This window comes from Bos indicus x Bos taurus, chromosome X (assembly GCF_003369695.1).
Source record: "Bos indicus x Bos taurus breed Angus x Brahman F1 hybrid chromosome X, Bos_hybrid_MaternalHap_v2.0, whole genome shotgun sequence".
Taxonomy (NCBI): Eukaryota; Metazoa; Chordata; class Mammalia; order Artiodactyla; family Bovidae; genus Bos; species Bos indicus x Bos taurus.
The window spans coordinates 89,117,419-89,239,314 of record NC_040105.1 but is presented as its reverse complement, the minus strand read 5'-3'; the positions used below and the strand labels follow the sequence as shown (position 1 = coordinate 89,239,314).

The 121,896-nt window shown below is 41.3% G+C and overlaps 2 protein-coding genes across 5 annotated transcripts; one reads left to right on the top strand and one right to left on the bottom strand.

Moving 5' to 3' along the window:
- The first annotated feature begins 1,783 nt into the window (after positions 1 to 1,783).
- On the top strand, positions 1,784 to 15,418 carry CLDN2 (claudin 2). The gene is made up of 2 exons (XM_027534639.1): positions 1,784 to 1,904; positions 12,652 to 15,418. The coding sequence occupies exon 2, from the start codon at positions 12,834 to 12,836 to the stop codon at positions 13,524 to 13,526; it is 693 nt and encodes a 230-aa protein (XP_027390440.1). The 5' UTR covers positions 1,784 to 1,904; positions 12,652 to 12,833; the 3' UTR covers positions 13,527 to 15,418.
- Positions 15,419 to 27,866: 12,448 nt separating this feature from the next.
- Positions 27,867 to 92,491, bottom strand: MORC4 (MORC family CW-type zinc finger 4). Of its 4 annotated transcripts, none has more exons than XM_027533788.1 (17): positions 92,197 to 92,491; positions 92,004 to 92,076; positions 86,449 to 86,581; positions 75,598 to 75,815; positions 74,690 to 74,837; positions 72,274 to 72,406; positions 71,829 to 71,957; positions 68,296 to 68,415; positions 66,795 to 66,895; positions 55,135 to 55,233; positions 47,722 to 47,850; positions 45,180 to 45,248; positions 44,759 to 44,810; positions 43,201 to 43,376; positions 29,617 to 30,310; positions 29,037 to 29,320; positions 27,867 to 28,730 (listed from the first exon to the last, which is right to left on the bottom strand). In XM_027533788.1, the coding sequence occupies exons 1-17, from the start codon at positions 92,296 to 92,298 to the stop codon at positions 28,577 to 28,579; spliced, it is 2,814 nt and encodes a 937-aa protein (XP_027389589.1). In that variant the 5' UTR covers positions 92,299 to 92,491; the 3' UTR covers positions 27,867 to 28,576. The 4 variants fall into 4 exon arrangements, with proteins under 4 accessions (XP_027389589.1, XP_027389590.1, XP_027389591.1 ...); XM_027533789.1 differs by having other exon boundaries at positions 29,075 to 29,320; XM_027533790.1 differs by lacking the exon at positions 92,004 to 92,076 and having other exon boundaries at positions 92,197 to 92,286.
- Positions 92,492 to 121,896: the final 29,405 nt, after the last annotated feature.

Genomic DNA, 121,896 nt, shown 5'->3' with positions numbered 1-121,896 from the left:
GGTAGAGGATTAGCATGTTCTCCCTCCTACCGCTTGGGTCTTGCTTGTTTTCATGCCCACAGGCCTCCTCAGGCCTGTGCTCAGGCCCGGCTGCCCTTTTAGCTTGTCCCAGCCTGCCATGGGGTAGCCCCCTGGAGAGGCTCTGGCTCAGGAACATCGTCTGGGGGTCAGTACCCCATTTGCACCTGGAAGACAGTTACAGGTCACCTTTGGAAGAAAGATGGTTTCTGATTTGCTTTGTTGAATTCACACTAGGCAGCAAATCTCTTTGCTCTGATATTGCTTCCAAAACAGAGTTGAGAGTGATGATTAAGAGTCAGGCTCCAGGGTGGGCTCTTACTGCCCTTACGTGGTTCTGCTCTGCAGTAGCTCAGTCAGATGATGTACATGAAACCCTGAGCACAGTGCCTGACACCTTGAAAGTGTTCAGTGAATAGTGGCCATTGGCCTTATCATTTTTACTGAGGAATTCTTGGTAGGGAGTCAGTGTGATGCACTGGCAAGTTTACTGAACCAGACATCGAGAGCCTTAGATTCCAGGTCTAACTATTACTGCTCAGCTTGAGTTTCTGGGTGAGTCATTCATTTCATCTCAGTGGGCCCAGGGTTTCTCATCTGGAAATATTAATAGCTGCCCTACTTCTGTAATATGCTATATAAGCCTTTAAAACATTCATAATCTTTGACCTAGGAAATTCCTAGGAAATTGTTCGTGTTACATGCAAAGGTGCTAGGTTATAATAGTAAAAAATGGAAATTAAAAAATGTCTAATAGTTAATGGTTTAATTATATTCCTATATGATAGAGTGTAGCATATCCATAAGAGAATGATGCAGATCAGATTTTCAATTGACATGAAAATAGGGCCATGTCAATGGATCCTGTCAATGTCATATTATTATATTATTTAGAAATGATAGCAGATTACAGAATTATAGAGGATAAAGTGATTCAGTTGTGTAAAAAAATTATTTTCATGTCTTCTATAGTACACCAAAGTGTTATCAGTGATTAAAACTATGTTTCTTGCTTGTGATATTACAGAGACCGCTATTTTTCTCTTTATACTTTTAAAAATTCTTTGCAATCACATCTAGCATGTTTCTAATCAGAAAAAAATAATAGGAAAGCTTTTTATTTTCCATTTGGAGAGGAAACCCATGGCCGTACTCCACTCCACAGAACTTTGGAGAGACTGAAGTGACATAGAGTGTGATACAAAGGGGAGGCCCATCATGATCATGGCCGCCTCACTCCCACCTTGTAGGGACCAGGACCTCCTCTTTGAAGCCACCAGAGTTTGACCCTACAGTTCACATGTCTGCCCTTGGAGTCAGTTTTAGGGGTGGGGTAGAGCTGGGGTTTGCTGGAGAAGAAGCTGGGTGGACGAGTCTGTGGGGTTGTGGGCAGTGCAGGGTTGCTGAGGTACTAGCTTACCAGGGCCATGTTTATGAGGCTTACTTCCTGCTGGCCCTCAGGGCCACTAGCCAGGAACACATAATGGGGGTTAGCAGAGCCCCCACCTCTCCCCATCCCAAAGCTGAAGTGTTCCAAATTCCTTCTTGGGCCAGAGCCCTCTCCCCCCAAGATCTTTCCTGGGCTTACAGAGGTCACCACACAAAAGCCCAGCTGGAGTTTTTGACAGGAAAAACACAAAACTCACCGAAGTTTTTTTAAGTACCTCAATCTTTCACAGCCTCCAGGGGTTTAATTCTGATCTGTAATAAGTCTCTGACCCAAGGTTGAGATTTGCAGATGGATTTTGCAAAGCTGCAGCTAACAATTAGAAATCCTTTATCACATCAGCCTGGGGCCCCTTGCACCTTCCTACCCTCCCTCAGGATCCCTTCCTTCCTCTCCAGGGCTATACATCTCCTCCAAGGCTCTGCAAAAGAACTGCTTCGTAAGTGTCTCAATTCTGATTTATTTGTTACCTTTTAAATTTCCAGTTGTTATCAGTTTGGCTTATGGTGAAGCCAGGCTGGGCCACCTTGGGTTTCTGACGGGAGGGTATGGGAGGGAAACTTCAGGAGGCACCTGGATTTGTAGTATTTGTTTCCTCAAGGCTACCACAAAGTTTCCAGTCTTTGAAACTGCGGGGCCAGAAGAAGCACTCTCCAAGTCAGATGATAATTTCTGGATGGAGTTTTTGAAGGCAGAAGGACTGAGATCAAGGGATGGGATAAAGGAGGTACAGTTTACCCTTCTGCTTAACTGTGGGGGTGAGGCACTGAAGAGGACTGGAAGGGTGCTTCCTCAAGACCAGTTCCAGCGCCTTTCTTGCCATGAAGGCTCACGGAGTCAGCAGAAGATGGATTTCTGAGTGAAGTCCTAAAGTCTCCTCTTTAAGTCCTTAAATAACTCTCTCCCACTGGTCTCCAAGTGTCTCATTAGAAAGTTCTTCTTTGAAGAAAATTCTGTTATTTGCAACAACATGGATGGATCTTGAGGGCATTATGCTGAGTGAAATAAGTCAGACAAAGATAAATACTGTATGATATCACGTAATGGGGAATCTAAAACAGGAAAACAAAAAATGAGCACATATATACAGAGAAGAGATGGATGTTATCAGAAGTTGGGGTGGGGATGGGGGGTTGAAACGGGTGAAGTGGGTCAAAAGTACAAGCTTCCAGTTATGAAATAAATAAATCCTGGGGTGTAATGTACAGTGTGGGAACTATAGTTAATACCATGCTGTAGATTTGAAAGTTGCTAAGAGAGAAGATGATAGAAGCTCTCATCAGATGAAAAAGAAAAAAGTGTGTAACTTTGGTGATGGATGGTAACCAAACTTATTGTGGCCATCAGTTTGCAATATATGAATGTATCAAATGATTAGGTTGTACACTTAGAATGAATAACTAACAACTCTTTTGTGACCCCATGTACTGTAGCCCACCAGGCTGCTCTGTCCATGGGATTTCCCAGGCAAGAATACTGGAGTGGGTTGCCATGCCTTCCTTCAGGGGATCTTCTCGACTCATTATATCTCAATAAAAATGAAATTCCATTTTTGGACTGAGACATTTTTCTCTCCAAGTGGCCTCTTTAAAAAATGAAACTGGAAACATTAACAGCACTTATAGCTAGGGAGGTTGTAGGTGATCTCTGTTTTTAAAAATTCTGTCTTTCTGTGTTTTCCAGCATTTTAACATGAGAGTGCTTTACTTTGATGATCAGGACAAAAAGCAACTTCTTTTTTTTTGTATACAAAGTATAACTTTACTTTTATGAAACAAACAAACAAAAACTTGTATCTGAATATATATGTCACTGAGGGCACACACAGTAGGGTGTATCCGTGTGCAGAGAGAGTTGTAAAGGAATACCATGCTTCAAACGTTGTGTTTCTTCTGACACTTTTCATTTATTTTCCCACAGTTCTGTATACTGTAGTATTTTGTTGTTGTTGAGTTGCTAAGTCATGTCTGACTTTTTTGCGACCCCATGGACTGTAGCACGCCAGGTTCCTCTGTCCATGGGATTTCTCAGACAAGAATATTGGAGTGGGTTGCCATTTCCTTCTCCAGGGGCAACTTCTTTTTAAAGCAATTAGAAAATCTCTCCATCTAGTTGTAATTCGCTGTGAACTGCTCCAAGGACAAGCTTTCCAGAAAATTGGGCTTCAAAGGAATGGCTTTGCCACCTACCAGAGTGCTTGGGAGCTGGGGGTGAGGTGTGGAGTGGAAAAAGTGTCTCAGATTTCTGGGAGGGACTGAGATCAAGGGCTGGAGAAATGAGACTGGCTGACAGAAGAGGGTTGTGGTGGCCTCCATCTCCTCCACATCCTTCCTTGCACCTGCGGACTCCACCTATCTCACAGAGTCTCATGAAAGTATCTTCAAAGAAAGGGTACCACTCACAAGACTCTTAGAGCAAGAAGTGGGGAGTGGCAGGGCAAGGACCTAGGCAAGAAGGGGTTAATTCAGAAACTGCTGTCAGTCTTGACCCTCTTAATCCTCTCCTGCAGTTCCAGTCCCTCCCCTAAGGAAGATTAAGTAAGAATCCTAAATGAAGCCTTCTTGCCCAGCCCCTGGACCATGGAGTGTGTTGGCCTCATGCCCAGAAGACAAATTCAGCTGGCCAGACCCAGAGTTCTCTGTCCCTCCAAAGCCACCAGGGCTTAGCTTCTAGGGGGACCCCTCAGAGAGAAGAGTTTCGTTCAAGGGACAGCTGTTCACTTTTCTTGGAGAAGGCAATGGCACCCCACTCCAGTACTCTTGCCTGGAAAATCCCATGGGCAGAGGAGCCTGGTGGGCTGCAATCCATGGGGTTGCGAAGAGTCGGACATGACTGAGTGACTTCACTTTCACTTTTCCCTTTCATGCATTGGAGAAGGAAATGGCAACCCACTCCAGTGTTCTTGCCTGGAGAATCCCAGGGACGGGGGAGCCTGCTGGGCTGCCGTCTATGGCGTCGCACAGAGTCGGACACGACTGAAGTTACTTAGCAGTTCAGTTCAGTTTTCTGCTTCTAATGACAGCTGTTCAGCTTTCTCTGTTTGTCCAAGTGGCTTCCTGTCCCCATGGCCTTAGTTGAGACTCAAAACTTCTCATCAAACTAGGGCCTGGAGAAGTGAGGGAACTTCCTCAACAGGTTCCCGGCAGAACCGAGATGAGAGGTTAGTCTTGATTCTCAGGCTAGCACTGGTTCTCTAAACCCTCCGCTGCTTATCACACAAACCAGAGCAGAATCTAGACTGGCTCACTGTTCAACCACTGGCTATTTTGTCTACCCCATGCCTTCCTGAGCCTGGCTGAAAATTGACCCCATCGGGCCATTTCTCCCAGTTGAGTAAGCTCCAACAACTTGCTCTTCCTCCTGCTCAGCTCTGCCATGTCAGATTCTTTAGAGATTCCAAGCTTCAGTGATGGCATTTTAAAAATTCTTGTTGCTTTTTCCTTGCTGCTTTTACTATTTATTCTTTGTGTTTAATTTTTTTTAGTTTGATTAATAAATGTCTTGGCATATTTCTTCTTGGATTTATACTGTATGGGACTCTGGGCTTCCTGGACTTGGATGGCTATTTCCTTCCCCATTTTAGGGAAGTTTTTTACTATAATCTCCTTGAATATTTTCTCATGCCCTTTCTTTTTGTCTTCTTCTTCTGATTTGAATGTTGGGGCAAAGGAGACACAGACATTTTGGACACAATGGAGGATGGAAAGGATGGGATGATATGAGAGAATAGCATTGAGACATATACATTACTGTATGTAAAATAGATAGCCAGTGGTAGTTCGATATATGACACAGGGAACCCAAAGCCAGAGATCTGTGACAACCTAGAGGGGTGGGATGGGGAAGGAGGTGGATTCAAGAGGGAGGGGACATATATGTATACCTATGGCCAATTCATGTTGATGTATGGCAGAAACCAACACAATATTGCAAAGTAATTATCCTCTAATTAAAATACATATATAAATTCTGCCTACCCCTTGCTCCAAACCACTTCCCACTTACTCCTACTGAGTCAGGACTGGCTCTGGAGAGAGGCTCTCCTCTTGGGGACACTGTTGACTCTCATAGGAAACTTAAACCAGGCTCTTCTGCCACCATCCCAGGAAAGCTGAAGCAGTAGCTGCTCTTCTGGGAGGCAGGAAGTCTTCTCCCCATGAATCCTCAAGATAGCCCACCAATCCCAACTGAAAGCTCAAATATGGATAGGAAGTACAAAGAGGAAAGTGTTAAAGCCAACTTGGGGGGAAGAATGGTACAAGGAAGGTTTCAAGGAGAAGATGAGTCCTGAAGATAACTAGCAATTACCCAGGCAAACACTGGGTGGTTGAATAGCATGCTTAAGGGTTTGGAGACACATAGAAAGGCAACTTCAGAGAAGTACACATACATGTTCAGGTAGCATTAGATTGTGTGTTTGTGTATATGTGTGTGCGTGTACATGCACACACATAGGAGCATAAAGCATGAAGTTGTAGGTTATTGGTGAGAGATGAGCCTGGGATGAAGACCAGGAGTCAGACATTGGAGGGCTTTCCTGGCTTCCTGGGCTAGAGAGCTTTAACTTCATCATGAAAGCAACGAAGAAGTCCTGAAGTTTTTTAAGTGTGGCCAAGAGATGGGGCGATACTAATTGTTTGATTTCCATTTCAGAAAGAGCCTTAGCTACTAGATGGATAATTGATCACAGGGACAGAGCAGAAGTGGAATTAGAGGGACCAATTTGAGATCCCTGTGAGGTTTGCAACTGGACAGAGACAATATCAGGATTGAACTAAAGTCTAGCTAGTGCAGATGGAACAAAGTGGATGCATTTAGGATATATTTGGAGGATAGATCTCATAGGACTTCATAACTGCTTATATGTCAAGAAGAGGTGAGGAACCAAGGATGACTGACTTGGGTTGCTGGATGAATGATAATCTCACTGAGCTAGGGAACACTGTGTAAAGAATAGTTTGGCAGTGGAGAGAGAATAGTGAATATGATTTCAACTTCGCAAAATGTTGAGTCTGAGGTGCCATTAAAACATCCAGATGGGGTCATTCCAAATAAAGTTGCATATAAAAATATTGAGTTCAAGAGAGAGAGATATCTGTGCCAGATATATGGATTTAGGAGTCACTGGCATAGAGATGATCTCACTCATGGAGAATGTAAAGAAAAAAGAAGTCTAGCTGAAACCCTGGGGGTGGGGGAATAGTCAGATTTATACAGTGGGTAGAAGAGGAGGAAGTTATAAAGGAGACCTAGGAGAATCATTTTGAGGAGCAGGGAAAACTGGGAGTGATGCTACAGAAAACAAATGAGTAGATAATTTTATGAAGGAGAAGGACAAGGTGAGATGACAGAGATATGAGGGATTTGGGGACAAGCTTGGTAACCTTGATGAGAACATTTTCAGTGGAGGACTAATGGCAGAGGCCAGACTTCAGAAGTTGAGCAGTGAGTGGGAGGGGGAAGAAGTAGAGACACCAGTATTAAGTGGCTTATTTAAGAATCTTGGCTGCAAAGAAAATGATGAGGAGAGGGTAATAGCTGAGAAGGGAAGAGGTAGAGTAGGAAGCTCAGAAAGTGGTAAGTATTTGAAGTGATCACCAGGAGATGTTCACCAGGGACAAGTAGAAGGACTTCCAAACAGCTCTAAAGATACCACTGAAATACAGAATCATGATCAGGTAAAATTATGCCTATTTTAGCAATAAGAAAACCAATGGCTGGAAAAGAGTTACTTACACAGCATCTCTGCTGATAAGGTGACAAGAGCCGAGATTAAAGTAGATTTCCCTCTGTACCTCCCATTGAATGTTTTCTGGCCCCTGCCCTGCAGTGCTTTGCATCCACATTGGCATCGTCATATCCATCACCGATGAAGAGTATTGATTATCAACCATGGGTCCAATGCTGCAGAAGCACAACAGAGGTTTCATATATGGTTTAGAATTTGGTTTGAAGAGACAAGATAGTCAACAAATGCATGTACTTATAAACTGGTGATGAGAAATCTCTTCAAGAAAATTGGAGATATCAAGGGAACATTTCATGCAAGGAAGGGCACAGTAAAGGACAGACAAGAAAGGACCTAATGAAAGCAGAAGAGATTAAGAAGAGGTGGCAAGAATACACAGAAGAACTATACAAAAAAAAAAAGTCTTAATGACCCAGATAACCATGATGGCATGATCACTCACCTAGAGCCAGACATCCTGGAGTATGAAGTCAAGTGGGCCTTAGGAAGCATTACTATGAACAAAGCTGGTGGAGGTGATGGAATTCCAGCTGAGCTATTTCAAATCCTAAGATAATGCTGTGAAAGTGCTGCACTCAATATGTCAGCCCATTTGGAAAACTCAGCAGTGGCCATGGGACTGGAAAAGGTCAGTTTTTATTCCAATCCCAAAGAAAGCCAATGCCAGAGAATGTTTAAACTACTGTACAATTGCGCTCATTTCACATGCTAGTAAGGTTATGCTCAAAATCCTTCAAACTAGGCTTCAACAGTATGTGAACTGAGAACTTCCAGATGTACAACCTGGGTTGAGAAAAGGCAGAGGAACCAGAGATCAAGTTGACAACATTCACTGGATCATAGAGAAAGCAAGGGAATTCCAGAAAAACATCTACTTCTGCTTCATTGACTACACTAAAACCTTTGTGGATCACAGCAAACTGTGGAAAATTCTTCAAGAGATGGGAATACCAGAGAATACCTGACTCCTGAGAAACCTGTATGCAGGACAAGAAGCAACAGTTAGGACCAGATATGGAACAACAGATTGGTTCAAAATTGGGAAAGGAGTATCACAAGGCTGTATATTGTCACCTTCTTATTTAAATTACATGCAGAGTACATCATGTGAAATGCCAGGCTGGATAAATCACAAGCTGGAATCATGATGACAGGAGAAATATCAATAACCTCAAATATGCAGATGATACCACTCTAATACCAGAAAGTGAAGAGGAACTAAAGAGCTTTTTGATGAGGGTTAAAGAGGAGAATGAAGAAGCTTGCTTAAAATTCAACATTCAAAAAACTAAAATCTTGGCATCTGGTTCCATCACTTCATGGCAAATAGAAAGGGGAAAAAGTGGAAGCAATGACAGATTTTTATTTTCTTGGGCTCCAAAATCACTGTGGATGGTGACTGCAGCTGTGAAATTAAAAGACGCTCACTCCTTGGAAGGGCAGCTATGAAAAACCTAGACAGGATATTAAAAAGCAGAGACATCGGTTTGCCAACAAAGGTCCATATAGTTAAAGCTATGGTTTTTCCAGTAGCCATATACGGATGTGAGAGTTGGACCATAAAGAAGACTAAGTGCTAAAGAATTTATGCTTTTGAACTGTGATGTTGGAGAAGACTCTCGAGATTCCCTTGGACAGCAAGGAGATCAAACCAGTCAGTCCTAAAGGAAATCGGTCCTGAATATTCATTGGAAGGATTGATGCTGAAGCTGAAGCTCCAAAACTTTGATGCAAAGAGCTGATTCATTGGGAAAGACCCTGATGCTGGGGAAGATTGAGGGCAGGAGGAGAAGGGGGCGACAGAAGATAAGATGGTTGGACAGCATCATTGGCTCTATGGATATGAGTTTGAGCAAACTTTGGGAGATAGTGAAGGACAGAGAAGTCTGGCATGCTGCAGTCCATGCAGTCACGGAGAGTCGGGCAGGACTTAGTGACTGAAGAAAGACAAAATCAAATGGTGAAACTCTTTTTCTCTCTCCTGTGTTCCCCACCTCCTCTTCATTCCCTTATTCTCCCTCTGATTCTTTCTCTCAATACTCTTTCCCAACATTGAGCAGCTCTGGTCCCTTACACAAGTGTCATTGGTTCATCTAGAAAGTCTGTATCTTATGGTCCCTCAAACCTCCTTACTACTTTTGTTTATTCATTGAGAGGATATTTTTAAACATCTGCTTTGAGTATGAAATGGATGGGTAATGCATGGTGCAAGGCAATAGAGATACAGAAATGAGTAAGACACGGACCTTGCCCTCAAGGAGCTCACAGACTAGTGGGAAAGAATCAGGATTTAAACAAGAGATTGCAATATAGTGAAATGAGTACTTTCTGTATTTCCTCAAGCATACAATAGGGATTAGTACCTACCACAAGACATGATTGTGAATTAAGATGCATAAACTGTTTATAATGGTTGCATAGGATATGAGTGCTGCTATTTTATCATCATCATCAGTAGTAGTAGTTGTACTATGATGGAGGTAAGTAAATACAAGATACTATAAGAACACAGAGAAGGGGAACTTGACCTTGACTACAGTCATCTGAGTTGAGCCTTAAAGGATGAGAACGTGCTAACCAGAGAGAAAGAATGCCAGGCATTCTGCATTGTAGGAACAGTCTGAGCTGAGGCTTGGAAGCAAAAGACAACAGGACATGACTGAGGAACAGAAAGTAATTTAGTTCAGCAAGAGCATAGAACATGAGAAGGGCAATGGCAAGAGATAAAGTTTGACAAGTCATAGAGTCCAGTCATGTTTGAACTTTATCCTTTGGTGGATGGGGAGACACTGGAATGTTGTATGGAGAGTAGAGACTTGATCAGGTTAATGTTGAAAGATCACCTTGGCAACGACATGGAGAATGAATTAGAGGAGGCAAGATCGGAAGTAAGACCAATTAGGAAGTCATTGCTATAGTCCATGGGAGAGAGAATGATGAAGCCCTGGACTGTGGAAGTAGCAGTGGGGATAGAGAGAAGGGTGCTATGGAATCACTGTGGACGGTGACTATAGCCATGAAATTAAAAGACACTTGCTCTTTGGAAGGAAAGCTATGACAAACCTGAAAGTGAAAGTCACTCAAGGAGTGTGTCGGACTCTTTGTGATCCCACGGACTGTTCAGTCCACGGAATTCTCTAGGCCAGAATACTGGAGTGCGTAGCCTTTCCCTTCTCCAGGGGATCTTCCCAACCCAGGGATCGAACCCAGGTCTCCCACATTGCAGGTGGATTCTTCACCAGCTGAGTCACAAGGAAAAGTAAAGTAAAGTAAAATCGCTCAGTCGTGTCTGACTCTTTGCGACCCCATGGACTGTAGCCTACCAGGCTCCTCTGTCCATGGGATTTTCCAGGCAATAGTACTGGAGTGGATTGCCATTTCCTTCTCCAGGGGATCTTCCCAACCCAGGGATCGAACCCGGGTCTCCCACATTGTAGACAGATGCTTAACCGTCTGAGTCACCAGGGAAGTCCTGAGTCACAAGGGAAGCCCATGACACACCTAGATAGCATATTAAAAAAAAGAGATATTACTTTTCTGACAAAGGTCCATGTAGTCAAAGCTATGGTTTTTCCAGTAGCTATGTATGGATGTGAGAGTTGAAGACTGAGCACTGAAATATTGATGCTTTCAAACTGTGGTGCTGGAGAAGACTCTTGAGTGTCCCTTGGACTTCAAGGAGATCAAACCAGTCAATCCTAAAAGAAATCCACCCCAACTATTCATTGGAGGGACTGTTGCTGAAGCTGAAGCTCCAATACTTTGGCCACGTGATGTGAAGAGCCAACTCATTGGAAAAGACCCTGATCTCCAAAAGACTGAAGGCAAAAAGGGATATCAGAGGATGAGATGGTTAGATAGCATCACTGACTCAATGGACATGAATTGGAGCAAACTGGGTGATAATGAAGGACAGGGAAGCCTGGCATACTGCAGTCCATAGGATCACAAAGAATCAAACAGGACTTAGTGACTGAGCAACAACAAGAATTGGTGAGACTGTGACAGTAGAAGGTGACAGGTATGTGTGAGAGAAGTGTCAAGAATCACTTCTAGGATTTGGGTCTGGTGCAAGGAGATAGATATCATAGGTATCATTCAGTGAACCCATGGAAGAACTGTTTGGGGAAGGATGCAGTGGGGGTGTGTGTGATGAGGCCTCTTTTGAACGTGTCAAATTTGAGCTGCCCATGAGATTTCCAACTGGATGGTGATTGGTCTGGAAGTCTTGAAGCTCAGGAGAAAGACCTATGCTGGAAACACAGAATTGGGAGTGCCAGGGGATGGGTAGGAGGTTGCATCATGGGGGTGGATACATTTGCTCAGGGACAGAGTGTTGATTGAGGAAAGGATGGACTTTCAAATACTCACATTTAAGAGATGATTACAGAAGGAGCAGTCTTGAATAAGGCTAAAACTGAACAGCCAGATTTTGGTGGGTTGAAAAACAAGTGGGTCAGAGGGTCTTGAGGTGGATGGAAGCAGGGATGTGCCCTTGACCCTTAGTGTCTTGAACCTTGGTAAGAGTCAGGGGCACTGGTGGGGGACGCTCCTTGAACACTTGAAAACTCTGAGCAGCTCTGTGATTCTGAAGGATTGACTTGGATGACTTCCTCTTACAAAGTCCTCCATTCTGGAGCAGCTGCCTTTTCCTCTGTCTACCTTAGTGCCCCTAACACACAGCCCAGGAATGTCAGGGCTCCCTTCAGGCCCTGGAAAAACCTTCGCTCTTGAATCCTCCCACATCTCCTGAGAGGCCTAGGGGATGGTGGCACAACTATTAGGAGAGCAGACAGGAAATGTCTGGGTGTGTGATACACATGGGAGGCCTCAGGCTAGCCTGTGGAGGAGGATTGGGGCAGGGCTGGGAGGACTTGAACTCTGAGAGTGTGGACAGATGCCCTGTTGTCTGTCCCAACCTGCCCTGGAGTCGACTTTAACCTTGGACAGGGTGACCCAGGGCTATACCACTGATCTCTAGGCTGCTGTAGAGTCAAGAGGCCTCTGAGAACTTAGCGTCCAAGGTTATATCTTAGGGTCTGTTCTTCCTGCTCCTTTGCCTTGGAATTTGCCCCCAAGGTACAATTGAGGGGCCCTGTGGCACCGCTGCTGGGCAATGCATTAAACAGCAGGCCTTGGAGACGGAACCAGCCGATAGTGTGACCTGGAGTTAACATAGTCACCATAACCGACCCTGCCATTGCCACCTTCTCGGAAAGCAGCCACCTGTCTGGCTCCTGGTTTTGTCTGGCTGCCAATATAAAGCATGTGCCTACGCAGGAGCTGATGACATTTTGGCTCCACTTTCAAAGTTTTTTTTTTCTTTGTTTCTCATGTGTTTTTTCTAAAGATAACAAAGGTCAAAAGGCATCCAGCATTTTCTGGTTTCTCATAAGCTTCTGGTCAATATTTAATCTGGTTTATGGATTTTTTTAAGGTCTTCTAGATGCCTTCTTGAGCCTGCTTGTGGCCACCCACAGACACTTGTAAGGAGGAGAGAAGTCAGCCTGGCAGAGACACTGTGAAATGAGGGATTAGAGGCCGGGATCCAAGGAGCCAAAGCTACAGCCAGCAGACAAGGGAGCCTGCCCTGAAGCCGCGTGTGCTGAGAGGTCTACCATGGCCTCTCTTGGCCTCCAGCTTGTGGGCTACGTCCTGGGCCTTCTGGGGCTGTTGGGCACCGTGATTGCCATGCTGCTCCCCAGCTGGCGAACAAGCTCCTATGTTGGTGCCAGCATTGTGACTGCGGTTGGCTTCTCCAAGGGCCTCTGGATGGAGTGTGCAACACACAGCACAGGCATCACCCAGTGTGACATCTACAGCACCATGCTAGGCCTGCCTGCTGACATCCAAGCTGCCCAGGCCATGATGGTGACATCCAGCGCCATGTCCTCCTTGGCATGCATTGTCTCTGTGGTGGGCATGAGATGCACAGTCTTCTTCCAGGAGTCTCGAGCCAAAGACAGAGTGGCGGTTGTGGGCGGAGTCTTCTTCATCCTTGGAGGCCTCCTGGGCTTCATTCCTGTTGCCTGGAATCTTCACGGGATCTTGCGAGACTTCTACTCCCCGCTGGTGCCTGACAGCATGAAATTTGAGATCGGAGAGGCTCTTTACCTGGGCATTATTTCCTCCCTGTTCTCCCTGATAGCTGGAATCTTCCTCTGCTTTTCCTGCTCACCCCAGGGAAATCGCTCCAACTACTACGATGCCTACCAGGCCCAGCCCCTGGCCACTAGGAGCTCTCCAAGGCCTGGTCAAGCGCCGAAAGGCAAGAGTGAGTTTAACTCCTACAGCCTGACGGGGTATGTGTGAAGAACCAGGGGCCAGAGCTGGGGGTGGTGGCTGGGTCTGTGAACACCAGTGGACACCCCCCTCCCCCAGGCCCACAGGTGAGGGATATTGGCACTGGATCGTGTCAGAAGGTGCTGCTGAAGATAGACTGACTTTGGCCACTGGATCAAACAAAGGCAGAAACAGGAGCTGGTGTGACAGGATGCGGGTTAAACTGTCAAGACTCTTGCTAAGCCAGACTTTCTGTTTCCTTCATCTTGGCACCCTCCACCCCCACCCCAGCCCTCAAATACCCAACCCTCAACTCCAACCACCCCCCTCCAGAAGCCAGGCCCCAGCATCTCCCCTTTACCCTTTGATTTACCTGGGAGTCCATCCAAAAGCCCACTAAGTACGTCCCACTGACTGACCCTCTCTGTGATCAAAGACCCTTCCTCTTGCAGAGGTTGGCTCTTAGCTCATTGCTGGGGGATGGGGGTGGGTGCAAACGGGTGGTGGCTCCTATGGGCATGGCGCTAATCTCCTTTGCAAGCCTCCCTCCAAACAAACTGATTGGCCAGTAATGGGCCCTGGAGCCTCCTCCATCCCACTCTTATGACTCCATATGTCTAGACTGAATGTGTCTAACTGAATGTGTATGAACTGAAATAAAGCCACCCCACTGTACTGAGGGAACAGAAAGCAATGGGGTGGAGGATAAGAGGACAAGGACCAAAGCTGAGGACCAAAAAAAAAAAAAAAAAGGCCAGAATCACGGCCCAGGGACTTAGCTTCCAGAGAGAGGAAAGCACAAGGAAAGAACATATGACAGAGCACTGAAGGCGGCGGCAGACTCTGACTGTACCAAGGAGCTCCCTCAAAAGCTACAGCTCCAACTTGCACTGAAGCCCCTGTCTCCCTCTGACCTGGCGTCCTGCTAACAACAGGCAAAAGGGCCTGCACAATGGTTTCTGTAGGGAAAGGAAACTGGTTTGGTTTAGAGATGGCCCTTGGCTGGGGGTGACAGCATGGGAGCACGGGTGGACACGGGTGGGAACTACAATGAGTGTTTCTATTGGGCCAGAGAGGGGCAGCCCCCAGGAGAGTCTTCAGGCTTAATGGAGAAGCAGCCTGAAGACTGAGATCAGGCCCCCGGGGTCTGCCCACAGAGCACAGTAGCACCTCCGAAAGACCACAGCCCCAGGTGGGCCCCCTGTCAGTCACCTTCATGTTCTCCCCATCATCCTTTACCAGACATGGTGGAATTGCTAGAAGGCATCAAAGGGCTCCAGCAGGGAGTCATCCTGACCCAGGTGCCGTGGCCCTCATCTGAGTGACAGCTGAATTGCCGCCTGGGATTTTTGTTGAGATGGAAGAGTAGAGGATTCCCAGGCAGATAGTTTCAGCTCCAAGACTTCAAAATGCCCCCTTTCCCCTGGGGGTGGAGGTGGGGTGACAGTCACAAACAAACCATAGGCTTGAGCATGACTAGCTTCTGACAAACTCCAGTACACTGCCCCAAACCTCAGCGCCAGCAGAAGGGGTCCAGTCATTGTAACATGTCTTTCACAGTTCTTGCCTGTATTTAAGCTCCTCTTCTAAGCGGGAAGGCCCTCTCCCCTTAGCCAAGTCTTCCTCATGCTTGGAGAAGTCACTGGGTACCGCCTCCTTCACTGAGCCTCCTCTGACCACTCCGTCCCTCTCCTACTCCTCCATCCTCCAACCCTCAATGTAAAAAATCACTCTTTGATGCTTATTATTCACAATTTTTGATGGATAATTATCTTTCCATGTGTATGTAACCGATTTCACAAGTACATTGTAAACTCTTGAAGGGTAGGGTCCATATCTTAGCCATGTGTATATTTCTCAGACTATCTGTAAGAGTGCTGAGCACATAGTAGGTGATCAATAAACACTTGTTGATTGAACAACTGTTTTATTAATTCTAATTAATTCAGACAGGGCAGGTGTGACTGAGGGAACTGGGCGAAGGGGAGGGTAGAATAAAAATTGGTTTTTCTCCCCACTAGGTGAATAGAAAATTCTAGACCTTACTGGAGACATTAAGAAAGCAGGACATTCTTGCCCCTTCTTAGGGAAACATTAACCTTTTCATAATGTCCAGGGACCCTCCCTTCTTACAAGTTATTTCCTTTAAGTTATTTGCTAAATGCTTACATATTTATTCCACTCATCTCTGAACCACCATTATGAGGAAGGTGAAATAGATCAGCAAAGCTCCATTTGGCAGATGGAGAAACTAAGGCACATATCAGTAAAGAGATTTTTGTAGGGCCACACTGCTCGTATAGGTGCCTGAGTCTCCTGACTCCCAAAATAGGACTCTGCCAATCAAGCAATATTCACAGCCAGTACTGAAAGCCTGCCAGAGGTTGCAAGTTGTCTGAGGAAAACAATGCATGGCCAGTAAGGTAACAATGGGGACATATAGGGTCTGCTGGTCTCCCATGAGAGAAATCTGGGTGAGTAGGACCAATTCACTGAGTGAACCACTGGGAACTGCCTATCCTGCCCTGCTGGCCAATTGGCCAGCCTGGGTCCAGCTAACTGGCCCATTAGGGGGAATGCCAAGCTTACATTTAAATAAGACGTGACACCTCAACTCCAATTCCTCTACCTCTGGAGGTGTGGGAGTTTGGAAAGCCAATGATTTAGCACTGTGCTAACCTCATTGGGAATTAACCAAGTTTGATGTGTAAACATGTTGACTGTGGCAACCCTAATAAGAATGGAGCCCTACAAGACTCAGCCTCCCCAGTCCCTAGACCTGGTGGGCCTCAGCACACAGGAGCCTGTTATAAGACACACTACCCTTACATTTCTGAGGTGAGCCTTCTTTGTGGCAGAGGCTAGGACCCTACCATCCAATCCCATTTAGAGGGAATAGTGGCAGGCAGGAGTAAGGGCAGTGGGGAGAGGGCTCTCTGAACACATGTTTAACAAGAGGTCATATCTCTGGCCTGGTACCAAGAACCCCAGGGCCCTTGACTGGGGGCCGCTGGAGTTTGGTAAATGGGTTAGCCTTGCTGACTCTGCTGGGCTGTGTGTGCTTAGTCACTCAGTCGTGTCCAACTCTTTGTGACCCCATGGACTGTAGCCTGCCAGGCTCCTCTGCCCATGGGATTTCCCAGGCAAGAATACTGGAGTGGGTTGCCATTTCTTCCACCAGGGGATCTTTCTGACGTAGGGGTTGAACCTGCGGCTCCTGCCTCATCTCCTATGTTGTAGGTGGATTCTTTACCGTCTGAGCCAGTGGGTTGCAACCTGATATGGACTCTGATGACCCACCACCTGGTAGCCAAAGCCCTTTCAGATCCATGATTTCACTGCCTCCTCCAAATACCCCCAATGAAGCAGGTCTTTTACAGGAGACAAAAGGGAGGCCCAGAGAGGTGAGTAAATTCCTTAAAGTCACAGTGTCAGAATCTGAACATAAGCTTGGAAACCTATCCCACACTAAACGTGGGTCTGGGATTCTGTCTCAGAAGGTGTAAGTGGGGTGCGGCCTGTGACTCTTCAAATTCCTGCCACCTTCCTGCTCCTGTCTTTCACTACAGTATAAGGGCTTTTGAGGAAAATAGGGCACAGAGCTTCCAGTAATGTTAGATTGAGGCTTGTCTGAGAGCTCCTCCTTTCTTTTAATTTGGGAAGATTCTATGGAAGGAGTTAGACATTCATTGTCAACTAGAAAAACTGGGACAGGCGTGATAAAGAGCAAGTGATCCTTTTGGGTGGTTGAGCAAGAAAAGCCTTGCTCTAGCTACTTTCCCAGAACTCTGGGTCCAAGTTTAACAGCTTTCAGGTCACCCCATTGCCTTCCGTCATAAAGTAATTTAGATTAGCCACAGACCCAGGGACAGTGAAGGCCATTGCATCTATTCCCTGGCCTCACAGTTCTGACCCTTGCACAAGGAGAGATGTTTCTGCCTTCCCTCATTCCTCTGATAATGGTGTGACTCATGGTTTTTCCCCCTGGGGGCCCTACTGACCCACAGCTATGTGATTATTAATAGGGGAGGAGGAGGCCAAAACTGGCTTCTTGGTGGAAAGATGAACTCCAACTTTCTGAAAGACCTTCATTCAGCCAGTCAAACAGCCATCCAGCCAGCTCTCCAGCTGGCAAGCTACCAACCGGCACACACCAACTGCCCTCTTACCTGGTGGCAGGCAATGTGCTGAAGGCTTTGACGGTAACAAGGGTGAACAAGGTAACGTCTGTGCCTAGTAGCGGGTGATACTTGATCTATGGGAGATAAGACACGCACACCCACCTGTGGTACAAGATATAATATGGCCTATCTTGTGAGAGATAAGGAAAAGTGTCACAAGATAGGGGTATATCAGGGGCTAGTTAAAAACAGTTTGAAAATCCCCTAGATCCCAATCCATAGGAAAGGAGGGTCTGGCACTACTTGAGCTTCTGGGGGAAGGATGATCAAAGAAAACTGCTTCCTCCAGCTGAAGGGCCATAGGGAATAGAGAAGTAGGGAGAGGGCTACACTAAGAAAGAAACAGGGGTATGCCACACAGCTAACCTGCGCGCTCCTGAGTTTGCCTCACAGGACCCTAAGTGGCTCTAATGGAGAGAGAGACACTGGGGCTCAGCCTCTCCCCCCTCATCTCCTTCTCCTGGTCAGGGTTCCGGAAACTGCTGGAAGCAGCAGAGGCAGTGTCCATCCAGGTAACCTGAGGCCTTTGGGCTCTCGACCAGAGGAGAAACATGTCTGTACATGGGAGAAGGGAGAGAGGAGGGGGCAAGTGCTAAAGGAAGCCAAATGAGGCCTCGCAGGGTCAACCACTCAGCCCTACGCTCATGGATGTGGGCTTCTTTCATGCCTGCAGCTGCCCACTCTGAGACATGCAGACCCCAGGCTGGAAAGTCCATGTGCTTCTCTTCAGCGGGCTTTGAGCCAATCTAAAGCCTTTGCCAAGTCTGGTCTCACGGCCCCAGCGAGCGGCTTTCAGCTTTGATGAGAATTTCTGTTATCTCAATGGGAAGGTGGGGGGCGAACTTCAAACAGGAAGTCCAGCAGGTTATCTCTCTCTCTTGCCCTAAAACGTGGCTACCTACATGCTATGATATGATCACTGATAAAATATTAACAGGATGTTATCAGGAACAGCTATACAAAAACTATAATCTGACCACCCCCTCCACCTCATACGACCCACCACCTTCCTGAGAATTGCAGCTCAGGAATTCCTAGTTAAAACTTGCCTACAATTCCCTGCTCTAGGCCTCATTTCTCTGCAAGACAAGCAGGAGTTTCTTAGGGCTTGACAAAGCAGGAAGTCACCATACAAGGGCAATCCAGGAGGTGCTGCTTTCCTGTCATCCTGAAAGTCCCATTCCTCCACTACAGCATCCTCATCACCTTATAAGTCACTTCTTAGGAGGGCCTTGAAGAACTTTCTCTTCATAAATAAGGCCTTGTGGAGAAAACCTTGAGAAAACTCACAGGCTTTCAAATAGACATTAGGGAGTGAAATTTGGGTGTGAAACAAGATGCCAAATGAGTGTGAGTAGTGTGGCAGGCAAGCCAGCATTTCAGCTTTAATTCCTTTTCTCCAATTCTGCTTTCAGTTTAGTCGCTAAGTCATGTCCGACTCTTTTGCTATCCTCTGGACTATAGCCGGCCAGGCTCCTCTTTCCATGGGATTTCCCAGGCAAGAATCCTGGAGAGGGTTGCCATTTCCTTCTCCAGGGGATCTTCCTGACCCAGGGATTGAACCTGCATCGCCTGCCTTGGCAGGTGTATTCTTACCACTGAGCCACCAGGGAAGCCCAGTGCTTTCAGAGTCTGTGATATTTGACAAAATTCTGTGTGGGTTGCTCAGGAGAAAGGCCAGTCACACCAAAAGTACAAAGAGAAGATGCTCTTGACTTGCTTTCTGGAATTATACAATGGGATGCAGAAGGATGGATCAGCAACCCCACAGAGGATATCTGAGGATATTATGAGGACTCTGCTCCCCTGGTTTTAAAGGCACTGAAGGCCCTGAATAAAAAGCAAGTATATTTTCTGGGAAGAAACATACATTCAGTCATAGATTAACCATTAACACCATAATTTGCACTAGTTTCTCAGTTTAACCCTTAAAAGAGCCAAAACGAGATGAGGCCAATGAGTTTAAAAAATATAACATTAATTCAGAGACTATGGACACGAATTTGGGGGGCCAGGGGATGTCTCTGAGTAACACACACACCCCCTTCAACGAAATGGTTCAATAGCTTTAAAAATGGAGATGAGGTAGGAATCAAAAAAAAAAAGAGACAAGATGAGAAAGGCAGAGCCATCTTCCCCTTGGCAACTTCAGACACATCTCGTGTGGTTAATTTTACTCTTCTGTGTGTAATAATAAACCAATATGTTCTCAAGTGTCACTTTCTCACTCCCCAAGAGACTTGCTCAGCTCAGCACTGTCTAGAGGGGGTGGTGCAAAGGAGCCAGTGGGGACACTCGAAAGCAGAGGCCAACAATTCCAAGACCTCCTGGAGTGTAAGAATAGGATCTTAGTGGCTGTTTTGGTATCAGGAAAGCTGCCAAGCAATGGCCCCGAGTAAAAACCCAGTCAAGAGGAAATGAATCTCCACATTGTTTGGAAGCGTATTCGTTACATAAGTGAAAGATTTCCTGATCATGAGGGCAGTTAAACATTGTGTGGGATTATGAACTTTCTTCCTTGGACATTACTTTTAGTGTGGGCTGGTGGTAGCATTTTCTTATCAAGAGGAAGAAGACGAGACCGATAGTTTTTAAGATAGTAGGGGATAGTGGGAAAATAGCCTGGGCTTTGGGAGCTCTTCAGCTGCACTCTTAGCTGTGTAGCCTCGGGGAGTGAGTGAAAGTCGATCAGTCATGTCTGACTTTGTGATCTCATGGATGGTAGACTGCCAGGTTCCTCTGCCTATGGAATTTTCCAGGCAACAATACTGGAGTGGGTTGTCATTCCCCTCTCCAAGGGATCTTCCCAACCCAGGGATTGAACCTGGGTCTCCTGAATTGTAGGCAGATTCTTCACCATCTGAACCACCAGTCACTTTTAATTCTTTACACTTTAGTTTCCTCATCGGTAAAACGGGGATTATACTTGCCTCTCAGTGTGGTCATGGCATATAGTAAGACCTCAATAAATGGTTAACTGTATTCTAAGCATCAGCTCAGTCAGTCAGTTCAGTCGCTCAGTCATGTCTGACTCTTTGTGACCCCATGGATTACAGCACGCCAGGCCTCCCTGTCCATCATTAACTCCCAGAGTTTACTCAAACTCGTGTCCATTGAGTTGGTGATGCCATCTAACCATCTCATCCTCTGTCGGCCCCTTCTCCTCCCACCTTCAATCTTTCCTAGCATCAGGGTCTTTTCAAATGGGTCAGCTCTTTGCATCAGGTGGCCAAAGTATTGGAGTTTCAGCTTCAACATCAGTCCTTCCAATCAATTCAGGACTGATTTCGTTTAGGATGGACTGGTTGGGTCTCCTTGCATTCCAAGGGTATCTCAAAAGTCTTCTCCAATACCACAGTTCAAAAGCATCAATTCTAAGCATATTGGCGACCTAAAAAGTCATGCCAAAGTTCACTAAAAATGTGTCATGTGTCTTTGGGGAATGGAGACAGACAAAGTACATTTTCTACCACAGATCGGAATCTACATTAACAGGGGGATATTCTTTTTTCCAGGCCAAAACTTCTCAAGATTCTTCCCCAAAGTCTGAATTAATACCTTGAAGACTGAATAGGCATCTACTCATCAAATTCTGGGCTTCCCAGATGGCGCTAGTGGTAAAGAACATGCCTGCCAATGCAGGAGACATAAGGGATGTGGGTTCAATCCCTGGGTCAGGAAGATCCCCTGGAGGAGGGCATGGCAACCCATTCCAGTATTTTTGCCTGGAGAAGTCCATGGACAGAGGAGCCTGGCAGGTTACAGTCCATGGGGTCGCAAAGAGTCGGACACGACTGAAGCAACTTGGCACACAGGGACATCAGATTCCATTAACAGAAGCCAGGGGCAAAACAGACTTGAGAAGCTGGAGAGGAAGGAGGTGGTGATAGCTCTGTGACCTTCATCCAGATTTAAGAAAATGTGAGGTGGAACAGAATCATCATCTATCAGGTCCCACTGCTAGAGAAAAGCTTAGTCCAAGGGAATTTCCCAAGCTCAATGACAATAGGGGAGACTTCGTTAGCCATTCTCCTAATTCATATCAGATGAAGGCTCCATTGTTAAAAGAAATTTAGCATAGCCCCCTTCTTGTTGGCATTTCAAGCCCTTGGTCCATTCTGTTCCTTATGCCCCAAACCGGTAATTCACTATTCCTCAAACCCTCGGTGTGTTTTACCCCACATCCAGTCTTGTGATTTTGCTTGTACCATTCCCTACACTTGGAAAACCCTCACTACACACCTCCACCTTCCCAGTCCTCACAGGTTTCCACATCCCATCTGGAAAATCAGGCCTTTGGGAACACTTTCCTGAGCCTCTGCCTAAAGACATCTTGCCTGTCCCTGAGGACTCAATGGCCAAATGTATGAAATGTGTTTGGCACCCAAACATTTGAAGAATTATCTATGGGTTAGGGATTTCTGATGATTCACTTCAAAACTCTGGGTATAGGTATAGAGGCAAGCAACAAAACATGTCTCTTACAGATTTTATTTTCCATTAGAAAATGAATGCTATTTATGTCTCTTTAATGATTAAAGCTTTAACATAACCAAGAGTATCTAAATCCATTCCAATGATGTAGTTATTATTCAACCACGTACCCTGACTTTGGAATCAGAAAATATGGCTCCTGAATTTCCTCTCTGCCTAAGATAATTTATGAATCAGGGATGTCCTTGTCACCTAGTGGGTTTCCCTGGTGGCTCAAACAGTAAAGAATCTGTCTGCAGTGCAAGGAGATGTGGGTTCAATCCCTGGATCAATCAGAAAGATGGCCTGAAGAAGGGAATGACTACCCACTCCAGTATTCTTGACTAGGAAATCCCATGGAGAGAGGAATCTGGTGGGCTACAGTCCCACAAAGAGTTGGACACAACTGAGCGACTAATACTTTGTCATCAAGTACAAGTTACTCTTTTGGAGAAATTACACTTGACTTAGCTTGAGCTCATCCCTAGCTTTCCTGAGCATACTCCCATGCTTCACTCATAACACAGTACTACAGAAAGAAGTTTTAATACATAGTACAGAACTCTGAAACATATTCTACCTGGAGATTACCTGTAGGAACCGGGAGCCTACCAATTAAGCCTCTGTCTCTAAACTGTTACCCCAGATTATTTGCAATCAGTGGACTTGGGTAAGCAAAATCTTCCTCCCTGGGGCCACAAAGTCTCTGACCTGGTCCTCTGGAAGGTCCTCATTTGTCCATCCAAGAAGCATGTACATACAATTGTCTCTTTGTATCTGCTGGGGATTGGTTCCAGGATCCCCATCAGATACCAAAATCCGAGGATGCTCAAGTTCCTTATATAAAATGGTGTTTAATTTGCATAAAAACTATACACAGGCTCCCCTACATTTTAAATCATCTCTAGATTACTTACACCTAATTCAATGTAAATGCTATGCAAATAGTTGTAAATACAATGTAAATGCTATATACCTAAATGAGGCAGATTCAAGTTTTGCTTTTTGGAACTTGCTGGATTAAAAGTTTTTTTTTTTCCATCTGTGGTTGAATTTGTGGATGCAGAACTCAGGATTTAGTGGGTCAATTGTACTTGCACTGACTTTCTAACATATTCTGGAAACTTACCATCATACCTCAGAGATATTTCACACTCGATTCTAGATCATTACAATAAAGCAAATATCTCAATAGAGAGAGTCACAGGGATTTTTTGGTTTCCAAGGGCATGTTGAAGTTACGTTTACACTATATTGTAGCATATTTATGTACAATAGCATTATGTCTAACAAAACCATGTACATGCCTTAATTAAAAATATTTTATTGATAAGAAGTGCTAACCATCATTTGAGCCTTCAGTGAGTAACAGCAAAGATTATTGATCACAAATCACCATAACAAATATAATAGTGAAAAAGCTGGAAATATGAGAATTGCCAAAATGTAAAACAGAGACATGATGTGAGCAAATGCTGTTGGAAGAATGCCACTGCAGACTTACTCCACACAGGGTTGCTACAAACCTTCAATTTGTTAAAAAAAAAAAACAAAACAAACCCAAAACAGAACAAACCAAAACACAAACAAAAAACCCACGCAATATCTGCAAGGTGCAATAAAATGAGGTATGACTGCATTTCCTTGAGGTGTGTTGTCTGTCCTTTGAAAAAGGATAGCGCCTCTCCCCTAGAAATAAACTATCATTGCTCTTGGAAAAAGTGAGAAAATTCCTCAGAATTTTTTTTTCCTTTTGAGTTCTCATTCTCAGGATCTGGTCTCTATAAACTTCTCGTGATTATATTCTATAATTCTCAGTATTTTAAAATCGAAATCTAGGGAGCCTCCTCGTGATAATATTCAAATATTTGTTATAAAGAACACCCGTATTCCCTTTCTCCTTGGTAGCCTTTCTAATTATTCTAAGATCAGCTAAGGAGAAACACTAAGCCACTCCAGCTCACAGTGTTTGTCTCCCATAACCTGCAGAAATTACTGAGTCTTTCATTTTCAGAGTTTAAGGCCCAGGATTATCTACCTCACCCATATTGTATTTTTCCACCCCCTCCTATAAATGAGGCACTGTTTCAGGTTCTTGAAGGAGGTGGAGATAGGAGCAAAACACACATTCCATCATTAACTCATTCATGAACAACTATTGGTTATCTACTCTATACCAGGTACCATGATAAGCTCTGGCATACAATGATTGGCAAAAACAGGCATGGTCCCTCCCCTCATGGAATTTATTAGTGAGAGGCAGACAGAAACTGGAGAAGGAAATGGCAACCCACTCCAGGACTCTTGCCTGGAAAATACCACGGAGAGAGGAGCCTTGTAGGCTACAGTCCATGGGGTCACAAAGAGTCGGACACGACTGAGTGACTTCACTTCACTTCAGACAGAAACTGTGTTGTGTTCTCCACTGTATATCACACATCACGCATTACTGGGTAGTAGATATCCAATAAATATTTGTTAAATAAATGAAATTAAACAGCCAAATCTATAACAGCAAATTGTGAGATGTGTTATGGATTAAACAAAACCAGACACATGATAGAATTGGCTGGACAGTGAAAAATGGCTGCAGGGGAAAGCCTGTCTGAGAAAGCTGACATTTATATTAAGGCCTGAAGGATGAGAAATAGTCAGCCATGCCAAGACTGGAGATATGAGCATTCAGAGAGGAAACAGTCTGGGGAAAGGCTCTACTGAAGCAAGAGCCTGAGCTAATTCTGGGGGAAGACCACCGTGAGCAAGAGGAAAAGTGAGACAGGATGAAGAGTTGGAAGACACTAAGTAGAAGCAGCAGGCAGGGGTCTTCATAGGACATTGTAAGGAGTGAGGATTTTATTCTAAGTGCAGTGAGGAAGAGCTTTAAACAGGGAGCCATGTACTCTGACTTGTATTTTTTTTTTAATCACTCTGGTTGCAGTGTAAGACAATTGTGGGAACAAAAATAGAAGCAAGGAACCACTTAGGAGTTGCAGGCGCTAGTGGTAAAGAACCTGCCTGCTAATGCAGGAGACATTAAGAGACATGGGTTCGATCCCTGGGTCAGGAAGATCCCCTGGAGGAGGGCATGGCAACCCACTTGCTTAGAGGATGCTGTGGACAGAGGAGCCTGGTGGGCTATAGTCCATATGATTGCAGAGAGTCGGACATGACTGAAGTGACTAAGCAGAATAGCACATGGAAGATGATAGTAGTTTGGACTAAGGTAGATGTAGTAAATATGAATGGAGTCAAGATATACTCTGAAGACAGAATTGACGGACTTTCTGACAGACTGGATGTGTAGGACTAGAGGAGGAAAATTAAGGATAACTTCCAGGTTTCTAGCTTAAGCAACTGAGTGGGTGGAGGTGCCATTTTCTAAAATGAGTAAAATTGGAGGAAGGAACAGTCCCAGAGTGTGCGTGTCACTGGTTAACAGGTTTTATTTGAAATGTCTGTGAGACCTGGAAGTGCAAATGTCAAGTAGGCAGTTGAATTTATTAAATGTGGAGCTTTCTAATGGGAAACCTAGGGCAAGGTCACTTGTGATAAGAGCCTAAGTAACAACAAACTTATATGTTCAAAGGAAATTCTTATCTGGCTAGGTTAATCAGAGGAATTTTCAGGAAAGAAGGTGATATTAGAGCCGAAAGAAAGATGATGAAGGAAAATAATCCAGGTAAAAGGAATAGAATGGCAAAGATGGAAAAGAAGAAAAATCTCAAGGCAGGTTCAGAAACTGAAAGAGTTCAGCTTGGATGGAACATGGTTTCTGTTTGGAATGTGAGAAGAATCTACCGAGCTTGGTTGAAGTCAGAAGGGAGTGTGCAACTGAAAGCACTCACGAGAACAAGTTGTTGAGCAGAGGCCTAACTTGATGAGGGCATTAAAAGCAATTTAGTGACAGGGAGTAGACTGGTGTGAATGAATGAGAACAGGTGACAAGGGAGGCCAGATATGAATCTAGTTCAATTAGGAAGGCATGAGGTAGTAAGGACCTAATTGTTGACTGTGGAAATGAAAAATTAAAGGGCAAATGTGAGAGATTTTTGTAAGAATTATATTAACCTAACAGGATAGCCAGGAGAAGGCAAACACTTTTTTTTTTTTTGCCTCCACAGTACATTATAATCTCTGATAAGGCTGGGTGACACTTTTCAAGATCTCCACTGCCTCATTTAACTTTGGTTAAAGGGACTTCGTGCTGGTATGGTTTCATTGTAAACGGGTAACAGAGGGGTAGCTCTAGTACTGTAGAGACTGGACTCACAGAGCTAACTGTTGTTGGAAGGAGCAGTTTGGGGTTGAGACCACAGATTAGGAGACGGTCTGAGAGTAAGCACAAGTAGAGTTTAATGTTTCCACCCTTTTCATTCTAAAGCCCAAATGCCTGGACTCTTTCGTACTCTGCCCCACTGCTGACCACCCCCCCCCCCACACACGCATGCATGCCACATTCTCTCTCAGGCTGAATCGTCAATGCTCTGAATCTTCCCCTATACCACTCTCCCCTCATATTGTCCCTCTCTGTGCAAAGCCCCACTGTTTCACAGCCCTCATCTGAAGAGCAAGTATCCCTGAGAGAGTGGCTGAAAGTACCACCTGCCTTCCCTCAGTACACTAGACAACCGGGGCCTTTCAGATCATAGTCTGACATAAGAATGCATCATTTGGCAGCAAGAGCAGCAGTGAGGTGAGGGAAGAGGGCAGGGCTATCATTAAGCACCCATTCTATGGGTGAAGCGCACCTCTAGCCTCCCCTTACTTCCTTGCAGTCCCACGAGTATCTATGATGGCTCTCCTGAATTTCAAAAAAGTTAAAATAAGTTTGGGAGAGTCTTCTGAAGTTAACTGCAGAGGAGAAATAAAATGAACATCCAAAACATACTTCAGGACTAGCTAATCCCTTGCAACTGCTTGATCCCACCTCTCTCTATAATTTCTTCATTACTCCCTATTTTTCACTGTTTGTATATTTTTATGTGTTCATTGGTCAATGTCTTTTGAAGACTAGCTTCAACTCTTTGGAGAGTATGCACTATACCAATACAATAAAGAAAAGAATAAATAAAATGTCTACTTTACAGGAGTATGTGTTTCACTATTTCTGATAATATGAGATCTATCCTTCACTCAGCAGTAGCCTGAAGAGTAGGTAGGAGGTGTATTCTGAGGGATATCAAATAGACATCACTGCTCTAAAACACCTCCCCACTTAACCTTAGAGCCCACAGTCGTGGTGATATGCATTTTAAAAATTGGAGCCTTGAAGATTTCTTTTTCAAGAATTCCTTATTAAAATGCAAATACCACAGAGGAGGGTGGGTAGATGGGTCATGATTTAACCTTGATTACTCAGTTGTGTCCGACTCTTTGCAACCCCATGGACTATACAGTCCGTGGAATTCTCCAGGCCAGAATACTGGAGTGGGTAGCCTTTCCCTTCTCCAGGGGATCTGTGCAACCCAGGGGTCGAACCCAGGTCTCCCGCATTGCAGACGGATTCTTTACCAGCTGAGCCACAAGGGATTTAACCTTATTTCCCTTATATTAACCCATCACTCCTACAAGTCACATTTTTTACATTCCAGCTTTTTCCATGCTTTCTTTCATGTTATTTTTCCAGAGGTAATGCTAAATACAACATAAATTATAAGTATAAAAATTACCTTATATTTTCACACAGTTTCTCACTTGATATCTAAATCCAAGCCTATTCATTTAAAAAATGATTTATTTTTTTCCAATAAGAATAACAGATTTATAATAGAAAATTTGAAAAAGGTAGGAAGACAGGAAAAAGAAAAAAATGTCAACCATAGTCCTACCATGTAAAGAACAACCATTGTTAACAGTGCTGTCATGCCTATTCTTTAAACAAACCTTAGCTAAGGTCCCATTTCTGATATGATGCCTTCCTTGCCCTTCCTTCTCCAGAACTTCTCTATCATGTTTGTTCCACTCACTTGTACAAGTCTGTTAACTTGGTGTGGGTTTTGTGTTTCCAACTAGAATGTTAGGTCCTTGAAGGCTGAAACTATGAGTTACACTTCTTCGCTCATCCCCAAACACCTGGTACATTGGACCCAATATTTGCTGACTGATTTAAGTTAAATGAACACATATCATATCAGAAAGAATATGAAATAGGCCAAGTATATGAGTCATTAAAGCTTTCTGGTCACCTGGTTTGGTGACGACTGCTTTTCTGTTCCTGGAACTCTTGAAGTCTATTAAGCCTCTTTTTCTACACCAAGACTGTGTAAAAAGCAGACTGATTAAGAGGCAGGATTACTCAAAGATTCTTCTTGTAAGGCATAAGGATGAGAGAGAAAGAGTGAGCGAGAGAGGGAGGGAGGGAGAGAAGCGTGAGAGAGGGAGGGAGGAAAGGAGAGGGTAGAGAAGGGGATAGAGAGTATCTGGTGCTCAATCCAGTATGTGATTTGCCTCCAGCACTGTATACAGGATCCCATCCACTTGTTCTGAGTCAAACCCGATCTCACGAAGCTCCAAGTGAGGGAGGACAGAAGTAAGGAGATAGCTGACGTGGATACGCAGCCGCGTAAGCTTTGCCAAAGCCCTGTATGATGGAGTGAGGGACAGAAGAGATGACATGAGGTCATTAGCCAACAGAACAAAATGAAGCTCCTTCAAAATGGGCCTACATTTCTCAATAATTACGTTTCCATTAGCTAGAAAGAAAGAAGAAAGCACAATGCCACCAAGCACTGGGAGATTGGCTGCAGCTCTCTAAGTGACTGCTCAATCCTTGGTGGCCTAGGAATTAATTAAGGCTTCTTCTCTTATCTATGATCAGTAACCGGGGGTCCTAAGGGAGGCTTCCCATTAGCACTCACAAGCTGATAACTAAACCCTAGTAATTAACCTTTCTAGGTCATCTCCCTCTGGGGTCCGGTAGGAGACCTGAGCCTTCTGCAGCACTTCCAGGTGTGTCTCTGTCTCCTTCAGTTTCTCTTTTAGTTCCTGCTTCTCCTCTTTGGTTCTTTCCAGCTCAGCTTTCAGAATCTGGAATTCAGCTTGGCGATAGCCCATGTGTTTCTTGCTCCAATACAAGCCTTCCGTCTCCTGGGTACTATAGGTTACCAATTCATGTTGGACTTTCTTAAATTTGGAATGCCAATGATTCCTCTCCTGTTCCAGCTCCTCCACCTGCAGTCCAAGAAACAGAAATTCAATGACCCCACATTTCACTGAAAGCTAAAGAGAGTGCCCCCAGTTTTCCTGAATATGTTCACCCTACGATTCCCCTAAATGTATTCTTCTGTTTATAGACCTTTTCAAATCCCAAATATGGGAGGGAAGCCCATTAGGGTTCACTTGATCTGAGATGTACCACAGAATCATTTAATGGCTTATTGTGTTTACACATAAGATCATCAGTTCTATCTCTCTGGTCCCTTGGTTACAATAGCCTCTCATTCCCAGTGGTAGGATGTTAACCTAACCTTTTGCTGGAACATATTCCTTTCTGCCAAAACACGTTCCAATTTTTCTGCGGTTCTCTTCAGTTCTTCTAGCTCTCTTTGGTTCTTCATCTTTGGTATATTACGACCGCCGCTCTCCTCGTAGCCTCTTCCTTTCTCTGCAACAGCTGCAGCAGGAGCTGGAGCAGAGGCCACAGAAGAATAAGGCACCGGATTCAAGGATTCAGCCGCTTTTCTTCTCTCAGCAAGCTCCTCTCTGTTAAAAGGGATCAGCTGAATGGGAGCTCCTGAATCTCGAATACCTTTTGCAACACCGACAACAGCTACAAAAGGTCCCTTGCTCACTTCTTCCTTGTTTACATGTGTGTTGCCTCTGTTAGAATCTTCTGCCACCAATCGTGGCATTTGATCTTCTAACTCTTCAGGGAGCAAGGAACCCTGGTGTTGGTCCTGGGCCCCCGAATACAGAACTGAGGCCTCCCTACTCTGACTGGTACTCTTGATTGCTTCTGGGTACTCTGGGGAAAGGTACGGTGGTGTGCTTCTCTCAGAGCTGGTCTTCTCGCGGCTGTTCTCCCCTTCTGGGTTGGCAACTGCTGCCTCCACCTTCCTGTAAGGGCCAGGCATGGAATAATCTAGAGGAGGTGTTGCCATCTCATTCTGGAGCCTTCTTCGTTTCTCCACAGGTTCCTCACCCAGGATCCATTTGTACTTACTGCAAGAAGAAGAGGAAATTCAGTTTTAAGCTGTCACAAAGAAGCTAAGTATATTATTATTCTATGAAGGATATGATATATCCTATCCTATGGCACAGATATTCATCTTCAAATTTCCCATATCATAACCGACTCTAGCTGTTATTCACAGATCATTTCATGCTAGGAATACATTTTTACCCCCAAACCCTAACCCCTTCACTCATGCAATTTGCTGAGATAGTGATGTGTCTTAAGAGAGCAGAAAAATTGAGAGGTATGAAGAAAGTCAGCATCTGGATATAGCAGGACTAGGCTGACCTTGGTAAAATTTCTGAAAATAGGATTGAAACCAGCCTGACTTAGAAGTTTCCGAAAGGCAAGTGAAGGAAGAAAAACAAAAAAGTATACATGCAAAATCCCCTAACAAGAGAATGGAAAAAAGGTCATAAAAAGCCTAGTGGAGTCAGTGGAGGAGACCGAGCCAGCTCGTTAATTTTAAAGTGTCACAAAAACCTTCCAGTATCAAAGACTTATGAACATTTTTATATTGCAATGGGACACCGCACAGTGCCTTTGCCAGCCAACTGGATTGTGGCTATTGCCATCATCCACTTGTAAAAGTTAATTAAAATACAGGGCCCTAGTCAGAAACAAAGAAACCGAATCAGCTAGTTCAAGACATTCCCCACTTAGGGCTAAAGAATTCCCCTCTGTCCAGGCAAACAGGCACTCCTTCAATTATTCAGGGAAGTTTAGGACAGTGACTCAAACACCTTCCATTTCTGGCTGCTATATATAATAATGGTTGAAGGAACTAATAACAACAACAAAAACAGATGCCACCAAAATCTATAGGCAATTTTATACCAAGCAGGAGGATGGGATAACTATCCTTCTTTCTCTCCAGAAAACCAAGAAATTTCAAGGTAAAAATTAACTTTGAAGTTTTCAATGAGAAACAGCCAGGCATGTTATTGGCCACCATAGCTCAAGGCTGCCAGTGTTTCTCTGACAATTTCAGAGAATATCTGTAAAACATCTCAAACCTTAGCTTCTTAGAATGCCCTAAATGTTCTTCAAAACTTGTGTTTGCCCAGAAATAAAACTGGTCTGTCATCTCAATAGGGCTTCCCTGGTGGCTCAGATGGTAAAGAATCCACCTGTAGTGCAGGAGACCCAACTTCAATCCCTGGGTTGGGAAGATCCCCTGGAGAAAGGAATGGCTACACACTTCAGTATTCTTGACTGGAGAATTCCATGGACATAAGAGCCTGGTGGGCTACAGTCATCTTAATAAGATCTCATTGTATCAGCCTTCAGGGGAAAACAAAAGGCCTTAGGGACTATGTAAGAACAAATGCATTCATCTTTAAACGTGTAGGGCCACTGTAGATGGTCCATTTAGCTGCAGTACTGAGGATGATAGTAGAACAAGAAGCTTGCAGGTATGAAGGAGGCATATATGATACCAGATAGCAACCATAAAGTTTTACGAAAGGCAATTAACGTCAAAGTATTCTTTTCATTTTCCTACTTCTAAAAGTTCTGTCTTTAGTTATCCTCTTTTCTCCCTACACTTCTTTTCTTTGGTAATCTCATACAATCTTTTGGCTCTAACTTCTGGAAGATAACTTCCAAGTGGTGTTCCCAGCCCAGAATCTCCAGTACTGAATTTCTAACTGCCTGTTACACACTTTTTTTTTTTTCTGGAGGTCCCACTGGTATCTCATTCAGAATGTATAAAACTGACCTCTCACTTTCACCTTCAAACCTGCTCCCTCTACTAAGTTTCCTATTTGTGTTACGACATCAACAAACTCTCAGTAATTTTATATGGTTCTACCACTATCAATACTCAAGTTCAAGCTCTCATTACCTTTCCTGGGCTACTGCAATGGCTTTTTCCAGTCTCCCCTTGTCACACCTCCAGATCACCCACTGCCAAGTTAATCTACCAAAGGCATTGCTCTAATCATGTCATCTTCCTAATTGCAATCTTTAGGTATTATTCCCCACAACATAAAAGTTCAAATGTCTTAGCTTTGTATTCAAGCTTTTCCATTCCAAAACACAGGGAACATTTACTGAGCACTTACTCTGTGCCAGTTTGCTGAGTCAATGTGTATCAGGAGATACTTTTACCTTCATTTTAAAAAGACAATGCTCAGGCCTAGAGAGGTTAAATGACTCTCTGAAAGTCGTGTAGCTAGTAAGTGACAGAACTGGGACTTAATTTGGCCCTAGCGTTCTCTCTCACTACTTCCCTTCAAAGACACCAGCCAAATAGAATGCCCCACGATTTCTCAGACTGCTTCTTTTGATTGGAACACATTTCTCAACACAAGACAATTCAAATGCCACTTTTGAATTCCCGTAACACTTTAGCACTCTCAGTGTAATAAATATAATACAATACAATAAATATATATTGCTTTCTACTGTTTATGTGTATTGCAGGTTTCTTACTAAAGTATAAACTCCTTAACAGAAGGTAGCTTAACTAACTGTGCTACATGGGGATGAGGGAACAAAACTTTGCAAATAAGAGGCAATCCAAAAGGAACTATGATGTTAGAGACAGTGAATGGGTTTTACTTATTGGCTCTGTAAATACTTCTGATTCTTCCCACTAGGAATCAACTCTTATTCTAGATCTGAATTCACTGGTTTAATAAAGATTAATTCAGGGTTTACATATCAGGGATTATTTTTCAATTACATAGTTTCTTCTCATTTTTTTTTCTTTCTGTCATATTTCTCCACTGGTTGTCTGCAGAGAAGCCGGCTGATATTTTGATAGGGACTACACTGAATCTGTAGCTCAGTTTGGGGAGTACTGCTATCTTAACAACATTAAGTCTGCTGAACCACAAATATGAAATTTGTTTTCATTTTAGGCTTTCTTATTCTCATGTAAAAGATGCTTACTCCTTGGAAGGAAAGTTATGACCAACCTAGACAGCATATTAAAAAGCAGAGACATTACTTTGCCAACAAAGGTCCGTCTAGTCAAGGCTATGGTTTTTCCTGTGGTCATGTATGGATGTGAGAGTTGGACTATAAAAAAAGCTGAGCAACGAATTGATGTTTTTGAACAGTGGTGTTGGAGAAGACTCTTTAGAGTCCCTTGGACTGCAAGGAGATTAAACCATTCCATCCTAAAGGAGATCAGTCCTGAGTGTTCATTGGAAGGACTGATGTTGAAACTGAAACTGCAATACTTTGGCCCCCTGATGCAAAGAACTGACTCATTGGAAAAGACCCTGATGCTGGGAAAGATTGAAGGCGGGAGGAGAAGGGGACGACAGAGGATGAGATGGTTGGATGGCAGATGGACATGAGTTTGAGCGAGCTCCGGGAGCTGATGATGGACAGGGAGGCCTGGCATGCTGCAGTCCATGGGGTCGCAGAGTCGGACACAACTGAGCGACTGAACTGAACTGAACTGAATTCTCATTTAACAATATTTTGTAGTTTTCAGTGTACAAGTCTAGCTTGTACTTCTGTTAAATTTGTTAATCCTCTATTTTTGAAGCCACTATAAATGAAGCTAGTATAAAACTTCTCCTCCTGCTGGGAGAGATTGAAGGCAGGAGGAGAAGGGGACAACAGAGGATGAGACGGTTGGATGGTATCACCAACTTGATGGATATGAGTTTGAGTAAGCTCTGAGAGTTGGTGATGGACAGGGAAGCCTGGCATAGTGTAGTCCATGGGGTTGCAAAGTCAGACATGACTGAGTGACTAAACTGAAGTATAAATGGAATTGATTTATTAAATGTTTTTTCTTAATTTTTGTTGTTCCTTTCAAAGAGCCGACCTTTGGTTTCACTGATTTTTCTATTGTTTTTCTATTCTCTATTTCATTTTCATTCTGATATTTCCTTCTTTCTGCTTGATTTGGGGTTAGCTTGCTCTCATATTTTGTTTCTTAAGATGGAAGTTTAGGTTAACAATTTGAGATACTTCAATTTTAATATAAGCATTTACAAATATAATTTCCTTTGAAACATGTAAAATATCATGTAAGAAACGAGTTGCCAGTCCAGGTTCGATGCACGATACTGGATGCTTGGGGCTAGTGCACTGGGACGACCCAGAGGGATGGTTGGGGAGGGAGGAGGGAGGAGGGTTCAGGATGGGGAACACATGCATACCTGTGGCGGATTCATTTTGATATTTGGCAAAACTAATACAATTATGTAAAGTTTAAAAATAAAATAAAATTAAAAAATAAAAATAAACAACTTTACAGAAAAAAAAATAAAATAAAATAAGCCAAAAAAAAATTTCCCCTCTGAAATTATATAATATATATATTATATATATTATATATAATATATAATAATATATAATAATTCTACCTCTTCAGCTTCAAGTTGTAATTTTTTGTATATTTTATTTTCATCTTAAGGTATTTTCTAATTTTCCTTGTGACTTCTTCTTTTACTCATTTTTAAAATTTTGGAGCATGGTATTTAATTTCTACATATTTGTGAATTTCCCAAATTTCCTTCTGTTGTTGATTTCTAATTGCTTGCTAATTGCTATGGTTGCAGAATATCCTTTATATGATGTCAACCCGTTTAAATTTGTTGAGGCTTGTTTTATGGTCTAATATCTGGTCTATTCTGGAGAATATTCCATGGGCACTTGAGAATAATATTTACTATGCTGTTTGGGGGTGAATTGTTCTGCATATATCTGTCAGGTCCAGTTGGCTTATAGCGTTCTTCAACCCTTCTATTTTGATATTTTACCCATTATTGAAAGTGGGATACTGAAGTTTCCAACTGTTACTGTTAAACTGCCTATTTCTACCTTAAGTTCTGTCTACTTTTGCTTCATGCATTTTTTGGGCTCTGTTGTTAGGTCCGTATATGGGTATAATTTTTGTATCTTCCTAATGGACTTTATCAATATGAAATGTCCCTCTTTATATCTGGTAACATTTTCTGTTTAAAGTCCATTAGTTTGTCTGATATTAGTACAGCCACTCTTGTTCTCTATAGTTGCTGTTTATATGGTATGTCTCTTTTCATCTTTTAACTTTCAACCTATTTGTATCTCTGAACATAAAATATATAGACATTATATTTGTGTATGTGAAAAAATCCAATTGGATAATCTCCAGCTTTTGATTAGATTGTTTAATCTTATCACATTTAATGTTATTATTGATATGTTAGATATTGATGTCCATTATTTGGTTTTCTCGGAGAAGGCAATGGCACCCCACTCCAGTACTCTTGCCTGGAAAATCCCATGGACGGAGGAGCCTGGTAGGCTGCAGTCCATGGGGCTGCTAAGAGTCGGACACGACTGAGCAACTTCACTTTCACTTTTCACTTTCCTGCATTGGAGAAGGAAATGGCAACCCACTCCAGTGTTCTTGCCTGGAGAATCCCAGGGACAGGGGAGCCTGGTGGGCTGCCGTCTATGGGGTCGCACAGAGTCAGACACGACTGAAGTGACTTAGCATAGCATAGCATAGCATTTGGTTTTCTGCTCTCTATATGTGTCATGGTTTCCTTCTTCCTTTACTGTTCCTCTTTTCATGTTATGTGGGTATTTTCTAGTTTAACATTTACAAATCTAATAATACATTACTATAATTATTGTATGTAATTATACATACATAACTTTATGTAATGTTATGTCTTTTGAGGAAGCTAAGAGAAGAAAGTACAGCAAGGACATATTTATAGTTTGTTAAATTAACTTTATCTTTCCATTTTAAATTTTAATTTCTTACTATGGATGGGAGTTACCATCTGGTATTATTTCCTCACTCCAATACAGCTTTGCTCCCACCCACTTCTTTTATGCTGTTATTGGCAAATATTTTATATCTGTAGATGATCCCAACAATAAAATTATATATATGATGAAAGTAAAAGTGGAGAGTGAAAAAGTTGGCTTAAAGCTCAACACTCAGAAAACGAAGATCATGGCATCTGGTCCCATCACTTCATGGGAAATAGATGGGGAAACTGTGGAAACAGTGTCAGACTTTATTTTTGGGGGCTCCAAAATCACTGCAGATGGTGACTGCAGCCATGAAATTAAAAGACACTTACTCCTTGGAAGAAAAGTTATGACCAACCTAGACAGCATATTGAAAAGCAGAGACGTTACTTTGCCAACAAAGGTCCGTCTAGTCAAGTCTATGGTTTTTCCAGTGGTCATGTATGGATGTGAGAGTTGGACTGTGAAGAAAGCTAAGCGCCGAAGAATTGATGCTTTTGAACTGTGGTGTTGGAGAAGACTCTTGAGAGTCCCTTGGACTGCAAGGAGATCCAACCAGTCCATCCTAAAGGAAATCAGTCCTGAATATTCATTGGAAGGACTGATGCTGAAACTCCAATACTTTGGCCACCTGATGCAAAGAACTGACTCATTTGAAAAGACCCTGATGCTGGGAAAGATTGAAGATGGGAGGAGAAGGGGATGGCAGAGGATGAGATGGTTGGATAGCATCACCGACTCAATGGACATGAGTTTGAGTCAACTCTGGGAGTTGGTGATGGACAGAGAGACCTGGCACGCTCAATCCACGGGGTTGCAAAGAGTCAAACGTGACTGAGCAACTGAACTGAACTAAACTGATTATCTTTTTATAATAAATTTTAGTTATCATTGCCAGTACTGTTTTTTCCTGCAAATTTGAATTACTATTTGGTGTCACTTGCTTCCAAGCTGAAGAACTCTCTTTAGCATTTCTTATATGGCAGTTTTTCTAGAAACAAATTCCATCAGCTTTCATTTATATAAGAATGTACTTATTTTACCATCATTTTCTAAAAATAGTTTTATTTTTGATTTATGACTTCTGGTTGAAAGTGTTTCTTTAAGTACTATGAATATGTCATCCCACTGCTCCTGGTTTCCACTGTTTTTGATGAGAAGCCAGATGTTAATCTTATTGGGGTTCTCTTTTACATAACAAATATTTTTCTCTTCCTGCTTTCAAGATAATTCTCTTTGCCTTTGGCTTTCAATATTTTCACTGTATGGCTGTAAATCTTTTTGCAATTATCCTCTTTTGAGTTACTTGAGCTTCTTAAATGTGTAAATTAATGTTTTTCATCAAACTTGGAAAGTTGTCAGCCATTATTTCTTTGAGTATTTTTTCTACCTCTTTTCTTCCCTCTCCTTTCTTTCATGTTCTCCAAATTTGTATATGTTGGTGCACTTAATGGTGTTCTACATTTCTCTGAGGCTCTGAGGCATTTTCCTTCATTCCTTTTTCTCTCTGTTCTTCAGAAAGCATAATCTATAAAATCTGTCATTGGTATATTTTCAAGTTTGCTGATTCTCCTGCCAATTGTAATGTACTGTTAAGTCCCTTTAGTGAAATATTCACATTAGTTATTGTCCATTTTACCTCAAGAATTTCCATTTGGTTCTTTTTAAACATAATTTCTGTCCCTTTTACTAATATTCTGCAGTTGATGAAACATGGTCTCCTTTAGTTCCTTGAACATGTTTATAATAGATGCTTTGAAGTCTCTGTTTGCTAAATTCAACATCTGGATCTATTTAGGGGCAGTTTCTATTACCTGCTTCCCTCCCATCTCATGTACAGGTCACATTTTTTTCTTTGCATGTGTCATAATTTCTTTGTTGACAATCGATATTTTAGATAATATAGTATAGCAAGCAATTTCCACCTCCCTGAATGGCTGTTGCTATTGTTTGTTGGGTTATTTTTTTTTCCAGTGATTTGGCTGAAGTGACTCCATGAAAACTGTTTCCCTGTAATATATAGCCTCTAATATTCTTGCTCAGATTTCTTCTTGATTTTTATCTTTTACCTAACAATCTAGAAGTTACCCTGAGTCAGCGTAATTGTGCCCCCTTAGCCAGTTAGAGTTTTACCTTTTACCACTGAATGTATGTGTGGCTTGAAGGCTACTATCACAGATCAAAGAATTCACGTTTCTTCCCCCATTCAGCCCGGTAGTAGCAGCTTGGATTTTCCCTCTCCAGTCGTTTCTGACGAGGCACAGCCTTCAGCATGTGCAGTTTCCCAGACTAACAGGGATATCTGTGATTTTACTTTTAAAGCCTGGCTTCCAAGGAGTGGCCCCTGGGCCAGTCAGTGCTTGATTAGAGGCTGTGCTTAAGTATCTAGTACCAGTGAAACTTGTGCTCTCTGTTGTTTGATTGTGTGAGGCTTGGGGACTGCTTGCAAGTTCACCTTGTGTCCTGAATGAGTGTAGTCTCATGTTTACACACAGCCTTCCTAACCCACAGGGTTGACTATGATCCCAGGAGTGCTTGGATGTCTTTTTGCTTGCTTCTCTCTATTACCAAACTTATGATTTCACAGTCATCTAGCTTGTTGTAACTTGTATCATGGAGCTATGATACAATTGTTCTTAATTTTTCCCCACTAAGATTTTCATTGTCTGACAATGCCCTTAGGAATGGAATTCTCCATGATATGTTCCAAAGTCAGTTCCTTTGGGTAGTACTAAGGAGTTCTTCATCTGTCAGGCCTTCTGTTCTCCCTAAGCAGAACCTTTGTGCCACCATGCAGGGTTGTCAGCAGGGACAGTGGCCCACTCTCTAAGAGTGAAACCTTTTCTTTACAAATGAGTGCTGGGATGGTTTTTGGCTTGCTCCTTCAGGCATGAACCTCTGCCCTATAAGTAAGCCGGGGGTAGAGCGACGGGAGTCTAGGCTTGTCAGCTGTGCCTAGGTGAGTGCTGCTACCTGTGGATGAGGGAAGAGAAAGCTGGGTGGGAGAAGAGAGGCGCAGTCCTCTTGAGTCTGCTTGGAACAGAGCAAGACAGACCTGGAGGATATAAGAAATGTCAGAGGCCTGCACCTCCCAGGTGAAACCATAGCTCTAGACTAGGAGCTAGGGAGAGAGGGAGCCCCCAATTTCTTGACCACACCCACCTGGATTAGAGCTTCTTGAGTAGTTTTCATAAAACAAAACTTAGAGGGAGATGAGAGCAGGTTAAATGCCCGACTTTTGCTGTACTTTCTGAGATTTAATAGATTTTCTTGAATGAATGTTTCTGTACTTGCTGTGTGCCCCTAGGACAATTTCCAGGAACTAAGAATGATTGTTTTGCTTTGTTTAATAATTTTTCCCAGTTAAATGGTTACTTGTTGGTAAAAGAGTTCATCACACTACTCATTTTGCTATTCTGGAACTCTTTTTCAAAGATCGTATTTTAAAATGTTAATACTGACCTTTGAATCAATCTTATTCATTTGCAAAATTGTTTTTCTATTTCTACATTGTGTCTATTGTTTCAAATACTCCTTTAAATATATTAGGATATCTTTCCTCCTCTCTTTTCACCATTATAATGTAATTTGAATTGTTTTCTGGCTATCCTTTTAATATATGAAATAATTAGCCTTTGATATATAGTTTACTCAGAGTAACAGAGGTGACGTTAGTGGAAAATAACCTGCCTGCCAATGCAGGAGATGTAAGAGATAAGGGTTTGATCCCTGGGTCAGGAAGATCCCATGGATAAGGAAATGGCAACCCACTGCAGTATTCTTGCCTGGAAAATCCCATAGACAGAGGAGTCTGGTGGGCTACACTCTATGGGGTTGCAAAGAGTCAGACATGGCTGAAGCAACTTACCACGCAATATAGCTTACTCAGAGGTTCTCTAAATATCTAAATAAATTACAGGCTGTGATTCTCACCTTTTTGTCTATATGTTTATGGCTACTTTAGACCTTAGTTTATATCACTCATATGAAACCTACCATGTATCTGGGGTGCTTACATATGTAACTTTGAGTACCATAAGCTCCTTCATCTGAGATTCCATCACTGCCTTAGAATACTGCTTTCATATAGTAAGGACTCAAAGGCGATGGCACCCCACTCCAGGACTCTTGCCTGGAAGATCCCATGGATGGAGGAGCCGGGTGGGCTGAAGTCCATGGGGTTGCTAAGAGTCGGACACGACTGAGTGACTTCACTTTCACTTTTCCCTTTCATGCATTGGAGAAGGAAATGGCAACCCACTCCAGTGTTCTTGCCTGGAGAATCCCAGGGACAGAGGGGCCTGGTAGGAGGCCGTCTACGGGGTCGCACAGAGTCGGACACGACTGAAGCAACTTAGCAGCAGCAGCAGCAAATATATATAGAATGAATGAACAGAAAGGGGACTATTTCCTTTAAGCTGTCTTGCCCTAAAAGGTTATGCTTGTTTATATCCTAGCTGAACTTACTCTTTACTGTAGGTTTTCCCCTATCTTTGCTAGATTCGTGAAGACTCACAAAGCTGTTTTCAATGACACCTCTGGAACACCTTGTAGGTCTTATAACCTACTCCACTAGAACATTTTAAAACACTCTTGGATAGTGTAGGCTTTATTTTATCTAGAATTAAAGAGCTGTACTACATGACCCAAGGACCCTTATCAGCTTTAGGTTTTGATAGCAAGGGAGATCTTTGTTTACTCTTGACTAATCTATTATTCCCTTTACACAGTTTTATAAGAAAACCTTGCATATTTTATTAGACTCTCAAGCATCTAATTTTCCTCTATAAAAAGATAGACTGTTTCCAGTCAATCTGAATCTCCCTATACGTGTAACCTGAAATGACAGAATCATCATTTACTGACCTTCCATAAAACATGACATTAGCAGTATCAATTATCACATATATCTCTTGAAGGAATATTATTCTCAAATTAAAATCACACATAAATAGTCAAGAGTATTTTACCTGAACTCTAGAGCTAAAACCCAACTCTGGATAGTGCAGTTCCACAATGACTCATACAGAAATCCTAATTAAGACTGATGAAGTATGCCACCCAATGGATGTACTGTCATACTGCACTCATAAAATACACACATACAGAGGGTAGCATTTGTTATCTCCTTCAGGTTACCAAAATCCACTGGACAGTATCAATAGAAACACTGAAGAGAAAGCAAAGGTGGTCACAGCAGGGAAAGGACAGCTTTCAAGAGCAGTGACATCCTGATACTCCAGTGTCAATTTTGATGCATGACCACCTCAAGGAGATCAATGTAGAGAGCTAACAACATGCTTAACAAAACCACAACACTTTTCTCTATACCCCTCCCAACCTAAGATGGGAGTTGAATAACTGTGGATGAAACAGTAGAATTAAGACCAAATCCCTGAGACCAACTAGGCTATATTCCTTAATCCTTTGCTGCATGGTTCTATCTTAGAAATAGCTCCTTCAATATGACTGAATTCAACTATCAGTTTCTGCATAGCTATTCTCTTCCAACTATTCTTGATGCTTTTGTATAGATTCTTGTTTACTTCCTTTAGAGTTCTATTACTTTTTCTCCTAATAGCCTACTTCCTCTTGAGACTCTTTGTTCATGCTCAGGGGGATGTGAGGTTCTTTCAATATCTAGGGGGCTTAATTGTGGAAGACTAGGGGACTTGCACACATCAAGAGATGTTTGTCTGGGTGAAAGCTGAAAAGACCCACTTAAGAAGCAAGAAAGAGGGAAAGAAATCAATAACATTGGTGGAGGTGGGGGCAGGAGAAATTTCCCCCTATTATATATCCCATTGCTTTTTTCCTACAGTATGTTAAGAAGATATCCAAACCGAAAAGGGTTCATAAAAATTTCACAATCTACTATATAACAGTCATATTCTTGTGGACTCTAGAAGTTCCTACCACTAGAGAGCAACTCTGTACCTTCCCCATGGCTTGGCCCTGCCAGAAGTGAGAAACACAATAGCAAGGAGAAAGCAAGTCTCACGACAGCACACAGGCAGTCATACCTTTTAGTGCTTCAAATATTCCTGATATTTAAGAAAATTTCTGTTATAAAGATTGCTGTGTGTGCTTAGTTGCTCAGTCATGTCCAACTCTTTGCGACCCTATGGACTGTAGCCTGTCAGGCTCCTCTGTCCATAGGGAACTTCCAAGCAAGAATACTGGAGTGGGTTGCCATGCCCTTCTCCAGGGGATCTTTCCAACTCAGGGATCGAACCCAGGTCTCCCACATTGCAGGCGGATTCTTTACCACTGATGGCAGGTCTAAGCTACCAGGGAATAACAAAATAACATTGCTGTGGTGCTAGACGATGAACAAGTAAATTCTAAGACTAAACTTACACAAAAAATTTACCCTAGGAAACAATGGACTACAAAGCTTACTTAATGGCACAAACTTCTAATACTTATTTTTATATGTGGCCAACAATGGCACCCCACTCCAGTACTCTTGCCTGGAAAATCCCATGGATGGAGGAGCCTGGTCGGCTGCAGTCCATGGGGTCGCTAAGAGTCGGATACGACTGAGCGACTTCACTTTGACTTTTCACTTTCACGCATTGGAGAAGGAAATGGCAACCCACTCCAGTGTTCTTGCCTGGAGAATCCCAGGGACGGGGGAGCCTGGTGGGCTGCCGTCTATGGGGTCGCACAGAGTCAGACACGACTGAAGCGACTTAGCAGCAGCAGCAGCAACAACATGTGTTAGGCCTATGGGGCCCCTCAGGATTTCAATATTCCTAAACTTAAAGAAAGAAACAATGCTTATCCAGGTAACATTACCTTACATTTGTATAATACATTATTCTTTGCAAAGAGTTTTCATGTCCATTACTTCACTTACACAATTTCCAATATAATGGGAATACATAATCCATAAAAGAACATTCATCAGATGATCACCTCAAAAAAGTAGAACCAAAAAGATAGAAAAATAGACTTGACATGACAGTTACAATGTTGAAAAATGGGCGGTACAAGCAACATGCAAGTCTATCAATCCCCAAATGGTATTTTTCCTTCTGAATTCCATGCCAGGCTTCAGGAGAAACGCAAACACTATAACCATACCAATTTAATTTACAGGAAAGCAAACCCTGAGGCTCATACTGAAGAGAATCTATATATATCTTTTACACACCTGGAAAACTGAAAAATGCTGGAATCCAGAGGCTTAAGTTGAAGAGAAGTTGTTCTGCTTTCTTCTCCAACAGATGAAAGCCGGCTGGGGCTATCAGTGCCCTCATACCCAGTCGTCTTATTATTCAAGTCATCCATATCTTGAATAGAAGGGATCTTCAGCGGATTAGTGAATGCCTAGCAAAGAAGGAAAGAATTTATAAAAATCCTAATTTCAAACCAAATACCAAAGGATGAGTCAATCCTTCTGATGCTAGGAAAAAACACTTGGCCAAATAAAAAGAAACTGTTTCCTACACAAAACAAACAGCGCGCAGTAATGTACACTAGAACACTGACCCCAGGCACATTCAGTTATAACCTTATCAGCTGGATACCAACAGACCTCCCCAACTCACTTATTGGCTCCTGGAATCATCCCATCCACAACACAAACTCAGGCCCCCAAATCACTTTCTTATTCTCTCTTTTGACCCAGTGTAAGACTGGGTTTTCACTCCTCTGAGATCTGTGATGAGGGAAGGAATGGAGGGAATAAGCACTGCAGCAAATGTCTGTGCTGGTCTTGGAGAAATGCATGCGAGAGACTAACATATACTGCACACACAGAAACATGCATCTGGGATCTTCTGGGAAAGCCAGCTTATGAAGATAGCATGAATGATGAAGGTGAAGGAGTATAAAGGGGAGGTAAACTGAATGAGGACAGGGCAGTCCCAGGAAATTTCCCAATCTCTAGATCAGACTATAAAGCCAAGATAGGAGGGTTTGCAACCTGTTTATTAATGCACCTGGGTCTTGGTAGAGTGTCAGAAGGAGAATTAGTATTTAATTGCCTCTATCCTCACCAGCCTGACCTACCCTGACTGAGTGGGTGGAAGGTGAATCTAACATGCTGCTAGCAGATATCTCTGGGAAAGAGGGTCAAGAGGAAAATCATGCAGAAAGGCAAGGTTGGGTGGGGGAGATAAATGGGTGCTATGGTGGCTGTCAGGAAAGGAGTGTCCCTGAAAGGACGGCCAACCTTATTGCACCCTTCAGCGTCCGGAGCTGGGCAACCATGTCCGAGAGACAGTGCTCCTGAAAATTCAAAACAGCAGAGTCTTTATAAAGCCAGCCAGCCTGAAAGCAGGGACGGGGGAAAGGGCACAAAGAACCACCCCTTCTTCCCAAGAAGAAAGCAGAAAGGAGTCACCCATGAATCCTGGAAGGAATGAGACTGAGGAAAACCAGACACTTTCAACAGAAGCAGCCTGTATGAGGATGCAACGTAACCCTGAATACTCTGTGACACCGAATGTGACATTCACACTACCCAGAATCAGTACTGAATCTAAGTCTGGGCAATAAATGATTTGGCTCTTCCATTTTTGGTGATCTGAACATCAGTAACAGCAGATCAAAGCAAAAATCAAAAGATCCTGTAAAAAAAAAAAGACCACCAGAAAAAATGGCTCGTTATTTCTGTACAGCTTTCAAGAGTGCCGCTTTCTTCAACCTATGTCCTCTGTTGGGAGAAATTCTGTGTGAGGAAAGGAAGAGGGTGGACCATCTCTCACCTGGTGGCTCTCGTTTTCTGTTGATACCTCCTTCTTCTCAACAGTTTGATCTCTAGGAGAATATAAAAGTGCTATTTAGTTCACTCATGAACTGTAGATTTAGGTTATAATGTTCCTTCTAAACTAGAAACAGTGTGAGCCTTGTCGAGTAGTTAAGAGTTCCTTCCTGGACTGTGCTACTAAAGAGAGATTTCAAATGCCCTATCAAAAGATGAGGGGGAGGGAGAGAAACTAGAGCCAATCTCTAGTTGAGACATTCAGGAGATAACTAGAAAGAATAAAGAACTCTAAGAGCAGAGAGGTGAATAGGAAAATCATTAAAAAACATCATCTCTCTTCTCAAAATTCCCATCCTATTAGGAAGGGTCAGGCTCCTCTATCAAAGGATACAGACCACCATCTTGGGTAAGGTATACTCAACTGTTTCTTAGCTCTGCTCAAGTACAGGTCTTCATCAATGAGTTCTTGTTCCTCTGGAACAGAGCACCTCCTGCAGTACATAGAAGAAGTTATCTTTTGGAAAGAAAATGTGCCCTTGACTTTCACCCTTCATTTTCCTCACAAGTATGACAAGGCAGATTAAGCCCCATCTAACATTATAGAGTTCAGATTGCACCCACCTTACAAAATGTGTGGGCAGGCTACCAGGTAGCAATTCTTTTTTTCAATGCATACCTTATCATTATTTTTGGTGCATATATCACCCTTCTCCCAAGATACTCAAAGTACTTGACAGCTATAAAATTCATATGATGGTAGAGAAGCATAATCTCTATTTTTACACAGTGAAATTCAAGCACAAGGGAGACTTGGTTGGGCTTCTATAGAAAGAGAATATCACTGAGACTAGAACCTAGGTCTCCTACCGCTCATGTACTCAGAAAGCAATGCCCAAGGTATAGGCTAAGCAGGAACATCCATAGACTGTGTGATGATCCCTGAAGAGGAAAATCAGAGGCTATGGCAGAGAGCAGCACAAAGGGATGGGGAGCTGACAGTGCAGAAGAGATAGAACAGAGGCTAGCAAAGAAGAGAAAAAGAGGATTCTATAAATGAAAAGATGTTTGCTATATGTAAAGCATGAAGAAGAGAATTTTAGGAGTACAAGCTGAAAGAAGTACTAGAAAATGTATTCGGCGGACAAAGGCAATCCTAGAAAGAAATAAACAGAAACTAATAATAACTGGAAATTCTATGTTATATCCATTTTATTAGGGGGCAAAGTGTCCTGGAAGGTTATGTCTCCTGGACTAAATATAAACTGACAGCATGTACAGAATTCGAAAATGAGACTTCTAAGCTCTCAGTCTTACATTTTAATCACACCACCCTAAGAGGTACTTAGGCACATCTTTAGTCTTTGGGGGAATCCTTGCTTATTACAGAATTGGACTTCATTATTTTTTATTTCCTCCATTTTCAACGTTTTTTTCCCCTTAAAAAGCATACTCTGGTTTAGTACCTTTCTCTCTGTCAACATTTATACCGCAGAAAAAAGTTAAGAGAGTCACAGGTGAATTGAAACAAACTGAATTATTATTATAAACCTATGTTACTGAGTCATATAAAAATATTTGTTAAATTGAAATGATGTCCATGATGTGAGAGTTTGGACAATAAAGAAGACTGAGCACTAAAGAACTGATGCTTTTGAACTGTGGTGTAGGAGAAAACTCTTGAGAGTCCCTTGGACTGCAAGGAGATCCAACCAGTCCATTCTGAAGGAGATCAACCCTGGGATTTCTTTGGAAGGACTGATGCTGAAGCTGAAACTCCAATACTTTGCTCACCTGATGTGAGGAGGCGATTCATTGGAAAAAGACCCTGATGCTGGGAAAGATAAAAGGCAGGAGGAGAAGGGGACATCAGAGGACAAGATGGCTGGATGGCATCACCGACTCAATGGATATGAGTTTGAGCAAGCTCCAGGAGATGATAAAGGACAGGGAAGCCTGGCATGCTGCAGTCCATGGGGTCACAGAGAATCAGACACGATTGAGCGACTGAACAACAACAAATCTAGATGTTAGCTGCTTCAAGGAACAGATGAAAGTTAAAGTGTTAATCACTCAGTCGTGTCCAATTCTTTTCAATCCCATGGACTGTAGCCCACCAGGCTCCTCTATGCATGGAATTCTCCAGGCAAGAATACTGGAGTGGGTTGCCATTTCCTTCTCTGGGGGATTCTTCCAAAGCAGGGATCAAACCCAGGTGTCTTGCATTGCAGGTGGATTCTCTCTTTTTTTAAAATTTAAATTTATTTATTTTAATTGGAGGCTAATTACTTTACAATATTGTATTGGTTCTGCCACACATCAACATGAATCCGCCACGAGTGTACACGTGTTCCCCATCCTGAACCCCCCTCCCACCTCTTTCCCGTCTGAGCGATGGAATATTAGAAAGACAGACATGTAAACAATCTAAATTGAATGTACTTCAACAGATTCAAGTATAAGAAGCATATGAATAAAATTGTCACTTCAACCTGAAATATAAATCCCTTGTTCTCAAATAGTTTACAATCTCTTGAAGAGCCCAAATGTATACACATGAAAAACATCCCCCAAATTCAAACAGTACGTGAGCAAATGTGAAGAATTAAATACTACAGACAGCCAGAGTAAAATCACTGTAAATTACTGTCAACAGGAGAAGTATCACACAAAATATTTCTGCTTCCCAGACGATATGACCAGATGGAATAAAGAAAGTCACTCTAAGCAAGTGGAATGACAGTATCAAGTCATGGAGAAGGGAATACATGCACATGTGTAGGGAAGAGTGAAGCCACAGGCCTGCTAAAGCAGAAGGCCTGTGTTAACATACAATGAATAGGTAAAGACCAGTTAGCACAGGGGCCTGAATGCCAGGCTGAAGAGTGTGGACTTGAGATGAAAAGTGTTTTAGAACAGAGACAAATCAGGACTTATCTCTGGCATAATACTGAGTCTTAACCTTACCTGTACTTTGGGTGGGAATTATAGTAGCAAAACCATCTTGCAGGTAATGTGGATGGATCAACCTTGCCAGGAAGCCTCCTCCATTTCAGACACTCATCACACTGTACCCATGTCTGGTCAGGAATCTTCCTGAATGGAAGAAAATAAAAATATGACTGTCTATATTCTGGCTTTATACTCTTTCTTACATTAGAAAGGCTATATTCTAGCTCGATACTCTTACATTAAAAGGCATACCCTAAAATTGAAAAAAACTGAAAGAATTGAATATGAAATGTGTTAGAAATGTTATAGTCCAGGTGTCTAAAATGTATAATCTTAAACTTCACAGATAAAACAATGATAGAACTAGACCAGATATGGATATGAAAACAGTAATAAGTATTAATGTGGCAAGCCACCAAATTATAGAGCTCAACAGTACTTATCCTGGAACCTTATTTCTTGAGTTTAACAAAAGGATAACTTTAACTCTAAAATTTAATAGTTAGGAAAAATTTTATATATATTACAATATTACTAAAAAATAAAACCCAAAGAATCATTTTATTTGCTTCTATCCAATCCCATGATAGATTTGAAATGCATCTGTGAGAGTCATTGAAGCAATGTCATTAAAACATCTCCTCTATTTCCCCACAGGCTCTCTAGTCCTTTTTTCCCCTTTCAAAAAGTCTTTGTTTATACTTAAGTCAAAATTTTATTAGATAGATATTCCCAAAGTTAATCTTAAAAAGTAGCATAAATTTGATTAAAATTTGTAACTAGAAAAAAAAAGAAAAAGAAAAATTGGCTCCAGTCCAACAACTGGGTTATTAACAGAGAATTCTTCCAGAATTCTACTCTTTTAAAAAATTTTTGGCTGCACCCTGCATTATGTCAATTCTTAATTCCCTGACCAGGAACTGAACCTTCCCCTGCATTGGAAGACAAGAGTCTTAACCACTGGATTGCCAAGGAAGTCCCAAGAGCTCTACTCTTAAAACACATACTTATTCCCATCTCCCTCAGGAAGATGGGTAACCCAGTCACCTACACCTTGGAGTAAATTTGTTTCCCTGTAAGAGGAAATGATCCATATATAAGAGAAGTAGTGTGCATCTAATCTGTGAAAGGCAGACCAGACTGGGAAGGCGGAAGGCTAGAGAAAAGACAGAGAGAGGGTAGAGGGGCACCTAGGGCCAATTTGAAAAACATGTAATTTAGCCTAGGACAGATTCTGTGTATGTTACATTTATACTGAGCTTATGCTAGACACTTCAATAGAGTGATATGATTCTTTTATGTCTTAGTTCAATATTTCTCATATCTTTTTAAATGGTGCTTTTTTCCTAGTTATAAAAGCAATATAAGCCCATATTAAAAAACCTATAAAATACAGAAAGAAAATGTACCAATAAGTCTACTACTCAAATACAATGTCTTCTTGTTTAAAACTCTGTTTTAATGAAGAGAATCCATACACATTCTTGGATATACAGCTTCCTATCTCCTAGCTACAGGCTGCTCCAGCCTTGCAACTCTAAACTCCAAGCTCAGGCCTGACCTCTGGTGTCTATATATTTCTGTACAGCCACTGTTTTATTTGAGGCTTCCCTCATAGCTCAGTTGGTAAACTGCCTGCAGTGCAGGAGACCCGGGTTCTATCCCTGGGTCAGGAAGATCTCCTGGAGAAGGAAATGGCAACCCACTCCAGTATCCTTGCCTGGAAAATCCCAGACAGAGGAGCCTGATGGGCTGCAGTCTATGGAGTCACAACGAGTTGGGCATGACTGAACAACTAACACACTGTTTTATTTAGAGCCAGAGAAAGCAGTTTCAGCAGTAGTGCAAGGGGACAGAAAAGGTCGTATTAGCTTTGGTTTTACATGCACACACACGAGTCTCTTGCAGAAGCATGTCAATATTACTCTCTCGGGAACAAGCATTAGAGACAGTAATTCTCTACCTCAGGTTACATGCAGACCATGGTAGATCCTCTGACTAAGGCAGACAGAAGAGACTTTTTGTGCACAAGCCTAAATAGGCAGCTGAAGGGGCTATGCTATATTTTTCGCACTGCATCCTTCCAGAAGAGTGTCATGGTTAAGAAGTTGGGTTAGGAGGCCAGACTGCCTATATTTGAAAACTGGATCTACCACTTTGTATTTATCTAATTTTGAACAAGTTACTTAAGCTCTCAGTGTATAAGTGTCTACATTTGTAAAGAAGTAACAATATCATCTGCCTATCTCACAGGATTGTTGTGATGCTTAAATATACATGCAAAGAACTTAAACCAGTGTCTGACAGGTAAGTACTAAATAATCACCATTAAACTTCCAGGAAAGGCTGTATAACATATATACACACACACTCCAGCAATATATGAACATCTGTTCCATTGCATTAATCATTTATTTCCAAGGCAAAAAAAGATATCTCATCTTAATTTGCATTTCTTTGAAAACCACGGATGTTGGACAGGAATAGAGATCTTTATTTTTATTTTTTTAATATAAATTTATTTATTTTAATTGGAGGCTAATTACTTTACAATATTGTATTGGTTTTGCCATACATCAACATGAATCTGCCACGGGTGTACACGTGTTCCCCATCCTGAAGCCCCCTCCCACCTTCCTCCCCATTCCCACCCCTCAGGGTCATCCCAGTGCACCAGCCCTAAGCACCCTGTCTCATGCATCGAACCTGGGAAAACAAAATTTTATATAAAACATTTGATGATTTCCATTTAAAAGAAATACAGTGCCTACCTCCAAATGAACTTTCAACACTCTAATCTTTGTTTTGATGGTATAATTGACTGTGTACATATTGTCACACATTCTGTCCTCTGTATTATGCTTCTTTCCTGGCTTCCTGAAGCATTTCATCCTGATCCACCATTCTGTATGTGATTTTGTGTCTTAGATTCAGTAAATTCTACATTTTTTCCTGGTATGTTGGGTTCTCTATTTCTATTCTCAAATTTCTTGATATGGTTCCAACAATGTTCATTAGAATAAAAAGAAGGGAAGTTTGCTAATATTTCTGAATGCCTACTATATCAGCCGTGAAGAGATTACCCCATGTCCAAGGTAAGAGAAACCCAAGTAATACGGTAGTTGTTGCAAGAGGGCATCAGAGGGCAGACACACTGAAACCATAATCACAGAAAACTAGTCAATCTAATAACATGGACCACAGCCTTGTCTAAGTCAACAAAACTAAGCCATGCCCTGTGGGGCCATCCAAGATGGGCGGGTCATGGTGGAGAGGTCTGACAGAATGTGGTCCACTGGAGAAGGGAATGGCAAACCACTTCAGTATTCCTGCCTTGAGAACCCCATGAACAGTATGAAAAGGCAAAATGATAGGATACTGAAAGAGGAACTCCCCAGGTCGGTAGGTGCCCAATATGCTCCTGGAGATCAGTGGAGAAATAACTCCAGAAAGAAAGAAGGGATGGAGCCAGAGCAAAAACAATACCCAGTTATGGATGTGACTGGTGATAGAAGCAAGGTCCGATGCTATAAAGAGCAATATTCCACAGGAACCTGGAATGTTCGGTCCATGAATCAAGGCAAACTGGAAGTGGTCAAACAGGAGATGGCAAGAGTGAAGGTCAACATTCTAGGAATCAGAGAACTAAAATGGACTGGAATGGGTGAATTTAACTCAGATGACCATTATATCTACTACTGTGGGCAGGAATCCCTTAGAAGAAATGGAGTAGCCATCATGGTCAACAAAAGAGTCTGAAATGCAGTACTTGGATGCAATCTCAAAAACGACAGAATGATCTCTGTTCATTTCCAAGGCAAACCATTCAATATCACAGTAATCCAAGTCTATGCCCCAAACAGTAACGCTGAAGAAGCTGAAGTTGAACGGTTCTATGAAGACCTACAAGACCTTTTAGAACTAACACCCAAAAAAGATGTCCTTTTCATTATAGGGGACTGGAAGGCAAAAGTAGAAAGTCAAGAAACACCTAGAGTAACAGGCAAATCTGGCCTTGGAATACAGAATGAAGCAAGGCAAAGGCTAATAGAGTTTTGCCAAGAGAACGCACTGGTTATAGCAAACACCCTCTTCCAACAACACAAGAGAAGACTCTACACATGGACATCACCAGATGGTCAAAACCAAGATCAGGTTGATTACATTCTTTGCAGCCAAAGATAGAGAAGCTCTATACAGTCAGCAAAAACAAGACCGGGAGCTGACTGTGGCTCAGATCATGAGCTCCTTATTGCCAAATTCAGATTGAAATGGAAGAAAGTAGGGAAAACCACTAGACCATTCAGGTATGATCTAAATCAAATCCCTTATGATTATACAGTGGAAGTGAGAAATAGATTTAAGGGACTAGATCTGATAGATAGAGTGCCTGATGAACTATGGAATGAGGTTCGTGACATTGTACAGGAGACAGGGATCAAGACCATCCCCATGGGAAAGAAATGCAAAAAAGCAAAATGGCTGTCTGGGGAGGACTTACAAATAGCTGCGAAAAGAAGGGAAGCGAAAAGCAAAGGAGAAAAGGGAAGATATAAGCATCTGAATGTAGAGTTCCAAAGAATAGCAAGAAGAGATAAGAAAGCCTTCCTCAGTGATCAATGCAAAGAAATAGAGGAAAACAGAATGGGAAAGACTAGAGAGCTCTTCAAGAAAATTAGAGATACCAAGGGAACATTTCATGCAAAGATGGGCTTGATAAAGGACAGAAATGGTATGGACCTAACAGAAGCAGAAGATATTAAGAAGAGGTGGCCAGAATACACAGAACTGTACAAAAAAGATCTTCATGACCAAGATAATTACGATGGTATGATCACTCACCTAGAGCCAGACATCCTGGAATGTGAAGTCAAGTGGGCCTTAGAAAGCATCACTACGAACAAAGCTAGTGGAGGTGATGGAATTCCAGTTGAGCTATTTCAAATTCTGAAAGATGATGCTGTGAAAGTGCTGCACTCAATATGCCAGCAAATTTGGAAAACTCAGCAGTGGCCACAGGACTGGAAAAGGTCAGTTTCCATTCCAATCCCAAAGAAAGGCAATGCCAAAGAATGCTCAAACTACTGTGCAATTGCACTCATCTCACACGCTAGTGAAGTAATGCTCAAAATTCTCCAAGCCAGGCTTCAGCAATACGTGAACCGTGAACTTCCAGATGTTCAAGCTGGTTTTAGAAAAGGCAGAGGAACCAGAGATCAAATTGCCAACATCTGGATCATCGAAAAATCAACAGAGTTCCAGAAAAACATCTATTTCTGATTTATTGACTATGCCAAAGCCTTTGACTGTGTGGATCATAATGAACTGTGGAAAATTCTGAAAGAGATGGGAATATCAGACCACCTGACCTGCCTCTTGAGAAATCTATATGCAGGTCAGGAAGCAACAGTTAGAACTGGACATGGAACAACAGACTGGTTCCAAATAGCAAAAGGAGTACGTCAAGGCTGTATATTGTCACCCTGCTTATTTAACTTATATGCAGAGTACATCATGAGAAACGCTGGGCTGGATGAAGCACAAGCTGGAATCAAGATTGCCGGGAGAAATATCAATAACCTCAGATATGCAGATGACACCACTCTTATGGCAGCAAGTGAAGAGGAACTAAAAAGCCTCTTGATGAAGGTGAAAGTGGAGAGTGAAAAAGTTGGCTTAAAACTCAACATTCAGAAGACGAAGATCATGGCATCTGGTCCCATCACTTCATGGGAAATAGATGGGGAAACAGTGGAAACAGTGTCAGACTTTATTTTTCTGGGCTCCAAAATCACTACAGATGGTGACTGCAGCCATGAAATTAAAAGACGCTTACTCCTTGGAAGGAAAGTTATGACCAACCTAGAGAGCATATTGAAAAGCAGAGACATTACTTTGGCAACAAAGGTCCGTCTAGTCAAGGCTATGGTTTTTCCAGTGGTCATGTATGGATGTGAGAGTTGGACTGTGAAGAAAGCTGAGCACCGAAGAACTGATGCTTTTGAACTGTGGTGTTGGAGAAGACTCTTGAGAGTCCCCTGGACTGCAAGGAGATCCAACCAGTCCATTCTAAAGGAGATCAGTCCTGGGTGTTCTTTGGAAGGAATGATGCTAAAGCTGAAACTCCAGGACTTTATAGCTACCTCATGCAAAGAGTTGACTCATTGGAAAAGACTCTGATGCTGGGAGGGATTGGGGGCAGGAGGAAAAGGGGACGACAGAGGATGAGATGGCTGGATGGCATCACCGACTCGATGGACGTGAGTTTGAGTGAACTCCGGGAGATGGTGATGGACAGGGAGGCCTGGTGTGCTGAGATTCATGTGGTTGCAAAGAGTCGGACACGACTGAGCGACTGAACTGAACTGAACTATATGCCAGGTACTGTGCTAAAAAGGTTAGGCCATCTAACTTAACACATTATTAACTGGGGATTTTTGTAGAAATTAACACCTGTGGCTGGTGATCTATTATGTAAGGGAATACTGATATGTCTTCAGTCAAATGTAAAGTAATTTTCCTCCAATTAAAAAATTTAAAAATATAACATTCGGGTAACAAGACATATTAATACGTCTCTGGTCAATCATGAGTTAATATACTCAGAGAGATGAAGTGACTTACTTACCTAAGCTCATTCAACTATTAAGAATCAGATTTAACAGAGAACAGACTTGTGGTTGCCAAGGTAGGGGGTGGGGTGCAGGGGGTTAGGGGAGGGAGGGAATTAGAGTTTTGGATTAGCAGAAACAAACTATTATATATAGGATGGATAAATAACAAGGTCCTACTGTACAGCACAGGGAACTATATTCAATATCCTGTTTCAACCATAATGGAAAAGAATATGAAAAAGAATATACATATGTATAACTCTGTCACTCTGCTGTAGAGAGGAAGTTAATATAACATTGTAAATCAATTATACTTCAATAAAATCTAAAAACAAACCAAAAACTAATAGACTTTTATCCATGATTTAATTTCATGATTTTTGCCTAATTATTTGGAAATAGAGAATACAACATTCATTTATTTAGGTTTTGAAGTAATATTCATAACATTTATAGATCTTATGACCTGAAAACAATTTTAATACATTAGATAATATACAGTAAAATTAAAAAGAGAAGTAGATCTAAATTTTCAACCAAGGAGTAGCTGATTCAAATGGTCATCATCTTCCATTATATTACACTGAGGACAGGATAAACTGACAATACTAAACTCGTCATATTTATGATCCAAACCACACAAGTGTTAAACCAGAAATGAAGAGGTTTAGAGAATGATGAAATTAGTACCTGTGATTTCCTGTTTTTAGTTAATTCAACTTCCTTATGTGAAAAGCATCATCTTTTCCTATTCCTTCCATTTGCCCTAGAGATGTTACCCCTGACACTTGTATATTCTAAATTTACTACTCACGGTATTGGCCTGACTATGGCTGAGGTCTCCAAATTCTCTTGGGAGGTCTTTTCCTTCCAATATGCATTGAGCTTCTGGGCAAGGGCATTTATTGTCAACCTGAAAAAAAAAAAAAAAAAAAAAGAAAGAAGCATGTCAATGCTAAGAATTTGTTGAATAATTTTGTAATCTTTAAGATGCTCCCACTTAACGGAAACCAGCCATTTAGAATATTCAGCATAGGTTTGAACATCTACACTTCAAGCAACTAGGATGGGAATCTACTGCCTTTGTAAATTATGTGTCAAAATGACAAAGTTCATAATGTTGAATAGTCACTTTGGTTGAAAAGATAAGATGGTCAGTTCAGTTCAGTTCAGTTGGTCAGTCATGTCTGACTCTTTGCAACCCCATGGACTGCAGCACACCATGCTTCCCTGTCCATCACCAACTCCCAGAGCTTGTTCAAACTCATGTCCATTGAGTCAGTGATGCCATCCAACCATCTCATCCTCTGTCGTCCCCTTTTCCTCCCACCTTCAATCTTTCCCAGCATCAGGGTCTTTTTCAATGAATCACTTCTTTGAAGCAGGTGGCCAAAGTATTGGAGTTTCAGCTTCAACATCAGTGCTTCCAAAGAACACCCAGGACTGATCTTCTTTAGAATGGACTGGTTGGATCTCCTTGCAGTCCAAGGGACTCTCAAGAGTCTTCTCCAACACCACAGTTCAAAAGCATCAATTCTTCAGTGCTCAGCTTTCTTTATAGTCCAACTCTCACAGCTACACATGACTACTGGGAAAACCATAGCTTTGACTAGATGGACCTTTGTTGGCAAAGTAATGTCTGATTTTTAATATGCTGTCTAGGTTGGTCATAGCTTTTCTTCCAAGGAGCAAGTGTCTTTTGATTTCAAGGCTGCAATCACCATCTGCAGTGATTTTGGAGCCCCTGAAAATAAAGTCTCTCACTGTTTCCACTGTTTCCCCATCTATTTGCCATGAAGTGATGGGACCAGATGCCATAATCTTAGTTTTCTGAATGTTGAGTTTTAAGCCACCTTTTTCACTCTCCTCTTTCACTTTCATCAAGAGGCTCTTTAGTTCTTCCTCGCTTCCTGCCATAAGGGTGGTGTTATCTGCATATCTGAGGTTACAAATCCTAAAAAATACTGTGTTCTCCACATTTTAGAATCACAGTGAGGGGAAATGACATTAGATACAACGACAGAAGACTACACTGCAGATTAGTAGTTGGGGAGTTATTCAACTGTCAGATCACTACACGTAAACAATTCAGGACCAAGTTCAAAGTCAGAGGATCAAATATTGCACCCTACCTATTACAAATCAAACAGTAACTTAAAACACGTCTATATAGTTCTTCTTTATCCAAATGCTGATCATAGCAGTTACAGCAGCAATAGGTAACAAAGTCCCCTTTAACCTTCTATGACACAGCTGTTAGTAGAGGCTATGCCCCAATTATGGCTCTTGCCCTTTCTCCTTTATCTCTCTTCTTAAGTGAACAGCAGCAGGCCCAGGGTAAAACAGTATGATGTGTAGAAAATCTGAATTTTACTTTGAAAAACTGGCAATTTCTAGTGACTAATTTCTGTTTAATTTTACAATTCAGGATTACAACTTAATGTACAGCTGTGCATACATACTTGAAATACTACAAATTTAGCATTTTTAAAAAATCTCTTGACTCCTCAGATAACTCCCCAAAGATTCTGTAGACCTTTCCTTAAGAGGAATTCTTCCTTAACTCCACCTTGCTCATATTAGATTCTGACTACACAGAGAAGATTAAATGAACTTTCTTATAAACTCTTATTCCCTCCTCTGACCTACCAGCACACTGACCTCTATGTTTATATTCTTTCCTGAAGTTACAGATGAAGAATTATTTCTTGCTTTCTATTAAAGTTTTATTTAAAATCTACTTTTTAAAAAAGATTACAGGGGCTTCCTTTGGTGGTCTAGTGGTTAAGAATCTGCCTGCCAATGCAGAGGACACCAGTTCGATCCCTGGTCTGGGAAGATCCCACATGCTGAGGAGCAACTAAGCCCATGCACCACAACTACTGAGCTCATATGCTGCAACTACTGAAGCCCACATGCCTAGAGCCTTTGCTCCACATCAAGAGAAGCCACTGCAATGAGAAGCCTACGCACTGCAATGGCAAATGAAGCGTAGCCCCTGCTCACTGCAGCTAGAGAAGACCCACGCAGCAATGAAGACCAAGCATGGTCAAAATTAAAAAATAGTTAAATAAATAAAAAAGACTGCATGGGATTCTGGAAAGCTGGTGGAGTAGGAGGCAGGAATCTGTCTTTCCAAAAAGACAATATTTACACTGGCTGCTGCTGCTGCTGCTGCTAAGTCGCTTCAGTCGTGTCCGACTCTGTGCGACCCCATAGACGGCAGCCCACCAGGCTCCCCCGTCCCTGGGATTCTTCAGGCAAGAACACTGGAGTGGGTTGCCATTTCCTTTTCCAATGCATGAAAGTGAAAAGTGAAAGTGAAGTCGCTCAGTTGTGTCCAACTCTTCGTGACCCCATGGACTGCAGCCCACCAAGCTCCTCCGTCCATGGGATTTTCCAGGCAAGAGTACTGGAGTGGGGTGCCATCGCCTTCTCCGTTACACTGGCAGAACCTGTCTAATGTAACCATTTGGAATTTTGGAGTCTATCGAATGCTTATAATTTCCAGGGGAATGCTTGGATGACAAATTGGGAAATCTCAGCTTTTAGCACAGTAGTAGTTACCCATCTCCTACCCTAGCCCCATGGCAGATGGCTATGCACACATTTCAAAAGTAGCTTGCAGGAACCAGGATAGGCAAAAAGGACCTCTCCCTCCAAATATTGGGGATCTGTGCTCTGATCTCTGTTTGCTGCTTCTGCTCACAGCATCATGTAACCCCATAGTAACCCCAAAGAAAATAGCTATAAATATATACAAAAGGAAATGAGAAGAATTCAAATGTTTCACTTCAAAAAAATCAACTAAACATAAAAGGTGACAGTAATACAGGAAATGAAGGACAAAATATAAGATGTATAGAAAACAAACAGCAAAATGACAGACATCCTTTCTTATCAGTAATTACTTTAAATGTAAATGGATTAAACTCTCCATCAGAAGACAGAGATGGGTGAAATGGGTTTTAACAAAAAGGCCAAAATATATGCTCTCTATGTGAGACTAATTTTACATACAAAGACACACAGTGAAAATGAAGGGATAGAAAAGGATATTCCCTGTAAATAATACCCAAAAGAGAGCAAGGGTAGCTAGCTATTTAATATAAGTATCAGACAAAATAGACTATAAATTGTAAGAGCTAAAACACTGAAGCAACCTGTGTCCACCGATAAATGAATGAATAAGCAAAGTATAGTACATACAAACAGAAGAATATTAAAAAAGGAAACTCAGCCTTTAAAAAGTAAATTCTGACATATGTACAACATAGATGCAACTTAAGGACATTATGTTAAGTGAAATAAGTCACAAAATGAGAAATACTGTGTGATTCCACTTACATGAGGTACTTAGCATAGTCAAATTCATAGAGACAGAAAGCAGAATGGTGGGAATGAGGAGTTATTGTTTAATAGGTACAGAATTTCAGTTTTGCTAGATGAAAATAGTTCTGCAGATGATGGTGGTTGTATGGTAAGGGAGTTAGAGAAGGCGAGGTTCGGAAAAAGAATGAGACCAGCACTTTACAGGAACAGATCACCTTTAATGAGGCCAGAAGGGGCAGCAGTCAGATTAGTGAGCTGCTGCACTAACCCAAGAACAGAGTAAGTATATATAGGCACGTATGTGGAAATCTACTGTCTTACGGGGGCCTGTTCTTCTCCAAGGTTGTTTGGAGTAGTTATCTCTTAAATGGCTGGGGCAAGGAATTCTGGAGATCAGCCAGAGGCTGGACCGGCTGGGAGATGGACATAATCAACCTTAATGTCCATTTTTTTTTCCTTCGGGTGAGAGAGTTCTTTGTTTTGCATAGAATGGTGGGGAGGACCCAGAGGGGAGTTTTAACTCCAGGCTATTTTGAGCCATGTAACTTTCCTTCAGTGGTGATGGTTGCATAACAATATGAATGTACTTAATACCGCCAAAATGCACATTTAAAAATGGTTATGATGGTAATGTTATGTGTATTTTACCACAATTAAAAAAAGGAAAAAAAGGAAATAGATTATGTGGTCATTAGGGGTTGAAGAGGAGGGGAAATGAGGAGTGACTGCTAATGGACAAATGTTTCTTTTTGAGATGACGAAAATGCTTTAGAATTAGATAGTGGTGATGGTTGTACGGACTTCCCTGGCAGCTCAGACAGCAAAGCGTCTGCCTATGACGCGGGAGACCTGGGTTCGATCCCTGGGTCAGGGAAGATCCCCTGGAGAAGGAAATGGCAAGCCACTCCAGTGTTCTTGCCTGGAGAATCCCATGGATGGAGGGGCCTGGTGGGCTCTAGTCCACATACTTTGTGAATATACCAAAACCAACAAAGTAGTCATTTTTTAAATGGTGACATTTATGGTACAGAGTAAAATTTATCTTTTTAATGTGTAGTTCTATAAGTTTTAACAAAGGCACATGGTCGTGTAAATATTAATACCAGCTCAATCAAAACACCATTATCATAAATTTTGAAACTCCATTCCTTCTTGCAAAAACCTGGTTTGATTCCACTGTTCTATTAATCTCTTTCCTTTCACTTCCCCAATCCTGGTATATGTGGTCTATACCCACTATCTTCTCTTCATACTCCTGTCTTAATCCCCTACAATCTAACTATTGCCATTACACGAAATTGTTCCTTTTCCCAATCTCATTATTCTATCTGACAATATCTACTAAATTTGAGATTTTAAAGTGACCTTTGAATCTTCCTCTCCTTTATTTTCCTTATCCCATTATTAATATATCACCAAATTTTAAAATCTTTTTTTCATAGTATCTGTCATATATTTTGGAGAAGGAAATGGCAACCCACTCCGGTGTTCTTGCCTGGAGAATCCCAGGGATGGGGGAATCTGGTGGGCTTCCATCTATGGGGTCGCACAGAGTCGGACATGACTGAAGCGACTTAGCAGCAGTCATATATTTCCTTTTTCACAGCAGTCTTATTTCAGACCTTCACCTCACATCTAGATTATTCAAATAGTATGTACTTCTTTTTAACCTATCCTGCACCTTGTTTCCAGGTTTATCAGTTGATATAATTCATGTAAAGCACTTTATAAGCCATAGAGCAGTATATAAGTATTATATTCTTAAGACACAATTATTTCAAGTCACCCCTCTATTCAAGAATAAACAATGAATTCTCATTGCCTAAAGTATCAACTACTCTAGCCAATGTCCCTCTAAGACAGAAGTTCTCCAACTGTCTCGGTTCATGGTACCTGTAGTGTCTCAAGTTTTTCACGGCACCCTTAGGTCTCAAGAAATATGTACTAGTTGCATTTACTCTTAAACAGTTATGTACAAATAATAAGTATGGACTAAAATGTAGTGTCCACCTGAAAATATATATATTAAAATATTTCTATTTCAATCTTAAATAGCCACAATTACGTATAATGGAATGGGTATGCCTATTGGATATCAAACAATTGTTCAAACCTTGGAATCAAGTTGGACACAACATCCCTAATTTCTTATTCAACACTGATTTTTTTGTGTATTGCTTGCTTTTTATCACAGTAATCACAAAAAATCCAGATTCACAAAGATACAATGGAATCAAAAGTAATTAAATATTTTTATACCTAGAAGTGTGGTGTTAGCATAACAAATACCTAAAAATGTAGAAGTGGTTTGGAATTGGGCAGTGGGGCAGAGGCTGGAAGAATTTGAAGAACATTACACAAATTGCCTGGATTGCCTTGAATAGACGGTAGAAATATGGATGTTAAACACTCCACTGGTAGGGCGCTCAGAAGTGCAGATCATGGTAGAAAAAAACACAAACTTCCTCAGAGTATATCTAAGTCACTGGGAACAGATTGTTAGTAGAATGATGGATGTTAAAATTGTTGCTGGTAAAGGCTCAGAAGGATATTAGCAACATGTTATTAGAAAACTTGTTATGTAGTGGCAGAAAGCTTAGCAGAATTGGATCCAAGACAAGGTGGAAAGCAGAACTCCTAAATGACAAAACTGGACATTTAGTTGAGGAGATTTCCAAGCAAGGTGCTAAAATTATGGTCTAGTGGCTGCTTCGGAGAAGGCAATGGCACCCCATTCCAGGACTCTTGCCTGGAAAATCCCATGGATGGAGGGGCCTGGTAGGCTGCAGTCCATGGGGTCGCTAGGAGTTGGACATGACTGAGTGACTTCACTTTCACTTTTCACTTTCATGCATTGGAGAGGGAAATGGCAACCCACTCCAGTGTTCTTGCCTGGAGAATCCCAGGGACGGGGGAGCCTAGTGGGCTGCTGTCTATGGGGTTGCACAGAGTCAGACACGACTGAAGCGACTTAGCAGCAGCAGCAGCAGTGGCTGCTTGCTTACATAAAATGTGAGAAGAAAGAAATAAACTGAGGGAAGAACTGTTCAATAAAAAAGGAACCAGGACTTAATGATTTTGGAAAGTCTCAGTTTATTCAGATTGCAAAAGATGCTAAAATGTAAATCCAAGACAGTGGCTGGACAACCTTTTGCTAATATCTTAGGAAGATCAAAAGGTCAAAGCACTCAGTCATACAAAAAGTTCTCTGAAAAGACTGAACATATTAGATCTCTACCACCATCTCAGCAGAAGAATAGAAATAGGACTATCTAAGAAAGATCTGTCAAGAATCTCTTGTCTGAATGAGTATCCATGATATATACCTGAGACCCACAAGGTTCTTGAGAATGGTACATTATCATGTCAATGTATGGCAAAAACGACTACAATATTGTAAAGTAATTAGCCTCCAATTAACATAAATAAATTTAAAAAACCCTGCTAAATTGGCCTGAAAGGGACAGAGAGAGTGTGAAGAAGGTTGTTGGACCCCCAAAACTCTACAGTCAAGAAACAAGTTGAAACAAGATGAAACTACTCAGCTACAAATACACGCTTGTGTGTGTGTTTGTGTTCAGTTGCATCCAACTCTTTTGTGACCCCATGGACTATAGCCCACTAGGCCCCTCTGTCCATGGGGATTTTGCAGGCAAGAATACTGGAGTGGATTGCCATTTCCTCCTCCAGGGAACCTTCCTGACCCAGGAATTGAATCCATGTCTCCTGCATTGGCAGGTGGATTCTTCATCACTGAGCCTCCTGGGAAACACACATAAATACATGCTATCCTTCAAGAAAAAGGAAAGTCGAGTCTGCGGGTGGAGCCATGAGGACAGAATAGAGCCTTAAATCCAAAGGGTGGAGCTGAAAGCCCCAGAAGAGTATTTCCAGGCCTTGAAATTTAATGAAGTTAGCTTGCCTGGATTCGTTTTTCTGTCAAATTTTCTCCCTGTTTGAACTGGAACATCTCTAATTGGTATCCTATGCCTGTCCCACCATTGTATTTTGGAAGCAAAATATAAAAAAATTTTAAAAAGACACACACCTGCATATGGAGAGGAATTTTACCCCAAGATGCATCAGACTCAGTATCATTCATACTTCATTTAGATGAGATTTGGGAACTGTGAGTTGAGGACATTAAAAACTTAGACTAAGTTGCTCTAAGAGTTGAGACTTTGGGGGATGCTGGGATGGGACAGATGTATTTTGCATGTGTGATGTAAGTGGATCTTAGGAGGCCAGAGAGCAGATTGTCATAGCATAATAATGGTCCTTCAAAGATGTCTATGTCCTAATCCCTGAAACCTGTGAATATATCAGGTTACATTTCAAGGGGGAAATCAAGTTGCAGGTGGCATTTAAGGTTACTCATCAGCTGACCTTAAGACAGGGAGATTATCTTGAATTACCAACACAGTCATAAGGGTCCTTAAAAGTGGAAGAGTGAGGCAGAAGAGTCAGAATCAAATGAGATGTGATGACAGAAGCAAGGTCATCAGAGTGATATGATATGAGGACCCAACCCATCATTGATGGCTTTGAATGTGGATGGAGGAAGAGGGCCATGGGCCAAGGAATGCTGGCAGACTCTAAAAGCTTGAAAAGCCAACAAAATAGATTCACCCCTAGAGCCTCCAGAAATAAATGCAGCTTTGCCAACACCTTGATTTTAGCCCAGTGAGATCTGAGATGGACTTCTAACCTACAGAACTCTAAGCCAATAAATCAGTGTTGTCTTAAGGCGCTAAGTTTGTGGTAATTTGTTATGACAGCAACTGAAAACAATTTCTACTGCTTATAGGCAAGAGTCAAGTACCACTGTACTCCCCTCAAAAATTTTAAATATCCCATGGCTCCCCTGTGACTTCATTATGTGCAGCTTGGCACACAGTTTGGGAAGTGGGGCTTTAGGAAAGGGGTCAACAAACTACAACCTGTGGGCCAAATCCAGGCTGCTGCCTGTTTTCATAAACAAAACTGTACTGAACACAGACATGTTCATTCCTTTACTTACGTCTGTGGCTGTGTTCGTACTACAGCAGAATCGAGTACTTTCATACTACAGCACAACTGAGTAGTAGTGACAGAGCCCACACCACCTATAAAGCTAAAACTATTTACTTCCCGGCTCTTCACAGAAAGATTTGCCAATCCCTGCTTTAGGATAGGGCCCTATGTTATTCTTCCCATTCCGAGTTTCTGTCATTGCCTGATTTAGCTCCTGCTATAATTTCATCCTGGAATTCCCCTCCATCCCTTTTTTAAACGCTGTATCTTTAAGGCAAATCTTAAGTCACACTGTTTACTTAAAACCTTCCATATCTGTTCTATCAGCAAATGTTTCCTGTACCATACCACTTAGTTCCAAATAATCAAACAGTTTATTGCTCCGTTTCATGTTGGTAACAATCCGTCATTACAATTAGACCGTGAGCTCCTCAAAGACAGCAACTGTGTCTCGAATATCTCTGGAAAATTCCACAAAACCTAGCCACTGTGCCATGCACCAGTGAGGTGCTCAGTTAGTATGTGTTGATTGCATTTCTTAAGCTGAAATTCACTCTAAAAATGTTGTAAGTTTGAGCCCTGGTAGTTGCAGCTGAAATTTGATACCCACAACTATTAAAAGTGATATTACAAGTGATTTATTTGTAGACATTCCAGCAGTGTGATGGCTGAAACCTCTTTTAGCAGTTTTGAAATCTATAATAAATACTCTTAGGATGAGTTTGTGATGGCAGACAATCTTCTCTAATCACCCTCTCAAATTCCCTCATATATTAACAAAACACTTTTTTCAGTGAATATAAAACAGAATGGAAAGGGAAATGATGTCAGAATTGGGGTGAGTTACACAAATTTCTCATCCTCAGAAGACTCTGTATGCAGGATAGTATACTAGTTTTCTGTTTTTAATAAAATGTGCAGCAGATATTAAGCTACTTAAGCCGGAAGTCCCATATATTTAACTGAATAAACCTACTCTCTATGGAATACCTCCATTTGGATTCCCCTGCCATCACCTAAAACTCATCATACTGAAATGAAACATCACAAACCAAGAGTCTAATACCTCTAAAATTTAAAAGGTAGATGCAGGGGTGGCAGAGACGGCATAGGAGGATGTTACATAGCTTTAGTATCTAACATTTGGATTTCACAAATCTCAACTATTTGGTTAATCACCAGAAATTCACTACTCCTTTCACTCAAGAGAAATAGAATGACTCGGCTCTGGACTTTTGCCAAACTGATGTCATTCCTAAATTTTCATTCTTGTGAGTCAAGTCCGAATCAAAGATCTCCATTATGGGCCAGACTCATGTTTAAAAGACTATTTTACTTAAATTAAGGGCAGACAGTTATCATAATCACTGAGTAGCCCTAGGGACCAAGAACCAATTACCCTGAAATTAATCTGAGGTTGTCATCCAAATAGTTATCAGTCTGTCAAATATTAAACCTAAAATTCTTATGGTTTTGTATAAATTAAGGCACAACATTTAACTAATTTTATTATAGTTTGGACACAAAACAAAAAAAGATTTGGGGAATTACTTTCCCTCCACTCTAACAAAAGATTTGCTGCTGAGATTTCAAGGAAAACAACACCAAAAGTCCTCACGCCTTCTTTCTCCATACTCCCAGAACACCCTTTGCCCTTTCACATACTTTCCTCTGCTTAGAATGTCCTCTCCCCGCTTTGTTCACCTAGCAAACTCCAACTTTTCCTTGAAGTTTCAGCTCAAATGTATTCTGCTTTGTGAAGCGTTCCTTGACTCCTTTAGGCTTTATTTAAAGCTGCTTCCCATTTGGCATACAACCCTCATTAATACAATTATTTTATAGGTATTTCACTTTCTTATTTACATACAGGGGCTTCCCAGGTAGTGCCAGTGGTAAAGAACCCACCTGCCAATGCAGGAGAAATAAAAGATGCTGGTTCAATCCCTGGGTTGGGAAGATCCCCTGGAGGAGGAAATGGCAACCCACTCCAGGATTCTTGCCTGGAAAATCCCATGGACAGAGAAACCTGGCGGGCTACAGTCCATGGGGTCACAAAGAGTCGGACACGACTAAATGCTGTGTGTGTGACTTAACACACACACAGCATTTACATATATCTCATCCCCACTCTAGTGTTCTTGCCTGGAGAATCCCAGGGACGGGGGTGCCAGGTGAGCTGCCGTCTCTGGGGTCGCACAGAGTCGGACACGACTGAAGCGACTCAGCAGCAGCAGCAGCAGCATCCCATTTGTTCATAGGCATCTAGGATTCTTAACTTTCATTCTTATGTCCGTAATGGCAGAGGGGATATCTCATAATACTTGATGAAAGAAGAATGTATGATCTATCCCTCCCTACAAGTTTTAAAACAAACTATTATACTCTGGCTTTAACAACTCCTTTGTCTCCTAAAAATAAATGAATGAAATACATAATGGTATTTGTAGCAACATGGTTGGACCTAGAGAGTGTCATACTGAGTGAAGTCAGACAGAGAAGAAATAGCATATGATACCCTTTATATGTGGAATCTAAAAAGAAATGATACAAATGAACTTACAAAACAGAAACAGACTCACAGACTTATGGTTGCTTGGGGAAAGGATCGGGGGGAAGAGATAAGTTACGGAGTTTGAGATGGGCATGTACACACTGCTATATTTAAAATGGATAATCAACAAGGAACTACTGTATAGCCCATGGAACTCTGCTCAATGTTATGTGGCAGCCTGGATGTGAGTGGGGTTTGGGGGAGAATGGATACATGAATATATATGGCTGAGTCCCTTTCCTGTTCACCTAAAATTATCACATTTTTTGTTAATCAGCTATTTCCCAATACAAAATAAAAAGTTTTTAAAAACTGTTTCACCATAAGTATTTTACTAAATAATCCCTATACTCTTTCCATAATTTTTAAAGTTTATTTCAATTGGGCTCCATACATCATGCATCAGTGAGGTTTAATTTAAAAATCAAATCATTTTATTTATAATCTTAGAAAATAGATTTGAAGGAATTCTCAGTTAACTTACCTGGCTGGTTTTAAGAGATGATTTTAGAGTTTTCAGAGAATAGAATCATATCTGAACAAACCATTAGAAACACCTCAGGTTGGGAGTGACTCACCGGTACTCCTTGGTGTATTCAAAGTCTTGTTTATTGTAGGCAGGTTTTAAGAAATTGCACTCAATGACTCCAATTACTCCCACACCTTCTCCATGAGTTGGCTTAGAAGAAAAATAGTAATTTCAACACTTACATTAATGTTGACTGCCTAGAGGCACTTCCTTTTGATTCCAAACAATAACAGAAAGGTTATATAACATTCACGGGCAAGGAAAGGCCAGTAATATCTAGAGAAACACTGGGAATTTACTCTAATAGACTGCAAATATTACAATGAATTGGAACCTATGCCAAATTTTAGGGCAGAGATTTTCAAACTGTGATCCATAGATTCCCTAGGATTTTCCAGGAAAACTCTACTTCACCCATGCTACTTCAAGGCACTTTCATCTGTTTTATATTAAGGGATTGCCATAAGATTCCATTTGAACAAAGAATGATAATACTAAAAAAAAAAATTAAGGTTATATACTCCTGTTCTAAGGAACTAAAACCAAACTCCATCTGAAAAAAATTAAGGATGCTATGTAATCATCACACTCTATTAAAATAAAACAATGTTTATATATGTAAGGCCACAAACAACTGTGAAAGAGTCACACCTGTAGTGATTAATTACAAGTTGATACGAAAGATTTTTGGACTTAAAATCATTTTTGTATTCTTTAATGGAAGGAACTGAGTCAAAGTGTAATTAGACTGGCACACAAACAAGTTGTATAAAGATGATACAACAATGAAAAGAAATACAGGCTGCAAACTAGCTCTCCTGGGTCGTATGTAAAACCTTGTCCTACTGTGTAACATAAAGCAGCTTATCATCCTTTGTGCATTAGCAATCTTATCTATAAAATAGGGATGAATGAGATACTTATGGATGTTACCACTTTAAGTTGTCATTAAAACTTGAAGATGATGGTAATATTTCTATACTTCAATTATAAAGCACTTTTGTATGATTTATTCCATTTAAATCTCTCAACTCTGTAAACTCTAAGGTAGGTAGAGCAAGTAAAACTACTATTGTTTCCATTTTACAGGTAAGAAAATTGAGCCGCAGGGAAATTAAACAATGTAGCCAAGGTTACATGGCTTTTAGTTGGAAAAACTGGGACTCAAATCCTGGTCATCAAACACTAAATTTTATGCACCTTCCACTTTGCCTTATTGTCTCCACAAGAAAATGGAAAGCGCTACCTCAAACATTAGTAAACTTATACACGTGGCAGAGTTGCTGGTGCTCTCATTCTACCTCTTATTAACAGTGACCTAAAAAATGCATTCAGTAAAGCTCCTGGGTTAACATTTATGAAGAATGATAAGTAGAAAGAGCTTCTGAACATAAGACAGCTCACTGGTAACACAGAATTCCATGATCAGATTTAACTACCATCTCAAGGTGGCAGTAAAAAGCTATTCATTAGTTTATCACTTTTGCAAAATTTAAATCCTCTTCCTACTCTTTTCAGCCTTCTATGACAAAGAAACATTAACTACTCACCTTTACCTGGCACCCCACCTTCTCAAAAGACTTTATGAGGCGGTTGTTGTGATACATCATTACTCCAAACTGGTTATTATCCTTGCAAGAGAACCCAAAAGTTATTTTCACCTGCTTATTCTGAGAAGAAAATCATTAAGGAGACAAACACCAGAGGCTTTAGCACACAAAATTTTGCATTATATTATAGCAAAAAAACATCAACCACCAGTGTATATGAACTGGTACAAACTTTTTACAAAGCATTTTAAAAATCTGTATCAACAGCTTTAAAAATATTCTTAACCTTTGACCACGTAATTCTATTTCAGGAATTTATACTACAGAAATAGTGAGAGAAGACCATAAAGGTTTATGAGTTATAGAGATTTATCAATGATTTATAACAGCTTAAAAAACAAATAATTTATATGTTTGACAATAAGGGAATGACTAAATAAATGTTAGTGTAGCCACATGGTCTGTTACACAGTTCTTAAAATTATGCCCTTAAAAAATATTTGGGAATATTAGGAAATGTTCAGAATATAATAAGTATCACTGAAAAATATGTACTATAAATATATGCATAAAAAGACTATAAGAAAATATATCAAAGTATCATCAGTGATCTAAAAATTCATAAAACACAAAACATTACCTAACCTTTGCTAACTGCCTAATTTACTACTAAATACATGGCACAACACAATTAAAAGCAATAAGGCATGTCCAGCTAGTCATACAAAACACAATGAAAGCAAAAGCACAAGGAACAAAATCACTTTCAAAAGTAAAGGACAATAATTCTGCTGGAAGGCACACTAATCCTGTTGTAATCTATTTCATGGGAAGAAGTTAACAAGCTTGAATAAATGAAACAAAGAGAACTAATTATACATAAACATGAATAATTATGAATTTTTAGCAAGTCCTATTTGATTTAAAAATCAAGGTAAGGGAGTGAGAAAGATAAAGGGGAGAGAAAGAAACTGAGATTTTCATTAAAACAAATACTAAAAGAAATCTTCATGTCTAAATGAGTTAAAATTTTTGTTACTTTTTCAAAAACTGATCTCCATTATCATCTCTAAGTAACAAGCTACTTGCATCAAATCCATGTGATAAATGGACCAGATATGATATGAAGACATGACATAAGTGATACATAACACAGTAATATTTGGCTCACAACATCTCATGTTCTGGTCTCCAGAAGCCCAAATCAAACCACAAGTAAGACCCCATTCCAATGCAAAAACGAAATAGGGCAAAACTGCCCAAAACAAAAAACCAAAATTCTATACCACAAAATTAACACTTTAAAGATAAAGACTGTCAAATTGTTTCCGTTATACACTTTTAAACTCTAAATTATGATGTGGGAGTACACTGGAGTAGGAGGTTCCCAAATTATTATGAGGGGAAAGCACAAGAGGGGAGAAGAAGCCTTTGATAACAGGAATAAATAAGTTAGCATCAGTATCTTTTCCCTCAGTGACCTTTAGAGAAATTTTATTAGAAATTACATTTTACTCATAAAAAGCCTCTTGATGAAGGTGAAAGAGGAGAGTGAAAAAGTTGGCTTAAAGCTCAACATTCAGAAAATGAAGATCATGGCATCTGGTCTCATCACTTCACAGGAAATAGATGGGGAAACAGTGTCAGACTTTATTTTTGGGGGCTCCAAAATCACTGCAGATGGTGACTGCAGCCATGAAATTAAAAGACGCTTACTCCTTGGAAGAAAAGTTATGACCAACCTAGATAGCATATTCAAAAGCAGAGACATTGCTTTGCCAACAAAGGTCCGTCTAGTCAACGCTATAGTTTTTCCAGCGGTCATGCATGGATGTGAGAGTTGGACTGTGAAGAAGGCTGAGCACTGAAGAATTGATGCTTTTGAACTGTGGTGTTGGAGAAGAGTCCCTTGGACTGCAAGGAGATCCAACCAGTCCATTCTAAAGGAGATCAGCCCTGGGATTTCTCTGGAAGGAATGATGCTAAAGCTGAAACTCCAGTACTTTGGCCACCTCATGCGAAGAGTTGACTCATTGGAAAAGACTCTGATGCTGGGAGGGATTGGGGGCAGGAGGAGAAGGAGACGACAGAGGATGAGATGGCTGGATGGCATCACTGACTCAATGGATGTGAGTCTGAGTGAACTCTGGGAGTTGGTGATGGACAGGGAGGCCTGGCGTGCTGCGATTCATGGGGTCGGAAGAGTCAGGCACGATTGAGCAACTGAACTGAACTGAACTGAATAGTGAATTCATTTAGCCCAAATTCTAACAGGGGAAAGTAACTAGTTTAATGGGAAGGGAGGCTGAGAAGAGCTGAGGTATATACAGAATGAACGCTTAGAAGGTATCCTGATAGAAATCCATAAGAGAAAGAAGCTGAAGGCAGAAATATAGTATATCCTGAAACAGTAGTTGAAAAGCACTTTTTTAGACTGGTTCTGTTAAACTTAAGGCACTAAGATCCCAGCTCCATACAGTGATATTATAACTAATTTACCTACAGATGCTAATGATGTTAGCTCTGGCTTTGTTAAGCTGGGTGTGTTTAGGGTGTTTTGTTTTTTTTTTTAACTTTCATAGTAGACAAGGATTAATCCATCTGCTTATGAGTAACAACCTTATGGCTATTTAAAAAGGGAACAGCATTTTCTAATTTTTGGTCAAGGGAAGAAAGACAAAGTAAGCTAGATAATGCCTCTGATAAAGTAAACAGTGTGTGAACAGGTTTCTTGGGCCAAGAGCTGAGCTTATTACTAGAAAGTAAATGACAAGAGCAATTCTTCAAAAGTACTTATGAATTCTCATCCTTTCAAACACTTGTTTGGCCCCCAAATTCATAAACAAAGATGGACCTAATTTCCATAGTTTGCCTTAAGATTCCTCAAGTGTCTGAAATTCATTCCCAAGGCAATATGGGGGCAGAAGTGAAAGTGAGTAATTAACTTCTCTGAATGGCTGCAATTATGAGAAGTACAAGGAAATCCATGTCAAATCTGTTGAAGATTTCTCTCACCCTAGGTTTCCCATCTTCTAACTTCTATCAACATAAGTCTGGACTTCTTACAGCAAAACTCATAGCCTATCCAAAAGATGAACAAATTTAAGTCAACATTTTGCAACAAATTTAAGTCAACATTTTACATATCAATTAATACGTAACAAAATTCCTGTACAAACCCAACAGCATGGATCATTCCTTACAGTAGAGATTCTCAAACTTGGTTACTCATTATAATCTGTGGAGGATTTTTAAATTAAGAAATATTTTTTTAAAAAAAGAGATTTCAGAATCTACTGAACCAGAATCTCTAAAGACTCAGGATGCTGTATTATTTTAATAATTTCCAGGTGATCTCTGATAAAACTGGTGCATAGGTTGGCTTTAGAAATATCTCCTTAGAATACAGTAAAAGAGGGCTTGTACTATAACACATTTTTTAATTGGAAAAGGAAAGATTTCTGTTTTTATGTGCCAACTTGGAAATCTAATCCTGAAGCAAAGAGGTCAGTTTCATGTAGTTGAAAGGATACTGTGAAGGTAGGTTTATATATATCATATCCTACATTGGCCAGGCTCTTGGCAATCATCTGGGTAGTCACCTTCTTCTGACGCAGAAAAATTTTCATTCGTGGCTTCATGTATAGGATGCCACAAAATGCCTATGGAACAGTGAAGGGAAAGTTATTACACAATATTGCCAATTCAACTGACATCCCCATAAAACGCTGCTAGCATCTGAGATCCCATCTGAGCAAAGATTTGGCTCAGTTTGTATACTTTGTTATTCTACATCAACTCCCATACTAAGTACTGCTGACTATATTAGCTACACTGTTTGAGTGCAGACAGTGAAAAGGAATCCGAGTATAGGGTTAAAAGGTTGTCATCTTTATAAAGTGAAATTTTGTTCTGTAATATTTTCATGTTACAGGACATCTTACCTCTCATTGTTGAAGAAAAACCACTCTTACTCACCCGTAATGAGTACTCTGTTTCTGGCAGCTCAGAGGAAACGCCACCAGTCTCTTTTTCGTCTGTGCCAAAGTCTGTTACCAGGATATCATACTGATCTGTATCAAAGTCCAACTCAGACTTTCCATCTTTATTTCTGGGTAAAAGAGAGAAGTACCAATCTAACAAAAACTGGCTCCAAAGGACAAAAATGCACTAGGAACCCAAGAGAAAAGAAACAACATGAGCCAAAACTCAGATACCTATTTCTTCCCCTGACTACCAGTTCAAAGGAACTATGTCTTACTTGCTTTGAAGATCACACAATATTTAAGGGTATTTCCGGTCTAAACAATTCTGATATGTTTCATAGAGGTGTGATACTAAGTAGCAAAGGAAAGAAAAAAAAGTCAGGTGGGGATGTTTGTGATCTGATAAATCAAATAGCTACAGCAGCTATCCTTGATGCAGGGTCTTAATATAGAATTGTCAGGTAGGTCATTCCACATGATTTCCCCCAACTGAATAAACAGATGAATCAAAATCTACTCTTTCTAACTTCAGTAATAGTATAAGGACTAGTAAGATTTCCCCAGATCTAATTCTATTTCTTAGAAGAAAAAAAAAAAGGTTGTGATAGAAACAACATATCCTTATTAGTCTTCTAGGAGATCATTTATATAATTGTCATTTAAATATAATAGTACTCATATTCCTTTCCCAAGGATATTTCTTCTCATAATCCCTTCAGGTCACTTAAATATGGTCTATTCCAAGACCCTAGGCTACATCACTAACAACTGCCAGGAGGAAAAAGGCAAGACTCATCTTTGTTACTGGAAAAAACTCCAAACAAATTATGGATTACAGAGAAAAAACATATATCAGAATAACAGTTCCCCAAATTTGTTCTGTGTAATGGCAGTCCCCCAAGATACTCTTAAATATGAAATAAAGATATAAAGTCTGTATAATCAAATAAAATTGGAGAGACAGTTTCTGATTTCCAAAGCCACCTCTAGCTCTAGGGACACCTTCTTCATACTTGAGGCTTCAGAGGCTCAGAGTTGCTGTGTTGAAAACATAGCTCCTTTTTCAGGGCTGAACCAGAGCCACTATCATACATATCCTGTATAAAGCTCAGGTCATTATAACAGTGTATTCTATATTTTCCAGGATAATCCTGATTCCTGCTACCCATCCCACTCTAACAAATGTACTCTGAGGAGATTCCTGTCCCCCATGGCCCTCACCATTCACTGTCCAAGGAAAAGAGGTCTGGAGAGACAGTTTTTTTAAAATTTGGAAACTGCATACTATATTGCTCTCTTAAATATTTTCACTGTATGTTGAAATAATGTTAGCATATTAGAGCCTCTCAGAAGTGCTATAATAAAGTTATGTGGTAAGCTCTGTTTAAGTCAGCTCTTTCCAAAGTTATTTGACCATGGAATCTTTATTTATGTAACACCTAGTACCATAAACTGAGAAACAATACACAAAGAGAAAAGTCTGCTGAAAATGCGTTTAAATCACTTGAAATGCTTCAAGAAAATGATCCTTTATAGTATAAATTATATTACTTGAGGTTTTCCTAGTAGGACACAGGAGGATGTAAATTACCTTACTTTTTTTTTTTTTAATTCAAAGTACTTTCTATATGGACCACCACAGTTTTTTAACTAAGTTTTATCCAACTAAGAAATGAGGCAAAATACTTGACCTATGGAGAAAAAGAAGAATGAATATATCTGATACTGCATGAATATATCTGATACTGTATTCTATTAAACATAAAAGTAGCACTTCTATTTTATATTAAAGGCTTTTTGGTTTCAATGGACACTACTTCATTTAACATGACAAGGTGAGACAAATGACATATCCTAAACTATTTCTAGGTAGCTTTATTAGCTCTAAACATATGACCTGAAGTCAACTTCATTATAGTTCAAATTTATCTGCTTCAAAGATTTTTCTACTTCTGATCCAACTACTCTGAAAGCACAAATACACATGTCCTTATTATTTTAAGATTGTGTTGTGCTTTGTTACCCTAAATTTTCTTCCTTATACTTCATTTTCACTGTCAAATAGGTGAAATAACTATCACTGACCTACCTCTAAACAGTGTCTTTGAATACACAATAGATATTTATAATGGATTTGGAAGATTTTAGAATAATATTGAACTATCTTGATGGTAACAGCTTCAGGATATGTATACAGGTCTCCACATTATTAAGCTGCATATTTTACCACTAAGAAGCACTGTCTCAAACAGAGCTGTGGTTCTAAGAAAGTTAAGGAAAAGTATGCAGTGAGATACAAACATGTATCAAAATTTATCTACTCTGCTTCTCTATAGAAGAGATTTATTAAAATATGCTTCGTTGTATTGCTTCTGTTTATTAGAATCTATCACTCTTGGATACCATACCTGCGGATGTTCCAAATGAGAACACGAGTGCCTTTTTTGCCTGGGATGGCATCAAACTGGGACAGCAGGTCATTTTCACTGTTGAAAATTGAATAGTTCAAGATGGCTTCTAGGCTAGGCAAGGAATCTTCAGTAATAATCATTTTTTGTAAAACCAAGTATAGTCAAAGAAAAATTATCATCTTCAGAAGATGCTATCACAGGAAGATCTGCCTTTTGGGTTGCATGTTTAGACAAAATATAGACATAAAGATATAAAGCATGAACATTACTGCTTCCGAAGAAAGGGAAGCAGGGGGAAATGCAGAAAGATTCTAGAGACTAATACCAAAATCAGTTACCCCTGCAGAATATTGCTTCAAAAATTCCATGTAAATTAAGACGGTCCTATACTTAAGAAACAGATCAAAGTCTGAGTTTTTAGACTCTTTGGAAGCAATGAGTTCAAACTTTATTGCTATACTGTCTGCGTAAAGATAACCTGGTATCTAACAAAAATAATAGCTTGCTCAGTTACAGAAAAATCAGCTATTCAGCTGTCAGATAAGCTAATGAACAGTATGTTTCTAGGAGGGTGACACAAATATACCTACTTTTAAGGGGGAAAAAGAGAGAAGGCCCCAGGAACTGTACTGTAAGAGTGGTGAGGGGGTGGAGAGAGTATATAGATCAAATCATATAACAATGAAAACTGCAAAATAACTAAAACATTTCTGTTTCTTCCAATGATCCATTTATTTTAACAATGTTTAATAGGGTGAAATTCTAGTTAAATTTAAGACATCTGAATACCTCTTTAAATATGAAAACTTTTGATAGCTGGATTTGACCTGAAGAAAGAGGTTTCTATCAAAATTGTCAGTTTAGACTAATTTTTAACTAACATTTCCCATTTCCAGAAAGGATATTGTTTTGCTGGTTGAATGGAACAATTGGTACAATAACTGCTTGGGCCTGGACGCATTCCAGATACGTCTGTGATAGGAGTCCAACAGTGAGAGTGCCCCCGTTCTTGGTGAAGACAAGAGCATCCTTTCCTAGCCGCATGGAGCCTGACTTGAAACCATTACCAAAAACTCCGATGGGACACTGGCTCTTCTTTATGACTTTATCTGTAAAGCCAAAGCTGCAATTACACAAGAAAAAAGAAATCAGAAGAAATCAGAAAGATAAAAGAGCATCCTAAGATAGGTAGGCCAAATGTTTGGCTTACAAATGAAGAACACTTGTAAAAAGTTCTTCCTTTTGGTATTTCTGGGCAAAACTATTAAGTGAAAACATAGGAAATAACCATGGGGTAATGGCACTGATTTTCCTGTGTGGTTTGTGTGTACATAAACACTTCCACTGCATTAGAGTCACATATTATAAAGGTAAAGGTAGCCTCTTTTCACTAACAGAGGCTATGGCACAGCTGCCTTTCTTGTTTAGATAAAAGAGCTCTGTTAATAGAAAAGTTAGGGGAAGATGAGCAGGGTAGTTATCTCAGAGTACACCTGAGAGAGGGTAACGAGAGTACCAGATACTGACACTAGTCAGAGGTATGAGGCAGAGTAGGCATCCCTAACCTGGTTATGTCACTCTCTAGAAATTGCAAAGTCAGAGGTTATGTATCTTGCAAATTTCAACTATTCACTCAAAGGATAACACTTCCAATTCTTACCCTCTGCTCCATCTGCTGGGACAGTTCATTGGAATGTGGCCAAGGGATAAAAATAGGTAGTTCTGCCTCTGAATATCAGCAAACAGCTGCAGTATAAAGTCTCTCGTGTTTTACTAAGGGCCTTTCACAAAGCCACCTCAACAATCTCTGCGGCCCCTTAGGATCAGCTTAATCTAGGAGCTAGATCCTTCCCCTTTCTTCTATTTCCATCCAAACACACAACAAAATGACCAAACCAAACAAAAATTAAAGACATGGAAAGCTAGAAAATAAGTATTACCTTCATATATCTTCTCTCATGACAAATAAAACTAATTTTTTAAGGACGAGTTCTCTCTAGATGGACTAAGTTTCCAAAATTGTACACTACCATCCATTCCATAAATATTTACTGAGCCCCTACTATGTCCTGTGCATCATGCTAAGCAGTGGAGACACAACTGTTAATATAAGAAACATGATTCTTGCCCTCACGGTTTACAGTGTAAGGAAAGATTTCGTATATTACAGATCAGATGTTTTTCCAACATCAGTAAAATAGATGCTTTACCTGCCATGGCTGAGCAGCTTGGCCTTGGCTCCAACTCTTTTAATTGGGGTGAAGTACAATCCCTGGGTTGGGAAGATCCCCTGGAGAAAGGAATGGCCACCCACTCTAGTATTCTTGCCTGAAGAACTCCATGGACAGAGGAGCCTGGATGGCTACAGTCCATGGGGTCACAGTCGGACACGAACTGAGTCACACACATACACACACCTGATTTCTACTTCCTGGAGGTGGGGGTTTATGTTTACTCACTAAGGAAGGAGGATCACCATTTCATTTTCAAGTGTTACAGGATACCATTGTGTCCCTTGAGATGAGACACTTTAAAAGACCTTTGTGTATCCAGCAAATAAATCCAATCACATAAAAAGGTAATTTCTAGGGTAGAACTTCCTTTGAAAATACCAAAAGAGCATTGAGCTTCTGCAGTCTATAGGCCTTAGCAATCCAGAAAGTAAACTTAAAGAAGCTGGTTAAGATTCAAGCATTCCTTTCCCTCCTGTGATAGAATTACCTAAAAACAACAGGGTTGTGAGGAGGATTAAATGTCACACTATGTGTATAATATAACTTACAAAGTAGTATTCAAACTTCAATTTTAAACTCTAGAAGTCATTCAGAATGGTCATATGCTATCATCTACTTCTACTTCAGATCTAATGCATATCTAAAACTCAGGGCTCTTTATAAACAGTAATCTTACCTACCATGTGAAATGGATCTACAGAGTTATTTGGACTTTAACCTTCTCTAATGCTACCAAGAAAATAATGCTTTATTTTCTTGGGCTCCAAAATCAGATGGGGACTGCAGCCATGAAATTAAAAGACGCTTGCTCCTTGGAAGAAAAGCTATGACCAACCTAGACGACATACTAAAAAGCAGAGACATCACTTTGCTGACAAAGGTCCGTCTAGTCAAAGCTATGGTTTTTCCAGTAGTCATGTATGGATGTGAGAGTTGGACCATAAAGAAAGCTGAGTGCTGAAGAAATGATGCTTTTGTACTGTGGTGTTGGAGAAGACTCTCGAGAGTCCCTTGGACAGCAAGGAGATCATACCAGTCAATCCTAAAAGAAATTAGCCCTGAATATTCATTGGAAGGACTGATGCTGAAGCTGAAACTCCAATACTCTGGCCACCTGATGCGATGAACTGACTCATTGGAAAAGACCATGATGCTAGGAAATACTGAAGGCAGGAAGAGAGGGGGATGACAGAGGATGAGATGGCTGGACAGCATCACTGACTTGATGGACATGAGTTTGAGCAAGCTGTGGGAGTTGGTGATGGACAGGGAAGCCTGGTGCACTGCAGTCCATGGGGCTGCAAAGAGTCAGACATGACTGAGCGACAGAACTGAACTGAATTCTACCTAAGCTTCAATTAGGTGGTCAAGGGAAAGTGGTGAAAATAGGGAGATTATATTGCTTCTTTAATTTCCTTACCATTTCTGCTTGTTCTGCCATCTATCATCTTTTCCCCTTCATAACTATAAACTTTCATTGTATTTTAGCTTATATGGTGGTGGTGGTGAAGTTGCTAAGTCATGTCCGACCCTTGTGACCCCATGGACCATAGCCTGCCAGTCTCCTCTGTTCATGGGATTTCCCAGGCAAAAATACTGGAGTGGGTTGCCATTTTATCCTCCAGGGGACCTTCCCAACCCAGGGATCAAACCTGGGTCTCCTGCATTGCAGGCATATTCTTTACCGACTAAGACTACCTAAGGTTGAAAAGATAGGTAGTGGGGCAGGGCAAGAACCAGAAATGCCAAAGGATAAGAACGAGATGAGAGGAGCTGGATGCTCTCAGTTTGTTTTTGTTGTTACGTTACCCTTAACTCTTCCTCTGTGTTCTTTTATTCCACTTGCATTCCCGTATTAGGTTTTCTATTTAACTGAAAAATCTCAGAATACATGCCAGATACCAATCAAATCGCTGCCTAACATAAATGTATTCACAATAAATAACAGAATTGTAGGAATGAATCTTATATAGTTTGGTATGTGTGTTAGTCGCTCAGTTGTTTCCAAGTCTTTGAGACTTCATGGCCTGTAGCCCACCAGGCTCCTGTGTCCATGGAATTCTCTGAGCAATGATACTGGAGTGGGTAGCCGTTCTCTTCTCCAGGGGATCTTCCTGACCCAGGGATTGAACCCAGGTCTCCTGTATTACAAGCAGATTCTTTAATTTTCCATAGACATTTTGTCTTAGGTGGTTTCTCTTCACCAAGTAAGTCCTATTCTATCTCCTTAATAAAATAGACAACAGTATTTACACACCAAGTGGGCTCTGTGAGTGGAATCCAGGAAAATAGCAGCTTCTTTCCAAGTTCCTTAAAAAAAGTCAACTCTAGAATCTAGAGAGGTAAATTTAAACTGGGACTCTGATCAATTAAAAAAAAAAAAAAAACCTTAGCAAATTCATGGACATAAAAGGGAAAGTACTGCTGTTCTCTAAATGTACTGGTGATATAATGTGTAGCATAAAATAATGAAAGGATACTAAACATACTGCTATTCTCTGGCTGTTGTTCTAGAAGAACAGACCTATTAGGAAATACACTTCTTAAAAGAGGTTTTCCAACAAAGGCAGCCGAATATAGACTAGTTGGTTCACACACTATCCCCATAAGCTAAACAGAATTAATTTTGAACCTTAAAGGAATTTAATGATAGGCTTTTTCTTTTTACCTTAATTTTCATGAGATTTTGTATTTATGGCAGAAACTGTTGCTTACTTACATAACTATTTTATTAGCCTGAAAATATAAGGGTAGCATAAAAAGTTGGAAAATGTGAATAAGATTATAATAAATGTTATAAGTCAAATAGAATTTCTGTAGGCTTAATGATTTTGCATGATTACCTCCGTTATTTTTTCCAAATACAAAAGAATATGACCCCCAAACAGAAAAATTAATATACTTAATAAAAGTTTTCAATGCTACCTCTAATATTCAACTATTTTAGAACAAATTGTGGTACATGGAATTCCTGGCTAGAAGTTAGAATTGGACTAAATAATCTCTTTTAAATAAATGGGACCTTCTAACTGATTCAAGTTTGTTTCAAGATATGATCAGAAATAAAGTCCAATACATATAATTATACTTAATCCAGGACTCATTTTTTTTTTCTAATTTTATTTTATTTTTAAACTTTACATAATTGTATTAGTTTTGCCAAATATCAAAATGAATCCGCCACAGGTATACATGTGTTCCCCATCCTGAACCTTCCTCCCTCCTCCCTCCCCATACCATCCCTCTGGGTCATCCCATTGCACTAGCCCCAAGCATCCAGTATCGTGCATCGAACCTGGACTGGCAACTCGTTTCTTACATGATATTTTACATGTTTCAATGCCATTCTCCCAAATCTTCCCACCCTCTCCCTCTCCCACAGAGTCCATAAGACTGTTCTATACATCAGTGTCTCTTTTGCTGTCTCGTACACCAGGTTATTGTTACCATCTTTCTAAATTCCATATATATGCGTTAGTATACTGTATTTATGTTTTTCCTTCTGGCTTACTTCACTCTGTATAATAGGCTCCAGTTTCATCCACCTCATTAGAACTGATTCAAATGTATTCTTTTTAATGGCTGAGTAATACTCCATTGTGTATATGTACCACTGCTTTCTTATCCATTCATCTGCTGATGGACATCTAGGTTGCTTCCATGTCCTGGCTATTATAAACAGTGCTGCGATGAACACTGGGGTACACGTGTCTCTTTCCCTTCTGGTTTCCTCAGTGTGTATGCCCAGCAGTGGGATTGCTGGATCATAAGGCAGTTCTATTTCCAGTTTTTTAAGGAATCTCCACACTGTTCTCCATAGTGGCTGTACTAGTTTGCATTCCCACCAACAGTGTAAGAGGGTTCCCTTTTCTCCACACCCTCTCCAGCATTTATTATTTGTAGACTTTTGGATCGCAGCCATTCCGACTGGTGGGAAATGGTACCTCATAGTGGTTTTGATTTGCATTTCTCTGATAATGAGTGATGTTGAGCATCTTTTCATGTGTTTGTTAGCCATCTGTATGTCTTCTTTGGAGAAATGTCTATTTAGTTCTTTGGCCCATTTTTTGATTGGGTCATTTATTTTTCTGGAGTTGAGCTGTAGGAGTTGCTTGTATATTTTTGAGATTAGTTGTTTGTCAGTTGCTTCATTTGCTATTATTTTCTCCCATTCTGAAGGCTGTCTTTTCACCTTGCTAATAGTTTCCTTTGATGTGCAGAAGCTTTTAAGGTTAATTAGGTCCCATTTGTTTATTTTTGCTTTTATTTCCAATATTCTGGGAGGTGGGTCATAGAGGATCCTGCTGTGATGTATGTCAGAGAGTGTTTTGCCTATGTTCTCCTCTAAGAGTTTTATAGTTTCTGGTCTTATGTTTAGATCTTTGATCCATTTTGAGTTTATTTTTGTGTATGGTGTTAGAAAGTGGTCTAGTTTCATTCTTTTACAAGTGGTTGACCAGATTTCCCAGCACCACTTGTTAAAGAGATTGTCTTTAATCCATTGTATATTCTTGCTTCCTTTGTCAAAGATAAGGTGTCCATATGTGCGTGGATTTATCTCTGGGCTTTCTATTTTATTCCATTGATCAATATTTCTGTCTTTGTGCCAGTACCATACTGTCTTGATAACTGTGGCTTTGTAGTAGAGCCTGAAGTCAGGTAGGTTGATTCCTCCAGTTCCATTTTTCTTTCTCAAGATCGCTTTGGCTATTCGAGGTTTTTTGTATTTCCATACAAATTGTGAAATTATTTGTTCTAGCTCTGTGAAGAATACTGTTGGTAGCTTGATAGGGATTGCATTGAATCTATAAATTGCTTTGGGTAGTATACTCATTTTCACTATATTGATTCTTCCAATCCATGAACATGGTATATTTCTCCATCTATTAGTGTCCTCTTTGATTTCTTTCACCAGTGTTTTATAGTTTTCTATATATAGGTCTTTAGTTTCTTTAGGTAGATATATTCCTAAGTATTTTATTCTTTCCGTTGCAATGGTGAATGGAATTGTTTCCTTAATTTCTCTTTCTGTTTTCTCATTATTAGTGTATAGGAATGCAAGGGATTTCTGTGTGTTGATTTTATATCCTGCAACTTTACTATAGTCATTGATTATTTCTAGTAATTTTCTGGTGGAATCTTTAGGGTTTTCTATGTAGAGGATCATGTCATCTGCAAATAGTGAGAGTTTTACTTCTTATTTTCCAATTTGGATTCCTTTTATTTCTTTTTCTGCTCTGATTGCTGTGGCCAAAACTTCCAAAACTATGTTGAATAGTAATGGTGAAAGTGGGCACCCTTGTCTTGTTCCTGACTTTAGAGGAAATGCTTTCAATTTTTCACCATTGAGGATAATGTTTGCTGTGGGTTTGTCATATATAGCTTTTATTATGTTGAGGTATGTTCCTTCTATTCCTGCTTTCTGGAGAGTTTTTATCATAAATGGATGTTGAATTTTGTCAAAGCCTTTCTCTGCATCTATTGAGATAATCATATGGTTTTTATTTTTCAATTTGTTAATGTGGTGTATTACATTGATTGATTTGCGGATATTGAAGAATCCTTGCATCCCTGGGATAAAGCCCACTTGATCATGGTGTATGATCTTTTTAATGTGTTGTTGGATTCTGATTGCTAGAATTTTGTTAAGGATTTTTGCATCTATGTTCATCAGTGATATTGGCCTGTAGTTTTCTTTTTTTGTGGGATCTTTGTCAGGTTTTGGTATTAGGGTGATGGTGGCCTCATAGAATGAGTTTGGAAGTTTACCTTCCTCTGCAATTTTCTGGAAGAGTTTGAGCAGGATAGGTGTTAAATTTTTGGTAGAATTCAGCTGTGAAGCCATCTGGACCGGGGCTTTTGTTTGCTGGAAGATTTTTGATTACAGTTTCAATTTCCGTGCTTGTGATGGGTCTGTTAAGATTTTCTATTTCTTCCTGGTCCAGTTTTGGCAAGTTGTACTTTTCTAAGAATTTGTCCATTTCTTCCACGTTGTCCATTTTATTGGCATATAATTGTTGATAGTAGTCTCTTATGATCCTTTGTATTTCTGTGTTGTCTGTTGTGATCTCTCCATTTTCATTTCTAATTTTGTTGATTTGATTTTTCTCCCTTTGTTTCTTGATGAGTCTGGCTAATGGTTTGTCAATTTTATTTATCCTTTCAAAGAACCAGCTTTTGGTTTTGTTGATTTTTGCTATGGTCTCTTTTGTTTCTTTTGCATTTATTTCTGCTCTAATTTTTAAGATTTCTTTCCTTCTACTAACCCTGGGGTTCTTCATTTCTTCCTTTTCTAGTTGCTTTAGGTGTAGAGTTAAGTTATTTATTTGACTTTTTTCTTGTTTCTTGAGGTGTGCCTGTATTGCTATGAACTTTCCCCTTAGGACTGCTTTTACCGTGTCCCACAGGTTTTGGGTTGTTGTGTTTTCATTTTCATTCGTTTCTATGCAAATTTTTATTTCTTTTTTGATTTCTTCTGTGATTTGTTGGTTATTCAGCAGCGTGTTGTTCAGCCTCCATATGTTGGAATTTTTAATAGTTTTTCTCCTGTAATTGAGATCTAATCTTACTGCATTGTGGTCAGAAAAAATGCTTGGAATGATTTCTATTTTTTTGAATTTACCAAGGCTAGCTTTATGGCCCAGGATGTGATCTATCCTGGAGAAGGTTCCATGTGCGCTTGAGAAAAAGGTGAAATTCATTGTTTTGGGATGAAATGTCCTATAGATATCAATTAGGCAGGACTCATTTTTTAAATTCTCTAAAATTAAACAGACTTGTGGTTGCCAAGGAGAGGAGGAGGGAGGTATTGGGATTTGGGGATCAGCAGATGCAAACTGATATACATAGAATGGATGAACAAGTCCTATTGTATAGCACAGGGAATTATATTCAATATCCTGTGATAAACCATCATGGTTTATCACATATATACATATATATATATATATGTATATATGTATGTATAACTGAGCCAGGTTGCTGTACAGCAGAAATTAACACGTTATAAACAAACTACATTTCAATACAAATTTTTTAAATTCTCTAAAATTAATTTTTAAATATGAGGAACAACTGCCCAGCTCAAATTAGTGGGAAACATATTTGGCATGAGAATGTCAAAAAAATCCTATGGTTACTATAGTTTCTGCCTGTTTTGTTCCTTGTGAAGGAAGCAAAATTTTGAATGAATGATATTCATCTTTTATATCTGAACTCAAATGTCATTTCTACATGGTCATCTTTTTTGATTCCATAGACTAGATTAGATCCCTCTGCTATATACTCTCATAGAAACTACTTTTCCTTCACAGCACTTAAACCACTAGTAGAATAACCTATGTAGTTGTACTACTAGTCAATTATTTTGTATCTTTTTCACTAAACTGCCAGCCCCTTGACAACAAGGATCATGTCTGTCTGGTTCACCCCTTTATCTCCAGTGACTCTCACATAGGTAGGTGTTCAGTAAAAATTTGGTGAAAGAATCTAGAACAAAAGAGACAGTGTTAGTCACTAAGTTGTGTCTGACTCTTTGCGACCCCATGGACTGTAGCCCGCCAGGCTCCTCTGTCCATGTCATTCTCTAGGCAAGAATACTGGAATGGGTTGCCATTACCTTATCCAAGGGATCTCCCTAATCAGGGATTGAACTCAGGTGTCCTGCATTGCAGGCAGATTCTTTACCATCTGAGCCACCAGGGAAGCCCAGAACAAAAGTTGTTGCAATTACTGTTGCAATTATTTTGAAGCCATCCTCTTCCCTTCTTCCTGCCTTATAATTGTAAGCACCAACTCTCACATATCTAGTTCCACAAACAAAATAGAAGGTGGTAAGATTCATTGTGCCCACTATTTGACACCCATATCACTAGGATAATGTGTGGTGGGAAGGAATCAATAAGAAGATAAGTGATTTTAGGAACAAAACTAGTACATACAGATTTAGACATAAATATTTTGGTTCCACCCCACCTAAAATCCTATTTTTCATAATATAAAATATTAACTTTAGGTGATAAAAGTGAGGCTGTAAGTTCAAAAATAGGGCCAACTCCATACCTTCACCAACATACTGGCCATGTTCTTATTTCACTTCTAGAAGCTTTCCCCAGATATTCTTTTAATTATGAGGATCTGAGACATATGGTACACAGATTGCTGACTGGTAAAATATAACCAACTTTATAATTGGTTATGCCCAAATTTCACTTGTTTGATGACTCAAAAAGATTTCCCTAGAAACAGGGTTAGAGAATTAGAATACCTTCAAAGAGAACTATAACCAAATAAATCTCTTCCATTTTTATAGTTCAGAGCCCTTTCCCTCCTCCACTGGTACTCATGCTTCACACACTAGTGCAGGAAGCCACATGGAGAGTGCTGCTACTGCTGCTGCTAAGTCGCTTCAGTCGTGTCCGACTCTGTGTGACCCCATAGACGGCAGCCCACCAGGCTCCCCCATCCCTGAGATTCTCCAGGCAAGAACACTGGAGTGGGTTGCCATTTCCTTCTCCAATGCATGAAAGGGAAAAGTGAAAGTGAAGTCACTCAGTCGTGTCCGACCCTCAGCGACCCCATGGACTGCAGCCTTCCAGGCTCCTCCATCCATGGGATTTTCCAGGCAAGGGCACTGGAGTGGGGTGCCATTGCCTTCTCCACACATGGAGAGTAATAAACCTCATTTGCTCAAAAAGGAAGCAAGAAGGAAAGAGTTAAGGAAGCTCTCATCTTTCACTGAGTGATATATGAAGATAATAAAGTACAAACTTACATTCTTAATTACAAACCTTTTAAAGTAATTAAATGAATTGACACTGGCAACAGAAATCTATATTACCAGCTTCAGCAGTTAGAAAAGAGAATTTCCTGACTGTAATTCTTCTGCAAAACTTTCAAAGATTATGTGTATGACGTCTTCTGTATCTTTTGTGGGGCTTGATTATACCTGGGAATGTCCATGGTTCTAATCTATAAACTGTTATAATGCCAATACTCTAAGAGTAATGCCAATATTCGCTCTAAGAGTGAATTTAAGTTAATACAAATTGGAGAAGGTCTCAGATCAATGAAGACCTCCAGGTCTTTAACCTTGCTGTTCTTTTTGCCTGGACTCTCACCCTTGCCCCCTTGTACCTTTACCTCATTAAATTCTACTAATCACCCCTTAGATCTCAGCCTAAACATCATCTCATCTAAGAGGCTTTGCCTGACCTTCTGGATCAGATAGGGCTCCCCTGATGAGTTATCTCATTGCATCCTATACTTTTCTATCATCATACCTATGATTTTTTGTTATGATTAATACTTGACTGTCTGAATTGCCAGCTAGACTCTAGTCTAGACTCTAGACTCTAGTCCCATGAGGTCAGGAAGAGTGTCCTGTGTCCTGGCACATAACAGCTGCTCAATAAACATTTGTTGAATGAATTAAAAGGAAGGAAAATATTAAAAGAAAATTATTAAGCCTTAAATAGAGTTCATGAACTCAAGACAAGAGAAAAAGAATGAAGGTATCTTTACCTGAGCATTCGGTGTAGTTTATGAGGTGTCATCCCACATCCATCATCAGTAAAGGTCAAACAAGTTTTATTCTTGACCTCTTCAACATCTATAAAGACCGTCCTGGCGGATACATCTGGATCTACAGCATTATCTGCAAAAGGTAGAAATCTGTGATATTAGATCTCTTTTTCTAATATTCTATTAAAATCTCTAGTTCAGTGCCCCTAAGACATAGAAACTGTCATTTATTCCCTTCATGTGAATGTCCCAGAAGGTGAGCAGGGAGCATTAATGGTATGGGGGAAGAAAGGTTTGACAGCAGATGGGTTTATGAAGCTGATTTCTAGATTTCATACAATGACTGATGTGCAATCTGCCTTTTTCTCTTCAAACTTCACGGATTATGGGAAAAGTAAGTCCTCCATATACAAAGCATTTTGCCCCATTTTTGTCTTATTAACTTCTTATCTTTTAGCCACTTTACTGCTCACAGACATATACAGTAAAGGGTGGTTATGGAGAAGAGTCGAATCTGCAACTTTGTTACAAATAGATACACACCACACACATTAGAGTTTATTGCGAAGATTTTATTTTTTACTTTTCTTTTATATCACCTCCTCCATTAAAGAACACAGATATTATCACCATCCCCATTTATAGTATGAGAGGCACTGAAAGAGTTTAAAACCAAAACACTAACTGCCTGCCTAGATCCAAACGATGTAACAAGCATGCTTAGAAGAGTGAGTCTGCTTAGGTATTCTGTAATAGTCTTGAAGGTGAGACTGTCTAATTCTCATTAAATGGAGAACATAGAATTAAAGTAGGGAAAAATATATAGAAAGTTTTACAATTCTTTCTGGGTTAGGTCTTCACAATGGGTTATTTATCCAAGAATCCAAAGACATCAAATATAGCCATATTCTAATATATGTGCCATGTCTGCAACCCCAGGGGATGACATTAGCTAAATAGTCACATCTTTTTGCCACAGGTGCCAGTTTACATAATTGCCAGTCATCGACACACGTGGTACAAAAGTCTCATTAGGGCTCACTGGCTGGAGTGGGAGGGCAGTTTGTGCAATCTGTTGGACTGGTGCCTCAAGCACTCCTGCCTTTACTGGCTCTTTAAACAAGACAAAGGCCTTCCCTCCCACCCACTCCCCTTTCCCTGGGATCCTACATTGATTTACTGATACCGTGTGGCTGGGCTGGGAGATCTGGGTGGGGTTCTGGTTGTATATTCATCCCACTACCAATGTTCAAATCATGGCAGTTCTTTGTGGGGAACATCACTTAGCAAGAGAAGTGTTGCACATATTCAAAATACCAGTTTTTGTAACACAATTAACAGTATCAGTTACAACCACTTAAATGTGTGGAATGTCCATCAAACGAAACAAGACAGATTAATTTCAAGGGCCACAATGGTGTTGCCAGAATTACTGATAAAACTGTCACTGACTGTAACCCAGAAAGTCTTAACAGCATTAGGGCATCACGGATAGCCCCAGAAGGGGATTCAAAGGTCTGATAGAGTCAATCTTTAAGGACTACGTGGGGCCAAGCCTTGTGTCATGTGATAAATCAAGTGGACCAACTTTTGGCAGGAATTGTTAAGTCTGACATGCAATAGTGCCTTTATCAGAAAGACAGTGTTTTACTTTGTAATAAAAGGCAGCAGGTTTTTTTCTTTAACTGACAGGATTCAGGATTGTGAAGGCACCTACATTGTTTCAAAAAACTACTTGGCAAGTAGGCCTTGAATTGTTTTAGAACCTATCAATCACGGCTACTGGCAGTCAAGGCCATTGAGACTGATGCCCTTAACTTGTCAACCAACAGGACATCATTTCTACTTTGAACACTTGGGACATAGAGGGATTTTTTTCCCCTAACACTTAATGAACATTTACAATTCAAACATATAATGCATATCAATTCCAATTCTGCATTTATATAACCATATAGTCAATGAACCAGCTTGCAAGCCTCTCACAAAAATCACTCCCCGCCCCCCCAGCCCCCGGTTTTATTGTCAATTTCGCCCAAACTTTACTAGGTGCTTTTTTTAAAACAGAAACCTACAAACAGTTTTAAGGTAACAACCAGGAGCAGCTAGAAATTTTATCTCCTTGGCTGGAAGTGGGTAGAATACAAGGGGGAGAGGGCACAGCAGAGGCCAGGGTCAACTGGGGCAGCAGGGGAAAAGAGATCAGCAGACAGACCAGCAGCAGTAAGCACAGCTTTGCACTTATTTTTGGTTTTAAGTAGCCTTCCACTTGGCCTCAACAAATGAAGTTTTAATAACAGGTTGGCCTCAATAGATGAACTTATAATAAAAAAGGTACCAATCTGGCAGCTGGTTTCAATTTCTGTTTAACCTTTCAAATGTTATCAACACATAGCACATGCTATCAAATCTTACGGAATCTATCTTCTCCCATGGCCCAGCCCACCTGGCCTATGACCAGGCAGGGTAGAGAGAACTCCTATTCAACTCCCTTGGCCCACCACTTAGGTGAGAGCTACACTACCAAATCCTGGGATGTCCTTATCCCCTCACTTGGCTCACACAGTCTCCTGTGCTCTCAGATCCCAAATAATCTCTTAACCTAGCCCATGGTACCCTCAGTGGGAGGACTCTAACTCCCCTCAGCCACCATGTAGGTAACAGCATGAGAAACCAAGTCTCAGGGACTTTATGTTATCCCCTAACCATGTGACTGACCCGTGGTCTAAAAAAAATCATAACTGAACCTTCACAGCTCATTCTAACCTGGGAGGCAATGAGAAAGTGTCCCATGACAGCATCCCTGGAGAGACAGGATGGCGAGTGGGAGATAGCTGGTTTTGATATAGCTCTTCCACCCATCCCCTCCTGTTCCAGGTGAATGGCCTATGACAATTCCTGCAAGGTTGTCAGGGCCAAGCTGTGGCCCTCCCAGACATCCAGGAAGTATCTAAAACTGCTCTCATCTAAAATTAAGGTCATCATCTTCTGACACAAGCTTATTCTTCCTCTCTCCTCTCTCTCATACACACAAACACACACACAGTGTCAGCATTCAAATGACAAGTTTGAAATATGAAAGTCATTTTTTGTCCCTCTCTCTTTCTTACACTATACACCCCTAGTCTCTCTTACATCTTCATATTTCTATTTCCATTGTCACTTTCTTAGTTTACAGTCTGTTCCCTCTCATCTGCATTGTTGTGGTAACCTCCTATCTAGTCCTTCAAAGCCTTGTCCCTCTTTGCTCCCATTCATCTTATACAATGTTGCAAGATTAACTTTCCCTAAGCACAGCTCTGACCACAATATTCCCTTGATCAGAAAACTTCAGATTAAAAGCCCAAGTACCCGAGCCTCCCGGTCTCATTTTGGTCACAGCTCACCATTCTAACTTCATTCCCTACTTAGTACTTAGGGGTAAAAAGACCTGCATTTAAGTCCTGGGTCTGCCACTTAATAAACACACAATCATGGAAAAGTCAACTAAATTATCTGAGCCTATGTATCCTTATCTACAAGATGAGAATAATGATGACAATGGTGATGCTGCTGCTATTTACCCCAAAAGGTATAGTTAAAAATATATTTGTGAAAGCTCCATGTAAACTCTCTAAGGACCTATAGTTTTAACTCTTCATGACATCCATGTTCCAATTAAACTCAGCTACTCAGTATTCTTCATGACTTTGTGGATGCAGTTGTTCCTTTTGCTTGGAATGCCCTCCCTCCCCACACCCATGCCCACATGTCCCAATCCTTCAAATCTCAGCTCAAATGTCACCTCTCCAAAGCCTTTCCTAACTCTCCTTTTCCTGGTAAGCTGGATGTCACCCCTCCTTCCTTTGGACTCCCACCGTACCCAATGTGTCCATCTTTGCCGATATATCACTTTCTGTTTTGCAGTTATACAAAGAATAAACCTCTGTACATGTTTTCTCTCCCCTACTAGAAGATGAACCTATGCTGTATTCATTTTTGTATCTACCACAGTGAATGCTCAATAAATATTTATCAAATGAATGGTTCACCAGAAAATTAATGCATAAGTGGAGAAGAAAACTACTGAAGGAAAATCTAAAGTGAAAGCTTCAGATTACTAGTTAACACTTTGCTCTCCCTTTTCTCTATTATTAATATGACAGATAGTTGTGACTGGTTTTAATTTGTGTTGGTATCTATGTGTGCAGGCATGTGTGTGTATGTATATAATACACCTGTATACTTGCACTTGTATGGGTCAGCTTAGACAGGAATTAGGTTCTTTAAGTTAATGCTTAAGGCAAAAATCATATATATTCAAAACTACAAATGAACACTTTAAAAATCACCCATCAAGTTCAGTACACAGCACAGCATAGGTATACATGGTTCTGCACAGTGCTACTGTGAGGGAACAAGCTTCTGTCTCTCATTTCTCACTAAGTAAATTGGTGGCTTTCCCCTCTTTTTCTCTTTTGTAAATCACATGCACCTAGATCTCACTCCACTGAGAATTTCCCTCAAGGCATGGTGCAAAATCTTAAAAATACAGTCCCTGTTCTCTAGGATTCAAAACGGGGCAATGTCAGTTTTTCTCCTTCACCTTCTAACGAACAGTCATACATATTGTAAGCATTCTGTGTTACTGTGAAAATAATCACCCTAGTTCCCCATCACCCTTGCAAGTATCTCTCCTGCTGCCCACTGACTTCTCGCTCAAGACAATTCACACTGCAGGGCCACAGCGATTGCTTAAGTGGAGCCTGGGGCTCATTTGGGGGAGCTTTGAAACCATTTTCAAGATTCTGTTCTGTGCTACTTTGCCCCAGAAACACCTTGCCATAATTTTTGAAACATTTGCAATGTGCTCGGTATGCTTCTGCCATTTTGTCCAGGAATGTTTTTCTTCTTTGCTTTCCACACAGTATTTAGCACACTACTGCAAAAGCTGGTGTACTTGGCTTCAAGGGATCAACTGAAAACGCTTTAAAAGCAAACATCGGTGGAGCGAGAGGTTAAGTGCTCAGTTATTCATTCCAGCGGTGCGAGGGCGCTCTTGGATCGCGGACCCAGCGCTCCACAGTCGCAGGGAGCCAAATGCACTCGTGTCATCTCTTAAGAGATGTCCCATCATTCCCAGACTCTCTGGTCCCAAAAGTTAAAGAACTCCGTTTTCCAGACTTTTCTTCATGCCCCTTTGCTAGCCTGGCGCCCTCCGTGTGTCGCTGGCCCCCGTGGAGCCCAGCTGCCTCGGGGCCCGAAATTTGTGTGCATCTCCTTTTGATTATTAACTAAGCTACCCTAAAGCGCCTGGAACGTCACGGGCCAGAGAGAAAAACCATACGGGACTAACTCTTGGGTCACATCTTGTTTCCTCAGCTTTATCTGCGGAACTTCGTCCCTGGCGACGGAGCCGACCCCCTCCGCCGCCTGCGAAGCCGAGACCGGTCCCGACGCCCCCACCCCTGCCCCGGCCCTCCCCACGCGGCTCTGCACATTCCTCTCGCGTCCCCGGTACCACGTTGGCACCTCTGCCTCGGGCGATCGCGGCCAGGCCCGCCCTCGCCACTCACCTAGCAGCTCCGCGATGGCACTGAAGGGTCGCGTGTGGCTGCTGGAGTTGCTCTGTAGGTAGCGAGGGCTCATCTGGGGGCGAGAGAAGGTCCCGTCCCGAGTGAGGCCTCGGCCCGCCGGGCCTTCCCCGCGCGCCCCCCGCAGCCCCGGGGCCCGCGCGCGCGCGTCCGCCCCCTCGGGCCCCCGACCTACCGTGCTCAAGCGGATCCCAAAGGCCTGCGGGCCGCTGCCCGGCCTGGCCAGCGCGCTACCCGGCGCGCCAGGGCCCGCGGGGGCCCCTCGGTACAGGAGCATTTTTTTGGCCGCCAGGATACTCTTTTGCCGCTGCCGGACTACTCGCCCGGCCGTCCGGGACTGGCTCTCGCTTGCTCCCACCCGCAGCTGGCGGGGGCGGGGCGCGCTACAGCCACCTGTCCGGGGCGGGAGGGGTGAGGCCGGCAGAGCCGCGCAGTGGCCCCGCCCTGTCAGCACCTCTCCCAACCCGCAGACTGCCGAGCCGGCAGCGGGGCCGTACAGAAATATGGCGACCTCCTGACAGCCGCTCCTTGATCCCCGCCCCTAATTAATTCTTGGCGTTTGCCATAGGCCAGGACGCCGAGCGGGAAAGCGCGGGGGGGAGGGGGCGGGCGCATGGGGAGGGGCAGGAATAAGGCGAGGGGAGGGAGAGGGTGTAGGGATTTCTGGAAGAGTCCCAGTTCGGAGGCATGACTAACGGGCAGGATAAGACAAGTCTTAGAAGTTCTGAAAACTACAGTTTTGCTATCTGGGGAGATAGCAGGCAGGCTCGCGTGATGGGAAAGCATTCAGACTATTTTGCCTCAAATGCCTCCAGAAGCAGCCAGAACTTTTCAGAAGGCAATTGGCAAATCATCTTCAAATCTTTGCAAGCATGCAGGGAGGCTGTTTATGAAAGAAGAAATTGGAATGCACTTACATACCGCAAGTAGGAGATGGGGGTTAGGTTATGCAGTATCCACAAAACGGAATACTATGGAGTTCTTAAGGACCGTGTTTGCAGATGAAAATTTATTCATGTGGAAAATATTTATGAGGAAATTAAGGAAACAGGAGGTCACCGAATATTGTGTAACGTGATACCTATTTTTATTGGAAAAGCAAGTACATACATATATGTATAAATATGCATGTAGTCTCTCTCTCTCTCTCTCTCTCACACACACCCCCCCCCCCCCCACAATGAGAAACACCTGAAATGATGTATTTCAAGATGTTATCTCCAGGTCCGGAATTATGAGTTTTTCCGTTTTTTCTTACTTGCATTTTTACACTTGTACTATTAAACAAACATACACCATTTGATTATAGAAAAAACATTTGTATTTATTTTTTAAAATATAATGGACTTCCCTGGTGGCTCAGACGGTTAAACGTCTGTCTACAATATGGGAGACCCGAGTTCGATCCTTGGGTCTGGAAGTTCCCTGGAGCAGGAAATGGCAATCCACTCCAGTACTATTGCCTGGAAAATCCCATGGACAGAGGAGCCTGGTAGGCTACAGTCCATGGGGTCGCAAAGAGTCAGACACGACTGAGCGATCTTCACAGTAATACAGATGAACCATTATTTGACCATTCCTCTGTGATATTTCCGGAGAAGGCAATGGCACCCCACTCCAGTACTCTTGCCTAGAAAATCCCATGGACGGAGGAGCCTGGAAGGCTGCAGTCCATGGGGTCGCTGAGGGTCGGACACGACTGAGCGACTTCTCTTTCACTTTTCCCTTTCATGCGTTGGAGAAGGAAATGGCAACCCACTCCAGTGTTCTTGCCTGGAGAATCCCAGGGACCGGGGAGCCTGGTGGGCTGCCGTCTATGGGGTTGCACAGAGTCAGACACGACTGAAGTGATTTAGCAGCTGTGATATTTCTTTTTTTTTTCTTTTTTTGTGCTTTATATTTTCACATTTAATTGTAATCATTCATATTATATTCGTGGCTCTTAATGAATGAATTATACAAAATAGGTTTACAGTTTTCTTTCTTTCACATGATAGAAAGTATATAATAGAAAGGTAAAGTAACTTGTACACAACTTTTTTTTTTTTTTTTTTTGAGGAGTTAGCAAGAATGGTTTTCTATATTCTGCTTTTAAAACTGCTGTTTATGAGTTCTTAGTCCAGTTACCAGTTCTATAGTAATGAATATAGTGGGTGTGAGTGCTCATTTGCTCAGTCCTGTCTGACCCTTTGTGACCCCATGGACTGTAGTCCACCAGGCTTCTCTGTCCATGGGATTTCCCAGGCAAGAATACTGGAGTGGGTTGCCATTTCCTTCTCCGCAGCTGTGATATTTCATGTTGTTTGAATTTTTTTCTTGCCGTGATCTGTACATCCTCATGAATTTCTGGTACAATTATTTCTACAGAATATTGTTATGTCTACGTGTACCCCAATGTTCATCGCAGCACTGTTTATAATAGCCAGGACATGGAAGCAACCTAGATGTCCATCAGCAGATGAATGGATAAGAAAGCTGTGGTTCATATACACAATGGAGTATTACTCAGCCATTAAGAAGAATACATTTGAATCAGTTCTAATGAGGTGAATGAAACTGGAGCCTATTATACAGAGTGAAGTAAGCCAGAAAGAAAAACAGCAATACAGTATACTAACGCATATATATGGAATTTAGAGAGATGGTAATGATAACCCTGTATGCGAGACAGCAAAAGAGACACCGATGTATAGAACAGTCTTTTGGACTCTGTGGGAGAGGGGAAGGGGGGATGATTTGGGAGAATGGCATTGAAACATGTATAATATCATATGTGAAACGAATCGCCAGACCAGGCTCGATGCAGGATACAGGATGCTCCAGGCTGGTGCACTGGGATGACCCAGAAGGATGGGATGGGGAGGGAGGTGGGAGGGGGGTTCAGGATGGGGAACATGTGTACACCCGTGGTGGATTCATGTTGATGTATGGCAGAACAAATACAATATTGTAAAGTAATTAGCCTCCAATTAAAATAAATAAATTTATATTAAAAAAAAGAATATTGTGTCTAAAAGCATGTGTGTGGTTTACTCTTAATAAATACTGTAAAATGGGGACAATTTGCCCTCTGAGAAAGTTAGCTATTTTGTTACATTCATAACAACAAGTGCTATGATCTTGTTTTGATCCTTTAACCTTTGACCAAGTTTTGACCTTTTAACCTTATGACCAAGTTTTGATCTTTTAACCTTTTTCCAATATTTTGAATAAAAATTACTGTCTCAATGTTTTAATTTGTGTTCCCCTTTCAGTAAAACTGAATATCTTCTCAAATGTTTATTGTATATTTATGTCCTTTGAGCATTATTTCCCCTCCTTGGTCATTTGCTTTTTTTTTTTTTTTTTTTTTGGTATCTTAAAATTTTTTTAAATACACAAAAATTAAAAGAATGATATGAATTCCCAGATACTTATTACTCACGTTCAAAAACTGAATCACTTTGCTGTACACCTGAAACAAACACAACATTGTAAATCAAGTATATTTCAATAAAATTTTTTAAAATTAAAACCTTTCTATACCTACTTTATATATTCTTTTCTTCTTTTTCTATTTGTATATTTTAGAACAAATTTCAAACAGCACCTCATTTTATCCTATGTAATTCATTCTTCTCTGAAAATATGGACATTTTCCAAAAGATATAGCCACAATGCCACTTTCAGCAAAACAAAATTCATAACAGTTCTTTGATGTTCTCCAATACCCAGCCCATAGTCTGATTTCTTCAATTATCTCAAAAAATGTCTTTTTACATTTGGTTTGTTTAAATCTAGATCCGAACAAGACGCACACATTGTACTTGGTTATGTGTCTTTAATCTAAAACAGTCTCTCTCTTTTTTTTTCTTCCTTCTATTGAGCTGTTGAATTAATCAAGTCACTTGTATTGTTGAAAGTCCTACATTCTCATTTGTCTCTTTGCTTATTTTTGTTGTTACTTAGGCTGCTCCTTTCATTAGAGGAATAAATTTAACATAACTATAAACCATAAGTTGGCTCTAAAGTCTTCATTAGATTCCAGTACAAAGTTTTTTAAAGCAGAAATGCTCAGAGATGGTGCTGTATTCTTCCTATTGCAACACATCAGAAAGTATATACTAACACTCAGTGATGTTCAAATTAATCAGTGGGTTCAAGTAGAGGCAGCCTGAATGTTCCCCTATAAAGTTTCCCATCAATTTTTCACTTTTAAGTTTCATTAATTGGTGTTTATTGTCTGAAAAAAATATTTTTTAGGGCTGAAAAACAATAATAAACTAATCTCATCATTTCTTATAATTTATTAACTGGATCCCTCTGTATATAATTTATCCTCATAACCCATTGGCTATTTGGCTGCTTGGAAATACAATTCATATAGGAAAGACTGGACAAATGCTTAATTTTTTACTTTTAATTGTCCATTTTTAGAGTAAAGCTGTCTTCCTAAATGGCTCTAGTGCTAAAGAGCTCGTCTGTCAATTCAGAAGATGAAAGAGATTCAGGTTTGATCCCTGAGTTGGGAAGGTCCCCTGGAGGAGGGCGCAGCAGCCCACTCCAGTATTCTTGCCTGGAGAATCCCATGGACAGAATCCCATGGACATTGGCTACAGTCAATGGGGTCGAAAAGAGTCAGATAGGACAGAAGCTACTTAGCAAGCAGGCAAGAGTAAAGAGTTGGTTCCTGTGCTGCTTCTGTGATGTGACAGCCTGTCTCCCATTTCAATAAAGGACTTTTTGGATGAGCTGCTGAGAGCACTGTTGGAAAGCTGCCTCCAGCTGTTAGCTCCTTCGGGGATTGCCTCAGATAGGAAGTTGACTCACTCAAGGTAACAGAGCTTTCTAGGGGCAGCCCAAAGAAGGACTATAAAGGCTTAACCATCTCAGCTCAGCTTGGGATAATTCTGAAGGGTCATTCTAACTTCAGATCTCTCTGTGGGGTTGACTGAGGCTGTTATTGGGCCTGCAGTGCAGCTCAACTCCAGCCCCCACCCTCGCTCCCTGTCTAGACCTGCTCCTTTCACAGGTGTTAATCCAAAAGACATCTCTTAATAAGCATCTAGCGTTCTACATTCTGTCTTAGAGTTGGCTTCCTGGGGAACACAAATTATGACACTTGAGATTGATTGTAACTCAGGAAAGCCAGCACTTCGATGGGATTTGGGATCTAGATCACTCACTGCCCAGTTGGCAAGGAGGTCCACATTGCAGAGGGGTAGGTAGAGAACAGATACCTCTCTGCCATGAGGTGACACTCCTGTCACTGTAGACTTTCACCAGGTGGTGAATTGCGATGGTATACCGGTAGAAGGGAACATATGATCTGCTGTGCCATATCACGTATTTGAGAAATAGGGTGAAATAGTAGCTGTGAGACCAATAGCATTCAGTGGTTACTGAGCTCCAAAGAAGATTAACTCCTAATGGAGACAGGTTTACCGCATCAAAATCAGGATGCTTCCTAGGGAAAGAATAGGACCCTGACATACAGTTTGGGGATATTTAGAGGGATACCAGCAAAATCTTGAATCCCCAGATTTCCCTGACCCCTCTAAGCCTGTAGAATTTGGCCTGATTTTCCTACATTTAATAGTCCCCACACTTTTTACTTGGAGATAATGCAGAACTTCTCCCCCAGAAGGCAAAACATGCATTTACTTCCCCTCTAGCCACTAAGCCTATAACAACAGTTAAGGCATAGCATGAACGTGCTAGGCGTGATAAAGGAGGAAAGTAACAAAGCTCCAAGTAGCTGCACAGCCTAGCTTGTATAGATTGGCAGGAGCTGGAAGAGTGCACATGAAACTGATTCTGTGAGTGCTTGATCAAGGGAGCTAGACTATATGGTTGGAAAAAGGAGAGTTTATCAACGTGAGAACACAACCCTGGAACACAGGATTTAATACCCTGGCAAGGATCACAAGAGTTAGTACAGACTCACTAAGACAGCTTCTTGAAGTATAAAAAACATGATGATCCACACTAAATGAGGTCAAAATGCCAGCATTTCTGTGGCAATAATGGAATACGGGGTGAAAAGATTTAGAAGTGGACATACTGGAGTGGATATACTGAAAGAGGGGGTGTCCCTTGTGGCTCAGACAATAAAGAATCTGCCTACAATGCAGGAGACCTGGGTTTGATTCCTGGGTTGGGAAGATCCCCTGGAGAAGGAAATGGCAACCCACTCCAGTATTCTTGCCTGGAGAATTCCATGCACAGAGGAGCCTGGCAGGCTATAGTCCACAGGGTCACAAAGGGTCAGACATGACTGAAAGACTAAAACATACTGAAAAAAACTGGAAAACTCCAATAGAATGACACAGGCTACACCATTTACCATGGCCCTGAGGAACATGTTGTGAGAGGGGTACCTACCGGCACTGCTAAGAAACGCAGTGGTGGTTCTCCTCTGTAGGTTAGGCCTGTCTGGAGGAGAGACCATTACAGAAGGCTCACTAAGACAATGGGCATTGTAGGGCTCTGAAAAGACAGACACCCTGAGGCTTAGTGTAACCATCAAAAAAGAGGTGGGTGCAATTATCATAATGAGTGCAAGGTTAATGGAGAAGCCTGAGGGGCCCAAAGTGAAGTGACGGAAATGGTAAATAGAACGTGGCATCCTACAGGAAGGATAAAAGAGCAGGGACAATAACTGTCCATCCTGGTGAGGTTTTAACCAGTGCCATTCTGTCTGGACTGAGCATTCGTAATCTTCCCTACAGAGTGACCCCCAGGCATTTCCCCCTCTCAGCCCAGCACAACACTTTTGAAAGCCTTGTTTGGCCCTCACTCTTCTTTGAATCAAGTCTTGGAAATTATAAAAATGCCCATTTACTGCCTTCTTCTAAGGTGTGTGTGCATTGATCTCTGAGGAAGGCTTTCTTATCTCTTCTTGCTATTCTTTGGAATTCTGCATTCAGATGCTTATATCTTTCCTTTTCTCCTTTGCTTTTTGCTTCCCTTCTTTACACAGCTATTTGTAAGGCCTCCCCAGACAGCCATTTTGCTTTTTTGCATTTCTTTCCATGGGGATGGTCTTGATCCCTATTTCCTGTACAATGTCACGAACCTCATTCCATAGTTCATCAGGCACTCTATCTATCAGATCTAGTCCCTAAAATCTATTTCTCACTTCCACTGTATAGGCATAAGGGACTTGATTTAGGTAATACCTGAATGGTCTAGTGGTTTTCCCTACTTTCTTCAATTTAAGACTGAATTTGGCAATAAAGAGCTCATGATCTGAGCCACAATCAACCCCCAGTCTTGTTTTTGCTGACTGTATAGAGCTTCTCTATCTTTGGCTGCAAAGAATATAATCAATCTGATTTCGGTGTTGACCATCTGGTGATGTCCATGTGTAGAGTCTTCTCTTGTGTTGTTGCAAGAGGGTATTTGTTATGACCAGTGCATTCTCTTGGCAAAACTCTATTAGCCTTTGCCCTGCTTCATTCCGTATTCCAAGGCCAAATTTTCCTGTTACCCGAGGTGTTTCTTGACTTTCTACTTTTGCATTCCAGTCCCCTATAATGAAAAGGACATCTTTTTTGGGTGTTAGCTCTAGAAGGTCTTGTAGGTCTTCATAGAACCGTTCAAATTCAGCTTCTTCAGTGTTACTGGTTGGGGCATAGATGTAGATTACTGTGATATTGAATGGTTTGCCTTGGAAACGAACAGAGATCGTTCTGTCATTTTTGAGATTGCATCCAAGTGCTGCATTTCAGACTCTTTTGTTGACCATGATGGCTACTCCATTTCTTCTAAGGGATTCCTGCCCACAGTAGTAGATATAATGGTCATCTGAGTTAAATTCACCCATTCCAGTCCATTTTAGTTCTCTGATTCCTAGAATGTCGATGTTCACTCTTGCCATCTCCTGTTTGACTATTTCCAATTAGCCTATATTCATAGACCTAACATTCCAGGTTCCTATGCAATATTGCTCTTTACAGCATCGGACCTTGCTTCTATCACCAGTCACATCCACAACTGGGTATTGTTTTGGCTTTAGTTCCATCCCTTCGTTCTTTCTGGAGTTATTTCTCCACTGATCTCTGGTAGCATATTGGGCACCTACCAACCTGGGGAGTTCCTCTTTCAATATCCTATCATTTTCCCTTTTCATACTGTTCATGGGGTTCTCAAGGCAAGAATACTGAAGTGGTTTGCCATTCTCTTCTCGAAATAGAGGAAAACAACAGACTGGGAAAGACTAGAAATCTCTTCAAGATAATTAGAGATACCAAGGGAACATTTCATGCAAAGATGGGCTTGATAAAGGACAGAAATGGTATGGACCTAACAGAAGCAGAAGATATTAAGAAGAGGCGGCAAGAATATACAGAAGAACTGTACAAAAAAGATCTTCACGACCAAGATAATCATGATGGTGTGGTCACTCACCTAGAGCCAGACATCCTGGAATGTGAAGTCAAGTGGGCCTTAGAAAGCATCACTATGAACAAAGCTAGTGGAGGTGATGGAATTCCAGTGGAGCTATTTCAAATCCTGAAAGATGATGCTGTGAAAGTGCTGCACTCAATATGCCAGCAAATTTGGAAAACTCAGCAGTGGCCACAGGACTGGAAAAGGTCAGTTTTCATTCCAATCCCAAAGAAAGGCAATGCCAAAGAATGCTCAAACTACTGCACAATTGCACTCATCTCACATGCTAGTAAAGTAATGCTCAAAATTCTCCAAGCCAGACTTCAGCAATATGTGAACCGTGAACTTCCAGATGTTCAAGCTGGATTTAGAAAAGGCAGAGGAACCAGAGATCAAATTGCCAGCATCCGCTGGATCTGGAAAAAGCAAGAGAGTTCCATAAAAACATCTATTTCTGCTGTATTTACTATGCCAAAGCCTTTGACTGTGTGGATCACAATAAACTGTGGAAAATTCTGAAAGAGATGGGAATACCAGACCACCTGACCTGCCTCTTGAGAAACCTATATGCAGGTCAGGAAGCAACAGTTAGAACTGGACATGGAACAACAGACTGGTTCCAAATAGGAAAAGGAGTACATAAAAGCTGTATATTGTCACCCTGCTTATTTAACTTATATGCAGAGTACATCATGAGAAACACTGGGCTGGATGAAGCACAAGCTGGAATCAAGATTGCCGGGAGAAATCTCAATAACCTCAGATATGCAGATGACACCACCCTGATGGCAGAAAGTGAAGAGGAACTAAAAAGCCTCTTGAGGAAAGTGAAAGAGGAGAGTGAAAAAGTTGGCTTAAAGCTCAACATTCAGAAAACGAAGATCATGGCATCTGGTCCCATCACTTCATGGGAAATAGATGGGGAAACAGTGGAAACAGTGAGAGACTTTATTTTTTTTTGGCTCCAATATCACTGCAAATGGTGATTTCAGCCATGAAATTAAAAGACGCTTACTCCTTGGAAGGAAAGTTATGACCAACCTAGATAGCATATTAAAAAGCAGAGACATTAGTTTGCCAACAAAGGTCCATCTAGTCAAGGCTATGGTTTTTCCAGTGGTCGTGTATGGATGTGAGAGTTGGACTGTGAAGAAGGCTGAGCACTGAAGAATTGATGCTTTTGAAGTGTGGTGTTGGAGAAGACTCTTGAGAGTCCCTTGTACTGCAAGGAGATCCAACCAGTCCATTCTAAATGAGATCAGTCCTGGGTGTTCCTTGGAAGGAATTATGCTAAAGCTGAAACTCCAATACTTTGGCCACCTCATGCGAAGAGTTGACTCATTGGAAAAGACTCTGATGCTGGGAGGGATTGGGGGCAGGAGAAGGGGACGATAGAGGATGAGATGGCTGGATGGCATCACTGACTGGATAGACATGAGTCTGAGTGAAGTCCAGTAGTTGGTGATGGACAGGGATGCCTGGCATGCTGCGATTCATGGGGTTGCAAAGAATCGGACACGACTGAGCGACTGAACTGAACGAAGGTGTGTGTGTGGTCCTCAGGTCTTGCTTGCTGTCGGGCTTTGTGAATGCTGTACTAAGTACTGGTGTGTTTACTACTTGGGGGATTTGTTGTTTAAACAGAAGCTTTGTGACTCCCTAAGTATTTGGCTTCCTGATCGTCAGCTGGGATCAGAGGCCTCTTCTCAGCCCCTCTCCAGCTTCCCAAGACAGAAGGTTGATCCTGAGAGGCCCGGGGAGCTGCTGAAAGTCTAGATTTGGCCTCCTTTGGGTCTCACTGCCTCTGCCCAGCAATAAAGAAAAGCAGCAAAGGAACCCATACAAATTCTATCACTGTGGCTCCACAGGGCTGTGAACAGGCCATATTGCGAAGTTTCACATACTTCACCACCAAGCAGTGAGCAGATCCTGCAGGTGGGCACAGCATGGGTGCCAGTTGGGAGCCCCTGGGTCTTGTTGCAAAATGAGGAGCAGGGAATTGCTTCAGCAGGGTGTGGTGTGCCTCTGAAAACCCCCAGCACACCTCTCTGTCTTGGGGCAGAACTTAGTTCTCAAGGCTAGCCCTACCTGGTCCAGAGCCTTGGATTCCAAGCCCTGAGCCACCTACATGATCTTTTTTATTTCAGCCTGCTCCAGGTTAAGTTCCTTAGCCACAAACCCATGCAAGTGGAGGAGCCCCCCAGGGAGCCAGGAAGGCACCTCCCATTTCCACCCTGCAGAAGAACCTGTAACAGCACTAATTGTTCCACCTGCACAAACTCATTGCCCTGCAGGGTACACCTGGGGCAGGAGGGACATTTCTCCTAGCAACCTTTGACCCACTCTCTAAGGTCACTTGTTCCAAATCCCTGGATGGATGTTACAGAGAAAGAGCCTAAGAGAAATCAATCAGTGTGGGAAGTCAGCCAGGTGTGATAGAAAGGTCCAGAGTCAGAGGACATGGGTTCCTGTCCTGACTCCACTGAATTGGCCTGTGATCTTAGGGAAGCATCATGGGCTGTGTTCTCAGGAAAACAATGTGACACAGAGCTTTGTGGGCAGGAGATTTCTTGGGGAGCACTCTCAGGATCAACACTTGCGAGAAGTGGAGAAAGCAGGACCAGTCAGAGGAGGAAGTTGAACTGTGATGCAGCCATAACATAGGCAGCTCTGGAGCCAGGGCGGCCCCTCAGAATTGTCCTAAATGGTGGTAAAGGAGCCAGGGCTTTATGTCCCCGCATTGACCAGTCACTAGATGCAGGCTGCCACCTAGGATTGGTGCACAGCCTTGGGAATTGTGGCTACTTTCACCTGAAGGTCATTTGCTGAGAGGCCCAGCCGTGTGCTGTCAATCACCAACAGGCTGAGGGCTCCAGCATTGACGGGGGGGATGGTACAGAGCTGGGCAGTGCCCCACAGCATCCTTCCAGCAAGTTACTTCCCTTCTCTGGGCCCCGATTTTCTCATCTGTCAGATTCCAGCTCCAGGGCTCTGTGATTCCATCAACCCACCCTCTCTCTTACTAACACCTCCCTTTCTCTTAGGCTACACCCAATTTAACATCCCACTCCTTCTACAATGTCTGCAGCACCTCCTCCTTGACTGTCAGTTCAGCTCAGTTCAGTCGCTCAGTCATGTCCGACTCTTTGCTACCCTATGAACCGCAGCATACCAGGCCTCCCTGTCCATCACCAACACCCGGAGTTCACCCAAACTCATGTCCATCGAGTCGGTGATGCCATCCAGCCATCTCATCCTCTGTTGTCCCTTTCTTCTCCTGCCTTCAATCTTTCCCAGCATCAGAGTCTTTTCCAATGAGTCAGTTCTTCGCATCAGGTGGCCAGATTATTGGAGTTTCAGCTTCAGCATCAGTCCTTCCAATCAATATTCAGGACTGATTTCCTTTATGATGGACTGGTTAGATCTCCTTGCAGTCCAAGGGACTCTCAAGAGTCTTCTCCTACACCACAGTTCAAAAGCATCAATTCTTTGTCACTCAGCTTTCTTTACAGTCCAACTCTCACATCCATACATGACTACTGGAAAAACCATAGCCTTGACTAGATGGACCTTTGTTGGCAAAGTAATGACTCTGCTTTTTCATATGCTGTCTAGGTTGGTCATAACTTTTCCAAGGAGTAAGCGTCTTTTAACTTCATGGCTGCAATCACCATCTGCAGTGATTTTGGAGCACCAAAAAATAAAGTCTCTCACTGTTTCCACTGTTTCCCATCTATTTGCCATGAAGTGATGGGACCAGATGCCATGATCTTAGTTTTTTGAATGTTGAATTTTAAGCCAGTTTTTTCACTCTTCTCTTTCACTTTCATCAAGGGGCTCTTCAGTTCTTCTTCACTTTCTGCCATCAGGGTGGTGTCATCTGCATATCTGAGGTTATTGATATTTCTCCCAGCAATCTTGATTCCAGCTTGTGCTTCATCCAGCCCAGCGTTTCTCATGATGTACTCTGCATATAAGTTAAATAAGCAGGGTGACAATATACAGCTTTGACGTACTCCTTTCCTGATTTGGAACCAGTCTGTTGTTTCATGTCCAGTTCTTTTCTTTTTTTAATTTATTTTAATTGGAGGCTAATTACCTTACAATATTGTAGTGGTTTTTGCCATACGTTGACATGAATCAGCCATGGGTGTACATTTGTTCTCCATCCTGAACTTCCCTCCCACACTCCTCCCCATACCATCCCTCTGGGTCATCTCAGTGGACCAGCCCTGAGCACCCTGTCTCATGCATCGAACCTGGACTGGTGATCTGTTTCACATATGATAATATACATGTTTCAATGCTATTCTCTCAAATAATCCCACCCTCACCTTCTCCCACAGAGTCCAAAAGACTGTTCTATACATCTGTGTCTCTTTTGCTGTCTCGCATACAGGGTTATTGGTATGATCTTTCTAAATTCCATATATATGTGTTAGTATTGGTGTTTTGGTGTTTTTCTTTCTGGCTTACTTCACTCTGTATAATAGGCTCCAGTTTCATCCACCTCATTAGAACTGATTCAAATGTATTCTTTTTAATGGCTGGGTAATATTCCATTGTGTATATGTACCACTGCTTTCTTATCCATTCGTCTGCTGATGGACATCTAGGTTGCTTCCATGTCCTGGCTATTATGAACAGTGCTATGATGAACATTGGGGTACACATGTCTCTTTCAATTCTGGTTTCCTCAATGTGTATGGCCACCAGTGGGATTGCTGGGTCATATGGCAGTTCTATTTCCAGTTTTATAAGGACTCTCCACACTGTTCTCCATAGTGGCTGTACTAGTTTGCATTCCCACCAACAGTGTAAGAGGGTTCCCTTTTCTCCACACCGTCTCCAGCATTTATTGCTTGTAGACTTTTGGATCGCAGCCATTCTGACTGGCGTGAAATGGTACCTCATTGTGGTTTTGATTTGCATTTCTCTGATAATGAGTGATGTTGAGCATCTTTTCATGTGTTTGTTAGCCATCTGTATGTCTTCTTTGGAGAAATGTCTGTTTAGTTCTTTGGCCCATTTTTTTTTTTATTGGGTCGTTTATTTTTCTGGAATTGAGCTGCAGGAGCTGCTTGTATATTTTTGAGATTAATTCTTTGTCAGTTGCTTCATTTGCTATTATTTTCTCCCATTCTGAAGGCTGTCCTTTCACCCTGCTTATGGTTTCCTTCGTTGTGCAAAAGCTTTTAAGTTTAATTAGGTCCCACTTGTTTACTTTTGCTTTCATCTCCATTACTCTGGGAGGTGGGTAATAGAGGATCCTGCTGTGATTTATGTCGGAGAGTGTTTTGCCTATGTTTTCCTCTAGGAGTTTTATAGTTTCTGATCTTACATTTAGATCTTTAATCCATTTTGAGTTTATTTTTGTGTATGGTGTTACCAAGTGTTCTAGTTTAATTCTTTTACAAGTGGTTACCAGTTTTCCCAGCACCACTTGTTAAAGAGATTGTCTTTTCTCCGTTTCCATGTCCAGTTCTAACTGTTGCTTCTTGACCTGCATACAGATTTCTCAGGAGGCGGGTCAGGTGATCTGGTATTCCCATCTCTTTAAGAATTTTCCACAATTTGTGGTGATCCACACAGTTTGTGGTGATCCTTGACTGTGATTAAGTACAAATGCCTTGGGTGACTTTCAAGGCCCTTCGCAATGTAGTCCCAACCTATCCCTTCAGCCTCCCTCCTCATTACTTACTCTCCATGGCAGATATTTTGTTTCTATCATAATTTCCCTGAAAACACTCTCCCTTGTTTCCTCTGCTCTTTCAGTAAAGATGCATTCATGAGCAGGATATAGTGGAAAGGAGTTTGGACCTCAACTCAGGTCCAGCTCTTATCAACTGTGTGACCTTAGGCAGGTCATGAGCTCTTTGAGGCTCATCTGAAAAAAATGAAGACTTTTTTAAAAAATTGATGTTTTCTTCCATTTGTTTGTTGTGAGAAGCAAATGAAGTAACATGTAAAGGGCCTACTGCAAGCCTCTTCCCTTTGTTGAAATAGCTGAATGTAAATAACACCATCCATATATATTAGTTTCAAATATACTTAGAATGAGTAAATACTGTATATAATTTGGTGCTTTTCTCAGTAATCCTTAATTCTACAAAAACCCAGTCAGTCAGAATTTTTAGTCTGGTACCAAGTAAATTCCCAGTCTCTGCTCAGGCTCTCCTGGCCTACATCTTTCTCAGCAGCCTCTCTGCCTCAGTCATAAGAACACAGAAGCCTTTTTATTCTCTTGGCCAAGAGGCATTGGTCAGCATCACCTGGGAACTTGCTGCAAACTGACATTCTCAGCCACCACCACCCTAGACCTACCATCCCAAAGTTTGGGGGTGGTGGTGGGGGGTGGGCCCAGCAATCTGGGGTTTTCCAACCACCCCTGCCCCAGGTGATTCTGATGCATGCTCAGTCTGAGAACCACCCTTGCTCAGCAGCAGGGAACTCATCTTAGGCCATGTTTCCTTAGGTTTATTGGTATCTCAGTTCCCTCCACCACCCAGAAAGAGGGAGTCATGAGGACAGGAGTTAGACAACTCCAGAAGAGACCCAGCCTCTGACAGGAGGTTCTGGCTCTAACCTGTGCTCTTTGGCTACTGTAGGAGCCCCAGGAGCAGGTTGCGGAGCTCTGCCCAAGGCCCAGCCTCATTGAGCTAGAATCTCCTCTGGTTCACACGCTGATCAAGTTATTCCAGGACCAGCGACTCCTGACCTTCAGCCTGACTCAGCACAACCCCAAAAGCAGTGGTTCTCAGAAGTGTGGTCCCCAGACCAATAGCATTAGTTCCACCTGGGAACATGCTAGCATGAAAATTCTCAGGCCCTGCCCCAGAGCCATAGGTGACTTTGATTCAGGTTCAATTTTGAGAACCATTGGCCTCAACTTTGCAAACTAGTTTAACTTCGTTTGCTTTTTCAACCACCCCACTTTCTGGCTATTTCTTTCTTCCCTGTTATATGGAAGATAAAAAGGAAGACAAAAATATATTGATTGAGAGGATATATAAAACTCTGTTTCCTAATCAAAAGGAACTCCCTTTCCACTTTACTCCTTGACTTTGTTCTGACCAGTCACTTCAAAAGGACCCATGGCTGGTCTAACTTGATTTACATTTAGTACGTATTTCTCCAGTGGCTTGTTGCTAGTGATAAAAGCTTTGGCACATGAAATAAAACATTTGGAATACAATATGAATAAGCATTTTTGAACAGAGATTTAGTTTCATTGCAGGCACTAACATGGTGTGCTTTACAGTTCTAATATCAATTGTGAAGACTTGGGAAAGGCAAACAGATTTCAGAAAATAAAGAAAAAAAGGGCAGAGGTGGGGGAGATATACTCTCCAATTGTCATATCAATTAGAGATCTAAATAGATCTAAAGAGCTAAATTAGGCAGGCAGTTTTATAGCAAGGGGAACAGGGGAATGCAGTGCTGGAGCATAATTAAGCTGTGGAGTCCTCACCAGGGAAGGAGAGGCTGGAGGACAGCAGGGCTGGCTGAGGGCCTGGATAGGAGAGACCAGGGATAAGGGGTGGTAGGGGGCTAAGAGACAGAAGCTTAGAGGGCAAATGAGGGCCAGGGACTCAGACCTATGGGCCAGAGGCATGGGCGACTAATAGGACTTCCTGGCCAGAGTGGTGGCTCCACAAAGTCTTGCTGGGAGTGGAGTCGGCACTATCCCCTCCCCACCATGTACCTGCCAGTCTGAGGACAATGGCAGGAACAAAATGCTAAATGAGAGACTTCCCTGGTTAAGACTCCTCGCTTCCACTGCAGGGGGCACAAGTTCAATCCTTCGTCGGGGAACTAAGATCCCACATGTCTCAGCCAAAAATCAAAAAGCACCAAATGGGCCTCTTGTTCTCCCTCCCAGTGCCCCCAGACCTCCCCCTCGCCCAATCAGGTCTGTGGCTGCTCCATCCCTTTTCCCAGGTGTGGGGAACATGGCCACTTTCCTCTAGCTCAGTGCCAGGCACAAGCTCTTCCTGCAGAAAGGCTTGGTTGGTTTACAAGTGAACTCTTGCTCCTTCTTTCTCTTCCCAGGGTCTTCTCAGAGGCCTGAGTGGACCTGCCTTGAGACTGGAGCCTTGGTCAGCACAGAGCACGTGTGCTCTGTGATCATGGTTTCTGATTTCCCGTCATAACAAACCTGGGTGCCTACTTCCTGGCTCCTACCTGACAAGAATCCCGGAGCATCTCAGGGGGAAGGAGAGGGTAGCTGCAGCTATGGGAGGGGGCACCTATGGTGGGGGGCGGGCTCTTCAGACCAGGTAGGTGTGTGCTGTCAGCTCACCTGAAGCTGACTGTGCCAGGAGAGCTTATGGTGCCAGCTGGCCATTGTGTCAGTTGTCAGTCAACTGTGAATCAAGGAGATGTGGTCCCTGGGTCCATGCGGTTCAGGGGGAGGGAGGCCCTTGTCTAACCTATGTGCATATGACTAGATAAGTAGCTTGTTAACTCAGCCAGGTGGGGTTTGTCCCATGTATGTGTATGTGTTGTGCATGGGAGGTACTTAAATGGTATGAAACACAGTAGGCAATGGCACCCCACTCCAGTACTCTTGCCTAGAAAATCCCATGGATGGAGGAGCCTGGTGAGCTGCAGTCCATGGGGTCGCTAGAGTCGGACACGACTGAGTGACTTCACTTTCACTTTTCACTTTCATGCATTGGAGAAGGAAATGGCAACCCACTCCAGTGTTCTTGCCTGGAGAATCCCAGGGATGGGAAGCCTGGTGGGCTGCCATCTATGGGTCGCACAGAGTCGGACACGACTGAAGCAACTTATCAGCAGTAGCACAGTGAGTGTTAGAGGCATTTGTCAAAGTCATCAAATGGTACACTTAAGATTTGTACATTTCACTGTATGAAAAATTTACCTAAAATAAGAACTGTAAACAAACATCGATCTCTAATGAGATGCGTATTGAATTGTTTCAACAGACATGTCCTGGTGTTTATAGCTTACTTTGAAATGCATCCAAGAATTAAATGGCTTGATACATGGATAGAAGAATGGAATGGATAAATACATGACAAAGCAAATATAATACAATGTCAAGTTTAGAATCTAGTTGGGGTCTACATGAGTGTTCACTGTATCATACTTTAAACTTTTATAAGTTTGAAATATTTTCCATAATGGAATAATGGGAAAAATAATGCTGTATTTGGCATGAGAGTGTAAAAGTTAGTGTCATTCTTAAAGACTTAAGCATGGAGGGGTGTTAGACTGTCACATCTATATTTAATTCATCAATCTTACCCACAGGGAAAAAGATAGATCTTGGAAAATGACAGGCTATCGTAAGCTCAACCAAGTAGTGGTCCTAACCTCTGCCACTGTGCTAGGTGTAGTATATTTGCTAGAGCAGATCAGCATACCCTCAGGCACATGGGGTACTGCCATTAATTTCCTGAATGTGTTCTTTTCCACACTCTTCAGAAAAGAGGATCAGAAAATATTAAGATTTACACGGGACAGACAACAATATACATTTATGATTTTGTTACCGTGCTGTGTTAACCCTCTTGCCCTTTGTTGTAATATAGTCTCAAGGGATCTGGGTACCCCACAGAACATCACATTGATCCATGGAGAAATTATGTGGATAAGTCTGAATGAGCAAAAAGTGGCTCGCACATTGATGGCCTTGGTGATAGACAACATGGGAGACAAATCCTATGCTGATTCAAGGGCTTGGCACATCAATACATTTCTTAGGTGTCCACTAAGGTTAGGGGCATTATGTGTAATCCCATCAGAGGTAAAGGACAAATTATGACACTTTGCATCTCTCACGACAAGGAAGAAAAGTGCATCATCTCGTTGGCCTCTTCAGGCTCTGGAGGCAGTATATTCCTCAATTGGGAACACTGCTCTGACCCATATGCTAGATGATGTTAAGACTGATAACTTGAGTAGAGGTCAGAGCAGGAAGTGCTCAGCAGCAGTCTATACTACAGTACAAGAAGCCTTAACTTGAGCCCTGTGACCAGAGTACTCTATGATATTAAAGGTAGGAAAAAGCTGCTATGTAGGATTTATGGCAAATCTCATGGGATAATCACAGTGCAAACTCCTGGGGTTTTGGAGAAGGGCCATGCTACCTTCAGAGAATTGTATGCCTTTGAAAAGCAACTCCCAGTGTGCTGCTGGGTCCTAGTAGACACAGAACAAGCTAATCATGGGACACCAGGTGAGTATGCAGCCACAGCTTCTCATCATGAACTGGGTTCTTTCTGACCCACTAAATTCTAAGGTCAAATGGGCCTAACAGTAAGCTTTTGTAAGGAAGTAGTAAATCCAGTACAAGTAGGGCCAGAGAAGTCAAGTAGCTATATGAGCAGGTGGCCCAGACTCCCATGTCATCCTCCACTATTTCACAAGCATCACTTCCTACTTTCACTCTTATATGCCGGCATCTGGGAGTATCCCTTGAGACTAATTGATGAAAAAGGAAAAAGCCTGAGCTTGCTTCATGGATGGATTGCTATGGTGCATGGGCGTAAACTGAAAATGAATGGACAGCCACGTTGCAGCCCCGCTTGTGATGGCCATGAAAGAAAGTGATGAGGGATAACTGCAAAGGGCCATTCTACTTGAGATTATCTTTGGGCCTACAACACAGCTCCACTCCCTCTACTCACTCCTGTTTCCTTTGTCTCCCTTCCATAGGTATTGATCCAAAGGTTACTTAATTAACATGATGCATACTAACACTCTCAGAGTCCACCTCCTACCACAACAGTGCCCCCTTCTTTTTAAATTTCTTTATTTCTCTTGCTCTTTTTTTTAGCTTCTCAATTTGTAAGCCTTCTTGTCTATTAAGAATATTAACCCTTTGTTATATGTGTTGCAGATTTTTTTCTCCTAGTCTGTCTTTTGCCTCTTACCTTTGCTTACAGTGTCATTTGTAAACCAAATAATTGATTTTGTTTTGGAATTGAATTGGTTAATCTGTCCATACTCCTACCAAGAGATAATGACTTTGACATATAGGCATGAACCTGAAAGGCTAACCGTGGTATACTGTCAAGAGATAAAAGCAAGTTGCAACATTTATCAGATCCTTCTGATTATAAAACTCATTAAACTTCTTTGAAAGTTCAGATTCAATAAGTTTAGAGTGGGGCCCAGGAATCTGTATTTTAAAGACAAACACTCAGAGTGAGTCTATGGGCAGATTCATTTGGATGTAAAATATCAACCCAAGAAAAGAAAATAAGCGGGCAAGTAAGTATTTGTGTGTGTGTGTCCTGGGTGGTTCAGTGATAAAGAATCTGTCTGCCAATGCAGGAAACATGGGTTCCATCCCTGGTTTGGGAAGATTCCCTTGGAGAAGGAAATGGCAACCCACTCCAGTAATCTTGCCTGGAGAATCCCTCGACAAAGGAGCCTGGTGGGCTACAAAGAGTTGGCATAAAGTTGCAAAGAGTTGCGATGTAGCAACTAAACAATGACAACAACATACTACTTGAGCATATAGAAAAGTGTATATGAATATACTTCAGAATAATGTTGGTTTTACCAAGTGGATGCAACCTAAATAAGCAAATTATGTCTCTGTTTACATACTTTTGTTATTATTATAATGGGCATTAGCTACTTATAACAGTTTAAGAAATCCACTAAATGTTAAAGCCATTTTCAAATTGCCTTGTTATCTTTTTTAAAAAAAAAATTCTACCCAGTCCTTTTACTTCATTTAACAATTTTTAAATTCATTTCTGACTGCACTGGTCTTCACTGCTGTGTGTGGGCTTTCTCTAGTAGTTGTGCGCAGGCTTCTCGTTGCAGTGGTTTCTCTTGTTGTGGAGCACGGGCTCCAGAACATGTGGGCTTCAGTAGCTGCAGCTGGTGGGCTATAGAGCACAGGCTCAGTAGTTGCAGTGCACAGGCTTACTTGCCTTGCAGCATGTGGAATTTTCCCCACAGGGATTGAACCCATGCCCCTGCACTGGCAGGTAGATTCTTAACCACTGGACCTCCAGGAAAGTCCATGCCTTGTTATCTTTTAAGAGAATAATATGAAGAAGAAAAAAGAAGTTTTCAGAAGAGTTGTCTTAATTTTTAGCTAAGCCTTTCCTGCACACTCCATCACAGTATCAGGAATTTCCCTTCTATCAGGGCAGCTAAACTGGGTCAATGGTGGATAAGGTTTACACCTAGGTGACCATGAAAGAGTTAACAGAGTTTCTATGTTGTTAGAATTTTGGTTCACACCAAAAATAGTTTATACAGGTTGTGTAACAGCTGCTGTTGCAATTATGTCTAATGGAAGGTTTTGATTCACACCAAAAACACTTACATGTGTTTTGAGTGGCAAAAACTTCTGGTTTCCAAGGAACTAACTACACAAGTCTCCCCTGGGGACTCTGAAATCATCCTCCTTACTTTTGCCTGGTTCACTGCCTTGGAAACTTTCAAAACAGATTGCTGATCTGCTTCTAGGCACTGAGCTTTTGAGACTTGCTTGTCCCTTTTATTTAGAAAAATGTTTTTCTGATTATACAAGTAATTACATGCTCACTGTATAAAATTTGAAAAAGACAGAGAAGTATAAAAAGAAACAAGAATCACTCATAACCCTACCACCCAGAGGCAACCACTGTTAATCTTTTGGTATATTACCTTCCAGTTTTGTTTCTGTGAACTTTTAATGTTATTTTTTTGGTTTACTTCTGTGAACATTTAATTTCATATACTGCTTTTATCATGTAATGTGATAAAATAAGCATTTCCAACAAACCATAATTTTATAAGATTCCATTTATATAGATGTACTCTGATCTACTTTGCAATTCACCTTTTTGACAACATTTGGGTTTTCTTTTTTGCTATTTTAAGTAACATTTAAGCTTATATCTTCAATATTATTCATGTCTGAATTTGAAGCTATTGCTCATTTCTAATGCTGATGAAGGTATTGCCTAATGGCTACTCTCCAGTAAGGTACTTGGAACTTTTCACTTTGTAATCATCATAGCGACTTTCAGGATATCTTAAGGCCGTCAGCTAAGAGGCAGCTGTCTTGAAAATAGGGAACAAGGAAATAAATGAAATCATAGTTCCAATGACAGAAAGGACAAATGTGTTATCTTAACACCCCAATATATTGAAATTCCCTAACAGTGACAACAATGGTATCCTTTATATTCAGCCCAAACTCCTATGTATCTATTTCTGCGTTGTGCTTTGTTCTTATTTGAAGTGTTCAGTCAAAAAAAAAAAAAAAAAAAAAAAGCCTTTTCATTCTGTTTGCTCTGGCAGAACCCTTTCAAAGGGAGGAGGGCCAAAAGAAACCTTGTCCACTTGAGCTGTGCATTGCTAGCTGAGCTAAGGCCATAAAAGAGATTTCACTAAAACTGGAAGAGTTTTAAAAAAAATCATGCTGGCAATTTAATTAGGGCTAAAGACCCATGAGGTTTAGAAGGACATATATTTTATCATTCTAATTTCACACCTCTTCAAACCCTTCTCAAAAATAAGACCACAGTTGCTTTAAAATACTCCAGAAAAAGAAGTTTGGCTCTTTGAAAAAAATAGATGAAACAGGATCAGTTAAATGTTGATAACTGTTGAAACTTGATGATGGGTATGGGTTATATTATTCTCTCTATTCCTGGGTATGTTTGAAAATTTCTGTAATAAAACACAGAAGACAGATACAAAGAGATAAACAGTGAGATAGAGAATATTAAAAGGCATGTAATAATTAAAAGTAAAAAACAAAAACGCATAAGACCCCTATGCAAAAGGTTACGTTTGATTTTGTTTAATGCAGAATTTTCTCATCTGTAACTCACTTTCTGAGCTTCCCTGGTGGCTCAAACAGTAAAGAATCTGCCTACAATAGAGGAGACCCTGCTTCAATCCCTGGGTCAGGAAGATTCCCTGGAGAAGGAAATGGCAACCCACTCCAGTATTCTTGCCTGGAAAATTCCATGGACAGAGGAGCCTGTTGGGCTACAGTCCATGGGGTCGCAAAGAGTCAGACACTACTGAGCGACTAACCCTTTCACCTTTCAACTCACTTTGTAAAATAGCTAGAAAACAACATAAGCAATTTGAGGGGGCACATTTGATTATGTAGTTTCTCACTATAATAATTTAGCTATTTGTGATAAACAGGAATCTTATTGGTTCCTATATAATTGGTGAATTGATATTGCATTGGTTTAGAAAATGTACTTTGATTAATTACTACTGCCTTTCACACCTTGCAGGAGGGAAAGGTAGATGAATGTGACTGACTTTACAATTTTTCGAAGGCCAACTAGCCTATCAGCTGCTGAACACACAAAGCAGATATTCCAGAAGCATGGACAAAGCATAGCCTTTGAATTATCTGTGACACATGGCCTCCTTTCGATGCTGGCTCCCTGAGTAGAACTAGTTATTCTACCCAGTTTGTCCAAGTATCTATCCCAGGATCTGGCATCTGATATCATGATATATCCCTCTGCTGGTTTTTCTTCCCCTCTAGAATGCCAGCTATTTTGAAATCAAAACTGTGTTTTATTCAGGTTTTGTTTTCATAGTACCTGGTACAGTCTCTGGAAATGGGTAGGGAGCATAAATGTATGCCAAATAAACAAAGGTATAAATATACACAGTGACTGGAATTGGAGTATATAGATGGAGGATTAGGATGTAGCTTATATTTATTAGATGTTCAATCTTCAGAAAGTTCCTTAACCTATATGAGCCTCAGCTGCAAAATGGGAATGACAATGGCTCGCACTGTTATTGCTAGACTCAAAATCAGCTTAAAGTAGTGCATAGGAAAGTGTTTTAGAAATCAAAAGGCAGGAAGGCCAATTGTGTTGTGTTAAGGAGTGAAGCAGTAGAGCAAGATGTTTATGACTCCAATCATTGGGTTACTGTGAGAATAAAATGAGGTGATATATATAAAATAACTTGGCAAGATACCTGGAACCAAGTAACCTTTCCAGAAGTAGAAGAGGGAAGATTATTCTCTTGTGTGTGAAAAGGTCCATGCAGCTGAGGGTGCTGGAACTATATGGGAGCTGGCAAAATGGACCAGATGTCCTTAAAATGACCACTTGATCTCTGATGGTAAGGGGAGCAATTTAGAGTCTTCCATCATGTCTAAATAATATCAAACCTACACAGTCTCTGTGGCTAGCTGGTGCTCTCACTGAGTCCAAGGGTAGCCCCTCCAGGTGTGTGTGTGTGTGTGTGTGTGTGTGTGTGTGTGTGTGTGTGATAGATAGATAGATAGATGTATGTGTGTGTATCTGTATATATATGTGTGTGTATCTGGGTCTGAGTGAGTGAGAATCGCTCAGTCATGTCTGACTCCACGACCCCACGGACTGTAGCCCACCAGGCTCCTCTGTCCATGGAATTCTCTAGGCAAGAATACTGGAGTAGGTTGCCATTTCCTTCTCCAGTCTGGGCCTGAGGGTGGCACAAATGAAATGCAAGTCTCTGTGTTTGCCTGTGTGTGTATCTGTGTGTGCATGCATGTATGTGTTTATGTATACATGTGCTGTTAATGTGTCCTAGTATTTGTGTCTATGAGTGTATGGTTGATATTTGTACTGGGTTGCCCAAAAAGTTTGTTCAGGTTTTCCAGAACATTTTCCAGAGAAACCTGAACAAATTTTTGGCCAACCCAATATATGTCAATGTGTGTATTGTGTAAGTATCTGTATCTTGATCAGACCTGGTCATTTTGCCAGGTCCCAGTTCTGTCAGCAGGGCTGAGGAGTGGGTGGTGAGGCACTGGCGTGAAGCTGGATGAGGATTCTTGGCATGGCAGGTGGGCCTAGCTGAGGAAGTGCTAAGTGTGAGACCAAGGACAAGGAACAGAACATTTGGACATAAGTTGCATGTGTGTGTGCATGCTTAGTCACTCAGTCATGTCTGACTCTGTGACTTCATAAACTGTAGCCCACCAGGCTCCTCTGTCCAGAGGATTCTCCAGGCAAGAATATTGGAGTGGGTTGCCATTCCCTTCTCTAGGGGATCTTCCCAACCCTGCATCTCCTGTGTCTCCTGCATTGCAGGTGGATTCTTTACCCGCTGAGCCATGGATGTTAGTTAAGAGCTACGGATTAAAGGAGGGAGAAGTTAAACAGGCTGGTAAGGGCCTTTTGGCAAGTACAGGTCTTGGCCTGGGACCTTCTAAAGATGCACATAGGGGAAGGGAAGGAACAGCAGAGTGCCAAGGGCCCAGAGGGGTCAAGAGTCACATCTGCAGTACTTTCCAATTTCTACAGAGCTTTCTCACACAATAGCACCCTGCGAATTGGAACCTAATGCTAACGAAACTGGATATGACTCTGAGGGCCCAAACCACATTTCACTTCAGTGGGATGCTGAGCAGAGGTGCAAAGTTGCCCTCTCTGGAAAACAACTTCAACCCTCAGAGTATAATTGTACCTCCAAGAGCTATACATTTGAATAGCCCAATTAGCCCTTCCCCTCAATTCATCTGTGGATGATTTCACTGTGTTCACTGTATTTCAGAGACCTGAAAACCTTATTTAAAAACTGAAAACATTATTGAACTTCCAAGTCAGAGATTTGGCTTCCCCTGAGAGCTCAGTTGGTAAAGAATCTGCCTTCAATGCAGGAGACCCCGGTTTGATTCCTGGGTCGGGAAGATCCACTGGAGAAGGGATAGGCTCCCACTCCAGTATTCTTGGTCTTCTCTCGTGGCTCAGCTGGTGAAGAATTCACCTGCAATGTGGGAGACCTGGGTTCAATCTCTGGGTTGGGAAGATCCCCTGGAGAAGGCTACCCACTTCAGTATTCTGGCCTAGAAAATTCCAAGGACTGTATAGTCCATTTTAGATTATACATGACACCCACGAGGAAAACTGGCAAAGAACTCAAGGAGCATTAAGCAATCTTATGTTTGCATTGAAAGGTGAGGAAAGAGGCCTTTTCCTAAAAAGTTTTTTTTTTCAATGTCCATAATGTTGCCTCCCAGATAATTCATACTGGGAAAAAAAGTAGCTCATATACAAAGTTAGAAAGTACAAACATAACAAGGCACATTATGAAAAGGGGAGGCACTTTCCTCCCCTTTCCACCAGCACCTCTTCCTGAGGATGACTGCTTTTTATCATTCTTAGAGTTCTTCCCAGAAAAACAATATTCATTTTACTCAAGTCCTTAGCAACATTTGTCTCATAATTGATCACACCCTCCTCCCGAAAAAAAAAAAAAAAATTATTCACTTAGCTTCCAGGCCCCCACACCCATTTGTTCTCTTCCTCCCCTCTTGAGGCACCTCTTCAGTTTCTTTTGTTGATTCTTTCATCTTTGCCTAAAGCAAACGATTATATTCTGCTTCCTTAGACCTTGGACTGTAAAGGGAAATACAGCCATATGCAACTCTAAAGAAGACAATTGTATTTTGAATTCAAAGGCTCACAAACTTTCTATGGTACTTTGTTTACAAAGAGGCCTATGACAATCCCCCCAATCCTGCAGGTCCATTTCTGAATTTGCTGCTTCTTTCATCAAGCACAGAGTCCCTGGTGGCTCAGTGGTAAACAATCCACCTACAGTGCAGGGGACTTGGGGTCAATTCCTGGGTCAGGAAAATCTCCTGGAGAAGGGAATGGACACCCATTCCAGTATTTTTGCCTAGAGAATTTCATAGAGAGAGGAGCCTGGTGGGCTACAGTCCATGGGGTCACAAAAGAGTCTGGCACGACTGACATACACACACACTCAGAAATTGTACAGCATCACTTCTGCCACATTCTACCTGTCAAATCCAGTCACAGAGCCAGCCTAGATTCAAGCGCAAAGAAAACAAGACTCGTGTTTGATGAGAGGTGGTGATGGTTTAGTCTCTGAGTCATGTCTGACTCTTTGTGACCCATGGACTGTAGCCCACCAGGCTCCTCTGTCCATGGAATTCTCCCGGCAAGAATACTGGAGTGGGTTGCCATTCCCTTCTCCAGGGGATCTTCCAGACCCAGGAATTGAACCCATGTCTCCTGCACTGCAGGTGGATTCTTTATCACTGAGCCACCTAGGAAGCTCACAATTTCTGAGACTAGGCCTAAAAAGGCCTTAATAACTTCCATCATTGCCCTTTGGGAAGCTATCCTACTGGAAAGAGAAGCTACATGAAGGAAAACCAAGACATGACACCAAAGAACCAGAACCAAGATCCCAGGCATGTGGAATGGGGCCATCTTGTATCCTCTAGCCTCAGTTGAGCTGCCATAGCTGACAACATGTGGAGTAGGGGCAGCTACCTCCTTAGCCTTGCCTGAATTTCGAGCCTCAACGGGATGAGCAAATAAATGGCCATTCTGACATATTTTGAGGTTGTTTGTTTATTATGTACCAATTGACAATTGAAACAATAGTGCAAAGAATCCATATTCAACCAAGTGAACATTACTCTGACTCCTACAAGCTATGGCCCACAGGTACAAGTCCAACCATTTTTATCACAGCTAGCTAGACAAGCCTTGAAAAAAGGGGGGATCATTTCCAATTAGTCCAGAGATCAAACAGAATGACTTTTCACTCAATCTCTGCTGTTCAAAGTAATCAAAGACAAGTTCTTGAAAGTTAAGATCTCAAAAATACTTTTTGATGAGTTCATTACATTCTGTTTAGTCCAAGTCAGAGGCAAAAATAACGTATTAATCAAGGGCTGTGCTGGGCACGTTACAGGTCCTAACACATCAAACCCCACAGCAACTCACTTTAAATAATTAATGTTATTTCCATTTTACAGACAAGAAAACTGAGACCTAAAGGTAACTAAGTTGTGCTCAAAGTCACACACACCCCTGGAATAAGTTGGAAGACAAAATTGTATTCAAGTTTTCTAACTCCAGCTATTCCACCCTCTTACTCAGTATGCATATTATTTCCCATTCATCGAGAAGGTTCTTAGCATGTCAGGACTGTGCTGTGGTGAAAAAAGTAGGTCAGAATAGAGGGAAAGGAAGAGTCATAGCAGCTTCATCTTGCCCTTCCCCAATGTTGTTCTCACTGCCCACCCATCCCTAACGTCAGATGGAAAACTCACTATCTCACCTTCTGTATACCAACTAAAACCCACAGTTACATTGGCCCCAGGAAACCATTATTTTACCAGTCCTGTAATCAATCAGACAGAACTCAGGTGCTTAAGTGTACCAAGAGACACGTATAAGAATATTCATGGTAGCACTGTTTTGTGACAGTCAGATACTACAAACAGCCAGAAATGTCCATCAAATTTGATGTCCATCAAATCTGAATGGACAAATTGTGACATAGTCATATGATGATACACTACACAACAATAAAAGTGAACCAACTGCAGCTGTCTGCAACAATACGGATGAATCTCACAATGTAGACTACAAAAGATAGTTGCAAAATAGTACAGACAACTTGCAAGTATATAAAGTTCAAACATCTGCAAAACAAAACTGTGTTGTTACGTAAGATAAACATATAAAAAAGCAAAGAAATAGTTATCACAATAGAATAGGGGTTATCTGTAGGATAGATGGAGGAATGGCATCAGTGGTGGGGGCCTGGAAGTCAGGAGAAGTGAGGGAGTCAGGGTTATCAAGGTGTTTTATTGTGTGTCCAGAGTGGTCATTAATGAGTGTTAGCTTCATAAATGCTCTTTTTAAAAATGTTATTTTCGGCTGTGCCTGGTCTTTCTTGCTATACACACGAGCTTTCCCTACTTGCGGCAAGCAGGGGCTACTCCCTAGTTGTGGTGAGTGGACTTCTCACTGCAGTGGCTTCTCTTGTTGCAGAGCACAGGCTCTAGGCACACAGGCTTAGTTACCCTGTAGCACGTGGAATCTTCCTGGACCAGGGATAAAGCCCACGTTCCCTGCATTGTCAGGTGGATTTTTATCCACTGTACCACCAGGGAAGTTCATAAATGCTCTTTTAACTAGCAGCAGCTCTCTTCTTAAGGTTTCGGTTGCATTAATGAAATAAAAAGCAAGTTCACTAGCTGGGATTGAGAGCGAGGGAGGAGGTACTGAAGATTTCATAAGAAGAAAATGGTATGAAGGAAACAAAGACATTAAAGAGTGAACAGAATTGGGAAATATAGTTTTATTTTTCTTATTCTTTTAAGAAATCTTTTCAATTTCTCCTGATTTACTATGTTTTTTTCCTGTTGTATGTCATGTTATTTTATTAACCTCAATACAATATACTATATGTAGTTACTCCAATACTTAAATTATAATGTTATTTAATGTATAAAAATAAAATTTAAAAGCATTACTGTCATTAAAATACAGAATTTAGAGAGTGTAAATATATTAGTTATCTATTATTTCACTTTGAGCTTTAGAAAAGCAGATGTAGTTTATATTTAGGCAAAATACATATAATTCACTCAGGACTTGTATGGTAGCTTTCCATTCTTTTTCTTTCAACTTTTTATACCAAGTATCTTTAGTAACACATCCTGTGCTCAGTTGCTCATTTGTGTCCAACTCTTTTCTACCCCATGAACTGTAGCCCACAGGCTCCTCTGTCCACAGGATTTTCCAGGCAAGAATACTGGAGTGGGTTACCATTTCCTACATTTCATAATTATTTAAACAGATATAGGTATGATTACCTCTCTGTTTTATTGTCTTAAGTCTTGAAATCATTTTTTAAATTTAGAAAATATATTCACATTGAGGATCACAGCACAAAATATTAAAGTTGATTTTTTAAAGTATTAGAAAATAATTACATTCTTAAAATTCACTCAGAAGATTTAAATGGAAATAGTAGCTCTATATAATTCTATGATACTTTATGAGTTTTTATATGAACCAATTTATAAGAACAATTATTTAAATGATAATACATTTTAGTTGTAAACCAATCTTTATAATTAGATAGTTTCAGCTGCCAGCTTACATAATGTAAATATAGTAAGTTTAAACAATTACCAGTTGCTGCAGCTCAGCTTGCACTATCTGCCATACCAGCTGTGGGCTTGCTGCTAAGTTGCGATTATAAAAGTAACTGAATGGTGACCTGAGTGGGAATGGCAAGTAAGGATTTCTGAAAATTCTCTCTTCCATAAAACCAATGAGAATGCTATAAAAAATGGTCAAGATAAAGTTCTTATAACTCTGGAAATTAGTCAAAGGCTAGAAATAATCTAGGGAGCATTTATTTGTGAAAAATGGATGAATTTCATTAAGAACAGGGAGTCTTCTGTCATTTTATCCTGCCCCATTGCCAGCTCCCTTTCCTCATTACCATGGTAGCCTTGAAAGCAAAGGCCTCACTATCTCAATGAAAAATCAACAGCCTAGTGGCCAACTGGAGGAGGCAAATAAGGTCGAAGCTCCTATAAACCTCCATGTCCAGACAACTGTCATTATTTACCCTATCTGATAGTTTGATATGCAATAAGCAATCAAAAGGCTTCCCTTTACTTGACCAGGTTCTGATCTCATCCACTAAGAAAACCTTTTCCCTGGGAGCATTTGTCAAAAGCAATCAGCAGTGATTGTTTAAC

Excerpts from the sequence above, each read along its gene's own strand:
- CLDN2 (XM_027534639.1), top strand. The coding sequence starts at position 12,834 with ATGGCCTCTCTTGGCCTCCAGCTTGTGGGCTACGTCCTGGGCCTTCTG.
- MORC4 (XM_027533788.1), bottom strand. The coding sequence starts at position 92,298 with ATGCTCCTGTACCGAGGGGCCCCCGCGGGCCCTGGCGCGCCGGGTAGC. Across the intron at positions 92,077-92,196 it reads TTGGGATCCGCTTGAGCACG|ATGAGCCCTCGCTACCTACA; the intron begins GTAGGTCGGGGG and ends TCTCGCCCCCAG. Across the intron at positions 71,958-72,273 it reads AAACAGAGTACTCATTACGG|GCATTTTGTGGCATCCTATA; the intron begins GTGAGTAAGAGT and ends ACTGTTCCATAG.